The sequence below is a fragment of the Saimiri boliviensis genome, chromosome 15 (assembly GCF_048565385.1).
Source record: "Saimiri boliviensis isolate mSaiBol1 chromosome 15, mSaiBol1.pri, whole genome shotgun sequence".
NCBI lineage: Eukaryota > Metazoa > Chordata > Mammalia > Primates > Cebidae > Saimiri > Saimiri boliviensis.
This window is the reverse complement of record NC_133463.1, coordinates 25,061,289-25,205,467: the sequence shown is the minus strand read 5'-3', so window position 1 is coordinate 25,205,467 and position 144,179 is coordinate 25,061,289. Positions and strand designations below refer to the sequence as shown.

At 41.6% G+C, this 144,179-nt stretch overlaps 3 protein-coding genes, 1 non-coding gene and 1 pseudogene across 7 annotated transcripts; 3 read left to right on the top strand and 2 right to left on the bottom strand.

The window, feature by feature from the left end:
- The first annotated feature begins 31,891 nt into the window (after positions 1-31,891).
- SBSPON (somatomedin B and thrombospondin type 1 domain containing) lies at positions 31,892-62,632 on the top strand. Its single transcript, XM_003942625.4, has 5 exons — positions 31,892-32,234; positions 46,849-47,043; positions 56,219-56,309; positions 58,090-58,266; positions 61,224-62,632. Exons 1-5 carry the CDS (start codon positions 32,021-32,023, stop codon positions 61,339-61,341), a joined length of 795 nt encoding a protein of 264 aa, XP_003942674.1. The 5' UTR covers positions 31,892-32,020; the 3' UTR covers positions 61,342-62,632.
- A 6,478-nt stretch (positions 62,633-69,110) lies between these two features.
- Positions 69,111-110,494, bottom strand: TERF1 (telomeric repeat binding factor 1). Of its 4 annotated transcripts, XM_003942622.4 has the most exons (10): positions 110,140-110,494; positions 103,705-103,800; positions 98,827-98,948; positions 97,169-97,255; positions 93,893-94,042; positions 91,989-92,101; positions 88,915-88,974; positions 87,204-87,292; positions 79,425-79,528; positions 69,111-73,059 (listed from the first exon to the last, which is right to left on the bottom strand). In XM_003942622.4, the coding sequence occupies exons 1-10, from the start codon at positions 110,447-110,449 to the stop codon at positions 72,883-72,885; spliced, it is 1,308 nt and encodes a 435-aa protein (XP_003942671.1). In that variant the 5' UTR covers positions 110,450-110,494; the 3' UTR covers positions 69,111-72,882. The 4 variants fall into 4 exon arrangements, with proteins under 4 accessions (XP_003942671.1, XP_003942670.1, XP_074242883.1 ...); XM_003942621.4 differs by lacking the exon at positions 88,915-88,974; XM_074386782.1 differs by lacking the exon at positions 97,169-97,255.
- LOC120362403 (U6 spliceosomal RNA) lies at positions 100,884-100,987 on the top strand. Its single transcript, XR_005578316.1, has one exon. It is a non-coding gene; the product is annotated as a U6 spliceosomal RNA (small nuclear RNA).
- A 9,845-nt stretch (positions 110,495-120,339) lies between the features above and the next one.
- On the bottom strand, positions 120,340-120,711 carry LOC120362192 (cyclin-dependent kinases regulatory subunit 1 pseudogene; annotated as a pseudogene).
- A 4,000-nt stretch (positions 120,712-124,711) lies between these two features.
- Positions 124,712-126,039, top strand: LOC101036833 (ADP/ATP translocase 3). The gene has a single exon (XM_003942623.3). It carries the CDS (start codon positions 124,816-124,818, stop codon positions 125,710-125,712), a length of 897 nt encoding a protein of 298 aa, XP_003942672.1. The 5' UTR covers positions 124,712-124,815; the 3' UTR covers positions 125,713-126,039.
- Positions 126,040-144,179: the final 18,140 nt, after the last annotated feature.

Genomic DNA, 144,179 nt, shown 5'->3' with positions numbered 1-144,179 from the left:
TTAAACATAAAACCTAACACCATAAAAACCCTTGAAGAAAAACTAGGCAATACCATTCAGGACATAGGCATAGGCAAGGACTTCATGACTAAAACACCAAAACCAATGGCAACAAAAGCCAAAATAGACAAATGGAGATCCCATTTTTAAACTTAAGAGCTTCTTCACAGCAAAAGAAACTATCATTAGAGTGAACCAGCAACCAACACAAGGGGAAAAAAGTTTTGCAAGCTACCCATCTGACAAAGGACTAATATCCAGAATCTACAAAGAACTAAAACAAATTTACAAGAAAAAACAAACAACCCTGTCAAAAAGTGGGCAAAGGACATGAACAGACACTTTACAAAAGAAGACATTTATGCAGCTAACAAACGTGAAAAAATGCTCATTGTTACTGGTCATTAGAGAAATGCAAATCAAAACCACATTGAGATAGTACCTTAGAATGGTGATCATTAAAAAATCTGGAGACAACAGATGTTGGAGAGGATGTGAAGAAATAGGAACATTTTTACACTGTTGGTGGGAGTGTAAATTAGTTCAACCACTGTGGAAGATCCTCAAGGGTCTAGAAACAGAAATACCATTTGACCCAGCAATCTCATTACTGGGTATATACCCAAAGGATTATAAATCATTCTGTTATAAAGACACACACACACATATGTTCATTGTGGCACTGTTTACAATAGCAAAGACCTGGAACCAACCCAAATGGTCATCAATGATAGACTGGATAAAGAAAATGTGGCACATATACACCACGGAACACTATGCAGCCATAAAAGAGGATGAGTTCACATCCTTTGCAGGGACTTGGATTAATCTGGAAACCATCATTCTCATCAAACTGATACAAGAACAGAAAACCAAATACTGCATGTTCTCACTCATAGGCGGTTGTTAACAATGGGAACACATGGACCCAGAGAGGGGAGCATCACACACTGGGGTCTGTTGGGGGGCTAGGGGAGGGATAGAGGAAGGTAAGGAGATTGGGGAGGGATAACATTGGAAGAAATACCTAATTTAGGGGATGGGGGGATGGAGGCAGCAAACCACCACAGCAAGTGTATACCTGTGTAACAGTCCTGCAAGATCTGCACATGTATCCCAGAAATTAAAGTATAATTTTAAAAAAAGAACCCTTTCCCCTAGAGTTGCCTTAATCCTCCCCACACTGCTTAGAGTTGCCTGAGTAGATGCTTTAATTTTTTCCAGATTTTAAACGTCTCAAATGCTAATTCCTAGCTCTATGTCCCTCTACAGGTCTTTAGTTGGCTGCTCTCCTCATCACTCTGCCAAAAGGCAGCTCTGAAAACACACACTATGGGTCAACCAGTCTTCCACTAGGACAGACAAACTCCCTTCCACTCAAACTGGGTGAGGGACGGGGCACAGGGCACATTCTCAAGCTTCCGTCACCAAGTGCGGAGTTATTGCCCAGCTCAGCTCTACCAGGTTGGCAGCCTCCATTTGCACAATCCTTTTTGGCTTAGCTACTCGCCACACGATGCACTGTTTAAACAAATTCCAGAAAGCACATCAATTATTACTAATGAATTCCAAATCAAATCATCCAGAACTACAAAGGGCCTCCAGATGTTTTAGGCAAGGAGAAAAGACAGGGTGAGAGGTGTGGGGAGAAGGATTCTTTCCCACAGCTTTATTAAGTTGAATCTGAAAGCCATAATTTATCAGGCACCCACTATATAAAGAGGCATCACATACATTTGAAAACATTTCTTGGAAGATTGTTCTGATGTTAATTTCATTGTGGACTATTACTTTATATTGGTATCATACCTAACAAGAACTTTTCAGACCTCTTTTGCACAGACACATTTCACTTTATCCTTAACAGTGTGTGAGTGAGGATGCAAAGGCTGTGACTGTTTCTCACTGTTCCAGATGAGTAGGTTAAAGCACAGTGAGACACATAGGGTTTTTTGGTTTTGTTTTATTTTAATAGTAGGGAGGGCTATGTTTAGAAACCAGGTGCTCTGAAGTTCTTGTTGGATGGACACTGCCATTTCCAAACAACCAGTGAGCCACTAGGAAAAACAACTTTCCAGGGAGTAAGGTCACAAGGACCGATAGGAAAACCACACGATGTGTTTAGAGGCTGTGTGTTAATAAACTATAACCAGGGCCAGGAAACAAATCCGCAGCAGTAAGCCTAAGTGAGAAAGTGAGAAAGCAGCGATGGCCATGGCAGGTGACAGTCCCCTGTGACTGGGATCCTTGTAGCGAGTAAGGAGCAGAGGCTTTTTAGGAAGCAGGATACCACCTTTTGAAAAGGTATGCAAAAGTTTTCAGTGGTGGCCGGGCGCGGTGGCTCACACCTGTAATCCCAGCACTTTGGGAGGCCGAGGCGGGTGGATCACAAGGTCAAGAGATCGAGACCATCCTGGTCAACATGGTGAAACCCCGTCTCTACTAAAAATACAAAAAATTGGCTGGGCATGGTGGCACATGCCTGTAATCCCAGCTACTCAGGAGGCTGAGGCAGGAGAATTGCTTGAACCCAGGAGGTGGAGGTTGCGATGAGCCAAGATCGCGCCATTGCACTCCAGCCTGGGTAACAACAGTGAAACTCTATCTCAAAAAAAAAAAAAAAGTTTTTAGTGGTAAATCACAGCAGACTGGCCCTTCTCTGAGCTTCTGACTCCTCTTGGAAGTTTGTTCCATTACCAAGCAGAGTAACAGCTCTCCACAGGACTCATGCCTAAAACAAAAGCCCTTCAAATGGTTGGGGGTCAGCATTATCAAAATATAGATGACTTACAAAGTGATGATTGGACTTGGAAATGAGAAACAGGGAGTCGTGGCATAGGAGGCCAGGAGTGGACCTGAACACATGTGATCCAACCTGTTCATCTCTCACAGGCAAGGGACCTGGGGCCCAGGGAAAGCAAGCCATCTGCCAGGGGTACACCACTTCTCTTTAGAGATGGAGTGATCTTATGTTAATGAATCGCTTCCTTCTACTTTTTATCATCTTTACACTCCTTTTAAATATTGATGGATTTCCAGTAGGTTTAAGTATTTAAAACTTGTGCTGTGAAATGTTGGAATGAGTAAGAAGTAAGTACTTGGTTTTGTCTCTCTTACCATATATTTGTTCGAGTAGTCAAATTTTCTTTAAAGGTAGGTTTCTAATATTTTTCAATAAGAACACATGTTAAATATGTCAAAAAAAACAGCCTTCATGTAGCAATAAGTCTTTGTGGCTACACTTCTGTTTATGCTGTGTGAAGACTGCTGAAGAAGGCTGGATTTTTGTTTGTGAGTGCATTTCATGCTGCATTCCAGCACTACAATACATTTGATTTATAAACTCTAAAAATAAGACATACTTTAGAAAAAGATGTGGGCTTGGTCAGAGTAAAAGTAATGGAATAAACAATTTCTTGCAATCACTAACATTCCAAAACCATTTTCCAGAGTGTTTATCAAGCCAAGAACTACAAAAACACTTTAATTTACAAATCGATGCAAAAAAAAAAGGCTTTACTTACCAACTAAAGAATATGTTGTGGCCGGGCGCGGTGGCTCAAGCCTGTAATCTCAGCACTTTGGGAGGCCGAGGCGAGTGGATCACGAGGTCAAGAGATCGAGACCACCCCAGTCAACATGGTGAAACCCCGTCTCTACTAAAAATACAAAAAATCAGCTGGGCATGGTGGCACATGCCTGTAATCCCAGCTACTCAGGAGGCTGAGGCAGGAGAATTGCCTGAACCCAGGAGGCGGAGGTTGCGGTGAGCCGAGATCGCGCCATTGCACTCCAGCCTGGGTAACAAGAGCGAAACTCCATCTCAAAAAAAAAAAAAAAAAAGAATATGTTGTTTGTTTTTCAACTCTAAGATCAACTTCCTAACCATGCATTTTTTTAGAACAGTGAGGTGATAGTACGATTAGAACTACACCTTCTTTCTTTCTCCTCTCTTCTCCTGTCTTTTTTATTGGATTTTAAATTAATTTTCATTTACAAATCATAGTATATAAGCATGCATACTAAAAATTATTAAGTGTTTAACATTTAGGCTATTCTAAATTTTAAGAATGAAAGATTCAAAATATATAAATATTCTGGGGTGCTTCATGGGGTCTGTGAGCCTCTTGAAATTGCATGCCAAATGGAATTGCAGATGCTCGCACGCACACACACGTTCATGACCTCACACATTTGTGTGAGATTGTGTGAGAGAAAGTGTTTATCTCCAACAAATTCTCTTCTGACAAATCCCACAACTCTCCTCTTCTCTACTGAAGCCACTGGCCAAGTGCTATGCTTGAAGTAACCAAAACCCAAGGTTTCTTTAGAGTTGTGAGTTTGAAGGACTGCCTAACACCTTTGAGAAGCAGAGGTGCTGAGCAAAGGCACCAACCAGGCACTGTGAACCATCGCGACTTTGTGTTTGAAATCTACTTTCCAATGCAGCAGTCCTTCAACAGATATGTACTGTTAGCCGCCCACCAGGAGCTGGATTTCACTGATGAACAAGGTAACAGTCCCCATCTTACAGGAGGTTCCAGTTCTGGAGACAAGATGGATACACGGACTGTCCAGCCTTACATTGCAACATGCACCAGAACGAAGAGATAGCAGTAATAACGGCTAACATTTATGAAATGCTTGCTGAGGGTGTGGCGTTGGGCTGATAATGTACATGGTGATGAGAGAGTGTGGGGAAGGGATGGGAGTAGCCAGGAAGAGAGAACACTTTGTTACACATGAAAACAAAAGCAGGCTGCCCACACACACACACACACACCGCACACAGGATGACACCCTACAGAAGAAATGTGGCAGCGTGGCGCAGGAGAAAGGCCACAGGCACGCTGTTTGAACGTCGATTTATTTTCATTACCTCCTAAAACCCGAAGTGACAGATATCCGGAAACCTGCGTCCCTCAGCCCACCCCTGAGTCTCACTCAGTTTCATCTGCTCTCTGGCACTCAAGGAAGTCAGGAACAGACCAAAATGCCATCGGTTAAACAACAAAGCTAAGACTTTACTGAATGCCCTTTTTCTGCCTCAGCGAAATGTTCCTGGTTGTGTCATTACAATGGATGTTAAAACTGTCTCATGGCTTTAGAGTTTGCAGAGGTGGCTCTGAATCCTGTCTAAGCCCTCTGAGGGGCTGGGTGCGGGACCCTGGACACATACATCATCTAACTGAGCCTCAGTTTCTTCCTCTGGGAAATCAGACTGAGAGGCTTCACTTCCAGGGCTGCTGCAGGGATTAAATGAGCAATGAGAAAAACACAGAACCTGACACACAGTGGTTAACATCGGCAGCTCTTACTGCTGTTATTCAGTCACTCTAGCCTCTAGGTGACAGCCCAAAACCCTGGCACCTGGGACTCAGACCCAGATTCCTGCGTTTGCCTATGGGTGCACACGTGTGTGCATTCGTGTGTGTGTGTGTGTGTGTGTTTCTCCTGGGCAGGGAGTATAAGAAAAGGGAAATGATGACTCAGTCTGCACCAGGGTTTACCAACCTTGGCACTATTGGCATTTTGAACCAGATAATTCTTTGTTGTGGGGGACTGTCCTTTTTTTTTCTGAGATGGAGTTTTGCTCTTGTTGCCCAGGCTGGAGTGCAATTGCATGATCTTGGCTCACTGCAACCTCCGCCTCCCACGTTCAAGCAATTCTCCTGCCTCAGCCTCCCGAGTAACTGGAATTACAGGCACCCACCACCACACCTGGCTAATTTTGTATTTTTAGTAGAGACGGGGTTTCTCCATGTTGGCTAGGCTGGTCTCAAACTCCCAACTTCAGGTGATCCGCCTGCTTTGGCCTCCCAAAGTGCTGGGATTACAGGCGTAAGCCACCACGCCCAACCTGTCTTCTTTTTGTATTGGATTTCAAACTAATTTTTATTTAAAATTATAGTATATAAGCATACATAATGAAAATATTGAGTGTTTAACATTTAGGCTATTTTAAATTTTAAGAATAAAAAATACAAAACATAAATATTCAGAGAAGATCTGTGTCTCTATCAAGTTCTCTTCTGACAAATACCACAACTCTCCTCTTTACTGAAGCCACAGTACAAGGGCTATGCTTGAAGTAACTGGAGCCCAATTTTTCTTTAGAGTTATGAGTTTAAAGGGCTGCCCAGCACCCTTGAAAAGCAGAAGTGCTGATTATTGCAGGGTGTTTAGCAGCACCCCGTCCTCATCCTCTACCCATGAGATGCTAGTAGTGCCCACACTCCCCTAACCCCCCACCAAGCTGTGACAACCAAAAGTGTTTCCAGACATTGCCAAATGCCCCCAGGGCAAAATCGCCCCTAGTTGAGAAACTCTGCTCTACACATTAGCATTTTACACCTCTTGTTGGCAACTAAAGAAATCATGGAGTTGGGGATGGCAGAGCCCATGGGTTACGTGAAGGGTTTCCAACATTCTGTACAGACAGCACTGTGGTGTTTTTCCCCACCTGTTGAACCTAAGAGTCAAAAAAAAAAAAAAAAAAAACAAAAAAAAACACAACCCAGAAAAACAAACAAACAGAAAAACTGCTTCTAAGGACAGACTTTGCCAGCGTTACCTGCAGCCTTTCACTCATGCTTTTACCAGCACAGCCCGCTTGCTTTTTGAGGTCAAAATGCTGCTTTCTAAACAACCTCCCCCTCCAGATTTTCTGTCCCACCACAACTCCTTTCTGCCTCCCAAGTCGGCTCCCTCCTCTGCACTTGTGTGCCAGGACACTGGCCATCTCTCATCCTGTGCACCTTGCTGGGCTCCTCTTTCTCATGTTGTCCAACGGGACACCCTGTTGACCTCTTTTTTGTTCTTCTGGATGTCTGTGTTCCCTACCCCTCACCCCAGCAGAAGCAGCCTCCCGCCTCCTTCCTGCCCATCACCCCATCTATTCCTCACAGAACTTTTCCCAAACCCTATTCCACAGGGACATCTCTCCACACTCTGTCTGCTAATCTCTCTTCCCTCCAACGACTTTCCCATGAAGATATCTATCCACTCCTTGGTGGACAGATTCTGCGAAGAGCATCATTTGATAACATGCCCAGTGGATTTTATTAAATGCATGGAAACACTTCACTGCTCTCGGCTGCCATTCCTGAGCTGCTTTCACATAGCAGTTGTGGTGAATGCCAAAGCGGTCTCTCATATTTATCTTGATCAAACATCTGCATGTTCTGTATGAACTGACAGTTGAAAAATTAATGCCTATTATGTAGATGATTGGCTATTTACAAAGGCCCCTGAATATCAGTTGTGAACTGGACAATCTAACCTGTACCCTCAGACAGTTCATTACTGTCTCATTCTTGCCAATTTTGCTCTCTGATTCAAATCAATTTTGTTTTCCAAACTCCCCCCCAACCCTTTTTTTTTCCTGGCATTTAGCTCTCCAGTTGATAACACTTTCTCTGATCCTTCAGTTCTGGCTGTAAAGTTAGAAGTAATTTTTAGTGAGGGGAAAAGACTTCAAGTTAAGTAAATAAAGAGATGGCAGTGGGCAGGGAAATAAAGCCTTTGGGAAATGCACTGTATCTCATATTCAGGGCCCACTTATATTAAAACATATTAAGGTTTCTAGGTTTTTAATTGCATTTTATTGAGCCAATAGCATTATCAAAGGCCACTTAGCATACTTTCAGGAAGAAGCTTGGGCATATGTTGAGCTTAATGAATCCAATTACCAAAAATGTCTTCCTCAGTGTAATAAGAATGGATTTTTCTTCTGTGTCAAAATACAGAATAGACTACTGAGCTTTTATTTTTACAAAAATTCCCTGCTGTGCAGATTTTGGTGATGAAAAAACCAGATTCTGGTTTTCATTAAGTTTACATCCAGTGATGTATCCATAAGCTGTTCACCCATTTTCCTGATGAGAGACTAAACAGGGGCCGAGCATGGTGGCTCCTGCCAGTAATTCCAACACTTTGGCAGGCTGAGGCAGGAGGATTCTTTAAGTCCAGGGATTTGAAACCAGCCTGGGCAAAATAGCAAGACCCCGTCTCCATTAAAAAGATAGAGAGAGGGAGGGAGGGGGGAGAGAGAGAGAGAGAGAGAACAGTACAGTCTGTGGGTTCTCTTGATTGAGATATCTGTCTTAGCACTTATAAGACTAGCACTCCTATTCCTCACACCTCCTCCGTCACTGAGCCCATTCATTAGTAGAAACACATAGTTTTTCACTGAAGCTTGCCCATTTCACCCCACAGGTGCTTATTTTTGTCCAGTTCTTTTCTTTTTGCATAGGTAATTTGTTTTTGTTTGTTTGTTTGTTTGTTTTGGGAGATGGAATCTTGCCAGGTTGCCAGGCTGGAGTGCAGTGGTACAATCTTGGCTTACTGCAACCTTCCTCTCCTGGGTTCAAGTGATTCTCCTGCCTCAGCCTTCAGAATATCTGAGACTACAGGCATGCACCACCATGCCCAGCTAATTTTTGTATTTTTAGTAGAGATACAACATCCTGTTGATCAGGATGGTCTTGATCTCTTGACCTCGTGATCCACCCGCCTCAGCCTCCAAAAGTGCTGGGATTGCAGGCGTGAGCTGCTGTGCCTGGCCTGTATAGGTAATTTTCTAAGACTCTCAGTGTGCTTGTTGCTCTCCTGACTGAATTTCAGTTCTGGACATAGAAACTCATCTTCCTGTCCTAATAGCTTTATGGAACCTGGAGTATAAACTGATTTGAAAACTACCGTTTAGAATTTATTAACAGGGCAGAAATTTGAGCCAAGGGCTACCTCAATCCACTCTCATTTTACCTACACTGATGCCTATCGAAATTGGGTTTAAATCCCCACTTCACTATTTTCTAGCTGTGTCTTTGGCGTAAGATGTGTCTGTTTTTTTCTCTGTGAAATGTATTTCATAGGCTTGTCATGAGGATTAGATGAATTAATAACTGAAAACACTTCAAAGAGTGCATAGCACACAGTAAGAACTCAACAGATGTCAACCCTATTATTATGGGAAATGTGATCAGAGAAGTGTATCAAAAGAAAGTTCTTAACATTTCTTTTGGAATAGAATCAGAATGAGAGCTCTAACATGAAGGCAAGATACAGATCATTACTCTAAAAGTTAGAAAATGCCAACTATGAATGCTTTTGTGAGGCGATAAACATCAATTTGAAAATGAATTACCCAGCCAGGCATGGTGGCTCATGCCTGTAAATCCCAGCACTTTGCAAGGCCAAGGCAGGTGGATCACCTGAAGTCAGTCAGGAGTCTGAGATCAGCCTGGCCAATATGGTGAAACCCTGTCTCTACTAAAAATACAAAAATTATCCTGGCGTGCTGGTGGGCACCTGTAATCCCACCTGTTTAGCAGGCTGAGGCAGGAGAATTGCTTGAACCTGGGAGGTGGAGGTTGCAGTGAGCCGAGATCATGCCATTGCACTCCACCCTGGGCAACAGAATGAGACTCTGTCTCAAAAAAAAAAAAAAAAAAAAAAACCATACACATAAATAAAATAAAAAATAAACAGAAATGAGTTAGTCAATTAAAAAATGGGCAAAGGACTTGAATAGACATTTCTTTAAAGAAGATATACAAGTGGCCAATGAGTATATGAAAAGATGCTCAATCTCACTAGTCTTTAAGGAAATGCATATCAAGACAATGATAAGATACCACTTCAGGCCAGGCATGGTGGCTCATGCCTGTAATCCCAGCACTTTGGGAGGCTAAGGTGGGCGAATCATGAGGTCAGGAGTTTGAGACCAGCCTGGCCAATATGGTGAAACCCCGTCTCTATTAAAAATACAAAAATTAGCCAGGCATGGTGGTGCGTGCCTGTAATCCCAGCTACTCAGGAGGCTGAGGCAGGAGAATCACTTGAACCTGGGAGGCGGAGTTTGCAGTGAGCCGAGATCATGCCACTGCATTCCAGGCTGGGTGACAGAGTGAGACTCCATCTCAAAAAGAAAAGAAGAAAGAAAAGAAAAGAAAAGAAAAGAAAAGAAAAGAAAAGAAAAGAAAACAAAAGAAAAAAGATACCACTTTATACTCATTAGGACATATATACATATATATATATATATTTTTTTTCTTTTTCTTTTTCTTTTTCTTTTCTTTTGAGATGGAGTCCTGTTCTGTCACTCAGGCTGGAGTGCAATGGCAACATCTTGGCTCACTGCAACCTCCGCCTCCCAGGTTCAAGTGATTCTCCTGCCTCAGCCTCCTGAGTAGATGGGATTACAGGTGAGCGCCACCACGCCTGGCCAATTTTTGTATTTTTAGTAGAGACAGGGTTTCACCATGTTTCTCAAGCCTGGTCTCGAACTCCTGATCTCATGATCTGCTCACCTTGGCCTCCCAAAGTGCTGGGATTACAGGCGTGAGCCACTGTGCCCGGCCAGGATGGCTATAAGTTTTAAAAATGTGCATACTGACCACCTGGATGCTGGGGCCATTTCACCCCTCAGTGCCCACAGCCTGGGGTTAAAAAAATAAGTGCACATTGCCGGTGGGAACGTAAAATGGTGCAGCTGTTGTAGAAAAGTTTGGCAGTTCCTCAAAAATTTAAACACAGCTATGTGACTGTATAATTCCACACCTAGGTATATACGCCAGAGAATTGAAAGCAGGTATTCAAACACACACATGTGCACACATGTTGATGACAGCACTAGTCACAATAGCCAGAAGGTGGAAACAACCCAAATGTTCATCAATAGATGGATAGAAACAGAAAATTTGGTACACTCAGGCAATGGAGTATCAGCCGAAAAAGGGACGAACCAAAGATGTATACTACAGCATGGATGAACTCAAAGAAAGTGTGCTAAGTGAAAGAAGCTAGACACAAATCACATATCGTATGAACTTATTTATAGGAAATAACCAGGATGAGTTAATTCATAGGGACAGACACAGCCTGGTGTTCGCCAGGGCCTGGGGAAAGGGAAGAAGCAGGAAGACCTGCTTAATAGACGGGTTTCCTTTGGAGGTCGTGACAATGTTTTGGAACTAGATAAAGGTGATGATTGCACAACACTGCACATGTACTAAATACACTATTGTCCAGTTTTTATTATTCCGCTGCAGCCCCGAATACTCTGGGGGTGACTAAACATTGTTCATTTTCTTCATTATCTGTCCAGATCAATGAAGCCAAATTACATTGAGTTTGGCTTTGATGCCAGTTGGCTGAATCATTCATATTAAAATGATTAATTTTATGTTACATGAGTTTTACCTCAATTAAAAAAGCAGAAGTGAATCACCCACTTGCCAGGGAGCATTCAATACTTCATTGAAATAGAAAGCATGTTATTTAGGTATTCTCTTGGATATTTCAGTACACCTAAGAAAATTCTGAGGAAATGCTTTCTTTGAAAAGCAAAAAATGCCAGCTACAGTGGCTCACACCTATAATCCATTTGGGAGGCCGAGGCTGGTGAATCGCCTGCTCAAAAGTTTGAGACCAGCCTGAGCAACATGATGAAATCCCATCTCTACAAAAAAAATACAGAAATTAGTGGGGTTTGGTGGCATGTGCCCTGTAGTCCCAGCTACTCATGAGGCTGAACTGGGACAATCGCTTGAGCCCAGGAGGTGGATGTTGCAGTGAGCTAAGATGATTGCACCACTGTATTCCAGCCTGGGCAACAGAGTGAGACCCTGTGTCAAAAAACAAGAAGAAAGAAAAAAACAAGCAAGCAAGAAAGAAAGAAAGAAAGAGAAAGAGGGAAGGAGGGAGGGAGGGAGGGAGGAAAGAAGGAAAAGGAAGGGAAGGAAGGGAGAGAGAGAAATAGAAAGAGAGAAAGAAAGAGAGAGAAAGAAGATAGAAAAGGAAAGAAAGAAGAAAAGGAAAGAAAGACAGGAAGGAAGAAAGAAAGGGGGGGAGGAAGGAAGGGAAAGGAAGGAAGAGAGAGAGAAAGAAAAAAGAAAAGGAAAGGAAGAAAGAAAAAGGGAGAGAGAGAGGGAGGGGAGAGGAGGGAAGGAAGGAAGGGAAAGGAAAGAAAGGAAGGGAAGGAAGGAAGAGAGAGAAAGAGGAAGAAGAAAGAAAAGGAAAGAAAGAAGTAAAGGAAAGAAAAGAAGGAAGGAAGAGGAAGAGAGGGAGAGAGGGAGGGAGGGAGAAGGAAGGAAGGAAGGAAGGAAGGAAGGAAGGAAGGAAAGAAAAGCCAAAACCCCAAGAAAGCTGATGATAGTGAACTCTGGACTTAAATCGCTTTTGTGTGACGCGGCGTCCTCCACACTGTGGTGGGGCAGCAGAGCTTGTGTCCCTCTCGCTGTTTGAGTCTCACTGCATTGGTGGCCCCGGCTGCTGTGGCCCACTGGGCAGGTGGGCACGCCCTGCTCCCCAGCAATGCAGGCGCCAAGAAACAGCTTGGTTGGTGGAAGAGGGAAGCCTAATCAGAGGGGGAAATTGCTAACATCAGTTAAAAAAAATGAGCGTCTCTCTTGTCAAAATCTCCCAACATGCTCTCAAGGTACACATTATAGCAGACACCTCCAGTGCTTTAATTCAGAAGGGTGATGAGTGGGGGAAATTTGAAGCCCCATAACGAGGCAGTAGATACAGGGGGTAGTATTTATGAAGGTGGGGTTTTCTGTCCATTTCATACCAAATATGCCATTACTCCTCATGCCCCTGGTGACAGCCAGCCCGATTGCAATAGAACTGACTTCAGAACAATTGTTCAGCTAAACCAAGTGCCCTCTTTCACTGCCAGCATAGACCCAGGAGAGCTCAGTGAAATCTGTGGTTTTAGCCAGAAAGCCAGTCACCTATTTTCCAGGATGTCCCATCTCTAATTTGTGTGTCACCTCTGTTTAGCTGCCCCTGTCCACATGGCCACTCCATGCTGCTTCCAATTTCCTATGTCCTATCTTTGTTTGCTTGTTGTCCAGCTTTATTGTGCTGCTACAGCCCAAATACTCGAGTGGTGACTGCATGTTCTTTTCTTCATTATTGTCCAGCTCATGATACCAAATTACATGGAGTCTGGCTTTGATGCCAGTTGACTGGCTTCTTTCCAGGTGTTAATTATTGAAAAACTTGTCTTACTATTTGATATTAATTACTTTTGTGTGAGCTTCAGTGAAAAAAAAAAAAAAAGGTCCAGGAATGGAATGTGACCTTAGAAAACAGGTCCAAATACTGAATATTCTTCCCACAAGACAGGGTGCATAGAGCTTTTTAACCCCAAGAGGATTGATGCAGTACTCGTGGGCGCCTTCAGAGAAGTCTTAAGACATTGGCAGAGCTAAAGAAAAATGGGAAGAACAAAGAGGAGGGTCAAGGAGAGTGGATGGGTGTGATGAGTACAGAGGACACAGCAAGGCAGGAACACTGAAAGGACAGGGACACAGGGATCACCCAGCCAACCAACCTTGGGATTAAGATGGACTATCAATCGTCACTTTCCATGTAATTGCTCCTAGGAGACATAACAGTTAAGACTACAGACTTGGGAATCAGAATAGGGAGGGTTTTAGTCAAGCTTTTCTAGTTACGTAGGCGGTCTTCAGGCAGACTGTCTCTCCCTATGTTTCCAGTTTCCTCCTCTTTAAAATGGGGATAAAATTGACTGCAGAATATCTTTATTATTATGAGACCCTCATTTTCCACCTCTCCATTTATGATCATCCCGCTTCCATTTTACAAGAGGAAGAAAAAACCTATCTCTACTTTTACTGTACCTAATAAAGGGACAATTTGGCAGATAGGGTTTTTTTGTTTGTTTGTTTTGTTTGTTTTTGAGACGCAGTCTCACTCTGTTACCCAGGCTGGAGTGCAGTGGCACGATCTTGGCTCGCTGCAACCTCTGCCTCCCAGGCTCAAGTGATTCTCCTGCCTCAGCCCCCTGAGTAGCTGGGACTACAGGTGTGGACCACCACACCTGGCTAATTCTTTTTTTGTATTTTTAGTAGAGACAGGGTTTTGCCACGTTGGCCAGGCCGGTCTCAAACTCCTGATCTCAAGTGATCCACCCACCTTGGCCTGCCAAAGTGCTGGGGTTACAGATGTGAGCCATTGTACTCAGCCTAGCAGATGGTTTTGATGTTGGTCTTGAGAAAGTGAGGGATTCTAATGATCAGGTGACACATATTTTTGCAGTTTTGGTCATTGCCAAATATTTGCTCTCAATACAATTGAAGGAAGTCCTTTTGGAGTTGTAAGCTGATTATTAAAAATATTTTGTTTGTAGAATACCCAAATGATGTTCAAGGGGCTAAGGGACTTTGCTACGACAAAACACCTTCCATTTTTGTGTAATTATTTATGTGAATAAAATTTATACTAACTCTAGCTCATTGTAGCAATAAATACATATTTATCCATAGACACATGAACAAATTTTTAAAAAATTCCAGCTAACTCATTAAGAGACATATTTCAGGACATACCCCTCCAACACCTTAGGGCCTCTCACTACCGAGGTCCCTTCTTGACAGTTCTATGAACTTAGGAGAAGCCCTTAGTGCTGGTCCCTTTCCTGGACCCGCAGACTGACTGGTGGGCCACCTCAATTTTTAGACAATCTTCTACAGTCCTCCTTAGCACATTCACACTTCTCAGCTGAATTGATTAAAGGAAAAGTCTTGTTTTTAGTGAAAGAATGCTGCATAAATGGTTTATTGAACAGCTAGAGTTTAGTTGATCGCAAACACAAAATAGTCTAATTTTTTATTCAATTGTTGCTTTTAAAAGTACTCTGTCAAATCCCTCATTCCACAACTTTCTGATCACTTGTGGCTTTTAAAAAGTAAGATCCTGTTAAATTTAAAATGAAGTCACAGCCAATTTGGAAATTGACTTGTATTATTTCATTGAAATGTTGTCTCTCCCACTAAATAGTTTATTAAGAAAAGCACATTTCAAGGCTCCTCCCGTCCTCAGATGAAGCCACAAGTTCTCTAATGCAGTGGTCATCAAAACGTTTGTTTATACTCTGCACTAAAGGAATGTTGAAAAACTTCATGTCCCCATGCTTTAAAAAATGTGACATCTAAGTTTTTTTTTTTATGCAAAAGCTGAAATTCTTATTGTTTTGTAAATATGGGCACTTATAAATAACATTATAATTACTCTTAAATAAACCCACTATGCTACAAATATGATGGTCATTTTATAACCACAGTCATGCATTTGTAATACATGGAAAAGTTCTTCCCTAATGGTGGGAAAGTTTGCGGTGTTTCTTTGCCTCCTTGGACTTGTATTTCATTCCACTTCTCCCACAGAATTTTATCCTGTGATCTTGTTCACTTAAAAGTTTTTGCTAACCACCCTGTCATAATTTCCTACAATAAAATTACTCATGTAAATGTAAATGTTTTGATTTCCCATGTCTCTGAAACTGTATATATATATATATATATATATATATATATATATATATATATATTTATGTATTCTGGATTGAGTTATCAAGTGTTTTTAGGGCCAGGTATGGTGGCTCATGCCTGTAATCCCACCACTTTAGGAGGCTGAGGTGGGAAGATCACTTGAGGCCAGGAGTTCAAGACCAAACTGTGCAATATAGTGAGACCTGTCACTACAAGAACATTTTTAAACTAGCTGGTCATGGTGGTATGTGCCTGTAGTCCCAGCTACTTGGGAGGCTAATGTGGGAGAACTGCTTGAGCCCAGGACTTGAAGGCTGCTATGAACTATAATCATGCCACTGCACTCAGCCTGGGCAACACAGAGGACCCTGTTGCTAAAAAAAAAAAAAAAAAAAAAAAAAAAAAAAAGTTTTTAGGGCTGGGCATGGTGGCTCATGCCTGTAATCCCAGCACTTTGAGAGGCTGAGGCAGGCAGATCACTTGAGGTCAGGAGTTCGAGACCAGCCTGGACAACATGGTGAAACTCGGTCTCTACTAAAAATAAAACAAATTAGCTGGGCATGGTGGCAGGAGCCTGTAATGAATTGCTTGAACCCAGGAGGTAGAGGTGGCAGTAAGCTGAGATTGCACTACTGCCCTCCAACCTGGGTGACAGAGTGAGACTCTGCCTCAAAAACAAACAAACAAAAAGAAGCCAGGCACAGTGGCTCACACCTATAATCCTAGCATTTTGGGAGGCTGGGGCGGGTGGATCACGAGGTCAAGAGATCGAGACCATCCTGGTCAACATGGTGAAACCCCGTCTCTACTAAAAAAAAATACAAAAATTAGCTGGGCATGGTGGCGCGTAACTGTAGTCCCAGCTACTCAGGAGGCTGAGGCAGGAGAATTGCTTGAACCCAGGAGGCAAAGGTTGCGGTGAGCCGAGATCGCGCCATTGCACTCCAGCCTGGGTAACAAGAGCGAAACTCCATCTCAAAAAAAAAAAAAGAAAAAGAATATATATATATATATATATATATATATATATATATAAAATATATATATACACTTAAATTTTAAATAAATAATTATTAAACATGAAAAATAAAAATTTGTTGTAAGTTTATTTTAGGGAGCCTCCAACTTTTCCCTCCAGTCCTGTCCTGCCTGTGGTGCCAGCAGGGACAGAGCAGCAAGTGCCGGGAAAGGAGCTTCTCTTTGGGAATGGAAGTGAGTGGTGGCTGGTGTGGAGGCGCCCCAGCTGTGGGCCAAACAGCTGCACCTCAGTTCTTTCCCAGGTGGCAACCTTCTTCCACGGGACACTTCTTTTAGTCTATGTTTCCTATCTTTGTAAACTGGGGTTTCTGTTTCCCTCACAGAGTTGTAGAGAGCTTCACCCAATATAATGCAAAAGTGCTTTGTAAGCATTAAAAACAAAAATACGATTGTTCATTACTGTTTTGGGTAAGAGGGAAATGTCCCTTCTGAAATTTGGCATCGGAGGTCTGGAATTTACGCTGCAATTCAATCTGACTGTTTGGCATTGCTTTAGGCTTATCTGTATTCAAGACATTAAAATAGATTTATTTTTCTAAAGAAAAACATAAGGATCTTAACGATCCTTGAAGTAATCCTAAAAATAAAAGAATTCTCAAATTCTTTTAAGAATTTATAACCCTAAATAATTCAGTGATCGCTCCAGTGAGAAGTTAGCTCTGGGTCAGTCTCCAGCCAGGACCTGGACCCCTGGTGTATCACCAGCTAGTCAACTGGGAGCGAAACTGTGAATCACAGAATCACACAACCAGGCAGCTTTTGATCTTAGGAGCTTCTCATTCAAGGCCCTTACAGGGGAGGAAAAATGGGAATGGAGGGAGAGGAGAGAGGGAAAGAGAGAGAGGGAGAAATGAAGAGAGGGAAGGAAAAAGGATATCTTTCAAGCGTACACAGAAATAAGCAAGGAAATAAGCAAGGGAGAGAAGAGGGGAGGAGAAAAACAGAAAAATGCAGCAGCACGTGTGAAGTGCCCTCATCTTGATCCCATCAGTTAAATCCCTGGAGAGTAAACAAAGTGAGCCCTGCGCTTCTGTAGTCCCGGCCCTGGGTGGGTCCCAGTGTGGAGGTGGAGGTGTGGCAGGCTCTTCCCTGACAGATCCTACATCTCAGCTCCTCTTTGAAGTTGACCTGAACGATCCTTTCGTCGGGTTTTCAATATTGCTGTGGCTATAATTTAAACTTGAAACAGGAACAAAGTGTTTTTGCTGTTGAGTAAATCCTGTGTTAGAAGAGATTCTCCGAGTGCAGATGGCTTCCCTCTGTTCTTCTCTTCCTGGTAGTGCAGTTAGCCCCCACATTTCACACATCAAGTTTGGGAGCACATCACTCTGCAGATCAAGACAACAAAACACATACCAGGACCAACTGCGGGGTCTCAGCACTGACAGCACCTTTTCCCAAGCTTCTCCTTGACCCTTCCGACCTTACTCTCTCCATTCCTCTCTCCCTCCTTTTCTTTTTCTTCCCTTTTACTTTTGGCTTATTTTCTTTTCTTCCTTTCTTAAAAAAAATTCTTATAATACTAATGCAATAGTATTGCAAATATAATGTTTATTACAAAACATCAAGAAAATACAAATAAGCAAAACCCAAACAAATCAAAATAGAAACATGAATTGCTTTATCCAAAGTTACTCAGTTAACATTCTAGTAAAAATTACTCCAGAATTTCCATCTACCTCTCTCTCTCCTTTCTTTCTCTTTCACTTTGTGTGTATGTGTATTTGTATGTGTAGATAACTCTACTAGAAATAAAGTGTCTTGAGGGTCCCGGCTTTCCTTTTTCTCAATTTGACCCAATTCTAAATAGACTCTTCCTCTTGTCTTCCTCAGTAGAATCACTTCAGCTTCATCTCCAAGGAGCTAACTCTTAGACCATGTAATCCAATATGATGGTTAGGTCACAGTTATTTGAGAAGGTCAGTACTAAAGGTTTTGTTCTTGATGGTGACTTGGGTTTAAACTTTCAGGGATGTGAATAGAGGCTGAAATCAGAGCACTTTCTTGTGCAGGTTTTTCTGATCTTGACCAACAAGGTGTGATTGAAAAGTGTGAAGGAAAGCAGCCCCTCACCAGGTCCCTTATCAACTGCCCTCCTCCTCAGCTCACTCTGGCCCCTACACATTCCAAGAACCTATTGTTCTTTGTGCTACAGGAATTCTGGATTTGCAAATGGAAATGTGCCTGCTTGTAGATATCACACCAAAGCCTCCTCACCGGTGTGAGGGCATTGAAGGACACTCTGACTTGGATTAGATCATCAATTCCTGGGTAGAGAAAAAGACCTTGACAAAGGTGTGGGTTGGGTTGGAGGAGAATTAGGGAGAATAGAGAGTTAAGGGAAGGGAAAGATGAGGAAAGATTCTGATGTTATATACTTCCTCCAATTTGATGGGTGTTCTATAGCAAGGGCCAGAAACCCACTCGACTTAGTGCACACTTGTACACACACACACAGAGGGAGGGAGGAAGGATTCCTGTAAAGATCCAATATTATTAAGTCAGGGGGACATTAAATAAAGTAGAGCCGGTATTTGGCAGTTGGAAATTCAGAAGGAACTCCTTTCTTCCTTCTCTGCCTCTTTCTCTTCAGTTCCTTTATCCCACGTACTAATCACTCACTTGGCACTTAGCCTAAAATGGTCTCAAGCCCTGGTATTACAACAGCCCTCTTCCAGTGCCCACCGCTGCTGAGAATTGTTTATTAATTCAAATTTACTCTCTTAATTCAAATTTACTAGAGTAGTGGCTCCCAAGACTGGCTGTTATTTACATCAGTTAGGGCGTTTTTCAAAGATGTAGGTTTCTAGGGTTTCACCCTTGAGCACTCAACCAGAATCTCTGGGGAGAAAGCGTAGTAACCAGCACATCTCTATCTGGCCAGACTCTGTCATAGCCGCTGGTTGGTTGCCCTTAGGTCACTTGTTCATCCAAGGACATTGAGCTGTGGTCACAGAGGAGGGGCTTCCAGAGACACATGGGGCCATTTTAGGGCCGCGGCCAGGGCAGACCCTTCAGTGCTCCCTTCAAGTCACTCTCCACTTGTCACTAGGGAATTTAAAAAAAATAGGTAGAAATCACATCATGCGCAGCCAGCTTCAAATCCTTGGACTGATTAGCGATCATTTTAGATAAGGATCAAAATTCTTAACGTGGCTCACAGGGAGAGAAAGACAAGGGCAGAAACAGAGGAGAAAAAATATCTAGATAGAAAAAATAAGTTCTAGTGTTCTATAGCACTCTAGGATAACTACAGTTAACAATAATATGTTACATAGTTTCAAACAGCTGGGATATTGAATGTTCCCAACACAAAGAAATTATGTTTGAGGTAATGGATGTGCTAATTAGACGGGTCTGATCACTATCCGTTATATGTGTGAAAACATTACCATGTACCCCATGAATGTGTACAATTATTATTTGTCCATTTAAAAAATATGGCTGGGGAAGAGGGAATATGGCCAAGGCAGGAGGATTGCTTGAGGCCAGAAATTTGAGACCAGCCTGGGCAACATAGAGAGACTCTATCTCTTAAAAAAAAAAGGCGGGGGGGGGGGGGGAATAAAATAAATAAATAAAGAAATAAAATGTAAAAAATAGAATGGGAAACATAAAAAGCAAAACCGAGTCTGGAGATCTGAATTCTGGTTTGGATTCTGCATAGTCTTACAACTTCTCTGGCCTCAGTTTCATCAGTATAAAAGTATATAGGTGGGCCAAGCATGGTGGCTTAGGCTTGTAATTCCCGCACTTTAGGAGGCCAAGGCAGGAAGATCGCTTAAGCCCAGGGGTTCTAGGTTGGGCAATCTGTCTCTACAAAATATTTTTAAAAATTAGCTGGGCATGGTGGTGCATGCCTATAGTCTCAGCTACTTGGGAGGCTGAAGTGAGAGAATCACATGAGCCCAGGAGTTCAAGATTGCAATGAGCTATGATTGTGCCACTGCACTCCTGCCAGGGTAACAGAACAAGACCCTGTTTCAAAAAGAATATCTATATATATATAGATAGATAGATATAGATAGATATGATGATCTCTAGCTCTCTCAGCTTTAACATTCTGACATTTCTTGGTCTTGTACCACAATTTTGGGGAAAGATACCCATTTGGATTTCTTTGTGCTCCGGGTGTGGCTGTGCCCCAGGTGTGGGGCAAGGTAGGATTTGGTTGGTGCAACATGGATCATGAATACACCCACCTCTTATTATCTGGTGAGAGGTAAAACTGGAAAATCGGTGGTAATAGAGGACTTTGTGTACAAGGTCCTGACCGAATCTTGGCTTTATAGACAATAAACATGCAGACATTCTCTGGCTTTTGATGACACAATCAAATGATTTAAGTGAAAATCGTGATTCTGAGACTATTCTTTCAAAAAGAATCATTCTAAAGCTGACTTGCCAGTGCATCCAGGTTTTAGTTTGGTGAGTATGTGGCAAATGCTGAAATAATTCAGTCCTAAGCAAACTGCAAGAATTGGTGCAAAGGGCAATGATGTGAAACTAACTACCAAGAGAAAATGAGATGTTTCTATGGATGACTGGCCACATTGCAGCTCATAGTAGTCATCTGTAGGGTAGATGAAATAGTGTGTCAACAATTCATTGGTTGGATGATTCTAATGACACCTGTAAATTGATGAACAGGCTTGAATTGCAATTTTTAAAGTAAGTTCAGGAATACTTCATTTATTTCCACTGAGCAATGTGTATGTCCCTGAGGTCAAAAACGGCAGTCATCACTTTAGCGTACCCAAGTCCTTAACAAATACAAACCATTCCACAGCAGTAGACACAGGCCCGTGGTTCGATGATGAAAGACTGCTCAAAGACCCTTTCACCTGGCATCCCACTTGCACTTGCTAGCTGCCTCCCTGGCTTCCCACAGTCTGCTAAAATGCCTTTTTCTTCTGTAGGCTGGGCTTGCTTTCTTAGGCTCAACCTACTAAGAGATTTTATGTTCACCAAGAATGCTGTTCTTTACTGCATGGATGGGGCCAATGACTTCTGATACCTGATGCTTAATTCATCGCTCCATTTTGTGTGCTGCCATATCATCTTACAAATACCACGATTACGAGGCTTGGAGCATCAATTATGTGTGTCTGCCCCTCTCGTTATAGCATGAGTCACTTCTGTGTGTATCTACCACATATCCTGCAGTGCCCAGCACATAACTGGCATGCAATAAATACTTAGAGAAAAAATTGTAATAATGTCTTGGGGGGAGTGATGGGAATGGGAAGGGGAGAAGAGGTAGTTACCATCTCATAAGGACTTTCTTTTTCTTTTTCTTTTTTTTTGGGGGGTGGGGGGGAGGTAGATAGAGTCTTTCTCTGTTGCCATGCTGGAGTGCAGTGGCCTGATGACGGCTCACTGCAGCCTCAAACTCCTAGGCTCAGCCTCCTGAGTAGCTGGGACCACAGGTGCATGCCACCACACCCAGCTAATTTTTTTAAATTATTATTATTTTGTGTAAAGACAGGGTCTTGCTATGTTACCCAGGCTGGTCTTGAACTCCTGGACTCGAATGAACCTCCTGCCTCAGCCTCCCAAAGTGCTGGGATTATAGGCGTGAGCCACTGTGCTCAGCCAGGAATTTTATTCCAATTTATTTTGTGCCACCTAAAATATTATACAGTGACAATGAAAATATATCACACTGCAATAGAATTTGAATATTAGTGATTAAAACAGGAAAATGTTATGTGGGAAATATTTATCTTGAACAATGGTGCTTGAGGAAAAGAAAACAAACTGGTTTAAATAAAGGACAGTGAAGAAAGACCTTCTGAAGATAATCCATACCTCCTGAGTGATTTTAGGAGTTGCTCACACTCCGCCCAGATGTAGTTAAATTTCAAAGCACATGGCTTCTTTTTTTCAGACATGCCCATTCTTATGTGTTCCCATTCTGTATGGGATAATTTGTAGGCTGACCAGGTAGGTAGAGAGCATGTAAAAGAGATAGATTGAGAATAAAAGATTGCCTCGAGGGATCTGAGCAAATTGCAAAAGAAAAGAACAAGGGGAAGAGTTATGGGTTGGATTGTGTCTCCCCCCGGCCCCTGACCAAATTCATATGTTGCGATACTGGGTGTTATACCCAGTATTTCAGCATGTGACCTTATTTGGAAACAAGGTTGTGGCAGATATAATTAGTTAAGTTAAAATTTGAGAGAGCTCCAATCCAATATGACTGTTGTCTTCATAAAAAAGGAATATTTGTACACAGAGACAAGCACACAGGAAGACTGCCATGTGAACATGAAGACAACCTTCTATAAGCCAAGGAGAGAAGCATGGAACAAATTCTTCCCTCACAGCCCTCGGAAGGAACCAACCCACCAGCATCTTGATCTCAGATTCCCTGTGCTACTGTGAGGCAGTAAATCTCTGTTTAAGTCACCCTGTTTGTGGTACTTCACTATGGCAGCCCTACCTAACTAACGCAGGAATGACAGAGCATGTGTGTGTACATGTCAAAGAATGATTTCCTGAGATAGAATTAATTGAATCGTGGGCTGTGAAATAGCAGGTCTGAGGAGGACAGCTGGTGCTAGACAGTTCAGAGGAGGAAAAACAGTGAGAGGATATTGACTCTGTTCTGGCACTAGCCTGCAGATGCGCTGTTGATTGGACAGCTCTCTGTAGGAGGAGGAGAAATGTTTGTACTTGGTGGGTCTTTCCAATTTGTCAGCTATTTGAAAGCAGAGTGGCCACGTAGTCACGACATGGAAATTGCTGGACAGCCAGACGGCCGCTAATCCGTGGTCCGGCACCCTCTGTGATTCTTGGAAGGCTATAAAACAGGAACTTCTGGGAAATAATATTGGTGGCTATAATCTAGGTGGGTGGGTGCACATGTGTGCCGTGTGGTGTGTAGGCATGGAATTTAAACTTTTGCCACATCTGACATTGCATTTTCATGCAAACTCCTAGAGGGTTTGTAACTGGGCTGTTCCACTTGCTTTGCATAACATCTTATGCAAAGTTAGAAGATAGTTTTTCTTTATGATAATAATTTTATCATTCTAAGCTTGGTGAAAGGAGATACACTTTTGAAAGTTATCTTTTTAAGCCAATAGTATGTACAAACCTAGCATTTACATCTACTGAAATCTTTGAGACGTGCTTCTGTTTACTTCTTAGAATATAAACAACTTCAACATAAAATATGGAGTCCAACAATAACCAAGAAATAATAGTGAGTGTTTTCAAGGAACTTTCATATACACTATTTTACTTGATCCTTACAAGATCCCTGTGGCATTATCAAAGTAGATCTTGCTGTCCCTCCCTTACAGATGAAGAAAATGGACTTGTAGAGTTTAAGTAAATGCCCTCATCACATAGGTAGAGAATAGCAAAAACAAAACTAGAACCTGGCTAGTTTCAGTGGTTCATGCCTGTAATCCTAGTACTTTGGGAGGCTAACGCTGGAGGATCACTTGAGTCTAGGAGTTTGAAACCACCCTGGGCAACATGGCAAAACCCTGCCTCTACAAAAAAATGCAAAAATTAGCTGGATGTGATAGTGCACATCTGTAGTCCCAGCTACTTGGGAAGCTGAAGTGTGAGGATCCCTTGAGCCCAGGAGGTGGTGGTTGCTGTGAACTGGGATCCTGCCACTGTGCTACAGCCTGGGCCACTGCACATCGGCCTGGGGCTACAGAGCGAAACCCTGTCTCAAACAAAACAAACGAAACAAAACAAAACAAAAAAACACCTTTAGAACCTAGTGCTTTAAACCTCCAATTCAATATTCTTTATCATTAATTATTTTAAAATTTAAGAAACTTAACGGAAAATAATGCCACAAGATTTAATGTCTTAGGTTTTCTTTTAATGGTCTAATTATGCCCTATTTGTCATCAAGATATTTCTCATTTAAAAAGTCTATGAAATCTTAATAGAAATTCAATTGTTAACTATACAATTTGTTTTCCAAGTAGAAAAAAAATGTGGACTCTGGAAATTGCAGAACGGGTTTGAATATTTCTAACTTGGGCATGTTATTTTACATCATCAACCTCCAATTTTTTCAACTGTGAAAAATAAATGGTAACACCTACCTTGTTAGCTTCAACAAGATAAGATACATCAAATATGTTATATGTTTCTGGTACTAAATAGGCCTTAATAAATGTATTGTGAGTAAGAGAGTATTTGGAGGCTTAGTATGCAAAGAACATGTTTTCCCTCAAGCCAGTGTCTAGGATCAAGGTCAAAGCCATAATACACAGCAATGAGCTGCATTCACACCCACACAGAGCTGCTGCTGGCCAGTGAGTGCACTTATTTCCTACTCACTTGTTAGAACTAAATGGCGCAGGACATTCCTCTCCCTCAAAGGGGCACATTTCTCTCTAGTTTGTCGTGTGGCAGGCTTCGAAGGACTCTGCCCTTTGCTGACACAAGGAGGGTTTTTCATGTAGAAAGAAAGAACAATTTGCTGTAAAGATCTCTGCTGCGGATCACAGAAGGCTATTTACTGTAAAAGGAACAAAATTAGATGACTTCTTTAATGTCATCCAGATGATTTTCTTCTTTTCATTTTTGTAAGCTCTCTTATAATTCCACAGCATTTTCTAGTAGCACAGGAGTAAACTTGGCACTATCTGTAGCTTTACTGTCATAAACAATGTTTGCTGGGTGTGAAATGTTCTGGCCACACCTTTTTAATTTCAGCATTCCATTTTATCTGAACCCTGACATATGGATGAATGTTGTGTTTACAAAGTGTTTAATGTCATTTTGGCACATTGGCAGATGCCAATGCCTACTGAATGTGTCTAGCTCTAAGTTTTATTTATTTTTATTTATTTATTTTTGAGACAGTCTCACTCTGTTGCTCAGGCTGAAGTGCAGTGGCCTGGTCTCAATTCACTAAAATCTCTGCCTCCTGGGTTCAAGTGATTCTCCTGCCTAAGCCTCCAGAGTAGCTAGGATTACAGGTGTGCACCACCACACCCGGCTAATTTTTGTATTTTCAGTAGTGATGGGGTTTTACCATGTTGGCCAGGCTGGTCTCGAACTCCTGGCCTCAAGTGATCCAGCTACCTTGGCCTCCTGAAGTGCTGGGATTATAGGTGTGAGCCACCATGACTGGCCCAGCTCTATGTTTTAGTTCACAGAATTTTAGAGCTGGACACATACAGTAGGCATTGGCAGATATATTCTACAAAGGCCAAGTAGTAAATATTTTAGGCTTTGCAGGTCTCCCAGTGTCTGTCTGCTGCGACTACTGAGCTCTGCCCTTCCAGCATAAAAGGAGCCATATACGATATGGAAACAAATGGACATGGTTATGTTCCAATAAAACTTTACTTATGGATAATGAAATTTGAATTTCATTTAAGTTTCACATGACACACTTCTTTTGATTTTTGCCCATCGTTTTTAAAAAATGTAAAAGAACATTTCGCTTACAGGCCATACAAATAGGCATAATTTCCTACCCCTGAATTAGAAGGTTATATTCACAGAATCAGTGTTGGATTTGCAGGAGATCTCACAGAACTTCTCGAAGTCTCTCATTTTATAGCTGGGATCCTGAGCTCAGAGAAATTCAGTACTCAGTGCTTTCCCTAAGGTCATACAACTAGTGAGTTATGGACACACAACTACAACATTCTTAAGTCAAAAATATTTTTAGCATGTAATTGCTTCAATAATCACCATGACTTACGTACATTCAGAAAAGCATTTATAATGAACTTGTAATTAACCTGTGGATGTAAATGTCTGTCTCCAAACCAGCTCTACTTGGAGAGACTTTGCAAAGTCACTTCTTCAGCTGTGTTACTTGCAGCCTACTACTAAGGTCAAAGAGATCACATGAGACCGACCACTCTCTTGCGGCTTACACTGTTACTTAAATTGAGTATTACAATTTTTGAGCTAATAGGGTTCTTGGAGATTTTCTTGGCTCTCATTATCAAATTATATGGGGGAAATTGAGACCCAGAGAGTCAAAATGAATTGCCCAAGATCACTCATTGGCTGGATAGAAACCAGGGCTTTAGACCCCTCTACAGAGCTCTTCTAACTGCACCATGTAGTCTAACACACTAGTTAATGAAAAAAAAAAAAAACCCATGTTAGTCATCATTAAAGCATGTCTTTTGCGTTAAAGTTCAGGGCAAAAATACAATAATTATCCTTAATTACCAGCTCATTTTTATAAAGCAGGAACTACTAGACATGCGTAAATTATATGATTAAATGCTTTTCTTCTTTATCTCTATTTTTACGGATCAAAAAGCTGAGGTTTGAGTTTACAATAATTTATTTCATGTTGTATAAGTGATAGAACCACAGTTCAGATCTACTTTTCTCTTTAAAACTTGAGCTCTTTTCACTTTCCATATCCCCTCTGTTGAGTCCTTTTGTTTAAGGCCACGGAAACTGCAATTGAATATGGCATGAATTATAAAAAGGATTTAATAGGGCAGAGGATTGAGAAGGGGGAAGTTCGACATCTAATGTCAACCCCAAATGCCCTGTGATTTCCTGGCTCTGTCCTCCCTGGCTTTTTGCCTAAGATCTCAGACTGGCTTCACATAGCCAAATGCATCCCTATTCTCCCCTAGTATGCGAAGAGGTGAAACTAAGTCATCTATTGAACAAATGTCCCTGATCTCTGGGGCTCTGATTAGACCAGGCCCTGAGTGATGGGTTCATAGACTGAGGATAAGATTAATTCTCAAAGCTCATCCCTAGAACTAGGGGTGCTGTCTAATAATGGAGGGAAGAGGTGCTTCCTCTGGAAAGGAAAATCTAAAACATCTGTTAGAAAAAGAAGGAAAAAATTGATGTTCTATAGGCAACCAATGAATTTATTTTACCACTTCCATATCCAGTTTGCATTTTTTTCATTGATGGGGTCAAGGGCATAGAAATGGCAGCATAAACCTTAGTGGTGATATACTTGACTGCTTTCTATAAGGTGATAGGAGAAGAATTACTCAAAAGTGTTATGCATGCCACCTTGAACAGGCATCTTTTGATACTTGTCTAAACATTTTGGCATTATTAAATAAATGCGTACTAGCCTATACAGGCAGTACCTTTCCAAAAGTTATCGGAGTTTTCCTGGTGGTTGAATCTGCATTTTCCAGGGAGAGTGTAAAGAGACGAATAGTTACCCAATCCTGATCTTTATAACCCAAATTCAAAATCCTTCTCCACTGTGAAGCTCCAGTGTCAGTATCTCAGACATCCTTTCCTCTTCCCTTTGATAGTAACACTTATCACCACCTGCTGCAGTGACTATTGACATGTCTAGCTCCTCCACTGGATTTTGGTCTCCTTAGGGAAGAACCATTTTTACCCATCTTTGACCCTCAGTGTGGAGTGACATCACACCCTCAGGAAGAGAGGAAAGGCAACCAAATGAACAGTGCTAGCTCGCAGAGAGGGCCGGGCTTGAGCCTGTGGGACACTGTCCAGGTCATGTAGTTCCTTTTAACCTCCCCTTCAGCAAAACAGCCAAGTTAACATCAGCTCCCTAGGATTGCCCAAAGAGCATGTTATAAAATGCAAGATGGTGAAAATATTACTCTTTTCATTTTTCATTGGCTCAGGGATGCACATCCTTCCAATTTAAACATCTCTGAAGTTGAAATCCATCCTACAATTTACATATAAGGATACATCACAGTGTAATTGGCAGGCAGGATTGATTTTTTTTGTGTGTGTTAGTGTCAAATAAAATACTGGTGCATCTTATAAGCAAAAGTGGCTAATATCCAATGAAATATTCTCTCTTTCTCACTCTATCCATGCAGTATTCTGCCTCTGACAAATGTCCCCAAGCTGTGTAAGAATCAACTGCCTTGTTTGTCAACCTCAAAATATTCCCTCAACAGCCCTCATAGCATCCTGGTTGCCTTTTAGAACTTCTTATTCATCTAACACAGATAAAAATGTAAAATATAGGCTAGGCGTGGTGGCTCACGCCTGTACGTAATCCCAGCACATTGAGAGGCCAACACAGGTGGCTCACTTGAGGTCAGGAGTTAGAGGCCAGCCTGGCCAACATAGTGAAATCCCATCTCTACTAAAAGTACAAAAATTAGCTGAGTGTGGTGGTGGGCACCTGTAATCCCAGCTACTCAGAAGACTGAAGCACAAGAATTATTTGACCCCGAGGTGGTGGAAGATGCAGTGAGCTGAGGTCCTGCCACTGCACTCCAGCCTGGGTGACAGAGTGAGAGTGTCTCCAAAAAAAAAAAAAACAAAAAAAAAAAACAAAACAGAAAGAAAAGAAAGAAAAGTAAAACTTACATTTTAAATGTACTCAAACTTTCTGGAAAGTACTTGTATTTTGATTTCCACATACACCATTATAGTTATGGAATTTAGTACAGTACTTAATCTTATTTATCTTTAATTTCTATTACAATCTTTTACCACTCCTTATAAAAAGCTTTATATAAGGGGAAGAACATTGCAGTGTTTTGGAAAGAATAGTTTCAGTTCTAGTCCTGTTTTGTTGCTAATTAGTCACTTGTCTAATCTCTCTGTCATCTGCAAGATGAGGATGCTAATATTTTCCTCACAATTATGCAGCATCAAATTCGATCATGCATGTGCATGGTATTTAAAATCACTGTATTCTGGCCAGGGGTGATGGCTGACACCTGTAATTTCAGTGCTTTGGGAGGCCAAGGCAGGTGGATTGCTTAAGACGAAGAGTTTGAGACCAGTCTGGGCAACATAGCAAGACTCAATGTCTCCAAAAAATAATTAGATGGGTGCGGCAGCATGTGCCTATAGTTCTAGCTGCTTGGGTGGCTGAGGTGAGAGGATCGTTTGAGTCCAGGAGTTTGATGCTGCAGTGAGCTATGATTGTGCCAGTGCACTCCAGCCTGGGTGACAGAAAGACTCTGTCTCAAATAAACAAATAGACAAATAAATAAAGATTACTGTGTTCTAGAATGATGAATAGGTATGTCTCCCTTTCTCCCTGTAATTTTACCAATCCTGGACAGATTCCAAAGACAACACTTCAGAATAAAGAGTGTCTTTATTACTTTCTATAGTCATCCACCTGATTACTGGGATGATTTCTGCTCTCCCAACATCTCCAGGGCAAGGAAAACAAAGCCACTAATTGTTACAGTTGACTGCATTCAGTTTCCAGTAAGGATGTCAACTCCATTGCTTTAAATGTCAGGGTCCTCTGACTTTGCCCATTCCTGCAGGAACTGCTTCCTTTGCTAGTGCCTGTTATGGGAGGCTTATCTTGATATTTTCAAGACAGTGCAAGCTTTAACTTGAGGTTGTTTGTTTTAATGTTACGAGAGACAAGGTCCTTTTTATTTTTGCTGTTAAATTTTTGTTTTTCTTCCTCTTTTTTTTTTAAGCAATAAAACCAAAAAATAAAAATAAAAAAATAAAAAAAAAAAACAAAGCAATAAGACCTTTTTGCTTTCCCCTATTTTATACACAACAAAAACTGCGCTTGTCTTTACTTGGTTTAGGCTTAAATTATGGAGCGGGAGTAGGGTGAACATTAAGACATTAATAGATATTTAGTTCCTATTAACATTGCATCTCACAATAATCTGAGAGCACAATAATCTATGGGCATCTCACAATAATCTGAGAAGGTTTCATATTCTCTGTTTGAGATGGGAGGACTGAGATTTGTCAGAAATCATAGAATCAGAACTAGATCCAAATTGTGTAATTCTGGAAGCTAAATTGCATGAGCACAGATCCCCTAACTTTTTGTTTTTGATTTTCAATTTTTGTTTTGTCTGTAAGGAAAAGGGCTCGTAGGGGTCGGGAGGGAGCTGTAAAAAAGGGTATTTGAGCAGGCATTTGGTCTTATGCTTTTAATTCTCTTAAAAAAGAACTCATTTTCTTCTTTCTGTTATCACTTCATGTTTTATTCCTGAAAGTGATCTTGTCAGCGGATCATTTTCCTTTACATCTTTCTGGAATTGTTCCAGATTCTTATGGCATTACAAAATAAGTATCTGCCTAAAGGCATTCTACAAAGCAGACATCCGTAGAGAAGGAGTAGGTATAAATTACATCAATGAGTTAATACAAAACTGCTAATAAAACCTATAACATGGGAAAAGGCAGAGGTTATAATTTACTGGCTAAGTTATTTAGTTCCAGATACAAAAACGAAAGATACATACCCATACTCTCATATACATATATATATATATATATATATATATATACACAAAAAAACCATATATATATAGTATATATTATTTCTTTAGACTACAAAAGTAAGAGAGACTTACCTAAAAAGGAAAAAAAAAAATCCCAATGTTGAGAATGTATTTGTATAAGCTCACAAAGAAAAAAATTCTTTTTGACTTTAGAGTAGGTTTTCCTTGGAAGATGAAATATTATAAGTCTATATTGGTTAAAGTTTGTCTGTGGTTAGAGTTTATAAGATACAATTCTTATAATGTATTAAATCTTTTTCATTCCACAATGTGTTTTTTATGGTTGATTACTGTGTCTTTCACTACTTCTGCAGTCAAGACTTTTCGTTTCCACTTTTGTTAACTTTCCTCTCTAGTGAGTAAAGAAAATTCCTCTATAAGTCCTTATATGAGAAAGGAAGAAAGTCTATGAAATTAATTTGGTTTCTTAGGTTCACAGATGCAAAACGTTACATTTCTGGTTTCATACAAAAACCATATTAGATTAATGATTTAAGAACATAAAATGAACGTTCTAGAATAAATTTGGTGAACAAAAAGAGTTGCAAAAAACATTTGCAGTAACACATGTGCACATGTGCAGTAATACACTTGGAGAAATGTATTACTGCAAACATACATATGCATAACATATACATTCAAAGTTAGGCAAGCACTTTATTAAAGTGAAAGTTCTAAAATAACAGTACACAGAGTTTTTAGGGGTAGAAATTGGCTTTACCAGAAAACAGAGCACCATTATTTTATTTATTCTTCCCACCCTTCATGAACTGCCTCTTCGCTTCTCGAAGAGGCATTTTCCTAGGGCAGAGAAGTCCCATTATAAAATGCAGCAGCAAGAAAGGATGCTTCTTTGGACTTATCTCCTCTTCTCTGCGGCCCGCGGGGACCGAGAGGGTGGGCGAGCTGGTGTCCACTCCGTATTTGAATGGGTTTTCCTGGGCAAAGGCGGGGTGGCCCGCGCAGAGTGCTGTTGAGACCCGTTTGGTGGCCTTCGAGAGCTCTTGGTCTCATGGCTTTAGAGTGAAAATGCCCGCTCGCTAACGTGTCCCCAGGCGTTAGGAAGTACAGTTTAGAGTCAGGAAACGTGGCCTCCCAGGCCCCTGCTCCTGGCTGTGCCCCGGCACCGCCTCCCCCCGCCCCCCAGCCCCTGCTTTTCCGCTCCTCGCGCCCCGGAGGTCCCCGGGCTGGGGCTGGGGCGCGGGTGGCGCCGGGAGCCTCGATTTCGGGCGCGTCCCGGGAACTGCGGCGCCCTCCCCACCTGGGCAGGGGCAGCCCCGCCATCCGCCCGCGCTCCGTTGGGCGCGCTGCCAGGGCTGGGGAGGGGCAGCATGGAGGGCGGGGGCCGGGCGCAGAGCAGGGCTGGGCTGTGCCTCGCCGGCCGCTCACGCAGATCCCGGGCCGTGGCCAGCGGAGGAGCAGAGCGCTTGCCCCGGGTGACTGTCGCGTCGCGGCGCCGCCAGAGCCTTGGCCATGAGGACGCTGTGGATGGCGCTGTGCGCGCTGGCGCGGCTGTGGCCCGGGGCCCAGGCCGGCTGCGCTGAGGCCGGGCGCTGCTGCCCTGGCCGGGACCCCGCCTGCTTCGCCCGCGGCTGGAGGCTGGACAGGGTCTACGGGACGTGCTTCTGCGACCAAGCCTGTCGCCTCACCGGGGACTGCTGCTTCGACTACGACAGGGCGTGCCCAGGTGGGTGGTCAGGCCGAGGGTGGGGCACCGGCCGTTCGCCTGCATCCCGGGCACAGGGCAGCGCGCTGTGCCAAGAACCTGAGCCCCCTGAGCCGGGTGTCCTCCAGCCCCTTCCCTCCTGGCGTACCCGCCCCTCTATCCCCACCCATCCCCAACACCGCCATCCAGGTAGGCCGGCTCCATTCATCCTAGGATCTCCCAGTGCCCTCCACCTAGACAGACCAGAGCCTGGATGGAAAGGCTGGATCGCTCTGTTCTCCTGGAAGGGAGCAGGGCAAGAAAATCTCCGACTCAGGAAATCCAGCTGGGTAGGGCCACCTCTGGCCGGGAGAGATGTTACTGACAGATAATGGGCATGCCCCCTGGGACAGGTTCCACCACCTTTGGGACTGGTGATGGGTGGTGAGGGCAGGACTGCATAATCCTCCTACTTTGTGCCCAGGGCGTGCTCTGGGGAAGGTATTAACACTTTCTTCTGGAGAGCAAGGTCTTAAAAAGCTGAAGGTGCCTTCATCTCTGGACTCCAAATGTAGCACAGCCTCTTTCTCCTCGGAGGTGTACAATGTGTTCTTGGAATTCAATTTTCTCTATACAGCATGACAAGGATTTTATCTCGAGGTTCCTATTACGTTTTAATCTTGCTGGTTTTCCTTTAGAGTCATTCTTTTTCAACTTTAAATTTCCCACACTATCTCACAATTTCTTGTCCCTGTGAAGGGCTCAGTAAATGCTGTTTTAATTGAATTAAAAGGAACAAAAGGAACAAAGCTGAGTACAGGCCTGAGGAACAAGGTGTGCCTGAGAGAAACCAGCCCTGGAAATGAAAGTTGCCCTGCTTCCTTTAATCACCTCATCCTCAAAGCCACACAGGTGTTAGGGTTCCAATTGAAGGATCCCGATGTGGGGGATCCTCAGTGTTTTATGGAGCTATGCCATTTTCTGGGCAACTGGATACTCAGTGGCGGGGAGCACCCCTCCTGCTTCAGCCCATGGTCAGGCCTGAGGCTGAAGGAACACAGGTGAAAGCATTCGATTTTTTGACCCTGGTTGAAAGCTAATGATTTACCTGTGAATATTAATATTCTTTTGGATAAAGCTTTTTGATAAGCTTCTTTCCCTTTCTGGCTCCAAGGCCAGAGTATTTTACTACTAACCGGAAATGGAAGAGTCAGCTATTTAGGACATGCAGCACCCTTGAGCCAGGTGACTCCAGCCCCTCCTCACAGCATCCTAGGCTGTGGGCCTCATTTCCCTGCATAACTCCAGCAAAGCCTCTCTTTCATGAGGGGCTTGCCTACGTTGTAAAGGTAAATATGGAATTCCTGTGGTCCAGATCATGTGCCCTGTGCCCTGATCTGTGGTAGGCACAGGGTTAGAGAAGTGACAAAGAAGCAGTCTCTGCTCTCTAAGACTTTCTATTCTAGCTGGGCAATCTGTGCTACACACTTAGCACCAAAATAGGTGATCTGGGAGCTGACCTGGAAGGGAACACTTAAATAGACCCAAGGAATTCAAGGAAGACTTCCCAGAGGAAGTAATGGGGAGCCTGGGCCTGGAGAATGAGGAAGAGGCCTGCCGGAGGAGGGAGAGGCAGGCTCTAGGAGGGAAGCCCAACGTCACAGTCCAGTGGTTACTGTGGGTGTCACCTGCTTGTGCCAGACCCTGTGCTAGGCCCTGAGGCCAAAACGGTGAACAGGACAGATGGTGGAGGCAGCCAGATCTGGAGAGACTCAGGCACATAAGAGGGACAAGATAGACAAGGTGAATGTCTTGAGAAAAACTTGCTTTCTACTGAGACTTAACAGTGCTCCCAGGAGTTGCAAAACCCTCAGTCTTTATTTGTTCAGAAAGAAATTGCCTCATTTCAGTCTAGGAGGTAGAATAGTAAGACAAAGAGCCTAAGGACTTGGAGTGGGGATTAAGTGGGTAAGTATGGAGGTGGTGAGACAGCCTGCTGTGTTGTGAAGCTCACAGAAATCACTGCAAGTGTGTGCCCCCAAGAAGAGCTGAGAGTAGGGGAAAAGGAGATGGTGTCAGACTGAATTTTAAAAGGAGAATGTTCTGAAGCCCTCAGTACCCTCTGGCAGAGTCAATAGAGGACCGTGCAAACCTAGACAGAAGCAGGTCGGGACTGAAAGACTCGGTGTTGAGAAATTCTTGGTGCCTTAAGTGTCTTATGAAGGGAGGAGGAAAATAAAGACAACTGGAAGGTGACCACTCAGTGGGAATGAGCCTGCCCCTCTGAAGGTGAGAGCAGAGGGCCCAGCCTGCTCAGCCCTGGACCCGCGTCACAACCATGCCAACTGTGGCTCCTGGGCAGGGCGGCCACCAGCCTGACTTCCGGGCCCATAGCTGACCTGGCAGCTGGAAGCTGGTTCAGGGCAACTCCTAGAACACGGCCTTCCCTCTCACAGACTCTCAGCCTCAAATCTTTATTTTTTATCTATGAATTATTTTTTAATCCCAGAAGTAAACCAAATGCCTCAATTTTGCCTCTAAAGTCAGAATCCTGGGTTCAGCCTTTACCCTGGTGCCCACTGGCTTTTCGACTTTGGAGAAGTCACCCTCCTGGGGCCTAAAGTACTTCATTAAAGTTGGAATGATACTGGCAGGATCACTCACACCTGTGATCCCAGCACAGTGGGAGGCCAAGGCAGATGGATTGCCTGAGCTTGGGAGTTTGAGACTAGCCTGGCCAACATGGCGAAACCCTGTTTCTACTAAAAATACAAAAATTATCTGGGTGTGGTGGTGCACCTGTGGTCCCAGCTACACAGAAGGCTGAGGTGGGAGGATAACCTGAGCCCAGGAGGTAGAGATTGCAGTGAGTTGTGATCACACCACTACATTCCAGCCTGCACCACAGAGTAAGACCCTGTCTCAAAAAAAAGCGGCAGGCAGAGGAGATGAAACCACCGTGTAGTACTGTGGAATTGACAGAAGGAGACTATGCTTGGCAAGCCCAGAGCACTGCACCTGCAACGTGGTAGACATTTAGGTAGCCAATGTACTGTAGGTCAGCTCTTAGAACTGGTGGACACCAGCGAATATTTTATTTGATTAAATATTTACATCATGGTTTTCTTACAACATATTGCTATAATTTGTATTCATTAATATTAAATCATAAATATATTTTATTCAACTCACACCATGTGCCAGATACTTAATACTTTGTCTCATTTAATCCTCCCAACAATTCTTTTTTTTTTTTTTTAGATGGAGTCTCATTCACTCCATCACACAGGCTGGAATTCAATAGCACGATCTTGGCTCACTGCAACCTTTGCCTCCCAGCTTCAAGCAATTCTCCTGCCTCAACCTCCTGAGTAGCTGGAATTACAGGCACCTGCCACCAAGCTCCAGCCAATTTTTTGTAATTTTAGTAGAGACAAGATTTCACCTTTTGACCAGGCTGGTTTTGATCTCCTGATCTCAAGTGATTCACCTCCGTCAGCCTCCTAAGGTGCTAGCATTATAGGTGTGAGCCACCGTGCCCTGCCATCCCAACAATTCTTTTTTTTTGGGGGGGGGCGGAGTTTCGATCTTGTTACCCAGGCTGGAGTGCAATGGCACGATCTCGGCTCACCGCAACTTCCGCCTCCTGGGTTCAGGCAATTCTCCTGCCTCAGCCTCCTGAGTAGCTGGGATTACAGGCACGTGCCACCATGCCCAGCTAATTTTTTGTATTTTTAGTAGAGATGGGGTTTCACCATGTTGACCAGGATGGTCTTGATCTCTTGACCTCGTGATCCACCCACCTCGGCCTCCCAAAGTGCTGGGATTACAGGCTTGAGCCACCGCGCCCGGCCCCCAACAATTCTTAAGAAAGGCAGGTCAGGTCCACAAACCCATATGACAATCCCAATCTAAAAAGTGCTAACATTTTAAAGCTTTTTCATAACTCATTTGGTGGCAAAAATCTCACCTGACCTGCACTGATAGGAGGATATTGATCATCTTTGTTTATATTTTATGGCAAAAATATTAATATATTTTGCAATGAGCTGTTCCAGACCCTGCTAAGGAGGGGAGGGGCACCCCAAATAAGGCACATAGACTGTATTCCCTTTCTGCAAGCCGGGAAATCCTAAGTTCTGAGACTTACCTAATCTTAAACATTTGGGAAAAGAACCTGGTGACCTCTACTAGCGTTTTTACAGACAGAACAGCTAAAACTTTCCAAGGGTTTCCATTACTCAAGTTAACACCAATGAGCAGAGCTGAGATCTGAACTGTCTGATTCTAGATTGCCAATTGCCACATATATTTGTGCCAGTTTATGGCTATTATGTATTCCTAGACAAATCAGGTTTCAGCATCTCAGAACCCTCAGTTACTCTATACACATAGAACCATTCTGCCTCTTAGAATCTCTTCCCTTTTTTTTGTTTGTTTTTGAGATGGGATCTGATTCTGTTGCCTAGGCTGGAGTACAGTGGCGTGATCTCAGCTCATTGCAACCTCCACACCTCCGCTTCACAGGCTTAAGTCCATCTTCCCACCTAAGCTCCCCGAATAGCTGGGAATACAGACATGTGCTTCCAAGCCTGGCTGTTTTTTGTGGAGACAAAGTTTCGTCATGTTGCCCAAGCTGACCTCCAATTCCTAGGCTCAAGGATTCTGCCTGCCTTGGCCTCCAGAGGTGCTGGGATTACAGCTGTGAGCCATGGCACCTGGCCCTCTTTCCCTTCTTACCCATTATATTATCTGTTGTTGCTGCTTAAAGCCTATTTTGACTGATATTACATTCAATGTGAATGGAAAATGTAACTAAGTCAGTGTAACTAAGCATGCTTCCATTCCTTCTGATTTTTTTCATCTTGATAAATGCAGTATTTTTTTTTTATTATGTAGCTAAAAGATGAAATACTGGCATCCCTTTTTCTAAGTAAAAAGACTCTTTTTATCATTTAAAACTAAAATATTATTGGATCTGTACAATTTCTAAACTGTCAAAGATATCTGTTCTGAAATGATCTCAGGAAATCTCATTATGATGATGGCATGAGTTTCAACACCAAAGGGGCATCACAGCTCACTTTCCATTTCCACTAAAAAAGGGATGGAAAATTCTCCACTGGCTGTGCCTTACCAGGGATGGAGAAAAGTAGAGTAGGGGAACAGATCCAAGTTACCCTGCCCTGGAAGAACTTCTTGGAAGACTTCCTTATGAGGTGGATAACACCCCAATTTCAATTTCTAATTAACCAACTTGGTTCCTAGAGTTTGTATTTTCTAAGATCATAGAACAGTAGTTGCATTAGATCATTGATTGGCAGCTTAAGGAGAGGGCAATTAACCCAAATGAAGCAGGACATTGAATAGCCTATATGGGCCTGGTGTCTTCTCCTAGATTTACGGAGAGTCTAAGAAATAAAATAGCTGAAGTCTGATGACATCATCTCTGGAGAGAAAGAGACACCATGCTTGAAAATATGGGCTCCAAAACTCACCCAAAGGAAAGATGCCAGAGTGTAAGATAATTTAGAGAGTTGAGCTTTACAGGAGCCAAAACACTCTTGAGACAGGCCTGCCTGGAGCCAGTATTCAAATGCACTTGACTTAGCAGAATTTGGCTGCGGCCCTGGGTGAGCAGCAAAGGAGGGTCAAGTTGTTAACACTTAACGTTTACTCCATGCCAGCACTCTCCCAAGGACTTCACAGTTATTAACTTACTTGGATGTCACAACCCACTGAAATTATTCCTCATTTTGGTCTCATTTTACATACAAGGTAAGCAAGGCACAGACAGGTTAGGTAACATGCCAAAGTCACAGCACTAATAAATGGTACAGTGAGATTCGAACCCAGGTCATGCAGATCCAGAGCCCACACGCCAAAACATGATGTTTTTCTGCCTCAGAGAAATGAAGTCTTAAGAGAAGCAGTGTGCTTTGCATAGTAGGGCCCACATAAACACCAGCAGAGTGAGCAAGCCTTTTCCCTCCATCTATTCTGGGCTCCTAGAGGGCAGAGTGTGTCTTGCCTGTCTTTGTAACCTCCAATGACTATCATGATGCCACTTAATAGTGTTTGTCAAAAGAATGTGAGCAGTCATCTCACCCATACCCAGCAGGATGTCATCCATGGCTTCAGACGACATTGCCACCTAGGGTGTAGCCACATTTCCTTTAAGAAGATTTTCCTTCCTTGACTACAAAATGTATGCTTGTTGCAGAAAATTTGAAAAATACAGAAATGCATAGAACAAGAAAACAACTGACCTGGAAACTTGTTACCCAGGGAAAAAAAAAAAGTACTATTATCTTTTTTATTCATATCTTTGTTTTTTTCCTAAGTTACATAGTGTATAAAATTCTTTTTATCAAACAAGGCAGCCCATATCATCTTGCTAGTACTTTGGGAACTAGTCCAGTAAATGTCTCAAAAGGAAAAAAAAAAAAAAAAAAAAACCTGTTGGGGGCCAGATAACATGGCTTCTGCAAGAGGGGAAAAAAGTCTTGAACATTTTATTTTGGCTTTTTGAGGGACTAGTAGGCACTTGGGCAATGTGGTCTCATTCGATTTTCAGAGAAGCTTTGACAAGGTTCTACAGAAAGAGGAATACACATGGAGAGAGAAAAAGGAAAATGATGGCTGGGTGTGGTGGTTCTTGCCTGTAATCCTAGCACTTTGGGAAGCTGAGGTGGGTGGATCACCTGAGGTCAGGAGTTCGAGGCCAGCCTGGCCAACATGGCGAAACACCATCTCTACCAAAAATACAAAAATTAGCCAGGCATGGTGGTGCACTCCTGTAATCCCTGCTACTCAGGAGGCTGAAGCATGAGAATCACTTGAACTCAGGAGGCAAAGGTTACAGTGAGTCAAGATGTCACCACCACACTCTAGCCTGGGCAAAAGAGCAAGATGCCATCTCAAAAAAAAAAAAATGCGGGGGAAGATGACATATATTTGCTTCACTATGAGGTGCGCATGTGTGGGTGCTGGGGGATAATAGGGCTGTTTTATTTTTCTTCCATAGAATATGAAGAAACAATAGCTATGCATAAATGGGTACTGCTGTGGGTAAAGTGTAAGAACATTTCCTTAGGAATGATTAGGACTATTTGAACTTAACAATGTGGGGAGAAAGCACTTGTTTGTGGGTGGCCTTAAACTTTTAGGTGGCAGGAGAGAGCGATCCAAGATGGCTGATCACTAGCAGCTTGGGATTGTAGCTCCCAGTGAAAACGCAAAGAACGAGAGGACGTCACACCTTCACATGAATTCTTGTTGCTCACGCACCAGGAGATTCCCAGCGGAGGAGCCCCACAGGTCGCCAGCGCGACTCTTGTGACCGGTTTTGCCGGCGCCTCGGAGCGTCAGTTCTTGGTGCAGAGACAGAAAAGCACCATCAATCTTAACGCAGCTGATTTAGTCGGCGCAGTGAGTTGCTCAGATTTCGGCGCTGAGAATCAATAAGTTGGACGTCCACTCAGAAACCCAATTACAAAGACGGTAATTATAAAGGCCACAGATGGATAAATCTACAACGAAGGGAAGAAAACAGACAAAAAAGGCTGAGAATACCCAAGATCAGAACGCCTCTCCCTCAGCAGGGGATCACAGTTCCTCATCAGCAACGGAACAAGGCCTGATGGAGAACGAGTGTGTTCCAATTACAGAAGCAGGCTTCAAAATGTGGATAATGAGAAACTTCTGTGAATTAAAAGAACTTGTTCTAACCCAATCCAAAGAAACTAAGAACTTTGAAAAAAGGTTTGATGAAATGTCAACAAGAATACAAAATTTAGAGAGGAAAATAAGTGAATTGATGGAGCTGAAAAACACAATACGAGAACTACGTGAAGTATGCACAAGTTTTAACAGACAAATTGATCAAGCAGAAGAAAGGATATCAGAGGTCCAAGACCAACTCAATGAAATAAAACTAGAAGACAAGATTAGAGAAAAAAGGATAAAAAGGAATTAGCAAAGTCTCCAAGAAATATGGGACTATGTGAAAAGACCTAATCTATGCTTGATAGGTGTACCTGAATGTGACGAAGAGAATGAATCCAAGCTGGAAAATACGCTTCAGGATATTATTCAGGAAAATTTTCCCAACTTAGTAAGGCAGGATAATATTCAACTCCAGGTAATACAGAGAACACCACAAAGATATTCCTCAAGAAGAGCAACTCCAAGGCACATAATCGTCAGATTCACCAGGGTTGAAATGAAGGAGAAAATACTAAGGGCAGCCAGAGAGAAAGGTCAGGTTACCCACAAAGGGAAGCCTATCAGACTTAGCAGATCTCTCAGCAGAAACCCTACAAGCCAGAAGAGAGTGGGGACCAATATTCAACATCCTTAAAGAAAAGAACTTTCAACCAAGAATTTCACATCCAGCCAAACTAAGCTTCATAAGTGAAGGAAAAATAAAGTTTTTTGTGAACAAGCAAGCACTCAGAGATTTCATCACCACCAGGCCTGCTTTACAAGAGCTTCTGAAAGAACCACTACACATAGAAAGGAACAAACAGTATCAGCCTTTCTAAAAAATACCAAAAAGTAAAGAGCATCAATATAATGAAGAATTTACATCAACTAATGGGCAAAATAGCCAGCTAATATTAAATGGCAGTATTAAACTCACATATATCATTATTAATTCTAAATTTAAATTGACTTAATTCCCCAATTCAAAGACAGGCAATTTGGACAAAAAATTAAAACCCATTGGTATGCTGCATCCAGACCCATCTCACATTCAAGGATACACAAAGACTCAAAACAAGGGATGGAGAAAGATTTACCAACCAAACAGAGAGGAAAAATAAATAAATAAAAAGCAGAAGTTACAATTTTTGCCCCTGATAAAATAGTCTTTAAAGCAACAAAGATCAAAAGAAGCAAAGAAGGACATTATATAATGATAAAAGGATCAACGCAACAACAAGAAGAGCTGAAGATCCTAAATATATACGCACCCAATACAGGAATACCCAGACATACAAGACCTATAAAGAGACTTAGACTCCCACACAATAATAGTGTGAGACTTCAACATTAATATTAGACAGATCAATGAGACAGAAAATTAACAATGATATCCAGGACTTGAACTCAGATCGTAATTACGTAAACGTAATTAACATTTATAGAACTCTCCACTTTACACAAAATGTACACTCTTATCAGTACCACATCATATCAACTTAGAAGTTTAAACGAAATGTTGGTTGGCTCCTTGTTTGTTATTCTCTTCCCTCATTTTCTTTCATGTCTCCATTATTAAGGACAATTATAGGCATACCCATATTTAGACTGCATTCTAGCCTGGGCAACAAAGCAATACCCCCATTCTGTCTCCCTCTTCCTCTTTCTCTTTCTTCCTCTTCTTTATTCTTTTTCTTCTTATTATTTTTTTCTTTCTAAAAATAAATTAAAAAAAAAAAAACACATCTATACTGTGCTGTGTTGTAAGTGTGTCTTCAATGGGAGTTGCTTTCCATCCGTGGCGGGAGCCCCCAAGCTCTGAGAGACATGACTGTGAGGCTCTCCCGGTTTCCCCCTGGCTTTCAGGACCCACCCCAGGCCTGGTGCCAATGCAGGGTGGATCCTGCCAGACTGTTTCCCTGCCTGGCCTAGGATGGTCAGCTGCTTCCGTGCCAGGTCCCAGGGTGCAGCTCTCTGGTCCCCATTCCGTGGCGCTCTCAGGCTTCCATTCCATCTCCCTCACCTCCACCATGACGCAACCCCAGCTGACAGGGCCCTGGCCCTAGGGTGGGCCTGGTTCCAGGCCTCCCAGGAGGTGGGTAGGGACGCTGGCCTGGCTCTCCTTTCTGACTTTGACATCACTCTCGGTTTCTTATAACTGAGGATTTATTTCTCTTTCTAGGTCTAAGCCTAATAATCATGTTCTGATTTGCATTATTTCATTTAAAAACAGATTCTGTCCGGGTGCGGTGGCTCACGCCTGTAATCCCAGCACTCTGGGAGGCCAAGGCAGGTGGATCACAAGGTCAGGAGTTCAAGAACAGCTTGGCCAAAATGGTGAAACTCCATCTCTACAAAAAAAAAAAAAAAAAAAAAAAAAAACTTTTAGGTGGCAAAAAGCCAAGCAGGCAGGGCTGGATTACATAGCAGAGTGCATGAGTCTCTGTGATTAACCAAGGAGACACTGCTACATTAAAACAAGAACAAGGCCTCACAGTGAAGAAGAAATAGTCCAAACTGTCTTCATAAAATGAGTGACTCTGGCTGTCAGCTCATCTTGTAGCTCTCTGTTTGCACGTATTTGAAATCACCTAGAAAAGCATTTGAAAAAAAAAATTTTTTTAATGATCCTTTTGTACCTAAAGGCTGAGAATATAGAGTGGTTTGCTCTGGTTGGCACAACTCCCAGAGCTGCAAATAGACCTGGAGAATGTCCAGTGGTAACTCCGAGATGAGAAGTAGCTAGAAAGATGGGTCCAAAAGTGAAGGACGTAATCTTGAAGGGTCTGGCTGGGAGAAAAGGAGGCCTCGCCAAACAGTCAGACCATGAGTGGCACAGATCATAAGCATGGATTTTTTTTTCTTCACCATATTCTGAAATTCTTAAGCGAGGGAAGTTTGGATCAAATGAAAGGAAATGCCATTTCATGCCACAGATAATAAAAGTAAAGAAACTTGTTACTTTCAACGTGTGGTTCTGGCAGAAGATATAAATAGATCAGAAAGGATCTAAAGGACTTACAGCTGCCAGGAGAAGCTTGGACCTACCTGATCTTAAGGCACAGAAAACAATGCTCCTTCCAATGGACGCCTTTGGGGCCATTGCTGCCAGGAGAGCCCAAATTCAGGGCCAGGCTAAGAATTGCCATGGATTTGGCTGTGGGGACTTCTGATTTGCTCCTGTCCTTCCACCCCGCTTCCTTCCTTTGCTGGAGACTCCATCAGTGCTTTGGCTTCTAACTAGTGATGTGAGATCAGAGTCTGTTTAAATGTAGAATGTTATCTAGGGAGGAGGGGAAACATGCCTAATACCACTTCATTCATTCATTCATTCATTCATTCATTCAATGACTATTACTAAGCACCTACCATGTGCCAAGTGATTGGAATGAAATAAAAAGCTGTCGTGATCCTCAGGGGCATGAACAATAAACACAACAGATGAATACGTGATTATGAACTATGGCAATGCTACAAGGCAAGGAACACCAAGCTCTGAGAAGAAATAAATATGTGTGTGTGTGTGTGTGTGTGTGTGTGCAGCAGGACTGGGAGGAGACTTGAAAAAGCTGGCCGGAAAAAGACTCCCTGAAAAGTAAGTAGTTAGTCTGGGAATTAAAGGGTGAGTGGGACCCAGCCATGCCCAGTGTGGTGAGAATATTCCCAGCAGAGTAAAAATGCGTACGAGGGTCCCAGGGTGGGAAAGAGCTTGGTGTGTTCAAGAGGCAAAGAGGCCTATGTGGCTGAACTTGGAGCAGAGGTGGGTGGGGAAGTGCAGGTGGGAGTGGAGAGTCAGGCAGAGGCCAGGTCACACAGGAATAGGACCTTGTAGGTCACAGCAGGGAATTCAGATGTCAGATGAAATCCAAATGAAACGAGAGAGTTTAAGTCATTTATTCTTTTAAAAAATCAAGTGATACATCTTTTAAAGTAATTGGATGTGATTGGCTGTCTCCATTAGGACTGTGAAAATGTGTTGCACTCTTGTGTGCTATTCATTACTCAAATATATAACGTATTTTCCTCTGGCTGTGGTAGGGATCTCCGATAACTGGAAAAGTCTTGAGGATGGGGGACCAATTGGTAAATGGGCAGGGACTTGATAATTACTTGCACTCCGAATCTACATCCATCATCTCACTGTCCAATGAGCTGAGAGCTGGGGATGCCCATTAGGCCTTCAGCAGAGCTTTTAGGTGTCTATTTTCTCTCTGTGCTGTCTTCCCTCTGCTTCTCTGACTCTGTTCTCCACTCTTGTATGGTGCTTGAGATCCCCTCACAAATAAATTACTTTCATTGAAATCCATGTCTCATGGGCTGCTTCTGGGGAGACCCAACCTGATTATTAGCTTGAGTTTAAACAAAGAAGAAAAGAGCCAGCTTGCTGAGCTTTCTGGCATCCATTAAACCTAGGCTTTCTTCTCCTAAAAGGGGGGGGGTGATATTATCAAATCCTAACTCTGAAGCAGCTGGGAAGCTGTGACAAACTTGGAGTCAAAGGCGACCATATCGTTTCTAGGTACCACATTCTATTGGCTCCATTAACAGCTGGTGAAATGCAAGTGAAGATTGAGAAGGTCAGGCTGTAAAAAGAATATTTAGATATGCTGTTGAATAGATGTGAATTAGATAAACTGGTGGGAAAGAGGAAAAGAATACTAATGGAATCGTTCAAAAGGAAATCTGAGTCAGGCAGCCGTAATAAATGACTTGTAATAAATTTGTCAGAAGTTTTCATATTTCTCCTAACCTCCTTGACCAAAGATCTCTTTTGATTTATGACAGCTTGCAATCCAAATAATCAAACGTTCACAAGCTAACCAAGAACAGAATCTTTGGTGCAGAATAGGAATAAATACTTCTTAATTTAATAAATCTTCTGACAACACCTTTTTATTCACATAATTGTAGGTGTTTTTTATTTTGTCTCATAATTAAGCTATCAAGATGTCGTTCTAGACCCAAAACTTTCTGATTCTCTTTATGGAGCTTTTAAAATCATGCAACAGAAAAACAGGATATAGTGTTTTGCTAGGGACAACCTTAACCAGGAGAAACAATTCGATGCAATGATTGGTTCTATAATTTTGAGGACTTCAACTGTGGGACCAAACCAAATACAAGAAACAAATATTAGACAAGAGACACATATGATGATGGAATCCTGGGAGGCTAAATTCAGCCAGAAAACTCTCTCCAGTGTCATCACTGAGTCTAACTCAAGGCCATATTACTAAGTTATGACAATGCTTATATGCTATGGCAAAATTTTATAGTGATGTCCATATGTTAATCTTTGAAACAAGTACATTCTTTTGTATGCATTATTAAGTGTTGTTCAAGCCCAACACATCACAGCAGGACTAGCTAGACTCAGGGCTGAAGGTGGAAGAAAAGAGGTACTGAAATAACGAAGGATAGAAGGAGTCCTTCTCAAATCAGCTCGAAGCCTAGGGGATCTCTTTAAATGCCTTTTGCTTCCATGGGCCAATGAAATTATGAAATCATAAAAAGAAAAAGGGAAGGGCTAACAAGGGCCAACAAAAGCAGGAAGTGACCTGCTAGTGATTTTCCAAAAGATGTACGCATGGCAGATAGCGAATGAACTCTAACATGGCTCATTCTTGCTTCTTTAGGTAGTTGACATATGATACCCATGGGAATTTAAATGATGAATGAAAGCATGTTTTAAATCAGTATGGGAATTTTTAAATTACTGGCATGTTTATGTTGTGTGAGACCCTTTTTACGTTGGGAGTAGCTGTGTTCTGCCAAATCACATGTCCTCCAAAAACCATGAACCCAGAATTTCAAATCAAGCTTTCAGAGAAGTCAGAATGCTTTCTTGTGAGAAACTGTGAATTCGAAAGTATGAGGGCGATTTTTTTTCCATACTTAGTGGAAAAAAAATTTGGCACCTAGGTCATGGGCACATCTGTCTTCTGGTTCTTTCCTTTTCTTAGTTTCAAGTCCTGAAGTAATTCAATTTAAAAACTTATTATAGTCCGAGACACATTAGAACTTTCAATGAGAAGTTAAATGTGACGCCATATTGATTTTATGGTCATGGTGAGGAAATTGGAGTTTTAAATTATATCTTCAGATTTGGTAAGTCGACTTCAGTATCAAGGAAGGAGAATGGCTTTACTTGTCCATTGTCGGAATCCTAGGATGGATTGCTGGACTCCAGGGAGCAGCAGCCCAGTGCATGGCTGGCTGCTGAGAAACCAGCTGAACCCCATGCTGACCAAATCATGCGGAGGAGCATAGACCAGGACAAACAAGACTCTAGGGCCAGATTCTTGGCCTGACTCTGCCTCTTCATGTGTGACCGCAAATACTCTTTATCTCTCTGGGCCTTGGTTGCTCATCTCAAAACTCCAGCCCTCATAGTTTATGAGTCTAGAAGCCATGGAGAAAGAAAATAAACAGGAGAAGCTTAAAGTATTAGGGGTCCCTATGAATGACCCTAAGCCTTGTTTCTTATAGAAACATATTTGCTGAGAAGAATTGACCTGAGTTGGTGGGTGAAGTACATTTTCCTTTTTATACGTTTTTGTTTGCTTATGTTGTCTACAATGAGAATGTCTTGTTATGACAAAAATGTATGGGTAGGGGCAGATAAAGTCAATACCAAGGAAAGACAAAAGCAAAGATCTGATCTCAGTCCAGGAGTATGAGATATTCCCTGGAAAGCATCTGTCTCATCTGCTTGGGTGTGTTTCCCTGGGTCAGACCCATATTTAGGATCCCGGGGTATCCAGCTTCTTCTAAGGGGTACCAGGTTATCAGTTCACCATCAGCGTGGGTGGGTGGACTCAGTGTCAGCTGGGACCTGTTGAGACTTTGTGTGCTTCTCTTGTCCCTGGGGCCAGATGAAACTTACATGGCGGGAAGAGCCTGGCAGTCTGGCGGGATTTACTCAGGAGAGCGTTGTGCTGTTTTTCAGCTCGCCCGTGCTTCGTGGGGGAATGGAGCCCCTGGAGTGGTTGTGCAGGCCAGTGCAAGCCTACAACCCGTGTGCGGCGGCGCTCGGTGCAGCAGGAGCCTCAGAACGGCGGGGCGCCCTGTCCACCCCTGGAAGAAAGAGCCGGCTGCCTGGAGTACTCCACCCCGCAGGGCCAGGACTGCGGGAACTCCTATGGTACTGACGTTTTCATGATTGCTGCCTCTGTTATCTGTGATGACTTTTTGACTACTTCATGCCATAAAAGGCCATCTGCTGTGCAGGGAAAGTTCCATGCACCACAGGGAGTGGGATGGGCCAGGGTGCCCAAAGTAGACAGGAAGCTCAGGAAATGCTTAATAAAGGAATTATGGCCAGCTGTGCAAACGCCTCCGTTTCCCTCACTTCCCTCGGTGTATTTTACAATCCGATGGCCCATTCTCACTGTGCATAGACTCAGCAATGAAATAAATCCCATGCTTGTGGTTTTGAGTGAACTCAAGCTGGTGATAAAGGACTTTAGATAGGATGGTGACATTTCACACAGTACAGTAAGTATCCAGGAAGGATAACACTATTTCACCTTCCACTGCAATTCCTGTTTATGCACATTCACATGTGTGAAAATCATGGAAAAATCACAAAATTCTAAACAATGATAAAATGATTCTGTTTTATTATTTTATTATTTTTATTATATTTTTTCCATGATTCCTTTTACCTGCCTCTCTCTCAAGACTGGATCGGAGCTAATGTGATTTGAAAAGATCACTCTGGTTTTGGAGTGGCCAATGGAGAGGACAGGAATCGGCTCATTAATGAGCTGAGGATCATACAAGGCTCACAGAGAAATAATGAAAAAGCTCATGTGTTGATCTGCACTGACTCCGATAGGGCAAAACACTGACTTCTCAGGACAGCAAAAACCATATGTTTTTCATAGGAACATGGAAATCTAATGTCAACACGATCCTTGTCAAGCCATTTTGTTCCTTCTTTTCTTCCACACACGAATATTTATTGAGCATCTACTTGATGCCAGGCACTGGGCTGGGTGCTGGGGTCACAATGGTGAGAAAAGTTGATGTGGAGCCAGTTGTCAGGTAGATCATAGTCTAGTGAGAGGGGTGCAGTGATCAGATAATCTCAGGGAATTAATGGATTACAGCTGCAGCAATTGGTGCACCTGGTAGCAAACAAGTGAGGCACATGGAGCTATCAGCAGTGTAATCAGGTGATTCCCCTTGGTCTTGAGGGAGGAGGAGGAGGAGGGGCTTCCCCAGAGTTGGAGGTGAGATATGTATAGCTGCCTAGGCAGACTGGTGTGGTTAAACTGATGGCCAGGTGTAGAGGGTTTGAGGGATTTGAAAGCTGATCAAGGGAAAAGCTATAGCCACAAGAGGCAGTAGTACGGCAAGCTTTACTGGGCAATGCTTGGACAGGGCTGCACGAGAGGGGACATCCTCACAGCATGAGACTGCCCAGAGGCTTATGGTGGCTGGGGAAGGGGACCCATCTAGAAGGGGAGGAGGACACAGCAACTCCTGAGGGAGAGGGAGAGTGGAAAGGGGCTTTAAATGTCAAGGTGAGGTCATCTTAAATGTCAAGGTGAGGTCATCCAGTGGCTCATTTGGGAGTCTCTGGGTCAGAGACCTCAGAAGGGCAGCAGCATCTTGGGGGCTGATAACACAAAGCCTATCGGTGGCCAACAGATGCTGGGCATAGTTTCACAGGTGTGCAGGCAGGCAGGCCCTAAGTGGCTGAACACCTGCCTGTTTGGCTATTTAAAAACAGTTCCATGTGTCAGAAAATTGAGTTTGGTGCCAGCATGTTTTTTAACTGAAGGGTCTTCACCTAGGGTGAGGAATAAGCATCATTGGCTCGTTTATGTAACATAGGGAAGCACAAGGCCCGCTTGAGAGGGCAAAGGAAGGTGGGCGTGTGGGGTGCACAGAGAACACCCTATTTGGGATTCTGGCCTTTATCTTAAGGGTCATTAGGGTGATCTTTTCTGCACAGGAAAAGATCGCTCTGGTAGTGGAGTGGCGAATGGAGGGGTCAGAGTGTTGTTACCCCATTGATACGGTGGTCATATTAAGGTCACAGGGAGATCAGTGCTTCAGACGTGGTTGCTCACAGACACAGTCATAGAACAAAACTACACACAGTCATGCTCTCTGTAGAGATACCACACAAACAGCTCCAGGAGGAAGACGTTGTAGGACGTTACAGATGTTTCTGGTGGTTCTTAAAAGCTAGCACCAACCTATCAGGAAAAGCAGCTGTCTACTCCTGTGCCAGCCTGGCTGCTAGGTTTCTTCAGCACATCAAACTCTTCAATGGGGATCCAGGCTGTCCCACTCCCCTTCCCAGCCCTAATCTCTACACCGGGACAATGCAGGAAGTTGTTAGTGACTGTGTCTTAACACCAGCAAGACATATCTGCACCCAACAGCCTCCTTCCCTATTATCATAAAATAAAAGTTGTCAGCTTGGGAAGAGAGGAGAACTCTCTACTTGGGGTAGAGCTGCTGGCATTTGCAGTCCTGACTTTGGTCCCCAGCATCCCCTCCTGTTGGAGATGTCTTGGTGATGTTTACTCCTGTTACAAGCTAGTCGGGGAAGACAGAACCCTCCAACAACCCTGTGTGGTGATTCCTAACCAGTGGTCCTGGACCAGCAGCCTCAGGATCTGGTTCCTCAGCCCTGCCCGGAACCATGGGATCATAATCCCTGTGTGCAGGCCCAGCACTCTGCATCGCAGCAAGGCCTGTAGGGGCTGTGATGATCACTGGAGTTTGAGAGCTGTTGCTGTGGCCCAAGTGTGACCAACACCCTGTCATAGCTGAGTCACCTTAGCAGCACTTTCCGGAAGGCAGAAGTTCCCAAAACACATCCTCTTTTGTTAGAATAGTTGTGCAAAGAAGGGGATTATTAAGAAAATATGGGGTATATCAGACAGTTTTCTCTACCAAAGAAACTTCCAGAGCCTTTCTTATGCGGATCTGCATTTTCATTCTGTAAGAGAGAAAGAGGATTTCCAGTGTTTTCCCACTTAATTTGATTATATGACCCCTTTTTCCACAGAGCGTCCCCCTACAATCATTCATGTGCTGTGGAATGCTCTTTGGAAAATCATGGCTTACTAGAGGAAAACAAGAGGGACATGAGAGGCAACCATGTGAACATTCAATTTGGTGGATTCTCCAGGGGTCCCAGGCCCTGTTTCACTCCAGCCACTGTGCATTCACTTATGTCTCTCCTCTCCTCCCCTCCCCTCCCCTCCACTCCCCTCCCCTCTCTTTTCCTCTCACCTATCTCCTCTCTCCTCTTCTCTTTTCCGGTGGAGTTTTGCTCTTGCTGCCCAGTGTGGAGTGCAATGGCACGATCTTGGTTAACCGCAACCTCTGCCTCCCGGGTTCAAGCAATTCTCCTGCCTCAGCCTCCTGAATAGCTGGGATTACAGGTATGCACCACCACACCTGCCTGATTTTGTATTTTTAGTAGAGACGGGGTTTCTCCACGTTGGTCAGGCCGGTCTCAAACTCCTGACCTCAGGTGATCCACCTGCCTTGGTATCTCAAAGTGCTAGGATTATAGGTATGAGCCACTGCTCCTGGACTTCTGTGTTTCATTAATTTAACACTCACTGAGCACCTCCTGTGTGTGCCAACACTGTGCTAGGTTTTAGAGATCTAAACTTGATTAACAAACATGTCACAGCTAAACAGAACTCACAGTGGTGAGCTCTGGGATGAAAGGAAATGCAGGTTGGTGTGGGAGCATGGAGAAGAAGCCCCCACTCAACCTGGAGGTTCTTATCCTGCTGCATGGTCACCTGTGTCCCTGTTACTGCCTCCCACCCCCACCAGACTTCCTGTTCGGAGAGCAGGCACCTTTGTGGGTGGCACACGAATCCCTCACTTTTGTACAGCAAAGAGATTTTATAGATACGATTGGTTCAGCCTTCATAGCAACCCTGTGAAGGAGTGTATTCATTTTCTATGGTGGCTGCCACGAATTAGTCCAAACTTAGTGGCTCAAAACAACACAGATTTATTATCCTACAGTTCTGAAGGTCAGAATCCGACATGGGTTTCCCCGGGTAAAAACGAAGGCGTCAGCTGAGCTGCAGGCCTTTCTGGAGGCTCTAGGGGAGACTCCTCCTCCTTGCCTTTTCCACCTTCCAGGGGCCGCCCACATCCTTTCCCCATTTCCACTGCCTCCATCCTCAGAGCCAGCAACACTGCATTATTTATCTGTGTCTTATTTTCATTGCCACATCTTTTTTTTTTTTTTTTTTTTTTTTTTTTTGAGACAGAGTCTCGCTCTGTCGCCCAGGCTGGAGTGCAGTGGCGCCATCTCGGCTTACTGTAACCTCTGCCTCCCGGGTTCAAGTGATTCTCCTGCCTCAGCCTCCAGAGTAGCTGGGATTATAGGCATGCACCACCACACCCAGCTAATTTTTGTATTTTTAGTAGAGACTGGGTTTCACCATGTTAGCCAGGCTGGTCTTGAACTCCTAACCTCAGGTGATTCTCCCACCTCAGCCTCCCAAAGTGCTGGGATTATAGGCGTGAGCCACCACGTCCGGCCTAATTTTTGTATTTTTAGTAGAGACAGGCCACCATGTTGGTCAGGCTCTGACCAACTCTTTCTAAGGATCCTGTGATTACATTGGGTTCACCTGAATAACCCAGGCTACTCTCATTATTTTAAGGTCAGCTGAGCAGCAACCTTAATTCCACCCGTAACCTTGATTCCTTGTTCCCACATAATACAACATATTCACAGGTTCTGGGGATCAGGACACGGACATCTTTGGGGAACCACAGTTCTGCCTCCACAGAGAGGTAGGACAGTCATTCTCCTTGGTTTATACCTGAGGACATTGGAGTTCCAAAAAGTGACAGCTTGTGTGAAGGACTACGGATCTTAAACCTGGATCTTCTGGCTCTAAGTCCTATGGGATTTTCCCACCTCAATATTGTTTTGCGATTAACTGTTATCATTACAGCTAAAATTATAACTACAGATTCTTGTAACTAAGTAGAAATGTACAGGCTCGTCAAGCCAGTGAAGGAAGCATGATCCCTGAAGCTCTCTCATTAATGATCGAGTAGCTATTTCCTTTTCCTGTTTCAATTAATGCACAGCATGATATTTTTGTCATAAAAACAAATCTACAAAGCTGCATTACTGAATATGTTACACATAATTGACAATTGTTTATATATGTGTGTTTTGCTCCTAAAGGGAGATCGATATGCATTATTATAAACCATATGCTTCTAGGTAAATATTATTTGTCAGTTTTTCATTTTGCTCTCTTCTGCGCTGTATCTACAGACCAGTGATCCCATGCCTGCTTTGGTGACACACCATTGTGTCAGAGGGCGTTACAAAATTCTCAAAGCAAATTTAATTTACTTTCATGTTCAAAGTGAGTATATGCAGTGCCCAGCTTTTAGAAGTGGAAGTTGTTGCAAAACCAAACAATGGTAGGCCAATAGAATGCCAGAAACGTTGGCAGATTGCCTGTGAACAAATAATATATTGCATTTGAATACTGTTGCCAGGAAGGAGAACTTAGATTTATTGGGGGCCTTTGTCCCAGGGATGCTGGGTCACATGCCTCCGCACATTAGCAGAAGTGGGGCGGGAGGCACAAACAATTTCTAAGCTATTTCATTACTTAAGTGATGAAAATTGAATTTGGGGGGGTGTATTAAAAAGTGGTGCTGGTTCAGGGACCTCCAGGCAGTCTGGCTCCTGTGAGGAGAGGGATCTTGGCAGTAGAATGTGCCACCAAACAAGCCCAAGGCCTGGGTACCTGGCTTGCTCTTAGGATGCGCCCTAATCCCAAGAGCATGAAACTGAGCTTGATAGAAAGTCTTAAAAAACAAAACAAAACAAAACAAAACCAATGGGCCAAGCTCAGTGGCACATGCCTGTAATCCTAGCACTTTGGAAGGCTAAGGCAGAAGGATTGCTTGGGTCCCAGAAGACCAGCCTGGTGGCAGATGGAGACCCCATCTCTATCACAAACAGAAACAAAAAAGGAAAAAAATGAAAACCCCGAAGTACCCCGAAGAAAATAGCTTCTGTGCAGGGTCCTTGCTTAGTCACCTACTATTTCTTTTCCTTGCATTTAACCTCAGTGAGCCTTAGATTTCTGATGAATAAAATTGGTATAACACCATTTTTATTAAAGTTGGTAATGTATGATGTGAAATTACTTTGTAAGTGAGCAGGCTAAACACATACCAGGGGCTATGGTACCAAGAGGGTGACCCTGCACCCACTGTGTGCCCTTCCTGGTCCCCCATCTCTCTCATGGCCTGAGGGCACTCCAGGTACAAGGGGCTAAAAGTGTCTCTTTTGCTTTCTTTAATCTGACTTCACATACAGCATAGTGATTAGTGACAGAAAGGGAAAATAAAGCCGAATTGAAATAATTCATGGGAAAGATGCATACAGTACTGGAACTTTGTCATCTGTGTTATTATAGAGGCGGTGGAGTGCCGCCCTGGGAGCTGGATTTCGGGACATTGCCTGGCTGTGCTATATTTAGATGTGAGCCTTAAACACATTTCTTAATCTCTCTGTGCCACCATTTTCTCATCTGTGAAATGAAGATATAATAGGATCTATCTCAAGAGGCTTGTGAGAATTAAATGAATTAATACATGAAAAGTGACTTGGAGTTGTCCCTGGAAACTCTAACCGCTGTACTAACGAGGATGGCTTTTGTTATTATTATAGAACCTTTTCCAAGAATTTTGTATCAGAAACTAGAGTCATATATTTATGTTTTTCCTCTACTTCATAACCTCTTTTTCTGAGCTATAAATTAAATACCTTGCTTTTAAACTTTTGTAATAAAGTTTAAAAGATAAATGCAGTACAACTTAGAATACATACATATTTGAGCTAAAGAATCTCGAAAAAATTACAGACTGACTTGTGTAGTGCTGCATGGATTTAGCAGTAAGTTTATTCTTCACTTAGTGAAGAAATACATACATGTGTCTGAAGAACAGAAATGAAAATGTATGGGAGAACTAAAATCCTTCAGATGTTTGTGTTTCTGATAATTAGGTCTGAGAGAAACTGAGAGGGATCCTGATATACACGAACTCACATGTTCTTTCTAATTCTGTCTGGAGATCTTAGAAATGCAAACGTGTTGGTCACATTTAGAAAACAATTAAACACGTCAGTGCAGCAAAAAAGAGCCACACAAGCTAGGACTCTAGAGTTCAGTCTAGATGTAGATAATTTTCAAACTGGAGAGATTAGGCACCAAACCACATGAGACAAGAACTCTTACAGCTCCTGGGAGCAAGTGACAACCTGGTATTAGGTAGCTGCTCTTGTCTTTTTTTTTTTTTTTTTTTTTTTTTTTTTTTTTTTTTTGAGGCAGTCTTGCTCTGTCACCCAGGCTGGAGTGCAGTGGTGCAATCTTGGCTCACTGCAGCCCCTGCCTCCTGGGTTCAAGTGATTCTCCCAGCTTCCTGAGTAGAGGGTTTATGGCTGAATGCCATCATGTCTGGCTAATTTTTGTATAATTTTTAGTAGAGACAGTGTTTCACCATGTTGGCCAGGCTGGTCTTGATCTCCTGGCCTCAAGTGATCTGCCCGCCTCAGCCTCCCAAAGTGCTGGGATTACAGGCACGAGCCTCTTATCTTAAACTGCCTAGTAATATAAAAATAACTCCTCATCAAAAAAAAAAAAATCTCCTCATTAAGAAAATCTTAAAAAGAATTAAGGCTTGTCATCTTGATACAGAAAAGAGTCACGTAAAATCAACACGTAGGCTTGAAGCATCTGCTTTGCAACCGGTACCCTCACATTGTTGAGCTCATGTTGATGATGATGTTGGTATCTCACAAGTTGATGTCAGCTTATATCTACCCTTCCTGGAATTGCCCAGTTTCTGAAACAAAGGTAGGAAGGACTGTCGAGCCATCTTGGCTGCTAGGCTCAGTATAGGAACAGAAGACTACAGGGAAGTAGGGGCTGTGTGTCTTGGCTGCAAGCCCATGACTTCTTTCATTCACTCACTGGCCCATTCATTCCTTGCACAAGTATTTATTGAGCGTGTAAATGTATGAAGCTATAGTGATAGCAAAACCCTGCCTTCCTCAAGATGACAGCAGAATTGATCCAGGAGACTGGAACCTGTAGGTGTTATTATAGCAACAAATGCCTCCCTAGACTTGGTGATGAGGTAGGGAGGAGACACACAAACACAGTAGAGTTAAAGTGAGCAGAGGCAGGAGGAAGGAGTCCCGGTACCCTTTTTTTTTTCTCTGACCCAGAGCATCAGAGTTGGAGTAGGGTTGTGGGGAGGAAGAGGGAAAAGAAGGGGACCACTAAAGACTTCCTTTCCCTGAGCTGGTGTGGGGATGATGCTGTGCAGGCTGGTACTGGGCAGCTACATTGGTACTATGTGGTGGGCAGAGCTTCCATGAACTTTTCCTGCTGTGGTTACCTGGGTTTGGGAAAGACTCACCTTCTTTCCTACTCTTCTTTTTCTGCCTTTTTTCTTTTTTTGAGACAGTGTTTCACTCTTTTGCCTAGGCTGGAGTGCAAGGGTGCCATCTCAGCTCATTGCAATCTCTGCCTCCCTGGTTCAAGCAATTCTCCTGCCTCAGACTCTCAAGTAGCTGGTATTACAGGTGCTTGCCACCATGCCCAGCTAATTTTTGTATTTTTAGTAGAGATGGGGTTTCACCATGTTGGCCAGGCTGGTCTTAAACTCATGACCTCAGGTGATCCACCCGCCACGGCCTCCCAAAGTGCTGGGATTACAAGCATGAGCCACTGCGCCTGGCTTTATTCCTTTCTCATTTTTCCTCCCCCTTGGTTGTCTGTTTTCTCTCCTTCTATCCCCTTTTACTCTCTTTTATCTTTTCTCTCTCTTTTCTTCTTTCTTTGTTTCCTTTCTATTATTTTACTATCTTCTTTTCTTTCCCTTTCTTTCTCCATTTCTCTTCCTTTCATTTTTAAAGACCTCCTCTTCTCCTCATAATATCTTTTATCTCACTTTTCCCCTAATTCCCCTTCTCACCCCCAACTCTTTTATTTCTTTCTGGTTTTTCCTCCAGGCCCTTCTCTTTCTTCTCACAGTTTTATTACTGCAGACAAATGTGCTTGTCGAAGGTCTGCCTGTCCCCTCCCTACCCATCTGTGTGCACACATATCTTTATCAAATTTGTAACTTAGCCTCATTTCACACCTTGATGGTGGACCCCAGCCCTGTGAATTTAGAAATGGGGACCTTTAGACAGGTACAAAACCAAGGTTGGGAAACAATGCTCTGAGTACTTTGGCTCCCTGTCTTCAACAGAATTCTCCCTTTTCCAGTTCCTGCTTTTATAACTACCTCTGCATTCAACAAGGAGAGAACACGACAAGCTGTGTCTCCACGCTGGTCTACACACACAGAGGATGCTGGGTAAATTCATGTTTTTATTTTTTTATCATGTTTTTCCAGTTATACAGTCAAGTCCGTGCAAGAGAGTCAACTTGGTTTATATCTTCTTCTGTTACTTGCTCTTTGACTTCGGCTAAAATATGACTTTTCATCAGAGTTGGGAAAATACTTGCCCCCTCCTGATTTTTGTGGGGCTATATAGATGTATATCTACCTCTCAGGTCCAATCTCCAACAAGAAACAAACTATATACAGATGAGATTATGTTATGATCTTATTTTACCAATCATGCGAAGGGTGCTTCTCTTACAGTCTTTATGGACCTTAGACTTCAGCACCACCTCTCTTTGGTAAATTTGAAAGTGACACACACTTCAACTCAGAGATTTCTTATGGAAACCTATTGGCACAGGCTGGAAGTACCTTCATGCTCAGCTGAAGTCCATTCTTTTGCCGTCAGATAAGTGCTACCAGACAGCTGCACACTCAGGTCCTCACACTGCCCTCATTAGAATAACACCTTGGACAACTTGTTCCACCTCAGTTTTTTCTTCCTAAAAAATGAGACTGGTAATAACCTACCACATGAGGTTGGTCTGTGCATTTAATGAGAACATAGCATTGAAGAGATGCCTGAGGCTGGGCCTGGTGACTCACACCTGTAATCCCAGTGCTTTGGGAGGCTGAGGCAGGAGGATTGCTTGAGCCCAGGAGTTTGAGATCAGCCAGGGCAACATAGTGAGAAACCCATCTCTATGAAAAATAAATAATAATAATAAAAAGAGCTGTCTGGGCTTAGCTGTCTGAAATTGATTGAAGCCACATTGTAGAATTTCTTACCTCAATAACTAAAGGTACCTTTAGTGACTAATTAGCTGTACCTATCATTGTTAAAGATCTTTAAAGCAGATTCTCTAAACACTTCCCATTTAACCCATTGCAACTGATAATTTTGTGAGTAAGAAATCAGACCATGGAACTGACAATGCAACAAGTTTCTGCTACAATACTCAGAGTTTTTACTATGTCCTGTTTCCTTAAATAATTGGAAAACTGCATTGAAGTACAAATTTCTAAAATATTCCTCACGTCTGGATGCTCCCCTGTGGCTTTCAGTGTCTAGTCACATGTAATGTTAGAGTTTTTCACAGCTCAATTTAAGGTGACACTAACTTCTGTCAGAAAAGTATGTCTCAACCTCCCACTTCTGCTTTCACCTGTGATGCCCAATGTAACTGTGATGATTGACTTCAAGTCAAAGCGCATCATCATTACTTCAGACCATGCAAGTGAGGTGGGTGGAGAGGGTGGGGAAGATCCTGGGTACTTTGGTGGGGCAGAACAGCAGTGGTGCTTGCCTACGTGTCAAGGGCTAGCCCTCCTGGGCTCGTTTTAGGGTTCTTGGGCTCAAGCAATTGCTTGTTTAATTTATAGAATTCCTTAAGGTCAGCAAAATTACCAAGGGATGGGTTTCTACAAAAACCTGGACTTTGGGGCACAATTTAGTAATCTGATTAGACAGGATACAGGAGATCCAAGCTTCTGCACATTTATATTGCCCAGAGAGCTCAATGAAAAATGGCACAAAGGTTCTCTGTGTTTGTCAGTAGTATTTCACCACAGTTCAGGGAATGACAAACTCCAAAGGTATTCTGTAATTGACACATAACTTGTGAAGATGCTCTCACTACCTGCTCCAGTTGGCCAAATGCCCTTAGAGGTGACAGGCTTCCCAAGGCTTTCTACAGTGTTAGGCCACTGCTCATTATAGCAAGTGTCATTGTTACTTCTTTTGCTCTAGATACTGTATGGAGTTTAAGACAGAGTCCTTGACCCCTCATTGTGCTCTGGAAAACCGGCCCCTGACTAGATGGATGCAGTATCTCCGAGAGGGATACACGGTGTGTGTGGACTGTCAGCCTCCAGCTATGAACTCTGTGAGCCTCCGTTGTTCTGGAGATGGCCTCGACTCTGATGGGTAAGGAGGAAAATTAACTGAAGTACTTTTCTTGTCACTCATTCTGAGAGATCTGTCCTCTCCATGTCTGGAACAGCGGACCAATATGCAACATATCAAGGCATGATTTAGGAAGTCAAAACAGTAGGTGGGGAGGACCATCCTTCTGGCACCCCCACTATGGAACCCAAAGGCCCTATACACTGGCAGTGAACATGGGTTCATTTGGATACTGGGGGCCGGGAGTGGCGGTAATCCCAGCACTTTGGGAGGCTGAGGCAGGTGGACTGCTTGAGCTCAGGAGTTCAAAACCAGCCTGAGCAACATGGTGAAACTCCATCTCTACAAAAAATACAAAAATTAGCTAGGCATGGTGGCACATGCCTGTAGTTTCAGGTACTGGGGAGGCTGAGGCAGGAGGCAGAGGTTACAGTGATCTGAGATCCCACCACGGCACTCTGGCATGGGTGAAAGAGCCAGACCCTCTCCCCAGAAAAAAAGAAAAAGGGATATTGGAGTTCAGAACCGGTCCCAAATGATCACCAAAAACCTGATCACCCAAAGTGGTGTTCTGAAGATCACTAGAATCAGAATCTCATGATTCTGAACCTCATTTCCAACTAACTTAATCAGACTCTGGGGATTTTTTTTTTTTTTTTTTTTGAGACGGAGTTTCACTCTTGTTACCCAGGCTGGAGTGCAATGGCATGATCTCGGCTCACTGCAACTTTCGCCTCCTGGGTTCAGGCAATTCTCCTGCCTCAGCCTCCTGAGTAGCTGGGATTACAGGCATGCGCCACCATGCCCAGCTAATTTTTTGCATTTTTAGTAGAGACGGGGTTTCACCGTGTTGACCAGGATGGTCTCAATCTCTTGACCTCGTGATCCACCCGCCTCGGCCTCCCAAAGTGCTGGGATTACAGGCGTGAGCCACCGCGCCCGGCCTTTTTTTTTTTTTTTTTTTTTTTTTGAGATGGAGTCTCGCTCTGTCGCTGAGTGGCGGTAGGTTTTTAATAATGTCTTAGGTCAGGAGCCAGAAAACTTTTTCTGTAAAGGGCCAGAGCATAGATATTTTTGGCTTTTCAGGCTGTGCGGTCTCTGTGACAACTCCTCAACTCTAATTTTGTAGCAGGAAAATAGCCACACACATGCAAACATTGGCTTTGTTCTAACAAAACTATCTATGGACTCTAAAATTGGAATTTCATGTAATTTTCCTGTGTCATAAAATACCACCATTGTTTTGATTTTAACACTTTAAAACATAGAAATTAGTCTTAACTCACAATCCAGATGCAAAGAAAGGGAAGGCTGGCTTTGGCCTCTACGGGGTCCTAGTTTGGGGACTCCTGCCCAGGTAATTCATCCCCACAGTGAAGTTTCAGAACTGTTGCTGAATGGGGCTTCTTCATAAAACCCTGGCTGAGACAGTGGTGGGCTCATCTCTACAGTGTAATAATCTTATATACATCTATAGATTTCTCTGAAAGAACTGACTCCAAAAATATTTTACCACCACGCACATGTATCCCAGTTCTGCATTTATTTAGTGTTTAAATTTGATGACACTCTTCAAAACTAAGAGAAGAGTCAACTTTGTGATGAGCAACTATTGGGCAAAGACTCTTTTAGGTCACACACAGATTCTGGTTTTCAGTATGTCAGGTGGAACTGGTAGAAATACAGATTAAAAAGTTAAATATGGGCCTTTCCAGTCAATTATTATTACTGTAGAATGTTTTCATATTTAATAACTTGAATTTATGTTTATTAGTCACTAGTGCCTTGTGGCCTCCATTGAGCATACCATGTGAACAATAAAGTGAGTAAGGAATTTATATCAAATAGAAAATATTTACGTAATATTTTCCAGAATATCTCATCCATGTTTTGATTTTAAATGATTTATAATTTAATTTGTATCCATAAAGTATTTAAACCCTGGCTGAGGTAGCAGTGACCTTAAAAATAATAATTTTAATAATCTGGCTTTGCTCTTTTCGGTTCCCTTGTTGTTGTTGTTTTTTTTTTTTTAATTATAAAATCAGAGTTGGAAAGCATTAAAAGAGATCATTTGGTTCAGACCCCCAATTAAAATATACATGGAACAGTCAGTCATTTTCCTTTATGCAGCACTTGTACTCAGAGAGAGGGGGAAAAGCAAATACAGTAACCACAAGCTACTCTCTTAACATGAAGGTGTTCTAAAGTAGCGATTAATTAAAACTTGCTTTGACAGAAACTAAAGAAGGGAAACTCTGTTTGTGATCATTAAAAAAAAAAAAAAAAAAAAAAATTGAGGAACTGGGTGTGCTGGGTCATGACTCTAATCCCAGCATAAGCCAGGAGGCCCAGGCAGGAGGATAACCTTGCACCCAGGAGTTTGAGACCAGCTGGGCAATGTAGTGAAACTCCATCTCTACAAATAATTTTTCTTTATAAAAGTTAGCCAGACGTGGTGGCATGCACCTGTGGACCCAGCCATCTGGGAGGCTGGGTTGGAAAGATCACTTGAGGCCAAAAGTTCGAGGCTGCAGTGAGCCACGATCGTGCCACTGCACTACAGCCTAAATGGCAGAGGGAAAAAAAGAAAAGAGAAGAAAAAAAGAAGGAAGGAAGGAAGGAGGGAAAGAAATGTGACAACACAGAGTTTTCAAGTGCATTACAATTTTTTTTTGAGACAGGATTTCACTCTGTCACCCAGGCTGAAGTGCAGAGGTGAGATCATGACTCACTGTAGCCTCCAACTCCTGGCAATCCCCCTACCCCAGCCTCCCAAGACCGTAGGCGGGTGCCACCATGTCTGGCTAATTAAAAATAATTTTTCGTTTTGTGTAGATGGGATCTATTTTTGTTTTGTATAAATGGGGTTAAATTTTTAAAAATGAATTTTTTTAACTTCAAGTTTTAATTCTGTAAATTAGACTTTTCTTTGGTATGCTTTTAGTGTAGCTAACATTTTCAAAATATCGTTTCAGAAATCAGACTCTCCATTGGCAAGCAATTGGTAATCCTCGATGTCAAGGAACTTGGAAAAAAGTTCGGCGAGTAGACCAGTGTTCTTGTCCAGCTGTTCACAGTTTTATTTTTATATAGATGGTGATGTAAATATTTCCAAATGCATTTGTAAACGTGCTAAATAATCTCAAGTCATGTTCAATGCTTCCTAAACCTTCAATTTTGGCCAAAGTCCCTGAACACATCATTGCCACACTCCTAAGCAGAGAAAGAAAATTTAGGGGCCAGTTCTCAGGGAACACAGGTCCTTTATTTTTATTTTAACTAAGTTGGAAGACTCATTCAAAAAGCTCCTGTGGTTTTATGTTCTTGACCTTTCATCTGGAGTCCTCTGATTCAGCATGTGGCCGATGAGACAAAGAATACATGTCTGTTTGCTAAAGTAAAATTACTGCAACTCAGTCCAATTATTAGTGATGGAAGTGTCATCTAAGGGGAGCTATGTTTTGAATCTTGCAGTCTTTCTTTTTATTTTATAATCTTTTAAAAGCTTCTCACTTAAAAAAAGTATACAGATATGAACACTCTGACACATATTTCCATACATTTACTATTCCATAAATTCTGCAATAATTTCAAGTAAATTATCACAAATGATTTTTCCACAGGACAAATTATTTAAAATTTTAGTAAGCATCCTGTAATGAAAAACCAACTATACTAAAAACATTTTTTGAAGAAGAATTTTTTTTTTCAGTTAAGCGAAAGGATCAAATGCTTATTCTAGGTCAAGGAGTTCTTTTAAATGTTATAATTTTCATGAAGAGAAATGTTGGCACCAATGAATGAAACAATTGCTTTCATTTCAAAAATTCGACGACCATTTGCATCTAAGATTATTTCCAAGGCTTAAAACCTTAAGCTGAATAACATAATCTTTCAGAGTCTAACTCCAAGTTTAGTTGACTTAAGCTCACTATTTGTTTCCTATCACATTCATTTTCTAATGTTTGGGGTGGATGGAATGTGGATTATGGAAGGCATAGACTTCATTACAGATGCTATGATCTCACACACACAAGTAAATATTAGTCTCCCTATTTTATGACTGGAAAATCAATGAACTAGAGGCAAAATGGCATGTTTAGGACCTGAGGTGACAAGCCATTCTGTAGTCAGCCACAGAGCCAAATTTGGACTTCTCATCCAGGACTCCATGAAAAGCCTGATTTTGCCAAACACTGTGTTGGAAAAGCTAAGCCCCTTTCATTTTTGAAGTAAATTTTAAATTCAGGATATTTAGAGAATTCAGTCTTGAGATGCAAACTATATGAAATGCCTTTGGTTTCAATTAAATAATATTTACTAACAAAATGATTTACTAAAATACGTATTTCTTGGTCCTTATCATGTAATGACAGATTGACAACAGCAATAGGGATGGGAATTTCCCCAATAATTAATAACACCAAGAGTAGCAATATTTCTGACTATATTTTCATTTAATTGTCAAAGTTATTTTTGTGGAAAGTTAAATTATTCAGAAATTAATAATAAAATATGTGAGTCTCATCAAGGTTGGCAACTTCAAGTCAGTATTAACCTTTTCATACTATTTCTAACATTTATAAAGCTAGATTTTTGAAGCTACGTCTGGGTAATTTCCAATGTTACTTAAAATTTTTATACCAGTAAATAAATGTTTTGTTCACATTTATAAAAGCTCTAGACTTATTTTACTAGAAAATAACCCAAATTTTCTGGATTAGTCAGAGAACGATAAAATTTCACCAAAAACAAAACAAAAAATCCTTCAGAATGATTAGGTATAGGTACAATAACCACTAACAGCAATAAAGCTATGATGCATTTATGGTTCCAATGTGTTGTAATATTGAACATAATTGAATTGTATAAAATAAATTTTTCACCTTTTGCATTTAATTTTTGGTGGATGACCAGTAATTGCTTTCTTACTGAGGTTAAATTTTTGTTATTTCTATTCTTGAGAAAATTTTATGGGCTAGAGGAGTTAACTGTTAACTAACAGTTTTGAAAAGTTTGTTATTAATTTCAGCAAAGCTCAAGGGAAAGACCTCAGAATTGAAACATGTAGTCCAAGTGATGAACAAAAACCCAAAAGTTTTTATTTTCAAAGTTAAAATCAAAGCATATAAGACTTCTTGGCATTCTTTTTTAATGAGTGCCTTAGTCTTAGGGCTCTATCCCCAGGCATTCTACAAAGATTTACGAACTCTAGAATCCCTTAATAGACTGATTTTCAAAAGTGCATGTGGAAAAGAATTTCAACAAAAATAAATACAGCCACCAAGAAAGAAGGGGAAAGAAGCTAGGGATAATGGCCATTTTTGAAAAGAAAAGTGAAAAATAAGCGAAGGGAAAAAAAGTAGAAAAAGGACTAAGGTGAACTATAATCACAGTACTCTTTTTAGAGTCTTGCTTTGGTTTTTATTCGAGAATGTTACAATTAAGCATAAACCGCAACAGCAATAAAGTGTTTGGTTCTCATCTGGCATAAAAATTTCAGTTAACTATCTTTTCTAGATATGCAAAAAAAAATGATGTTAATAAAACTGGTTCCTGCCCTCTAAGAATATTCTAGTGAAGTTTCATATAAACAACCACAGATTGGCTTAGAAAGCAAAGACCTGGGCCTTCTGAGGTCCAAGCAATCAGACGAAGAGCACCGTGAGGGATGAGGTCACTCTAGGTCAGGGTGACAGACACACGTTTACCCTCTCTCCTTCCTCAAATCCCACTCAAGTGACAGGATTCACAGAGGAGAATAAGTCCATAGCAAATGAGAAGTGGGGTGGGCAGAATGAGCCCACAGATTTTGAATTATTTTTTTGAAGATTGAAAGCAAATGAGAATATACTGATAGATGAACCAGAATAAAGAGGCCATACCCTTTAACACAGTTACAGAAGCTAGAATCAGAGGTGAGAGCCATTCTTGGTGGGGCGCGGCGGGGGGTGGGGGGAGCAAGCACCAAATGATGAATAAAAAGACTCTCAACCCTAGAGACAGATTTGTGAAACTGAAAATGAAGGATAAGGAAAAGACCATAAAACCTTCCAGAAAGAGAACAACATATTACCAGTAAAGGAATAGGAGGCCACATGAAGACAGCACTCTTCTCATCAGTATCAGTGCATGCTTAAACTCTAACAGAAGAAAGCCTCTAAGCTCTGAGGGAAAATGAATGTGAAACTAACATTCGATAGCAGCCATCACTAATAAAGTGTGAACGGAACATACATACTTTTAGAGGCACAAGGATCGGAAGCTTTATTAAAAGGTCCAAAGCAGGACATTCTGTTTTCCAGTTAAACATGGCAGGTTGGACACATATTTACATCTCAATTTCCAATAAAATTACAGTTAAGAGATTTTAAAAGCCACCCCCCCGCCCCACCAAAACAACAACAAAGTCCACATGAAATGAGAAGGAGGTCAGGAGAAAAAACACAGAAGAGATGGCCACAACATTTCAGGACCAGAAAAGAAGATGGCTATTAAAATCAGAAGAGAAAGCCAAGCACCTAGATCTACGGGTGAATTTGAGTAAGTGAGGTCATTTCTAGCACCCTGGAAAGGCTCTGGAATGGGAGGTTCCAGGTATTTCCTTCAATAGAATGAATGGCTGATGGTTGGTCTAAGAAGTTAGAGCCTTAGATTCCCTGACCCATGCTGCAGGCTGTTGACCTGCAGCATGGGTCAGGGAATGGAGGAGTTTCCAGATTGGAAACACCAGTAATAAGGACTGGGAATGAAGCCTGAGTGAGTCTCTTTACTGACTGCAGACTCCTGGTTCCCTTTTCCATGTGCTCTGAGAATATTGCAGGCAGGGATAGATATGCCCCTCCTTCACTCCCTCACTGCTACTCTCATCCCCACACACAAGTTTGTTAGATTCCTCTCTGAGGAAGTGGATTATTCAAGAGAAATGACTATAGTTGTTGACAGTTGAGGATCCCCTAATGAAAGAGGCAAGTCCCTGTCTGATCAACATACGGGCATATCTCTACCTGGATGTCTTTGTTCAGGCTGCTATTTAAAAAAACACCATAGATGGGTGGTTTAAACAACTAACATTTATTTCTCACAGCTCTGGAGGCTGGAAAATAAAGATGAAGGTACCGTTAGATCTGATGTCTGGTGAGAGCCCTCTCCTTGGTTTGGAGATGGATGCCTTCTTGCTGTCTTCACATAGCAGGGAGAGAGACAGAGGGAGAGAAAGAGAGAGAGAAGAAGAAGAAGAAGAGAGAGAAGAGAGATGGGGCAGGAGGAGAGAGAAAGAGGAAAGCAGGCAGGGAAAGATTTTCATGTCCCTTCTAACAAGGGCACTAATTTTATCATAAGGGCTCTATCCTCATGACTTAATTACCTCCAAAAGGCTCATCTTCAACTCCAACTTCCATCATATTTGGGATAAAGGTTTGAACATATGAATTCTGGGAGGACACAACCACGCAGTCCAAAACATTTGACATGCCCCATCAGTGCTCACAGACCTTGAATCAGCTTTTTTATTTGAATAAACTGCCTGAATAATGAAAAGTTTTCATTGCAGAGTATTGGTAAATGAAGTTCTGTCACTTACCAAATCAATTTTGGGCAAGTCAAAATAACTGAAGCATGCAATTAATAATACCACTCTGCCTGTTAATACTACCATTCTAATTAATAATACCATTCATCAAGGTTCTGCAAGAATTAAATGAGATAACCCACGCAAAGCAAAACATTACACAAATTTGGGGTAAAACAGATGTCAGTTCCTTGAGAACTTATGCAGAAAGGGAAAAATTAATATATATTTAAATTATGACTTGTAAATACCATAAAAACATTGGAAAATTATTACTCTTTTCCTTCGAGAGTTGTAGGTCATATAAATCACTGCATTTCCTGAGTCAAATTGTCTTCATTTTTTTGCTCTTTCAATATAGATTTAAATGAAAACTTACTTTAATGTTATTTTGACATATGAAAGTGTGTGTGTGTGTGTGTGTGTGTGTGTGTGTGTGTGTATGTTGGGTGGATTAAGTTGAAAAAAATAAAAAGCACTTTATGTGTCAATTATCAATATAATGGCTCTCAGCTCCAAATTCACCCTTCTTTGCCCTGCTTTGTGATAGATGGACTTGGGCTAGACTCTGTAAACATCTGTTGACAAAATGACTATTAAGCTTTACCAACAGAGGGCTTTGGAAAGTCTCTGGAGTGAGTGACAGGAAGACCATTCCCTTCCAGTTCTTGTCCTGTCATTATTATTCAGGGGAGAGCTATGTGGATGAGTTCCAGTTGCACCCTCAGGCTACCTCCCCTCCAGGCCACACCCTCCAGTCATAATGGGCTGTAGTTCCACCTGTGGCCTCTGGCCAGTTTCTTCCCCATCTGCAGGCTGTGGTCCAGGGGTAGGAAGGTCCTCTTTGAAGAGGTCCCTTAGCCGTGCAGGAATGGGGGTCCTTTTACACTTCTTACTTCCATTATCGTCTTCTCTTCCTCAGCAAGGGGGCCAGAGGCCAAAGCCCACACATTGAGGTGGGAATAACTAAATGAGGTCACCGAAAGACTATATTCTTAGGGGGAGATTGAACCAGAAGTCACTTCAAACCCTCCCTTCTCAAGGAACAGTGCAAGCACTGAATGGGACTAAGAGGTCATTGGCAGTCAGCTATCCTATGGATTTGTAGCCCAAATTCTCATCACGAGGCTGAGCTTGGAAAACCAACCTGTTAATTTAATTTAAAAGTGGTTCCAAACTTGGAAACTTCCCAAACTGGAAAGAAATCAAGGGAACTAAAAGAAGTTCCCAGATTCAGAAGTAATTTAACTGCCTGCCAGAACAAGGTCCAGCGAATTTTAAAGAAAGGAAACACACTCTAGAACTCCACAGCAAAGGTCAGGAAACTATCACCTGTGCTAAATCCAGTTTGTTGTTGTAAATATAGTTTTATTGGAACATAGCCATACCCGCTCATTTATATACTGCCTCTGGCTAATTTGAGGCAGAGTACAGAGACTGTACGGCCCGCGAAGCCTAAAATATGTACTATTTGGCTCTTTACAGAAAAAGTTTGCCATGTCCCTTCTGGCTTAGACCGTTAACATTTAATGTAATTATCGATGTGGTTGGATTTAGGTGTACCATTTTATTTCTTCTGTTTGTCCCTGTGGTTTTGTTTGTTTCACTACTTTTTGTTTCCAGTTTGTGTGAATAATCTTTATTATTCCAAATAGAGTAATCTAGTATTCTATTGGCTATCTGTATTTTTGAAAAAAATGCTTGCTTTAGGAATTACAATATTCATACCTAACTTTTCATGGTTGACCCTTGCTGTGGAGTTCTAGATTGTGTTTCCTTCCTTTAAAATTCATTGGACCTTCTTCTGGCAGGCTATTCTTTCTAAAATCACACTTCATGTGAAATGCAAAAGCCTAGTAGCCAAAAACTGGAAACAAATCTGAGACTGAGCATATATATGGACGATGGACAGAGCTTCTGTGACAACAGAACTCTCACCCACACCCTCTGCAGCAACCAGTCCTGGAAGCCAAACCACAATCTCCACAGCAATCCATTCAGAATGATCAAGACGTACTCAATTACTGCTATTATCCCAACATTTTGCTCCCTCTTCCAACTTGGGACCAATCAGAGAAACCCAAGCAGGTTCCACAAAACAATCCTGTAAGATGCCTGCGGCTAGCTGGTCAGCTTCCAGCTTCCTCATGCCAACACCCTCCGAGCAGAGCATTCCTGAACCTTCCCCTTTTTCCCCCACTATAACCCTGTCTGCCTTTGAGTATGCTAAACACAAGAAATTGTGGCTGATTCCTTTGCTACAGCAAGCTCTGAATGAATAGTGTTTTTCTCACGTTTGGTCTTCATTTATTTTCACCCTTCAAATGCTCATCAACAGCATAAATTATTGATAGAATCAATAGATAGGCTGTAGTGGATCAATAGAATCAATAGATAGGCTGTAGATATCAATAGATAGGCAATAGAATCAATAGATAGGCTGTAGATAGGCTGTAGTGGATTAGTGCAGAAATAAAAACTAACAAGCTATAGCTACAATTTGAATTGTACAAACATGCCGAGTGAAAGATGGCAAAGAATATGTACAGCATTTCGCCTAATTTCCTTAATGGTCATGAGTCCAAAAGAACAAAATATACTCTTTCATTTGGGAGGTTGAGGCAGGAGGATTTCTTGAGAACAGGAGTTAAAGACAACCCTGGGCAACAAAGCGAGACCACATCTCTATTTAAAAAAATAAAATAAATTAAAAATGATAATTCTCCCAGGCTTTGCAGATTGGTTCTGATTGGGCATTCCTTCAGTGCTTAGCCAAGCCATCTACAATTCTGCTTTAGCTTCCACCTCCTGCTTCTGTGGAGCCTAAAGATCAGTCAGAGGTGCAGGCCTAGAGTCCTCTCAGGTCTTTTCTGAAAATGTGTCTGGTGCTAGGCAAGTGTGTGGCCTTCCGGATTACCTATTACAGACAAGAGCCCTTCTGAGCCTTATCTCTCTCGTATCTTCCTCCCAGTATTTCCTTCCCAAGCTTTTTGGTCTGTTTGCTGCTTGCCCCATTTGTTGTCCCCAGCCCCAGGTGGCTGCAGGTAATGCTTTTGATAAGCACTGTGAGGCTGTTCCAGCATGGAGAGGGGGCGAAACAAAGGCAAACTTGAGCTGAACTTTCAGGAGCTGCCAGGCAGGTCAAAGCACATCCACATTTCTGAGAGCAAGATCTGTATTGCCTGCTCTGGCACCATCAAAATGCACCAGGAACAGAAGCCACTGTCCTTTCAGCTGTTGCCTGGCTGGGAGATGAGGCATGGTAGGTATGTAAGCAAAAACACCAAAACCCTTTTATTAAATAGCCTCTTTATTAAGCATTCCTCTGGTGGTTGTTTTTATTAGATAGCAGAGACCTAAAAAGTTGATCTTAAGTTTTTGCTAGCAATGGTCACTTCAGTAGAAGGACAGATCTTTGGAGCTCCCTCTTTTGCTATTTTTGATGATGTTACTATATAACATTTTAGCATAATTAACTTTTATAAATAGAGGATAGGATAGTGGGTGTCAGAATTTGGGGGAAGGATACAGGAGAGAGGTGCGTGTGCTTACAAAAGAGCAATGTGAGGGATTCTCATGGTGGTGGATATATGAACACAAGTGATAATACTGTTTAGATCTAAATACACAGAATACAAAACTGGGGAAATAAGAGGAATGAATTGTATCAATATAAATATCCTGGTGGTGATACACAATAGTTTTACAAAATATTAATATTTGGGGGAAAAGGGCCAAGTGTACAAGAGATCTCTGTATTGTCTTACAATTGCATGTGAATTTACATTATCTCAACAAAAATTCCCACTAAAAAGAATTCAGTGGCCAGGCGCAGTGGCTCATGCCTGTGATCCCAGCACCTTGGGAGGTTGAGGCGGGTGGATCTCTTGGGACCAGCAGTTTGTGACCAAACTGGGCAACATGAAGAAGTCCCGTTTCTACAAAGAAATACAAGATTTAGCTGGGCGTGGTGGCACATGCCTGCAGTCCAAGCTACTCGGGAGGCTGAGGTAGGAGAATCCCCTGAGCCCAGGAAGTAGAGGCTGCAGTGAGCCGTGATTGTGCCACTGCACTCCAGGATGGGCAATGAAGTGAGATCCTGTCTCAAAACAAAACAAAACAAAACAAAACAAAACAAAACAAAACAAAACAAAACAGGATTCAGAATACTCAGACTGGAGAAGATGAGGTTTTAGGACTGTATTACCCAACTTGTTTTGCTTATAATTTCTCTTTTTTTGTATCCACAAGTTATGTGATTAAAAATCTTATGTTTAAATAAATCTAAAATAGCTCTTCTAAGAAGTATAATTCAAAATAAGAAAGGACCATACTATAATTGATACCAATTTTTCTTTTCTAGTTGTACGTGAAATAACAGGGCATCTTACAATTAATGGCAACTTAGATTTTACGATTTATGATACGTGTTTGGAATGAAGTTGACTTAACAAGTCTATTTTGACTCATGATGCCAGCCTTCGAACTAATCATCAAAATGTCTCCAATAAACAATGACAGTATCTCACGGTGTAACAAGATAAAGGAGCCAGGAAACATATGGTAATCATCCATGTTTCTGTTTATATATAGTATATAGAACAACAAATTCAGGAACTATGGGAAAGTAACATATAAAACCTTAATAGGAAATAGAGATTATAAAACACTACCATATGATTTTTTTATATTGAAGCAAATACTTCAATATTCCAATATTTTTACTCACTTGCTAAATAAAGCATACAACTCAAAATGCTAAATAATTGTCTAAATCTGTTAAAGAATAAAACGTTAGTGAAAAACCAAAATTGCTTAGTAAGGTATGTATAACTTTATTACCTATCATAGACATCAAGATTATCATAGTTAATACCAACTTAAGCTTTATAGAATACTGTTTTAGGTCAAATATTGATATATTAAATGAAGGTATCAGAGAATCTTGTATTTATGGCATCAAGTTATAAAGATCTATTCAAAACTATTTTTTGTCAAAGTTTAAACACTGGAACAAAAGTCAAGTTGTTTCTAAATGAGACACAAAGGATTCTTGCTAATAGTACAAATTTTGTCCCCTGGGTAATGCTTTTTCTTTTTGTTTTTTTTGAGACAAAGTCTCTCTCTGTCACCAGGCTGGAGTGCAGTGGCTCGATCTCCGCTCATTGGAACTTCTGCCTCCTGGGTTCAAGTGATTCTCCTGCTTCAGCCTCCCAAGTAACTGGGACTACAGGTGCATGCCACCATGCCCAGTATTTTTTTTTTAAAGTATAGATGGGGTTTCACCATGTTGGCCAGTATGGACCACCCGCATCGGTCTCCCAAAGTGCTGGGACTACAGGCATGAGTCACCATACCTGGCTGTCTTTTGCTTTTTTAAAAAAAATTATTTCAATTTTTATTTTAGAGTCAGGGAACACATGGGAAGGTTTGTTGGCTGGGTATACTAGGTTTGTGATGCTGAGGTTTGGGGTACGGATGATCCCTTCACTCAGGTAGTGAGCAGAGTACCCAGTAGGTATTTTTCAGTTCCTGCTCCCCACCCTACCTCCCCAGTGTCTACTGTTCCCATGTGTCCTTGGGTATTACTGTTTTCAAGTTTTTTTTCTTTTTTTTCTTTTTTTTTTTGAGACGGAGTTTCGCTCTTGTTACCCAGGCTGGAGTGCAATGGCACGATCTCGGCTCACCGCAACCTCCGCCTCCTGGGTTCAGGCAATTCTCTTGCCTCAGCCTCCTGAGTAGCTGGGATTACAGGCACGTGCCACCATGCCCAGCTAATTTTTTGTATTTTTAGTAGAGACAGGGTTTCACCATGTTGACCAGGATGGTCTCGATCTCTCGACCTCGTAATCCACCCGCCTCGGCCTCCCAAAGTGCTGGGATTACAGGCTTGAGCCACCGCGCCCGGCCTCAAGTTTTTTTCTTTACATGAAGCCACTGAAAGCAAACGTATGTCATACTTATAGGTTACTTTGTACATTTATCATTCTATTAATGAATGTCTTAAGTAATTAAGCAGTATATTAAGGCCACAAACCAAGTCATTATCTCATATCAAAGGACTATTGTTTTTTTTTTTTTTTTTTTTTTTTTTGAGACGGAGTTTCGCTCTTGTTACCCAGGCTGGAGTGCAATGGCACGATCTCGGCTCACCGCAACCTCCGCCTCCTGGGTTCAGGCAATTCTCCTGCCTCAACCTCCTGAGTAGCTGAGATTACAGGCACGCGCCACCATGCCCAGCTAATTTTTTGTATTTTAAGTAGAGACGGGGTTTCACCGTGTTGACAAGGATGGTCTCGATCTCCTGACCTCGTGATCCACCCGCCTCAGCCTCCCAAAGTGCTGGGATTACAGGCTTGAGCCACCGCGCCCGGCCAAAGGACTATTGTTATTCAATTATCTAAAAAGTTCATTTTAATGGGTTACGTTACAGGGTTGAGGTCAGCCTACAGACACAAAATAGGTTAATTAAAATATTTTTTTCAGATCAGCTTTTAATTTTTTCACTGGAATAGGATTTGGGGGTGGGGATAGTAAATGTGGCAGGGTTCAACAAATTTACAGTTTATCAAAAGGTTCTTTTTTTTTGAGACGAAGTTTTGCTCTTGTTACCCAGGCTGGAGTGCAATGGCGCGATCTCGGCTCACCGCAACCTCCGCCTCCTGGGTTCAAGCAATTCTCCTGCCTCAGCCTCCTGAGTAGCTAGGATTACAGGCACGTGCCACCATGCTCAGCTAATTTTTTGTATTTTTAGTAGAGACGGGGTTTCACCACGTTGACCAGGATGGTCTCAATCTGTCGACCTCGTGATCCACCCGCCTCGGCCTCCCAAAGTGCTGGGATTACAGGCTTGAGCCACCGTGCCCGGCAAAAGGTTCTTAAAGAATACAGTGATAGCATATACTTTAATTCTTATAGCACAAACCCTTATATTGATGGTCACAGAAAAATACTGTAATGCTTTAAATAAAAGTTTTAAAATACATCAATGATGCAAGTTTCAAACAAAATGTAGTGATCTACATGTACTTAACTGTCCTTTCGTCAAGCTTTTACAAACACAATCAGTCTTCACTGTCTGAGCAAATGAGTTTTAGTTTCTTCATGGTCCTCCATCTGTCTTTTAACATGACACTTGTCCGGTTGTTGAATTTATAATGCAACAGTATTTTAGACCAGTTTCCCTCTCCAAATTTCCTCACGCCAGATCTCAAATTCTTGTCTTCTTCCCAAAGCCATGCCTTTTGATAAAAAGTAAAACAGCTATTAACAGAAACAATTATTTAAAAAGAAAATACCTACTACAAAAGTCAGTTAAAAAAAATCAAAATAATGCTTAGTTTCTTAAAGACAGAAGATTTTTCTAAACATTTCCTAGATTTTTATGAGATTTTACATTTATCATAACATTTTTAGAGACCATTATTATTACTGTTCATTTGATGTAACCTCACCTGGCCAAGATCAGATAGATTTTACATTTATCATAACATTTTTAGAGACCATTATTATTACTGTTCATTTGATGTAACCTCACCTGGCCAAGACATCAGACAGTGCTACATGTCGAGTCAATTTGTCTGACTTTAAGGCTACACTGTCTCTTAAAATGCCAACAACTGTTAACAGTTGTATTTATTAATCCTCCAAATCTCCAAATAGAATTTACGAACGTTTAGTAGTTCACTAATGAACTCAGTGAAAACCCTGTTCTGCCTATGTTAGGGGAAGCGTTACACACACATACACAACTCAAATCTTGTCTAAAATAGACTTTGAAAAACACAACTAACGTAAACTAATTAAAAACATCTAATTTGCCAGGTGCAGTGGCTCAAGCCTGTAATCCCAGCACTTTGGGAGGCCGAGGCGGGTGGATCACGAGGTCAAGTGATCGAGACCATCTTGGTCAACACGGTGAAACCCCGTCTCTACTAAAAATACAAAAAATTAGCTGGGCATGGTGGCGCGTGCCTGTAATCCCAGCTACTCAGGAGACTGAGGCAGGAGAATCGCCTGAACCCGGGAGGCGGAGGTTGTGGTGAGCCGAGATCGTGCCATTGCACTCCAGCCTGGGCAACAAGAGCGAAACTGTCTCAAAAAAAAAAAAAAAAAAAAAAAAAATCATCTAATTTTAGGCTGAGAGAAAATGCTTGAAATAAAAAATTTAAAAAGCAAATTTAATACTATACACAGAAAAATTACTGATACTTGGCATTTGCTACAGGTGACCAACTAATTACTCCTTCTGTTGGCATGCCAAAAAAGCAATCTGACCATCTGTGTGATTATTTACTGCGACTAGACTAAAAGACATTCTCCAGCACTTCACATTTTCTTTAAAAACCCAGTTCATCAACCCGCATTCATTCAGATGGCTACTATCAAAAAAACATAAAATAAGTGTTGGTGAGGATATGGATGAATTGGAACCTGTGGACACTGTTGGTGGAAATGTAAAATTATAGCGCCACTATGGAAAACAGTATGCAGTTAACCAAAAAATTTAAAAAAGGACTACCATATGATCCAGCAATTCTACTTCTGGGTATATATCCGAAAGAGTTGAGAGCTGGGGCCTGAAGAGAGATTTGTGCAACCATGTTCATAGCAGCATTATTCACAACAGTTAAAAGGTGGAAGCAACCCAACTGTCCAGCAATTGATAAATGGATAAACCAAATGTTTATATTGTAATTCAGCCTTAAAAAGAAAGTTCCAATGCATTCTAGAACATGGATGAACCTTGAGGACACTACGTCAGACAGAAAAAGACAAATATTCTACTACTTTAGTGATATGAGGTACCTAGATTAGTTCAATTCATAAACAGAAAGTAGAATGATGGTTGCAAGGGGGTTGGGCGGATGGAAATGGAGTTACTGTTAAATGGGTACGGTTTCAGTTTTGTAAGAGGAAGCATGCTATTCATAGATGGTAGTGATGGTAGCACAATAAGAATGTATTTAATGCTACCAAACTGTACATTTAAAAATAGTTAAAATGGTAAATGATAAACTTTATATTATGTATACTTTACTATAATTAAAGGAAAAAAAACCTCTTGTGTGATGCCATTAATTAGGAAGAATTCAAGGTGGCCTGAAGAAGACAAACATGACGTGAGAACCATCGTGCATATTGACTCGATACCAGAGTTGGCAGTGACCACAACCAAACCCCAGGTATAAGTTTGATTGAGCTACCTTAAACCTGATCATCTGTTCTTGCCGTCCCTCTGCTTTGTGACTTAATCCAAGATACCAACCTGGTCTCTTCTGTACCTGCTTTTGCTTGTTTGTCTGCAGCACACCTACTGGCAACTATACTGCTTACAAGTACATGGCTATTCAATCTCTAGACAAAGACTGACAGCCTCCTATGCCCATGTATTACTGCCTGACTCAGCCTTCATTCCTACAAAACCTCACGACACTGCTTGTCATTAACTGATAAAAAACAAGAGATGTATTATTTTTTCATGTGTGGGGTGACTAATTAAAATGACTTCAACAGTGGGTTATTAATCTTTGGGGTCACAGAAATCTTATAGATACACTCCACAGAAAAGTGTAAGTATCTAAAATTTTATATACAAATTTGGGGGCCACATAGACTCCCTTTAAAGAGCCTATCAACTCCATGGTCTCCAAGTTAAGAATTTCTGTTCTTTCAAGAAATTGTCATATATCATTCAGCTTTAAAAAATTGTGGTTTAGGAAAATTTCATGCACATATACAGCATTGTTTTCTTGTTTTTATCTGAGCTATAGTATTTTTAATAAGGAGCATAGATGATGTCTTATACAATACAAAAGCCCCTTTCTTTCAAGAAGTGGCCAATATTCTCTGTTTGAATCCTATTTGGGGTGCTTGGTGCAGTAAGTTTAAGCAGTATTTTCCAGTGGATCTTCTATAGCAGGGGTCAGCAAGTTACTGCCAAAACCCAGCCCAAGGTTGGTTTTCTACAGCCCTGAAGCTAAGAATCATTTTTACATTTAAAAAAGTCATTTAAAAAATTAAAATACTTAAAACATGTAACAGAAACTACGCATATTTCACATACATAGTTTCTATAAATCTTACTCTTTATGGAAAAATTTTGCTCACTCCGAACCTAGAGGAAAGTAGTAATGTTGTCAGTAAAGATTAACTGAACAGTGTTTAGCATTAAGTATTTTTTTCTTCTATTGAAAAAGAGCAACTAGCTTGATATAATGATTATGCCTTATTTTGCTTGATCTAAATGTTTTCAGGCTTTGCTTAATTTTACCTGTGACTGAAAGAGTCTTGAAAAACATCATATAGAATAAGCCATCAGTCTGGAAAGTAAGGAAAGCTTTTATTTTTAAGTTTTGAGGTTAAGTGGCCTAGTAATCACTGGTACCAACTCCTACTACTTTCTTTTTTTTTTTAATTTTTATTGCATTTTAGGTTTTGGGGTACATGTGATGAACATGCAAGATTGTTGCATAGGTACACACATGGCAGTGTGGTTTGCTGCCTTCCGTCCCCTCACCTGTATCTGTCATTTCTCCCCATGCTATCTCTTCCCACCTCCCCACCCCCCCGCCCCTCCCCTCTTTCCCCCCAACGGACCCCAGTGTGTAGTGCTCCCCTCCCTGTGTCCATGTGTTCTCATTGTTCAACACCCGCCTATGAGTGAGAATATATGGTGTTTGATTTTCTGCTCTTGTGTCAGTTTGCTGAGAATGATGGTTTCCAGGTTCATCCATGTCCCTACAAAGGATGTGTACTCATCGTTTTTGATGGCTGTGTAATATTCCATGGTCCTACTACTTTCTTTTTTTTTTTTTTTTTAAGATGGAGTTTCGCTCTTGTTACCCAGGCTGGAGTGCAATGGCACGATCTCGGCTCACCACAATCTCCGCCTCCTGGGTTCAGGCAATTCTCCTGCCTCAGCCTCCTGAGTAGCTGGGATTACAGGCATGCACCACCATGCCCAGCTAATTTTTTGTATTTTTAGTAGAGACGGGGTTTCACCATGTTGACCAGGATGGTCTCGATCTCTCGACCTCGTGATCCACCCGCCTCAGCCTCCCAAAGTGCTGGGATTACAGGCTTGAGCCACCGCGCCCGGCTGTCCTACTACTTTCTATAGCTAGAGCTGAATGAGTGACACAACTGACCTATCAGTGTCAGATCAGAAAGAAAACGTAAGGGCAGTGCAATTTCATAAAGTCTACTATTGTGCTTAAAACTTTCCATTTCCTCATTTTATACATTAAACTGATTGTACCAGATTCACAGTAATAGTTTAAGGGAAGAGTTTAAGATGATCTATTTCTGGACATTAAACCTATAAAACCCATTTCTTTTGTTCTATTGTTGTTTGTCTTTTATTTTCTCAAAAAATCAAAAATAAAATCAATACAAAATCATAACAACTTCAGCCATGCCAACATCCTGAAAAGATACAAAGAGCATATAACAAATTAAAACACACCAATCTTTTTCTTTCCCAAGGCTAGAAATTATATAACTTAAGATCTGAAAACTGTATGTCCATTCTAAAGAACAAATAATGCTTTTTAATGCCTTAAAATGATACTACTAACAGTAAAAGACAATACTGTTACAGTATTTCTCATTACATACTGTTTATGGAAAAAAGTTTGAAAGGCATTTACTTTTCTTCTTTAATGGAATACATTTGTAAAAGAAGGGCTCTTTAGTTCTGATAAGGAAGAAATATCTGTCTAACAGACCAATGCATCAAAAAGAAAACTGTCCAAGTAGACATAGGCTATTGCCATAAATTTTTTAAAAACCTCAATACAAAATAAAATTAAGTCTGTCACTTATTTTCTAAAACAAGTATTTTAACAAAAAGCCAACAATGGAAAGCTAAAAAATAAAACCAGGCACTTGTGATAGCCACAGAATTCTTTTTTGGCATAGGAAATGGTGACAGATATTATCACTGATTATGTGGTTGATATCCTATATTTTGGTTTGAACAGAAGAGAAAAAACTGCTTTCTTTATATATATCTGTAAATAACACCTACAATCTCACTTGGAATGATTGTGGAAAAACTACAGGGAAAGATCAGTTGTTGTATAAGGCAGAAACTTGTGGTTTCCAGTCCTATATGTGAAGAGCTTGGAAATCATCACGCCAGTCCCCAGAAGAAAAAAAGCTGTTGATCAAACTGAAAATCAGTAACTCTTCTTAGATACAACAAAGAATTAATGTCACATGGCAAACTGCTGCCCTAAAAACTAGAGAAGCTCAGAGGCAGATGAGCAGAAGCTCACAGGTGGAGCCAATACTGGTAGAAGCAATTAACTGAGACTGAGGAACTGATGGAGGCTCAGTGGGGATAAGCTTGAGAGTTAAAAACTCCATGGGCCCAGTTTCAGAGGGACTCATAAACTTGTATGAGTTTTATCTCCAGGAGCCCTACCAGGTCTCAGGGTGAAGATCAGACAAAAATTCCTTCCTGCTTCCGACAGGGGGAGGGGAAAAAGAGCCATTTTGAAATACTCCATTTCAAAATAAATAAGGAGAGTGTTCTGGTCTCCTTAATAAAATCCTGCCCTCAAGAGAAACAATTTTGCCAGAACCTAACTGACTGAGGCTTTAAAAGAGCCTAACTTAGCCGTGGAAATACTCAACCCCAACCCTCTCTAGCCTTCAAGTCTCACCCAAGGGGTGGTGGACTGAGAAGCATTTATGAAGGTCACAGACCAGGACACAGGCTTACTAAAAGAAAGAGATCTATGTACAGGACTCGAGAATGTATCACCTCCTCTTATCTTACCGCCACAACAGTCAGGATCCTGGGCATTACAGCTAAAAGAGCTCCCTCAGACTCTTACTAAAGCAGTCTCTAGGGAAACCCATAGACAACAAGAGACAAAAACAAGACACTGGAGGAAATTTTATTTATTTATTTATTTATTTATTTATTTATTTATTTATTTATTTATTTTTAAGATGGGGTTTCACCGTGATGGCCAGGCTGGTCTTGAACTCCTGACCTCAGGTGATCCACCCACCTCGGCCTCCCAAAGTGTTAGGATTACAGGCGTTAGCCACTGCGCTGGGCCAGAAATTTTAACCTTTGTCACCTACAGCTACAAAAAACGATAACTCCTAGCCAGATAAACATAAAACCTCACATTAAAGGATCATTTATCTCAATTCCTTTTACCTGATATATCATGTCTAGCTATCAGCAAAATATTATAATAAGCATGCTAAAAAGCAAAAAGCACAGTCTGCAGAGACAAAGTAAGCATCAGGACCACACTCAGATATGGCAGAGATTTTGGAATTGGATCCCTATTAGGAAAATTTAAATATCAAAGCTTATAATGTGGAGTTAAGTCCCAGCTTACCTCTGATAAACAGATTTTATGATAGTATCAAAATAATTCCAAATAGATGTCAGTATCAACACTCAACTTAAAACTTTTAAAATGTGGGTGAAGTATTCCATTTTGAATAGGAAAAGATGGTAAAGGGTCAATATTTTATATTCAAGATTTTTGGAGGATTGAACAGAAATAAGCACAATTATTCAAGTTATAACTTTAATGTCTGTAAGTGTTATCCAAGTATAATAAAAAACAAATACCTGTCTTTTTCTAGCTCGATGTTTTTCAGGAGTCACCGGTTGACTTTCTGAAACAGGTATTCTACTTTCAGTGGCTCTTCTGCTTTCTTTTTTCTTTTTTGCACCTAAAAGTAGAAAAGTAATGTGATAAATAGTTTCATATTAAAAAAAAAAAGAGCAGTTATATTTTTAAAGGTTATCATGAAATTCCTTTTTTAAGCTAGTCTAAAATAAATAGTATATATATTTAATTTTTTCCTTCAAATCTGGAAGCAGCATGGTATAGTGCAAAGATCAGTCTTTGAAATCAGGAGAGTGTTTTGAGTCTTGATTCTTTTATATGTCTTTATTTTTTTTTTTTTTATTTTTGAGACGGAGTTTCGCTCTTGTTACCCAGGCTGGAGTGCAATGGCGTGATCTCGGCTCACCGCAACCTCCGCCTCCTGGGTTCAGGCAATTCTCCTGCCTCAGCCTCCTGAGTAGCTGGGATTATAGGCCCGTGCCACCGTGCCCGGCTAATTTTTTGTATTTTTAGTAGAGACGGGGTTTCACCATGTTGACCAGGTTGGTCTCGATCTCTCGACCTTGTGATCCACCCGCCTCGGCCTCCCAAAGTGCTGGGATTACAGGCTTGAGCCACCGCACCCGGCCTTATATGTCTTTAAACAAGTCATTTCATATCCCTGAGCCTGTCTTTTCATCATCCGTTTAAAAAAAGGGAAAAATATTTATTGTATAGGATCATTGAAATTTTCTTATGATAATGTTTTAGGAATACTAAGAAGCATAATCCTTTCCTCACTCTTTTCTTATTTATAGTTGGATAAGACAAGAAATATATTTAACTGAAAAGAAACAGAACTGTAATTATTGAAAAATGATAATCGTTTAAGCAGAAAACCTAAGAGAATCTACAAATAGAATAAAAAGATCAGTAAGATCAATACACAAAAAAGCAATAGGATTTCTATTCATTAGCAGCAAACAGTTAAAATATTTAATTACAATAGAAAGATACTATTTACAATAGCCACAAAAATCTAACATTCTTAGAGATAACTTTTTTTTTTAAAAAGAGACAGTCTCTCTCTTTTGCCTAGGCTGACGTGTAGTGGTATGATCATAGCTCAAACTCCTGGGCTCAAGTGATTCTTCTGCTTTATCCTCCCTCACCTCAGCCTCCTGAGTAGCTGGGACTGGGACTAGAGGCACATGCCACCATGTCTGGCTAATTAAAAAAAATTTTTTTGTAAAGACATGGTTTCACTATATTGCCCAGGCTGGTCTCTTAATTACTGGGCTCAAGTGATCCTCCAGCCTTGGCTTCCCAAAGTGCTGGAATTACAGGTGTGAACCATCATGTCATGGTCTTTTTGATAACTTCAGCAAAAGTGGTGCAACATCTATATGTAGTAATTATAAAGCTGTACTATGTATATGAAACAGGTTGTGAGAAGGTTTACTCTCTCTTTCTCTCTCTCTACCTACCTACCATTGGCCTTCTATATTTGGAGGTTCCATACTGGATTCAACCAACCTTGGAATAAAATATTCAGAGGGGAAAATATAAAACAATAAAAATGATACAAATAAAAATATAGTCTAACATCTATTTACTAGTTATTTATCATTTACATTGTTTTAGTTACTCTAAGTAACTTGGGGATGAGTTAAAGCATGTGGTAGGCAGGTGCATAGGTCTATATGCAAAGACTATGCCATTTTATGTAAGAGATTTGAGAATTTTGGTATTCCTCTTGGGGTGGGGGAGGATGCGGGTCCTGGAACCAACCCCCTGTGAAAACCAAGGGATGACTATATATATATATATATATATATATATATATATATATATATAAACATGTTAGAGAAGTATATTTTGTTCATGCATAGGAAAACTTAATGTAATGGTGTCAGTTCTCTGCAAAATCATCTGTTGTTAACAATGCAATTTCACATAAAATTTCAACAGGGTTCTTTGTATAGTTTAACAAGATTATTCTAAAATTATGTGTTAAGGGAGGTAGTCCATCATTGGCTCTGAGCACCCCTGCAATTCTTGTTGAATGTACAAAAGCCTTAATCATCTCCTGATACTGTGCATTTTCTATAGCCAGTCAGATAGGCAATTAAGCAGGTCAAGGAAGCCACAGCATGACCACTAGGCAACTGCTCTCTCTGGGAGAGGGTACTGGCTTGTTTGCTATTTGTTACAATGTTTTGTTGCTTACTCAAAAGCGCTGAACCCTTGGCTCTAAGTTTTCCTCAGCTGAAATAAAACTTACTGCCTTCACAGCACACATTTAGGCCTGCTGCATAGTCCATGGGACTCAGGGTAGAGAAATCTGAACAACTACATCAATGCCATGTTGTTTGCTATGCCATAATAATCTGTCTTACTCTAGCTCATTAAGTCATTAAGTCTTGTTGTCTACCTTTTGTACCTATAAAGTAGTAGCAGGTTTACTGCTTATAAAGCCCTATGGCTAAGTTTCTTCCCTGATAATAGGGAAGATCAAAATACCAGAATAGTCAAGCTACTCTTGAAGAACAGTAAGATTACCCTACTACAAAATGAATTACTACAAAACTGCAGTAACTGAAACAATATGGTACTGCTGCAGGAGTAGACCAAGAGACCTAAACATACATGGGAATTTGATATATATACTGGGTAGGTTCCAGTCAGGAAAATGGAAACCATACTAACTCTGATGGAGAGATTTTAGTATTAGGAATGTTTAAACAGGTGCTAGAGGACTAAAAAAGCAAAGAGGAAATAAATTAACATAAAGACAAATTCATAATTATAGTTAGAGATTTTATCACTTCTCTAATTGATAGAACAAGTAGGCAGGAAATCAGTATGTCTATAGAATGCCTGAACAGCACTATTAAAAATTTGCCCTAATTGACATTTTAAACACTTCATTCAACAATACCAGAATTCACATTCTTCTCTGTGCACATTCAAATGGACCAAGATAAACTATACTATTGGCCATAAAACAAATCTTAAAAAAAAAACAAAAACAAAAAAAACAAAAAACAACTATGAAGCATATGCACAGACTGAAATAGAATTAAACTGTAAGTCAGTAACAGAAAGGTATTTGGAAATTAAACAACTTCCCTCATAGGTCAGTAAAAAAGTCTCTAAGGAAATGAAAAAATGTTTTGAACTGAAAATCTAACATGGAAAACAATGTTACAAATCTTGATTATATAAAATATAACCAAGAAAAATTGGTGATTGGTGGAAGAAATTTTTGCTAAGGTCAATCAACAGGCTAATGTTGATTGACTAAAGTTGACTGACTTAAAGCATTTCATATTCTTTTTTTTTTTTTTTTTTGAGACGGAGTTTCGCTCTTGTTACCCAGGCTGGAGTGCAATGGCGCGATCTCGGCTCACCGCAACCTCCGCCTCCTGGGTTCAGGCAATTCTCCTGCCTCAGCCTCCTGAGTAGCTGGGATTACAGGCACGTGCCACCATGCCCAGCTAATTTTTTGTATTTTTAGTAGAGACGGGGTTTCACCATGTTGACCAGGATGGTCTCGATCTCTTGACCTCGTGATCCACCCGCCTCGGCCTCCCAAAGTGCTGGGATTACAGGCTTGAGCCACCGCGCCCGGCCGCATTTCATATTCTTTATTTTACACAGATCATAAAGGTTACTGACAGATTTCTTGTGAAACCACCTTTATCTGAAGTACTGAATCCTTGTTTTACATTTTAAAAATTAAATGTAAATATATTTTAAAGTAACATATGTAACTTGATCGTATTTTTCTAAAATTTTATTTGCTTTGAATCTACCCACTCTTTTATTGAAGCAGTCCATCTAAGCAATTAAAAGCCTGGGCTATGCAGTGAGACTATCTGATTTCAAATTTTGGCTCCTGTTCTGTTCATATATTGTGTAACCAAAGACATTTTATTTACTTTTTTGAGACGGAGTTTCGCTCGTTACCCAAACTGTAGTGCAATGGCACGATCTCGGCTCACCACCTCTCTCTCCTGGGTTCAGGCAATTCTCCTGCCTCAGCCTCCTGAGCAGCTAGGATTACAGGCACGCGCCACCATGCCCAGCCAATTTTTTTTATTTTTAGTAGAGACGGGGTTTCACCATGTTGACCAGGATGGTCTCGATCTCTTGACCTTGTGATTCACCCGCCTCGGCCTCCCAAAGTGCTGGAATTACAGGCTTGAGCCACCGTGCCCGGCCTTTATTTACCTTTTTAAATCTCAGCTTCCTCATCTATATAATGGAGATGATTTAAGAAAAAAAAAAAGCACTGATCTCATAAGGTTGTTTTGAGGATTGAATGAGTTTACATATAAAAAGCTTTCAACTCAAATATTAATAATTTCACTCAATGATGGTGAGTTTTTCTGCACAGATGAAATCTGGATAATTTGGCTTTTTCTTTCAACTTTTCTGGATTACTTGATTTTTTTTCCCTAAGGACATGTCAATTTTGCAACACAAAAATTAATTTTTGAAAACAAGGTAAGGGCTGGGAGCAGTGGCTCATGCCTGTAATCTCAGCACAATTACAGCAAGCAGATCGCTTGAGTTCGGGAGTTAGAGACCAGCTAGGACAACATGGCAAAATCCCATCTCTACAAAAAACTACAAAAAGGCCAGGCGTGGTGGCTCATGCCTGTAATGCCAGCAATTTGGGAGGCTGAGGCAGGCGGATTGCCTGAGGTCAGGAGTTCCAGAGCAGCTTGGCCAACATGGTGAAACCACATCTCCACTAAAAATCTGCCGGGTGTGGTGGCACACTCCTGTAATCTCAGCTACTCAGGAGGCTGAGGCAAGAGAATCACTTGAATCCTGGAGATGGAGGTTGCAGTGAGCCAAGACTGAGCCACTGCACTTCAGCTGGGGTGATAGAGACTTGTCTCAAAAAAAAAAAAAAAAAAAAAGAAAACACACACACACACACAAACACAAACTAGCAAGGTGTGGTGGCATGTGCCTGTGGTCCCAGCAACTTGGGAGGCTGAGGTGGGAGGATCACCCAAGCCTGGAGATATAGATACTGCAGTGAGCCAAGATATCACCACTGCACTGCATTCCAGCCTGGGCGACAAAGTAAGGCTCTGTCTCCAAAAACAGAAAAGGAAAAGAAAAAAAAGGTTTAGTGCAAACAAACTTATTACTTATTATCTGCGAACTATAAAGAGGGGGTACTTGGTACTTGGGTACCACTGAAGTACACTGGATTTTTTAAAGAAAACATATTTATTACTGATACCTAATAAAATGTGCTAAAACTCAAGCCTTACAGGCTCAATAGCCACAGTCACTGTCAAGCCAGTCTACAATGAGTTTACAGTCTTCAAGTTTGCTGATAAACCATGTTTTCTCTTTTTCTGAGATAGTCTTGCTCTGTCACCCAGGCTGGAGTGCAACCTCCACCTCCTGGGTTCAAGATGGACTCTCATGTGCCTCAGCCTCCTGGGTAGCTGGAATTACCAGCAGGCACCACCATACCTGGTTAATTTTTTCTATTTTTAGTAGAAATGGGGTTTCGTCATGTTGTCTAGGCTGTTCTCAAACTCCTGAGCTCTTCAGGCAATCCACCCGACTCAGCCTTCCAAAGTGCTAGGATTATAGGTATGAGCCACTGCGCCTGACCTGTGTTTTCTTTTCTTTGAATTTCGTACTATTAAATTAAAAGTCTACAGGCCGGGCGCGGTGGCTCACGCCTGTAATCCTAGCACTTCGGGAGGCCGAGGTGGGTGGATCACCTGAGGTCAGGAGTTCAAGACCAGCCTGGCCATCATGGTGAAACCCCATCTTAAAAAAAAAAAAAAAAGGACAAAAATGCTCACATTATTCTCATTTAAAATGATTCTCAGCCATCTTGCCGCAATAGGTGTAGAAAACCAATCTTGGAACTCCACCAATATTAGGCAAATAACTTTACTGAGTTTCCATTTTCTCATCTTTAAAATGAGAATGATGTCTATGAATCTAAATATTTTAGAGCTGTATTTACAAATATTTGCTAATGGTTGCCCTGTCATCGGTCATCAGGTATGAACAAATTTATTTTATCTAACTGGAGATGGATTAAATAAAAAGAAAAAAAAATTATTCTATGATATTTACTGCAGGCCTATCATTTGCCTGGCATCAAGATAGTACCTTTTGAGCATTGAGAAATAAACCTTATTTCATTATGTCTGTTACTTTTATCAATAAGTATTTAGGCTTAGATATATATCAAAATCTGTTATCAGTTCAGTACCTAAAATATTAATGTGGGGTCGATAAACATTTGTTAAATGAATATATAGCCCCCCAAAAAAACTTAAAATCAAAATTGAAAACAAATATGGACTGCTTTTAAAAAACTTTTTATTTTCTTTTTTGGGTATTGTTATTTTTTGTTTTGGGAGGGTTTTTTTTCTTTTAGTCCTTCTACGACATCCAGAGGTTTTGTATTTTTTTTTTTAATCTAGGAATGCCTTTTATAAAAAAAATAAATTTTAAATGCCATAAGGAGTATACAGATCGTGTGTGTGTGTGTGTGTATAAAATCAATCTTCATTATTCATGAATTCTACTTGTTGTCTACCCAGTAAAATTTGCCTAACTCTAAAATCAATACTGTGGCACTTTTTTAGAGTCACTGGTAGATATGTGCAAAGCAGCAAAAAATTTTGAGTTGTCAGGTACACACATCCACAGCGAGGTCACACAAGGTAACACTCTGCCTTCTTTCAGCTCTCATACTATCAACAAGTGTCTTTCTCACAGTTTATCTAGTGACACATTTTTGCTTTCTGTTGGTGGTTTTGCTGTTTAAAATGGACCCCAAATATAGCGATGAAGTGCTATATAGTGTTCCTAAATTTAAGAGGCTGTGATGTGATTTACAGAGAAAACAAATGTGTTATATAAGCTTCACTCAGGCCTGAGTAATATAGTGTTGTTGGTAGTGACTCATTGTTAATGAGTTAACAATAATTAAGAGTCTTTAAACAGAAACACACATAAAACAAGGTTATGTACTGATTAGTTCACAAAAATGCTGCGACCACAGGCTTGCAGAAACATAACCCTTTAATTCCCCTAGGAGTAATGATTCAATATTTGCTAATTCAACACTCTCAGACTTTATAAAACGTAACTACTGTGAATAACAAGAATCAACTGTAGTTAGTGTTTCAGAAAAGTAACTACAGTCAAGCATTGCTTTACAAGGGGGATACATTGAGAAATAGGTCATTGAGTGATTTTGTCCTTATGTGAACATTGTAAGAGTGCACTTACAGAAACTTAAATATGTATTTTTTTATATAGAAATGAAAATATTACTTGCATTTTCATACAGAAAACTCACAGTTCCCAGTTCCATTGCTAATTATCAATCATTTCCCCTACTTGATATGCAATGACAATATCAAGTGCCACATTATCAAGTTTCTATATATGTTCCATTACATTATTACAGGACCACCATCCTACATGCAATGTAGTCTCTCTTTGACTGAAATGTCATGATGTGCCATATGACAATATTTGAAGTTACTGAATACAGTCAAGGTAGAAAAGCAGTGTACTTCTATAGTAAAATAACTCTAAGCTAGACAATAAAAATAGCTAACTTTCTAAATTAAGCACTTACGCCACCTCAATTAACTCTGTGAAGTCAAAACTTTGTGCTTCAGTTTTCTGAAGTGTGTGTTTTTTTGTGTTATAGTAGTAAGGTCAATAGAGGGGACTGTTTGAGGACACATCAATTCTCCCCTTCTAAAACTGTCAGTAACAGTACTCACTTTGAAGAGTTCCTACTCTTCTTTCTTTATTAAGGTCTTGTTGCTGGGTTCCATGTTTCAACTTAGATAAGAAAAGATTCTTGTGGGACCTAAAATAAAATAGGAAAGCTTGTGATTGGTTCTAGAAAGATTAGTAAAGCAACGGAAAAAAGGTAAATGATTTGCCTTAATCTGTTCTAGGATCTTCTATTAATACTTTGGCCCACTTCCTTTGGTGCTCTTCCTGCTTAGTGCCCCATCTTAACCTGTGGTCTCTTAAGGTTTCTGTTGCCTCTCTCATCTTTCTACATTTCATCTACTCAGCAGAAATCAAGACGTTTTTTGATGCCTCAGAAGGAGGCAAAAACCAAAAAAATCAAAAACAAAAAACTCTTTTGGCCTTCCTATTAAATACATCAAGGAAACAAAATCCTTAAACTACAAAGCATTAACTTTCATTTCCCCAAAGACAAATTCCAAAATGCCTTTACATAATGGCAGATATCACTTGATTATCTTTACAACTTCCAAAAAGAGTTTTAAAAGGTGAGGCTGTTTGGAAACACAGGAAGTGGCATCATTTTTCTAGAAAACCCTGCCAAGTTGGTAGTATATTAATCCAGTTTTATGAAGGAGCAAACTAAGATTCAAAAAGCAGTTCACCTAAGCTTAGGCAGCTATTAACTCCACTTAAAATGTAGGTTCTTTTAGCTATACTTTTATCCCTATGAATACTCTGTCACCAGATATCCTTTCTTTCTTCCCCTCTCTCCCTCCTTCACAAGACTTTCTATTGTCCTTTCTGGAATGTCATTCTCAGCCTCATTCCTCGCCTCTCTTTGCCTTGTCAAAAATCTAGCTCTCCCCTGGGGATGACATTTCTCTCCTTGGTAGCCTTCTCTAGTAGAGATTGGCTTAATCGTCCACCCTCCATAAACTACAGGACTCCAGAGACAGCAGTTTTCATTTCCTAATGAATGCCACTTCCAAGGTCCTGTTTCCATAGAAACTTCAGCCTTGAGGCTTCATGCCACTGAGATGTATCACCTTCGATCGTTCTTCACAGCCATTCACCATCCTTCCAAGCACTTCTTCATCATTCACAGATCATTCTCTACACCTAAGTGCTGCTATTATGACTTATTTCCGTGTTCTCATGGACAATTCATATACCACTCTGACCTCTCAATTCCTCATGTCCAATCACCTCCACCACACCAAGTCAGCCACCCCCTCCCATGGTTCCACTTGTGATTCCAACTGCTTTATCTTCGAAATCATTCATGCAGACTTTCTGCTCTCTGGACATGTTACATTGTCTGTCACAGCAATTCTAGTAGATTGAATAGTTTTTCAAGTAAATTTCATAAAATTGGCATTTGGGACATTCATTAGAAATGTAATCCCCATCTCTTTCCTGCCCCAGTACTGTATCTTTGTTTCTATGACAGATAAGAGTTTACTAAACTTCTTTTTTAAGCTCAAGAACTCCCTATATGTGTATTTCAATAGTGGCTTTGTAGAAGCAATGTGAAACAACCCATTCTCTGAAGCAGGTTTCTATAGTTTGGAATTTCAAGATCTCTCAGAGTCGTGAATATCTATTGGGCTAAGCAGGACACTGAGACATTCTTTTAATTGTACCATTTATGTGGTAGTTATATTAGGTCTGCATGAATTGCTTCAATCAAAGATTTGAAAGACAAAGAAGAAAAACGTCAATTTACTTCACCTCAATAAGGATACTGTACCCTCTGAGGATTCAGTTACCGCAGACTGTTTGTCACTAACACTTTAAAAGAAGAAAAAATTTTTAAGAATGTAAACAAAAGAAACTTCATAAGGATAGTATTTTCCACATAGTCAAACCATATTTCAATTAAAAAAAAAATAACTGGAAAGAAACCTTGATAACATTGGGACATACACGGTCCATTACAACATGGCTAATTTTTGTTCAAACGTGCTTATAAGAGGTATTAGATCAAGCTCCTCCAAACATAAGCATAATTAATGCTGTAGTCAAGCATTTGTAATAACACTCTTTCAATCTTCTACAGTACTTTATTTCCATGAATTCAAGTTTTTAAAACTGCTTTATTAAGGTATAACTGATACCTAAAAAGCACATGTTCAAAGTTTATAATTTGATGGGTTCAATTTTAATTTATTGTTCTCCCCACCAGTGTCCAAATGAACTTTGGGGAATTGATTAATTTCCCCTTTGTTATAGTTAAAATAGTTTCCACAAATACGGCATGATTATTTGCACCTCCATGCTTTCACTGGTATTATTCCTCACTCCTAAAATGGTATTTCCTCTTCTATCCATCAGTAAAAATCTTAACTATCCTACAAAAGCCCCTGCTCAAGACTAGTTCCTCCATGAAGCTGTCTATCTCAATTATTAAACATTGTGCTAGATATTTTAAGTAACCTAGAGATGATTTAAAGTATATGGGAGGATGTATGTAGGTTACATGCAAATATTACACCTTTTATTTTATTTTATTTTATTTTGAGACAGGGTCTCACCAAGGGTTAGACAGGCTGGAGCACAGCTTACTGCAGACCTCCTGGGCTCAAGTGATCTTCTCACCTAAACCTCTCAAGTAGTTAGTACTACAGGCATGTACTGCCATGCTTGGTTAATTTTTGTTAAGACAAGTTTCTGCATGTTGCCTAGGCTGATGACCAGTGATCCTCCTGCCTCAAGCCTTTCAAAGTGCTGGGATTACAGGTATGAGCTACTGTTCCTGGCTATTACACAATTTTTGTAAGACACCAGGGCATCTGTGGATTTTGGTATTCATGGGGGATAGATGTCCTAGGACTAATCCCCTTCAAACACCAAGGGACAACTGCATACATTTTATCAGAGCAAAATATTTATTTTATCTAGTTTTCATAACATGGGGGTTTCAATTTTTCTAGCATTTGACCCGCAGTCACACTTCTGATTCTATACTTGCTTCACGTGAATCCTACTGGTAACCATCCTGATACTGGTGATTTGATGCTTTATTTGCCCTGGTTCTGCTTCCAGGATAGTTTTGGTATTTGCTTGATTCTTGATCTTTAACCTGTTTCTAGTTTTAGTTTTGTTCCCTGTAACCAGTGTACAGTAAGTTCTAATACATGCCTGGTAATGAATTAGGCAACAAGGATACCATGCTAATTAAGATGCTTCAAAGCCAATTAAGAAACTTCAAATAATTCTCAATCTAGTAAAAGCATCAGATAGGTAAACAGATAAGTTACTAATGAAGATGAGTCCTTTTATAGAGATATATGCTATGAAAGCACAGAAGTAACAACTCTGATGAGAGAGCTGGGCAAGACTTCATACAGGTGATCTCTGAGATACATTAAATGTCAAGTAAAAGCCTGCCATGGAGAGAATAAAAAGGAATTCAAATAGAAGGAACAAAGCAAGGGTAGAGGTATGAAAACTTCTAACATTTTCAGATCAGGGAGAAGTTCTGTGCTGCTAGAAAGTACCATGAATGTGGGCAGAGGGGTTCATGCTTAGGGATAAGATTGTATACGAAAAAAATAGAAACGGTCTATGTAAGGCTTTATAAGCCATGCCAATAAATTCTGACTCACCTAGTAGGAAGTAGGAGGCAAAAGGTTTTTAAGCTGAGAAGTGATCTAAAGAGATTTATTTTTGTGGAAGTTAACTCTGGAGGTTATGTCAAGGATGGATTTGAATGCTCCAAAGCTATATAAATGATAATAGATTGGAGAAGCATTTCTGAGGTGGGGTTCTTAATACCTGGAGAGACAACCGGATGTGTGAAGTAATTGGGCCAATAAAAATGGAATCTCTACTTAAACTGGATTTTAGAAATAAACAGTACATCAGTGGGAAAGAAGACTTTAGTACAGCCTTTGGAGAGACAAACCAGTGAGGAACAGGTCATGCTTTGAAAGGCAGGAACAATAGGAAGGACCACTATAAGATGACAGAGCCTCAGTCCTGAGATGTGACAAATGCAGTGTTGATCCAACTTGAACCCCAATCTCCACCTCTAAATAAGTAGTTAAGATGGGGTCCCTGCAGCACTTAAGTCATGGTCCCAAGAAGAAAGAGTAATATTACATCCATTTCCTACCACAGGGATTTGATTATCTGGCCTTGGTTTAAGGGTAGAAGAAAAGAGAAAATAGACCATGAGTTCAATAGAAAGGAAGATCTTTACAGTGTTAGAGCTGTATCTTCAATAGGGGAAGATACTTAAGCTTCTAAAGCAAAAGACAAAAATCACCCCTGAAAATCTCTAAAGAAAAAATAAGTTTGGAGACTTAACAACTGTCTCTCAATATATAGGACTGACACAACCTGTTTTCCCCCAGTTATTAAAGCAAATCACTATTTCTTCAGTTGAGCACTGGATGCAGCAGTGAGCTTACCCTTAGAGAAGATATGTGAATAATATATTAAAATACTAGACTCGTAGTACAGTGAAACATGAATCACATAAGGAGAACATGTAAAACCTAAAAACAACTAAGGGGCACAGGATTCACACCTCACCCTTGTTCCTGAGCATACCCTTAGTAAGAAATGTTAAATTATCCACATTATTGAAACTGTACTATTTTCTTATTCTCTACTTTTGCTTAGTATATATAATTTGTACAGGTCATGAAATAACTCTACAGTATTCCATATACCTAAATGTTAATCATCAGCAAGATAACATACTCAATAATTATTTTTAATAAAAAGATTTGCATCAATTTTACAGAAAGACAGACATTCATAAGACAAAGAATATACCAATTGATTAAATTACAAACCTTTTTCTTGTATCCAAATTAGCTTCAGTTTCCATTTCAACATCATTACCATTAGGTTTATCTTGAGAAGTTATTGTTCGTGCTCTTTTACTTTCTACTACTTTTGCTGCTGCCTTAAAAAACAGTGTGTGTGGAGGTAGGGGGATAGGAAGAAATGCATTAAGCCATTTTAAACAAATAGCATTAAAGTAAGCCTCGTAATTCTTTGATAGTCATTGCCAATGTATTTGTTCACAGGCCAATAAAGGGCACTGTGTTGTTATTTTCACCAATAATTATGACACTGCCAGCAGCTACATTAGCTATCTGCTTGGCTTATCAGCATTATGAAGGTGGTTTTTCCTTGTAAATATATTTGACAGACGCAACACTCTCTAGGCAATTTTAAGAGAAAAGGCTGCATGGAAAAAAAAAACGAATAAAAATTCTAGATATTTTGAAATAAAAATGATCTGCAATCAAGATGCTTCACTTTAATAACACCGTCAACTTAAAATTTCTGAGGCCATGACAGAGAAAAATATGTTATTAGAAAACTTTTATTGTTGTTTGTTCTGAGACAGGGTCTCACTCTGTTGCCCAGGCTAGAGTGCTCACTGCAGCCGCAACCTCCTGGGCTCAGGTGATCTCCCACCCCAGTCTTCCGGTGTGCTGAGACTATAGGCGTCCACCACTACGCCTGGCTAAATTTTTGTATTTTTTTGCAAAGATGGGGTTTTGCCATGTTGCCAAGGTTGGTCTCAAACTTCTGGGCTCAAGTAATCCACCCATTTCCGCCTCCTGAAGTTCGGGGATTACAGGTGTGAGCCACTGCGCCTGACCAGCAATGTCTTTTTTTTGAGACAGGGTCTCATTTTGTCACCCAGGCTGGAGCGTGGTGGCTCAATCTCAGCTTAATACATCCTCAACCTCCCGGGTTCAAGTGATCCTCCTACCTCAGCCCCACCAAGCAGCTGGGACTACAGGCATATACCACCATGCCCCGCTAATTTTTTTGTAGATAAGGGGTTTCACCATGTCACCCAGGCTGGTCTGGAACTCCTGAAGCTTGGCCTCTCAAAGTGCTAGGATTATGGGTGTGAGCCACCACGAATGGCCTAGAAACTTTTAAAAGCCCCATCTTTAATGCAATTCTACTTTTCTCCCAAAATGTTTTTAAAAACATATTTAAAATTTACTTAAATTAAAATGAATATTTGCTTTTGCTTATTTCTTATTTTCAATTCATTCTAAGTTTTTCCCTCAACTTTTTCTTTTAATAAGTTTCCTGGCCAGGCGCGGTGGCTCACGCCTGTAATCCGAGCACTTTGGAGACCAAGGCGGGTGGATCACCTGAGGTCGGGAGTTCAAGACCAGACTGACCAACACGATGAAACCCTGTCTTAAAAAAAAAAAGTTTCCTGAACTAATTTTGAAATATTACAAAAATACTACAAAGATCACCCACAGATCTTTTAATTAGGTCCACAAAATGTAACATTTTATCACATTCTTCTACAAAACCACAATGAAAAATTCTTTTTTTTTTTTTGAGAATCTCACTGTCACCAGGCTGGAGTGCAGTGGCATGATCCTGGCTCACTGCAACCTCTGCCTCCTAGGTTCAAGAGATTCTACTGCCTCAGCCTCTGGAGTAGCTGGGACTATAGGCACGCACCACCATGCCCAGTTAGTTTTTGTATTTTTAGTAGAGACAGGGTTTTACCATGTTGGTCAGGATGGTCTCAATCTCTTGACCCTGTGATCCACCTGCCTCGGCCTCCCAAAGTGCTGGGATTATAGGAGGGTGCCACTGCGCCCAGTAGATTCTTTTTAGTTTTAAGGACTACTATTTCAAGTATCTCCCCTACTAAAACATTTCCTTTAAGTCTATTATTACAGTCGCTCTTGAATAATACGTATACCTTCATTAGAAAGGTTGATGATTTTTCACTTAGTACATTATTCACATAACTTTTAATTTTCTCCATCATGTGGTTGTAACTGAAGTGTTGAAAAACAGAATGGTATGTATCTTTCTGAGAGATTATCATAAGCAATTTCCTTTTTAAAGGCTAAAGAAAACAGAAGAAATTTATTAACATAAATCACATAAAGTTACAGACACAAGAATTTTTGTCATATATTATTTAATTGAAAAAATCACTTTATAAACTCAGAGACACAAGAGATTTTTAAAATTAAGTTTTAAATGACATGCCAATTTACTTTTTTCTGACTTCTTCTGGCCTCTACTTCATTTAAAAAAATATTTTATATTTCAGACAGACGCAAAAAGTTAAGTATTATAAACCAGAGTATCTATCACCCAGTTTAAGAAATAAAACATTATCAACATGGTTAAATCCCTGTTTACTACCATAATCTGACTGTATCCCCTTTTGTCTCCTCACTGTAACCATTACCCTGAATTTAAAATTTACCATTCCCATGAATTCCTTTGCTTGCACTACATATGAATATATCCACAAATAATACGTAACATTGCATAGCATGGTTTTAACTTTAAACAAATGGTGCCTTACTATGTGCATTCTTCTGAAACTTGCTATTATTTTACTCACCTTTATGTTTACATTTATTGATACTGATCTGATATCCCTAGAAATAGTTATTTTTACCTCTGTAAAGTACTACACTGATCAAAAACATCACTTATTCATCCATTCTTCAAGCCTATTGAGGGATTTAGGCTATTTGCAATTACTGCACTGTTCTTAGGCATTTTTTAAACATTATCTTCTGTGCATTGTATGTGTTTTTCTTAGTAACTCAATGCTGGCTGCATAATAAAAGCTGTAGAACTTTAAACAAATTCTTAGGCTTGATCCCAGACCAATTGTTTAAGGAAGGCCTGGGTGTTTTTTTTTTTTTTTTCAGATACGGAATCTTGCTCTGTCGCCCAGTTGGAGTGCAATGTCACAATCTCGGCTCACTGCAACCTCCGCTGCCCGGGTTCAAGTGATTCTCCTGCCTCAGCCTCCTGAGTAGCTGGGACTACAGGTGTGCGCTACCACGCCTGGCTAATTTTTTTTTTTTATTCCATAGAGACAGGGTTTCACCATATTGGCCAGGATTATCTCAATTTCCTGACCTCATGATCCTACCGTCTTGGCCTCCCAAAGTGTTGGGATTACAGGCGTGAGCCACCGCGCCCGGACTGTTTTTGTCTTTAAAGCTTCACAGTTTTAAAAATGTGCAGTTAAAAGTGAAGCCAGCTATTCTAGGGTATTATCTAGAAGTAGAATTGCTGGAATACGTGCTTAGAAGATTTTGCACCAGGGGTGGGCTTCACACCTGTAATCCCAGCACTCTGGGATGCTGAGGTGCATGGATCACAAGGTCAGGAGTTCAAGATCACACTGGCCAATATGGTGAAATCCTGTCTCTACTAAAAATTCAAAAATTAGCCAGGCATGGTGGCATGCGCCTGTAGTCACAGCTACCCAGGAGGCTAAGGCAAGAGAATTGCTTGAACCTGGGAGGCAGAGGTTGCATGAGCTGAGATAGTGCCACTGGACTCTAATCTGGGTGACAAAGTGAGACTCTGTCTCAAAAAAAAAAAAAAAAAAAAAAAAAAGATGTTGCTAAAATGCTCTCCCACAGAAGTACCAATTTACAGTCTTGAAAGAAAGTCACGGCATGGAGTACAATCATTTCTCAAATTTTTGAGACAACTGTTGGTATTCTAAGACATTTTAACTGATGCCAATCTGCGAGATGGAAAGTGGTGTTTCAATACATATCTTAATATTGCCCTAATAAGGCAACACTAATACTAGTGAGGTTAAGCACTTAGCTTAACCTCTTAATGTTTCCTGGCCATAAATTTTCCTTTTTTGGGAGGTATAAGCAGAGTAGAATTTTCAGTAGTCTCATCGTGCTATGGAGAAAATATAAGGGCAGGAAACCGAACAGACATATCAGACTACTGGCCGAAATTTCTGGAGGGTTATAACCCAGTGACAGGGTCAAATTAGAGACAGACAAAGCCCACCCAACCTACTGTAAACTAGGCCCAGATTCCTTATTGGATTAAGGTAGTCACTCTCCAACTCTACCTACTAGTGTATCAAAAGGTGCACAATCTGATTATTCATCAGGGAAACAAATTAAAATCCAAGTGATAGCATTACTTATTTGCCTGAATGGCTAAAATGAAAACCCAGATGTAAGGTCTGTGGAGCAACTAGAATTCTTTCATACTACTGGAGGAATTCATATAACTACTTTGGAAAACAGTTTGGCAAAACTAAAGGTATGTACATACTCTACTAAAACTGAGTATGTACATATCATATGACTCGTCAATTTGACTCCTCATATAAACCCAAATGAAATGCATACGTTTTGTTCCATGAAATGCATGAGGGAAAAAAAAATGCACTTCTACTGAACACATACAGACTTTTTTTGTCTGGATTTGTTTCTAAATAGTACAACTATTTATATTGTATAAGTTATTATACATAATCTAGAGATGCTTTAAAGTATATAGAAGGATGTACATGTTATATGCAAATACTACACTATTTTATTACTTATTTTTAGAGACAGGGTCTTTCTCTGTTGCTTAGGTTGGAGTGCAGCGGCAGCATCATAGCTCACTGCAGCATTGACTTCCTGGGCTCAAGAAATCCTCCCACTTCAGGACTACAGCAGTATGCCATCATACCTGGCTAACTTTTAATCTTTTTGTTGAGAACAGGGTCTTGCTGTGTCAACCAGGCTGCTCTTGAACTACTAGCCTCAAATGATCCTTCAGCCTTAGCCTCCTAAAGTACTGGTATTATAGGCATAAGCCATTGCACCTGGCCTCTTTTTACTTATTTAATGTGACTACTGGAAAATTTTATTTATCTTTCATCATTTACTTATTACTTATTATTTATTTATTGAGAGATGAGGATCTCCCCACGTTGACCACACTAGTCTTGAATGCCTGAACTCAAAGGATTCTCCCACCTCAGTCTCCCAAAGTGCCAGAATTATAGGTGTAATCCACCGCATCCAGCTTATGAGAAAATTTTAAATCACATGTGACTGGCATAGTCTTTCTATTGCACAGTATTATTCTATACTGTTTAAAAGATAAAGCAATTCTTTTCCAATTTTCTTTCAGTTTTCCTCATTCTATATAAACAGTTCTAAAATTCTATGGCTGTAATTTAAACAATTACCGCGTAAGAATTTGGATCACCAAATATTCTTTCAAAGACTTCTTCTGCTTCCTTAAAGTTGCCGTTTTCCATACAAACAGCTATAGCCTAAAAGATGAAAAATAGCAACCTCAGACTACATTTAAAAATATCTAATAGTTATTTAATTATTAAAATAACTCAGAGAAGTCTGAAATCCTTTACTGAAAACATTTTTATGTACTTTAATAATTTTAATTTGATAAATGATACAAACGCTTTTTAAAGACAAAGTAAGTGTGGCTTGAAATGACATGAAAATATTGCATTGGTCCCATGTACCTTTACTCATAAATGCCCAGAATTCTATCTCTGATTTAGACCAAATTAAAAGTATGTGTTAATAAATAAATTAGAAGGACCATGTACATTTAGGACCAACCTAAATACTAATTTTGAGTAAAAGGAAAATGAGGAGGTAAATGATGTTTGTAATAATTAGGATACATAAAATTTGCTAGTCAGAATTTCTGGAAAATTTCTAATACAAACGTAAGAAGCTAGATGTTTTCGAATGACCATTTTTTTCCTGCATTTTTGGTAACATGGTAAGACAGGACCACCATTACCATCTGAGTCGCTATGTAAATTTGGTAAGCCACTTAACTTCTTGGTGCCCCAATCTTACATGTAAAATGGTGGAAACAACAGTACCTATTTCATAGGATTGTTATGAGGATGTAAGAGTTCTATGTGAAAGAGTTTAGAACAGTGCCTGGCAAACAGTAGGCAATATATTAAACGTTTGTTATAAACTTTGTTGCCCATTCAACTTTATAGTAGTGTATTAACAAAGACTTGCTTCCTCTAGCGGCCCAAAAGACTGTAATAATGTGACAAAACTCTTTGCGCTGGGTTGAACTCATAAAGCAAGCAGTCGTTTTTCTACCCATTTTCTTCTCTTCAGGCCCTAATACTACTTGACAATCACCACCCTAATTCTTGGGAAGGTGGGGAACGCCCTGGATTTTCTTTTCTATCCCGTAAAGAAATTTTTTAAATTCTCAAAAGAGAAAAAGTTTATTTAACTAAGAAAGTACCTACTATTTGCTTTGACTGCTAGCTATTATATCTTTGACTGACTTTTTTGGGCTACTCACTGTCTACTAAAATTCTCCCTATATGGTTAAAATTTTATACACTCTTCATCATAAAAATCTAAAATTTACCATTAATGAAAAATATTATCTACTTTTTTCATAATCTTTAAATATCAACTGGGAGAGCACAAACCCCTGCTTTTAAAATTTTCCACAACATGGAAGCAACATATACTTAAGTATGGAACATTAAGTTCCAAACCCCAGTGCTCATGTTAAGACTATAAACCAAAGGTCAAATTTCTGAAGAGAAAGAATATATTAGCCGGGTGCTGTGGCACACACCTGTAGTCCCAGCTCTTAGGGAGGAAGGGGTGGGGGGATACCTTGAGCCCAGGAGTTCGAGACCTTGCCTGGCAATATAGTGAGACCCTGCTCTCCACAAAAAGGAAAAACAAAAACCAAAAAGATAAGAAAGAATACCTTAAATTTTACTATTGCTCAACTTCCACTAGGTTCCTCTTAATTTCTTTCAGGTGTTACATGTTCTTATTTTCTAGCAATATAATAATTATAAGCATAAAAGTAATTTATTCATACCTGAACTTCAATTAAATTCTGTATATCTTCGTGAAGTTTGTCATGCTCCTTTTCAATTGAACCCCAAATCAACAGGGCTGATTCCAAGGGTGTAATTCGTTCATCATTTTCAAACTGTGCATCTTTTAAAAACAAAACAAAAATAAGTAGCTCAGAAAGCTAAGTAGAACTTTGTCAGTTTTTAATAGTGCATTTCTTTAAATATTTACAGAGCGTATACTATGTACTAGGTATTCTTATTGTTTATACTAGTTTAGAGAAGTGATTTTATTTTCTACGTTAATTTGCTCATTAAGATCAATTTCAAATGGAAAAAGGTTGATGAAATTAAAAACATTTGAAGATTTGCTTTAGAAAAATATGAACTTTAAGAACTAAAGTAAACTATTTTACGTAACATGTCACAGCAACAGAATTCTTAAGTGGTTCCTAAGTCCAATACATAACAAACCTCAAGATAGGCCAGTTTTTTTCACCTACATAATAGTGACAAGAAATACTATCTCATAGAATTTATGTGAATATATAACGAGTTAATAGTTTACTCTTATTAAGCTTTCCTAAAACAATTGTGATCAAGTTATTTGTAACAAAGACTCACAACAGCTGATAACTAATTAGCAAATTACACATCAACAACCCATTCAGACATTCAAGAACCTTCACTATGATGTCTTACATGGCTAGCACCTACAGTCTACAATTAATTCAATAAATATTTATTGACCACTCACTATATATACATAGGCAGAAACATGGAAGTGGAAGACACTCCCAGAAATGTGGGAGTGTCTTGGCCAGGTGCGGTGGCTCACGCCTGTAATCCCAGCACTTTGGGAGGCCGAAGCAGGTAGATCACAAGGTCAGGAGTTCAAGACCAGCCTGGCCAACACAGTGAAACCCCATCTCTACCAAAAATACAAAAATTAGCTGGGCATAGTGGTGCATGCCTGTAGTTCCTGCTACTTGGGAGTTGGAGGTAGAAGAATCGCTTGAACCCAGGAGGTGGAGGTTGCAGTGAGCAGAGATCCCACTGCTGTACTCCAGTTTGGGCAACAGAGATTCATCTCAAAAAAACAAAACAAAACAAAACAAATACTTAGAGTGTCTCAGTAAATAAGACAAAATCCCTCCTGATGCTTAATGCTAATGGGAAAGACAATAAATTAGTAAGTAATACAATTTCAGAGTAGCAGGGGCTAGAAAAAATAAAAAAGGTACCGGAAATGAAGAATGGTAGGGGAGGGGAAAGCTCTTTCAGACAGGTTAAAGGCAAGGAAGTTACAGTGGAGCTGAGACAAGCATAATGTGAAGCAGAAGGAATAGTCACACAAAGATCTGGAGGAAAAACATTCCAGAGGGAATGGCAAGTGCAAAGATTCCAAGGAGGAGTTTGATGTTCAAAGGGCAGAAAAAGCTAGATGGGGGCGTGCGTCTGTAGTCTCAGCTGCTCGGGAGGCTGAGGTGGGAGGACTGCTTGAGCTAGGAGTTTGAGGTCTCAGTGAGCTATGATGGTGCCACAGGACTCCAGCCTAAGTGAGAGCAAGACCCTACCTTGAAAAAACAAAGGGCAGGAAGAAGGTAAGTGGGCAAGTTGGATGCATTCTATTAGAGAGATGATGGAAGAGGTAAGCAGTTATCTGTTTTGGAACTTATTTTGTATGTAGAACAGAACTTGCTAATGGATTGCATGTGGAGCATGAGGAAAAGAGGACTTGGGTTTTAACAACTGGATAAATCGTGCTGATGTTTACTATCATAGGAAGCCTGGGTGAGGACCAAGTTTATGAAGTTGTATATGGAAATCAAGAGTTCTATCTAGGTAAACCATGGTTTATTTTCAAAATAATGTTAATGATTTCATTTTGCCTCGACTACCTTTCCTCCCAATGTCCCCCTCCCCATATCTGAGGATGTCGCCAGAACTGTTTTTATACTTTCTGACAAAACCCAGCAATTCTTACAGTAATAGCACAAAATTCACCTCTTTCTTGAATGCTGCCCTTACCCCAACAGCTAAGAGACTAGGAAATGTCCTTTCTCTACATCTCCTGTATGTGCTTGCTTTGGCAGCACATATATAAAGATTAGAAGAATGCAGAGATTAGCATGGCCCCTCCACAAGGATGACACACAAATTCCTGAAGTGTTCCATTAATTAAAAAGAAACTCAGTCAGGCATGGTGGCTTATGTCTGTAATCCTAGCACTTTGGGAGGCCAGGCGGGAGGATCACCTGAGGTCTGGAGTTTGAGACTAGCCTGACCAACAGGGAAAAACCCAGTTTCTACTAAAAATACAAAATTAGCCAGGTATGGTGGCACATGCTTGTAATCCCAGCTACTCGGGAGGTTGAAGCAGGAGAATTGCTTGAACCCGGGAGGTGGAGGTTGTGGTCAGCTGAGATCATGCCACTGCACTCCAGCCTGGGCAACAGAGCGAAACTTTGTCTCAAAAAACAAAAACCAAACCAAACCAAACCAAACCAAACCAAACCAAAAGGCCAGGCACACTGGCTCACGCCTATAATCCCAGCACTTTGGGAGGCCAAGGTGGGTGGATCATGAGGTCAGGAGTTCAAGAATTAGCCTGACCAAGATGGTGAAACCCTGTACCTACTAAAAATGCAGAAATTAGCTGGGTGTAATGGCGGGCGCCTGTAATCCCAGCTACTTGGGAGACTGAGGCAGAGAACTGCTTGAACCTAGGAGGTTCAGTGAGCTGAGATTGAGCTGCTGCACTCCAGCTTGGGTGACAGAGCGCGACTCTGCCTCAAAAACAAAACAAAACCAACTCATATCATTATACCTTTTTTAATGCCTTGCAGTACTTTATATTTACCTCGACAACACTATTCGCTTTCTATAATGCGTAATATGTCAAATTTTAGGGGGCTGGAGCCACTTACTATTTTTCTAAACCCCTATAGTTCCTAACAGAGTTGTAGTTCCATAGCAAGTACACATCAAGTAAGAACTATAAAGAGAATTTTAGCCGGGTGCGGTGGCTCAAGCCTGTAATCCCAGAACTTTGGGAGGCCGAGGCGGGTGGATCACGAGGTCGAGAGATCGAGACCATCCTGGTCAACATGGTGAAACCCCGTCTCTACTAAAAATACAAAAAACTAGCTGGGCGCAGTGGCGCGTGCCTGTAATCCCAGCTACTTAGGAGAATTGCCTGAACCCAGGAGGCGGAGGTTGCGGTGAGCCGAGATCACGTCATTGCACTCCAGCCTGGTTAACAAGAGCGAAACTCCGTCTTAAAAAAAAAAAAAAAAAAAGAGAATTTTAAATACCACATTCTTTTTTTCTTGAAAAACTAGAGTGAGCATGCAGTTTAAATATTAGTTTAAAATATTTTTACTTTAGGAACAATAGCTTTTCCGAGTTGATGAAAAAAATATTTTTACTTTATTTCCTGTTGTCCTCTCCTAATTGTTTTCCCAACATTTTAGATATAAAAATATGCCGGGCGCGGTGGCTCAAGCCTGTAATCCCAGCACTTTGGGAGGCCGAGGCGGGTGGATCACGAGGTCGAGAGATCGACACCATCCTGGTCAACATGGTGAAACCCCGTCTCTACTAAAAGTGCAAAAAATTAGCTGGGCATGGTGGCACGTGCCTGTAATCCCAGCTACTCAGGAGGCTGAGGCAGGAGAACTGCCTGAGCCCAGGAGGAGGAGGTTGCGGTGAGCCGAGATCGCGCCATTGCACTCCAGCCTGGGTAACAAGAGCGAAACTCCGTCTCAAAAAAAAAAAAAAAAAAAAAAATTTAAAAAAAGAAAAGAAAAGGTTATCCAGGAAACAACTAAGATGTACTGAACAACTGCTACGTGTAAAGCACTGCCAGGCACTTTAGAATATTTTTCTACCTTTAATTTAGAAAACAATCCTGTTAACAACAGTGTCAACTTACGGTGTACATGGTCTGCAATTTTGCTCCAGCCTGCTTCTTCTCCAGCAACTGGCCCAGGCCTACTTACAGCTCTGTCTCTTTCACAACTACTCTGCGTCTATCTAGGCACCAACTCCAGACCTACCCTCACCCCCAAACAAAGCAGACTATATCAGCCAGAGCTACTTGAGTGAGGGCCTTGACAGTGGTGCTAATACACTGGGATTTTATGTAAGACAACACTTTGATAAGCAAGTGGTTTTATGTAAGTATTGCCCACTACTCAGGATTGTTGGAAAAGCATTTTGTAAATTATAAAAACCAATATAAATATAAAATTATTTGCATCAAATAGCCTTTTAAAATGACCATGTTGTAAATATCAGCCATTACTGATAAACTGAATCAGCCTTGCCCATTACAATTTAAAATGAACTACGGAGACAAGGGAGAGAGATTACAGCTATAAACTGTACTTCTTTACATAAATAAGTGCTGGCATCAAGTTCAAGTAAGAGATTTCAAATATAATAGTTGCCCGTAAAAAACAGTGTGTATGACTGGAGTCACCACAAAGTTACCAAATAGTCAATCAAACACATTGCCCCAACAGTAGCATCAAAATCACCTGGGAATTTATTAGAAATGTATATTTCAGAGCCTCATACCCATCCTACTGAATCTGAAACTCATGGGAAGTAGTGAGACTCAGCACTATGTATTTTTTAAATAAGTCCTTTAAGTAATTCTGGTGCAGGCTAAAGTTTGAGAAACAATGTTCTAAGAAGACAGGGACTACATTTCTTTTACTTGTTTTAGATATGACTGTATGTGTATACACGTGTACACATACACACACACACAACCCCCTATGCACCAGACACTTGTAGGCAAACTCCCCCCAAAAACATCTGTTTCTTCTCATTGTCTTACATTTAGACGCAGATTGAAGTATTTCCAACATAAAATAAAAACACATATTTACCAAGGTTTTTTCCTGCTGCAATTCTTGTCAAAAACTGACATATGTATACAGTTCTCAACTGATAAGCTGTTAGACTGGATAGTCCATGAATAATAGCTAAAAAAGAAAAAAAGTGAATTTTATTAAAATCAAATTTGATCCAGTAGTGCCTCTGTGTGGTTTGTTCAGCAATAGGTTACAAACATGTAAAAATTATCATAAATTTAGTGGTACATTTACAATCTGATTAAAAATCAGAACAAAACAAGAATAAGAATGAACACATTTCTTAGAAAATACAACTTTTACATGCAGAATAAAAATTGTTAAAAATTCTTTCACCAGTAGTAGTCTACATTAACAAAAAAGATTTACATACGAATTGTAAAATGTGTAAAATCATTGGTTGGAAATTTACACCTAGAAACTCTCCATACAATAGAATCTATTTTATATTATTTCTATCAAGGTTTCAGTTAAGTGAGTCTGTTTAGCTTACAAAGCTGTATTTTAAAACATATTAATATTAACCTTCCCAGAACTTGAATGCCCACCCAGATGTTGAGTCAAGCAGTGAATACATACAATATGGAGTAAGCCATACTCTCGGACCACAGTGAGCTTTTTATCATGCAGCAATGAGAGATAAACAATTGAGCTACGGTAAAAACGTGGTGAAAACTTTAAAAATTAAGACAAGTGCAGAATGCTACGGAAGCACATAACAAAAAAATCTGTGTGTTTAAGTATCTTTTGCACAGATGAGGTGTCAGGGAAGGCTTCTCTGGAGAAATCATGTCTAACCTAAGACCTGAAGGTGCTACTACTAGCATTACACCTAACCCAGGGCTTGGCTGGTGTATATAAAAAGCTTAAATAACAAATTGAAAAGCAGTTCTGTAGCAATTAGGCATATAAGGCAAATGTATTTTTACCCAATTTCCTCCAATTTTAACATAATCTTATGCTATACCAGAGATTAGAATTAACAGGATTTTGGCCGGGCACGGTGGCTCAAACCTGTAATCTCAGCACTTTGGGAGGCCAAGGTGGGTGGATCACAAGGTCGAGAGATCAAGACCATCCTGGTCAACATGGTGAAACCCCATCTCTACTAAAAAAACACAAAAAATTAGCTGGGCATGGTGGCACATGCCTGTAATCCCAGCTACTCAGGAGGCTGAGGCAGGAGAATTGCTTGAACCCAGGAGGCGGAGGTTGCGGTGAGCCGAGATCGCGCCATTGCACTCCAGCCTGGGTAACAAGAGTGAAACTCCGTCTCAAAAAAAAAAAAGAATTAACAGGATTTTAAGAGAGCACAAAATTTACATAGAGTTTAAGCACAAGCCATTCAATATTTACTAAACATCTACTGCCAGCTTGTATTAGGAGCTGGTGACTCAAGATAGCCATTCCCTGCCCTCATGAAAGTTTTAATCTGAGAAGACATAAATTAAACCAAAAGTTATATAAGTACCTAATTAAAATTTTAATGAGTACCACAAACAGTTGCAGGTATACTTCATTTTATTGCACTTTGCATACAGCAAGTTTTTTATAAATTGTAAGTTTATGGCAGCCCTGCTTGAGCCAAGACTGTTGGCACCATTTTTCTTTTTTTTTTTTGGAGATGGAGTTTTGCTCTTGTTACCCAGGCTGGAGTGCAATGGCGCAATCTCGGCTCACCGCAACCTCCACCTCCTGGGTTCAGGCAATTCTTCTGCCTCAGCCTCCTGAGTAGCTGGAATTACAGGCACGCACCACCATGCCCAGCTAATTTTTGTATTTTTAGTAGAGACGGGGTTTCACCATGTTGACCAGGATGGTCTCTATCTCTTGACCTTGTGATCCACCCGCCTCGGCCTCCCAAAGTGCTGGGATTACAGGCTTGAGCCACCGCACCCGGCAATTTTTTAATTTTTAGTAGAGACAGCGTTTCTCCATGTTGGTCAGGCTGATCTTGAACTCCTGACCTCAGGTGATCCGCAATTCTCGTGCCTCAGCCTCCCGAGTGGCGGGGATTACAGATGTGTGCCACGACGCTCGGCTAATTTTTGTATTTTTAGTAGAGATGGGGTTTCACCATGTTGGCCAGGCTGGTGTCAAACTCATGACCTCAAATGATCCAACCGCCTTGGCCTCCCAAAGTGCTGGGATTACAGGCGTGAGCCATTGCATCCAGTCAACAACAGATTTTCATTGTAGATGAAACAGCCGCATATTGGAAGATGTCATATAGAATTTGCATAGCCAGAGAGAAGTCAATGCCTAACTTCAAAATTTCAAAGGACTGGCTGACTCTGCTGTTAGGGACTAATGCTGCCAGTGACTTTAAGTTGAAGCCATTGCTCATTTCCCATTCTAAAAATCTTAAGGCCCTTAAAAATGATGCTATTATCTACTCTGTGCTCTAGAAATGGAATAAAATTAGGTGACGGTGCCTCTGTTTACACCATGGTTTACTAAATATTTTAAGCCCATTATTGAGATTTACTGCTCAGAAAAAAAGAGTCCTTTCAAAATATCGTTGCTAACTGATAGTGCATCCAACCAGCCAAGAGCTCTGATGAAGATGTATGTACAAGGAAATTACTGTTGCTTTCATGCCTGCTAACATAACATCCATTCTGCATCCCATGGATCTGTTTTCCCTCCGTCCCAGCCCTACAAATAACTTAGAAATAACCAATCTGCTTTTGGTTCTGTTTTAGCTTCCTTAAACCTTTACTGTCTATAAAGCCAACCCCCAACTGCTCAATTCGTTGAGCAGTTATTTTATGGAATAAAGTATTACCTGAATCTAGAATCATAATAAAGCCAAGTGAGATCTTTAAACTAAATCAGTTGTAACTTTGTCTTTTGACAGGGTTAAGGCTTAAAAGTAGCAGAGCCGCCCCAGCACTCTGGGAGGCCGAGGTGGGCAGATCACCTGAGGTCAGGAGTTCAAGAGCAGCCTGACCAACGTGGTGAAACCCCATCTTTAAAAAAAAAAGAGGACCAGGCGCAGTGGCTCACGCCTGTAATCCCAGCACTTTGGGAGGCCGAGGCGGGTGGATCATGAGGTCAAGAGATCGAGACCATCCTGGTCAACCTGGTGAAACCCCGTCTCTACTAAAAAAAAAGAAAAGAAAAAACAAAGTAGCAGAGCCAGGAATCAAACCGGGACAATTTATTCCAGAGCCCATGTTCTTAATTGTTATGCTATACTGCCTTCCACGGCATGATTAACAGTCTATGAAAGGTATAATCTGGCTGGCACTGTGGCTCATGCCCGTAATCCCAGCTCTTAGGCAGGCAGAGATGGGAGGACAGCTTGAGCCCAGGAGTTAGAGACCTGCCTGGGCGATATAGCAAGAACCTATTCTCCACAAAAAGGAAAAAAACAAAAAGACAAAAAAGAAAGGTATTACCCGAGATCTGTGAGATATGAGAATAATTCTGAGTTGGAATAAAACAATTAAGAATTTTCTAGAAAGCATGAAGAGTTGTATATTTTTACATTTTTGAAAACTGTAACACTGCAGTCCCAGGTACTTAGGGGGTTGAGGTGGGAGGACCCCTTGAGTCCAGGAGTTCAAAGCCAACTTGGGTACCGAATCACTCAAGATAGGTAACATAGTAAGAACCTGTCTCTTGAAAAGAAAAACAAAAAAACAAAAAAAAAAAGGAAGGAAGGAAAATGTAGTAAATGCAATTCAACAAAGAAATTAAAAAGGGTCCTTAAAAATTAAAAATGGGAACCCCAAAATAACACTATGTTCACAATTTGCATTTTGGCCACTGATTAGCACTATACCCTTAACTTTAAAATAATGACAGTGGCCTAGATTATACCTCCAGTCTTTAGCTACAACTCTGAACATGGGTTTTTTAAAAAAATTTTTTTAAATCTTGGATCTGGGTGTTTTTATGAACAGAGTTTTTTGTTTTTTTTTTTTCTTTAAAACAATCAGCTATTTTCTAGAACAGTTTTAAATTGATGTAATTAACATAAAAATGGTAGATAGGTTCCATATACCCTGAAGCAATTTATCTTACTTTTTTAAAATATTTTACATTAGTATGTTGCATTACATTAATGAATCGGTGTTGATAAATTATTATTAACTCAACCCATGCTATACTCAGATTTCCTTCGTTTTTACTTAATGTCCTTTTTGTGTGGCAGGATCCCATTCAGGACATCACATTACTTTTAGTCCTATCTCTTTAGGAGCCTGTCGGCTATTAGAGTTTTTCAGACTTTCCTTGGTTCTGATGATGACATTTTGAGTAATGGTCAGGTATTCTGTAGAATGTCCTTCTGGGATCTGTCTGATGCTTTTCTCATAATTAGATTGAAGTGATGGGATTTTGGGAATAAGACCACAATGATAAAGTTCTATTTTCACTGCAACAAGTGAACATATCATCAACTATTACTGTGGATGCTGACCCTGTTTACCTAGGTGAGGTAGTGTCTGACAAGTTTCTCCACTGTGGAACTTTCTCTCCCTTGCCCCCTTTCTATACCGTACTCTTTGGAAGAAAGTCACTGTGTGCAACCCACACTCAAGGAGTTACGTTCCACTCCTTGAGGAGAGAGTAGCCACATCAAATTATTAATACTTGGAATGTTGCATGCAAGATTTCCCATTTATTCAATTACTCATTCACATCAGTATGGACTCACGTAAAATTATTTTATACTTTAACTTTATAAACTAATACCACTTTATCTTCTTGTATTAGTGGTTCAGCTGTAGCCACTGGGAAGTCTTGCAGATGGTTTCTGTGTCCCTTTCTAACCCGGTCACTGAGGTGTTTCTGTTTCTTTCTTAGCATTTCCTTACTTCCTGACATTAGAAGATGCTCCAGGTTTACCTTGTACATTTCCTGTCCTAGTTCCAGAATCAGTCATTTCTCCAAAGAGCCCTGGTTCCTTTTATTGCAGAATGGTATTAGAAAACAAGATCTGGGTGCAAGATGTACTCATTGTTGCTAGAGTTAGGTTGCTTCTGTGTCCTTTTATCTGACAGAGCAAGGAAATACATGTCTGTATAGTAACCTGTGTCTACACAAGCATATGTAAATAGTTCCAGAGTCATCTATACCTACATGAGCTAAACAGTTCATACTGATATCTCCAACTCTAAGAGAACTTTTTAATAATTCTGAGGAACTAGCTTCATTCCAGGACTTAATTTTCCACTGAATGTTAATTATCCATGACTCCAGTGTTATCTGCAATAGAGGAAAGATCCTTGAACTGGAAGATTAAAGCATGGAGTTGAAACACCCCCTTTTAACCTATCAGTACTTTAAAACTAAGATTATTTGCCTAACTCAGGATTATGGTGAAATGAAACGTGTCAATACGTCTTTCTGAGAATTCTGTTAAATAGCATATAGTATTATAAACATATACTTGCGCAGTAATTTTAGTGTCAACTCTCAGTGAAGTACTAGAACATCTTTCTGTTATTTTTCAAAAAGCTACGCCAGGCCAGGCGCAGCGACTCACGTCTGTAATCTTACAGCTGCTCGTGGTGGTGCGCGCCTGCAGTCTGAGCTACTCCGGAAGCTGAAGCGGGAGGATCACTTGAGTCTGAGGAAGGTCAAAGCTGCAAAGAGCTGTGATGGCGCCACTGCACTGCAGCCTGGGTGACAGAGTGAGACCTCAACTTGGGGCAAGGGGCGGAAATGTACCTCTAATCAAACATCTGAGCTGGGAGATGTTACACTGAAAAAACTATGCTGGTTCTCTACGGATCTATGTCTTTGTCCATCACTTACAGGCTGTCTAGGCAGATTTCACGAACAGTTTCATTCATTCATTTATTTATTGAGGCTGGGTCTCACTGTGTGACCCAGGCAGGACTGTAGTGGCACGATCTCGACTCACTGCGGCCTCCACCTCCTGGGTTCAAGTGATTCTCCCATCTCAGCTTCCTAAGTAGCTGGGATATACAGGCATGTGCCCAACATTTACTTTTATTCTGAGCCTATACAGAATAAAATTGCTGTAGCAAGCAGCCCAAATGAGGTTTAATATATCACCAATTAACACAAAAACACTGATGGCGGGGGCTGGGGGGGTGTCACTGGAGACCATAATGACTGCTGAATATCACCACCGAATACCTGAGGAGAAGGCACCAAAAAGACAAAGGTACTGGGTTGACTGCAACTGCATACATTTTAAATCATTTAATGCTTGCATCAACCTAAACAGGGTCTTATTTTCATTTTATAGAAGAGAAAAACTATTTGAGAAAAACTCAGGTGCTGACAACGGGCGGAACAGGGATTCGCACAAAGTTCAGCCCAGAGCCTCGGAGCCCCGGCTAATCGGCCGCAGCTTCCCCTCTCTCCCGACCTCCCTCGGCGACTATGGGAACCAGGCCTCTGCCGCGCGCCACTGGGCCCGCCTCCGCCCCACCCGTAGTCCCCAGCCCGGACGCGGTCCGCCCTCACCCTCGGCGCTGTCGCGGGTCTGGCGAAAGTCCTCGGAGCGGCCATCCCGGAAAGCTCGGCAAAGAGAGAGGCAGAGGAAATCGAGCATCCAGCCGGCAGCCACAGCCTCGGCCTCGGCCACAAGGCCCGCATCCTCCTCCTCCTCTGGAGCCCCCAGCTGCACCTGGCACTCGAGCAGTTCCTGGCACTCGAACTGCTCCTCGTCGTCGTTTCTCTCCGTTTCTGCTATCCGCTCCTCGGCAGCGTCGGCATCCCTACCATCCGCACAGCCCCGTGGGCTCGGAGCCGCTGAGGAACCGTCCTCCGCCATGTCAAACGGCTCACGCGGGTACTGCCCCTTTAGGCGCCGAGCAACGATTAGCTAGCACTCCCGGGCGCGGGGCGTGGCTGCGGAGGGTCGCTTCCGCCGGCGGAAACCACCAATCACACCGCCAGGACGGGCGAGCGACTCAAGCCTGGCTTCTGATTGGCCGAGACCTGTTCCTGCCTCTGGGCGTTGAATTTCCCGCCAGTCTGAAGCCAGGACTTTGCACGTAACTGGAGGACTCCGCAGTGAGTGAAGAGTGAGGTTATGCTAGGAGGCAGCTGTATCTTCCTTATTCCTTGTAAAATGCAACCTTGACTGGAACAACAACACAGTTAGTTAAAATGAAAACGCATTTGCCTGCCGCCTATTTCAGAAAGAGGTGGGTAATGAGAACTTGTCGCTACTAGTCAAGTACAACACTTTTAAACCCTAGTATTCGTCTAACGGTTACTACATGATCACGAACCAGAACTATTCCAACTGACTAACATCCGTGCTTCTCCAACCTCAGGATGCCTCAGAATCCGCCTGAGGGCTTGCTAAAACACAAATTGCCGGGCTCCAAGCCCGGAATTCCTGTTCTGTTAGTCTAGCTTGGGGGTCCTTGAACTTGAAAATCTAACGCTACTTGGCAGGACACCACATTTTGAGATCACTGCTCTAGAAAGAGTATACTGCTGTGAAAATGTATCTCAGTCAAGGTTTGAGATCGACTATAGAATGCAGTTTACAGAAAATAATAAGTGAATGTTTATTTTGAATTTTGAAACTTAGCACAAAAGGAGAGTCTAAGTAGGGATGAGTGGTCTGGTTAGTTTTTTGTTTTTTCCTTTGAGCCAGATTTCCCTTTGTTGATCAGGCTGCTCTCCAACTCCTGGCCTCCAGTGATCCTACTGCCAAAGTGCTGGGTTTCCAGGCCTGAGCCACCAGGCCCGGCTCCGCTTTTTTTTTTTTTTTTTTTTTTTTTTTGAGGTGGAGTCTCGCTCTGTCGCCTAGGCTGGAGTGCAGTGGCATGCTCTTGGCTCACTGCAACCTCCACCTCCTGGGTTCAAGTGATTCACCTGCCTCAGCCTCCTGAGTAGCTGGGATTGCAGGTGTGTGCCACCACACCCGTGGTTTATAATTTAGCTTTAAAACAAAGAATATAACAGTCCTTTCCCCAAACAAACCCCCTTCCTGCCTGGGGACTAAACTGCCTTTGCAGGACTAACAAATTAGCTACAAGAAGTTATGGTTTATAAACCCATTATAATTTTTGTATTTTTAATAGAGACAGGGTTTCACGTGTTGGTCAGGCTGGTCTCAAACTCCTGACCTTGTGATCTGCCCACCTCGGCCTCCCAAAGTGCTGGGATTACAAGCCTGAGCCACTGCGCCCGACCTGGCTCCGTTTTCTGTTCCTTGATGCGGGCAATGGTTACATCAGTGTGTTGGCTTTATGAAAATTCACTGAACATCGTTGATGCACTTTTCAGTATGTGTGTCATAATTGAATAACGAGTTTACTTTAAAAGCCCTTGTATGGCCGGGCGCGATGGCTCATGCCTATAATCCTAGTACTTTGGGAGGCTGAGGTGGGTGGATCATCTGAGGTCAGGAGTTCAAGACCAGCCTGGCCATCACGGTGAAACCCCATCTTTAAAAAAAAAAAAAAAGAAAAGAAAAAAAAGGCCTTTTGTTTATAATGCATCCAACTCCATCAAATCCTTTCTACCTTTTCACACACTTATTGTTATTGTCTTTAAGGTAGTACAGTTTAAATGTTGAGTAACTAAGGCACTGTATTCTAGTATTAAAAATGCTTACATTGGAATGTTTCCTACCAGTTACTCGCTAGCAGTGTGACCTTGGGTAAATTATGTCTCAGTTTTCTGGTCTGTATATTGTGAATAATAATGATAATACCTGCACGATAAGCTTTTTTGGGAAGATTAAAGGGCCTGATAAATGTAAAGAGTTTAAAACAAAGCCTCAGCCAGGCACAGTGGCTCACTTTGTAATTCCAGCACTTTGGGAGGCCAAGGTGGGAGGATCCTTGGAGCCCAGGAGTTTGAGACCAGCCTGGGCAACATAGTGATATGTTATCTCAAAAAAAAAAAAAAAAAAGAAAAGAAAGAAAGAGAAAAAAAGAAAGCCAAGTAAATAGTAAGTGCTCAATTAGTATTAGCAGGAAGAGTATTTGTGCTGCCAGGAAAAAGGATGATGCATCAGAAGAGATCTCTGCTTCAGGCTCTGATGATTCCATGGGAAGTAAGTTCTGTTTTAAAATAATGCAGTGAGGCCGGGTGCGGTGGCTCATGCCTATAATCCCAGCACTTTGGGAGGCCGAGGCGGGTGGATCACGAGGTCAAGAGATCAAGACCATCCTGGTCAACAAGGTGAAACCCCGTCTCTACTAATAATACAAAAATTAGCTGGGCATTGTGTCGCGTGCCTGTAGTCCCAGCTACTCAGGAGGCTGAGGCAGGAGAATTGCTTGAACCCAGGAGGCGGAGGTTGCGGTGAGCCGAGATCATGCCATTGCACTCCAGCCTGGGTAACAAGAGTGAAACTCCGTCTCAAAAATAAAATAAAATAAAATAAAATAATATAATATAGTGAAATGGGGATACTGGCTAAGGGAATAAGGGTTAAGGCACATCATGAACCTAGTATTATAGACTGCATATTTATTTTATCCCTAAATTTACATGCTAACCCTAACCCCCAATGGGATGGTATTGGAAGGTGGTGCTTTTGGGCTGGAGTGGGTTAGGAGAGAGAATCCTGTGTGATTTAAAAATCATCCCTTGAGTAAAATTATATTTCTTGTTCATGGAGTTCATGGAGTAAGACTCACAAGTATAGTTGACTTTATAGTCATTTAATGGGATTGCTCTGAGGGGAGAGATTCAATCTGTTTTGTGATGATTCTAAAATCATAACCTGAAACCAAAGATTGAAGGTTTGGGGTGGCAGATTTGACTTCATATCCCACATGGTTCTTAACCATTCAGGCTTTCCCACAATAAAGTGCTGATTTCTATTGCCAGGTACTGATTTCTCACCCCTAGAATCATTGACGATCCTGTGATCATGATATCTCCCCTGCCAGGTAAGTATACATTTATGATTCTGGATGCCAATAGGCAGAGATACTGTGGAAAGATTCCCATAAAGCCTAGATGACATTCCCCATGCTGTTGCATTTCCCAAGACTGTTTTTGATTTGGACAATTTCCTTTTTCTTTTTTTTTTTTTTTTTAAAGACAGGGTTTCACCATGTTGGTCAGGCTGGTCTTGAACTCCTGACCTCAGGTGATCCATCCACCTTGGCCTCCAAAGTGCTTGGATTACAGGCATGAGCCACTGTGCCCAGCCTCGATTTGGACAATTTCTTGTTTTTTTTTTTTTTTTTTTTTTTTGAGATGGAGTTTCGCTCTTGTTACCCAGGCTGGAGTGCAATGGCGCGATCTCGGCTCACTGCAACCTCCGCCTCCTGGGTTCAGGCAATTCCCCTGCCTCAGCCTCCTAAGTAGCTGGGATTACAGGCATGTGCCACCATGCCCAGCTAATTTTTTGTATTTTTAGTAGAGACGGGGTTTCACCATGTTGACCAGGATGGTCTCAATCTCTCGACCTCGTGATCCACCCGCCTCGGCCTCCCAAAGTGCTGGGATTACAGGCTTGAGCCACCGCGCCTGACCTCGATTTGGACAATTTCTTAAACAATACTTTGAAATCTGTAAATTTCCTAAATTCTTTTTTTTTTTTTTTTTTTTTTTTTTGAGACGGAGTTTCGCTCTTGTTACCCAGGCTGGAGTGCAATGGCACGATCTCGGCTCACCGCAACCTCTGCCTCCTGGGTTCAGGCAATTCTCCTGCCTCAGCCTCCTGAGTAGCTGGGATTACAGGCACGCACCACCATGCCCAGCTATTTTTTTTGTATTTTTAGTAGAGACGGGGTTTCACCATGTTGACCAAGATGGTCTTGATCTCTTGACCTTGTGATCCACCCGCCTCGGCCTCCCAAAGTGCTGGGATTACAGGCTTGAGCCACCGCGCCCGGCCAAATTTCCTAAATTCTTAGGTCTACCATATTAAATTATTGTGTTTTAACCTGTATTTTAGTCTATACCATTGCTAATATAAACTAATGGTCTCATTATGAATTATATATATTGCTTTATTTTTGCATTTATAAATGTCTCATCAATATCAAAACTATATATGTACTTTTGAAACATCCTTTATTGAGTACCTATTATGTGAAATGTACCGTGCTAGAATGATGCATGGTCAACATAGAGATACTACTCCTCTCTATAAAGAATTATAGACTGGTTGGGAAGATAAGCAACACACACACACATTGTACATAAACATCAGACTAATGAGTAATGCTAACAGTATACCTAACAGGAGTTTGGTGGAGGTGCAATCACCCAATGGGTTCACCTTGCCTGCTGCCTAGACAGGCTGATTTATCAAGACATGGGAATTGCAATTGAGAAAGAGTAATTCATGCAGAGCTGGCTGTTTGGGAGACCAGAGTTTTATTATTACTCAAACCCATCTCCTTGAAAACTTGGGGACTGGTGTTTTGTAAGGATAATTTGGTGGGTTGGGGACTAGCTGCCTTCTTGCACTGAGTCACTTCCTGGGTGAGGGTCACAAGATTAGATGAGCCTGATTATTGATCTGGGTGGTGCCAGCTGATCCATCGAGTGCAGGGTCTGCAAAATATCTTAAACACTGATCTTAGGTTTTACAATAGCGATTTTATTCCCAGAAGCCATTGGGGGAGGTTTAGAATCTTTCAGCCTCCAGTTGCGTGATGGCTAAACCATAACTTCTTGTAGCTAATTTGTTAGTCCTGCAAAGGCAGTTTAGTCCCCAGGCAGGAAGGGGGTTTGTTTGGGGAAAGGACTGTTATATTCTTTGTTTTAAAGCTAAACTATAAACTAAGTTCCTCCCAAAGTTAGTTTGGCCTACACCTAGGAATGGACAAGGACAGCTTGGATGTTAGAAATAAGGTGGTATCGGTTAGGTCAGACTTCTTTCACTGTAGTTAGTTATGAATTTTGCAAAGGCAGTTTTACAGGGAGAGTTTAATGAAGCCAGGGAGATTTCATTAAAAAGGTCTGAACAGAGATGCATAGGGGAGAGATGTGGGTATGAACTGATTTTTTTTTTTTTTCTCTGTCACCCAGCCTGGAGTACAGTGGCATGATCTTGGCTCACTGCAACCACTTCCTGAGTTCAAGCAATTCTCCTGCCTCAGCTTCCTGAGTAGCTGGGATTACAGGTGCATGCCACCGTGCCTGGCTAATTTTTTTGTAGTTTTTAGTAGAGACGGGGTTTCACCATCTTGGCCAGGCTGGTCTTGAACTCCTGACCTCATGATCCACCTGCCTTAGCCTCCCAACATGCTGGGATTACAGGCATGAACCACCGCATCCAGCATGAACTGATTTTTAAAAGTAAATTTTACAGGGTCTAAAACACTAGTTTTGTTATCCTCACAAATAGTTCTCAACCTCTGTCACATGTCACATATTTTCAGTTGGCTGAGTTAGATTTTGTATTATTAAATCAGAATTTCTAAGGGGAAGGCTCAAGCACATGGGTTACTCAGAGTATCTCTAGGTGATTCCAATATAGAACCAGTGTCGCTAGCTACCAAACAATACAAATAAAATGAACCACTCCATTTTGAGGTAATAAACATAATTCATAATAATGATGAAGAAGCACACTCCTCCTTATGAGGACTTTCTCCCTTTTCAGAATCAATAAAGTTATGCCCAAGGACTGAAGGAATGTTTTGAGTTTAAAACAAAGTGGGTTTTGGGAAGGGAAACATTATTTTAGGCAGTTCTTATCATTTAGAGCTTTTAACATATTTAAATAATCTTTGTAACCCCTTGAGATTTTTAAAAAGTTATTTCATGCATTACAGGATCCGTGTGTAGCCTGCCTCTGACAGAATACAGGCACTGCGGTGGTGCAGGCTCACTCTGTAAGGTTATCCTCAATTTGATTTTTAGGAAAAAAAAAATTTGGGAAATTCTGGTTTTTAAAAGGTAGAAGTTTTCTTTTCTGTGGACTGCTCAGAGCTTTAAATATACTAATGTGGATCATGAATTTCTGAAACATATCTCATAATTGATCATTGCACTCGTTTTTTGCAGAACATCCTTTATAATTATAGTACTCTGGGAACCATAGGTTCTTGACTACCTAGAACTTCACTGAAAAATCACTGACATAAGGCAAATGGATTAACAGAAGAAAAGGCATGCAAATTTATTTAACGTGTGTACACAGGAGCCTTAAGAGTGAACTCCCAACATCCTGAGCCACAGTCAATAATACAGACTCAGAGGGTGGCCAGAAACAGGTTATGTTTATAAATCAACAGATGATGAGAGAAAAAGTAAGAAGTTTGGCTAGCAAAGGTGGCCTTGTAATGTAGATGAAGCCTCCGTTGGAGAGAATAGACGGTAAATGTTTCTTTTCAGACTTTTAAAGTGGTCAGACTCTCAACCTTTCATGGATTCAAGAAAGACATAGAAAGGGGAGGGGATATAGATGCATTAATGGAAATTCTCTACAAATGCATATTTTCCACACAAAAGACAGCTTTGCAAGACTGCTTCTATTTGCTGGCCAGGTGGCCACCATTTCAAAATATGTCAAAGAAATATATTTTGCAGTAAAATATTTAAATTTCCTTCAGTATCAACAAACACACTTTGAGAAATGCTACTATAAACTACTAGGTAGGCTGGGTGCAGTGGCTCGAACCTGTAATCCCAGCACTTTGGGAGGCCGAGGCGGGCGGATCACAAGGTAAAGAGATCGAGACCATCCTAGTCAACATGGTGAAACCCCATTTCTACTAAAAATACAAAAAAAAAAAAAAAAAAAAAAAAAAAAACTACTACGTAAATATATGCAGATGACACCTATTAAGTTTATTCTGTGATAGCTAAAGATTATAGAAGACTCAGATCACTTGACTCATTTGATCATGCCTTCCTCCTGGATGCATTTTCTTTATTTGACTTACAGCATACCGTCCACTGCTGGTATTCTTCACACCTCACTAGACACTTCTTAGTATTCCTTGCTGGTTATTCTTCTTGCTAAACTCTAAATGTTGTAGTGTCCTTGACGTCAGCCTTTGAACTTCATTCCCTAGCTGATATTACATATCTACTCTGTTTAATATCATCTAGATCCTGTTGAGACCCAAAGATAAATCTTCCTCTCGCCGGGCACGGTGGCTCAAGCCTGTAATCCCAGCACTTTGGGAGGCCGAGGCGGGTGGATCACAAGGTCGAGAGATCGAGACCATCCTGGTCAACATGGTGAAACCCCGTCTCTACTAAAAATACAAAAAACTAGCTGGGCATGGTGGCGCGTGCCCGTAATCCCAGCTACTTAGGAAGCTGAGGCAGGAGAATTGCCTGAGCCCAGGAGGCGGAGGTTGCGGTGAGCCGAGATCGCGCCATTGCACTCCAGCCTGGGTAACAAGAGCGAAACTCCGTCTCAAAAAAAAAAAAAAAAAAAAATCTTCCTCTCTAAAATTTCTGCTGAGCACCCCATCACTGCTTGGATTATTGTTTATCTAAATTTGAAAAGTCCAAATATAACCCATACCCCATCAAACTAGACCACACTTATTCAACCTGCGGCCCGTGGGTGGCACACAGCCCAGGACTGCTTTGAGTGGGGCCCAATACAAATTCATAAACTTTGTTAAAACTTAACGAGATTATTTTGTGATTTCTTTTTAAGGCTCATCAGCTATTGTTACTGTTAGTGTATTTTATGTGTGACCCAAGACAATTCTTCGAGTGTAGCCCAGGGAAGCAAAATGATTGGACACCCCTAAACTAGACCTTGTCTCATCTTTGCTATCTCAGTCAATGACATCTCCATTCACTTAGCCAATTAATTGGCCAACGACACAAGTTTCATCCTTGATTCCTTTTTTTTTTTTTTTTTTTTTTGAGACGGAGTTTCACTCTTGTTACCCAGGCTGGAGTGCAATGGCGGCGCCATCTCGGCTCACCGCAACCTCCGCCTCCTGGGTTCAGGCAATTCTCCTGCCTCAGCCTCCTGAGTAGCTGGGATTACAGGCACACGCCACCATGCCCAGCTCATTTTTTTGTATTTTTAGTAGAGACGGGGTTTCACCATGTTGACCAGGATGGTCTCGATCTCTTGACCTCGTGATCCACCCACCTCGGCCTCCCAAAGTGCTGGGATTACAGGCTTGAGCCACCGCGCCCGGCAATTCCTTTCTTTATCTTACACATCATTTCTAGTCCTTCAATAGCTTTGGTCAGCTTTACCTTCAAAAAAGATCCATAATCTGACTATTTCCCATGATCTTCATCTTCACCCTCAGCCAAGTGACCCTCATGTCTCATGTGGCCCAAACAGTAGCCTCAGGATGGCTCTTCTTGCTTCCACTCTTGGCTTGCCATGGTCTACTTTTTTTTTTCTTTTTGAGCCAGAGTCTCGCTCTGTCACCCAGGCTGGAGTGCAGTGATATGATCTTGACTCACTGCAACCTCCACCTCCTGGGTTCAAGCAATTCTCCTGCTTCAGCCCTCTGAGTAGCTGGGATTACAGGCGCCTGCCACCATGCCTAGCTAATTTTTGTATTTTTAGTAGAGATGGAGGTGTCACCATGTTGGCCAGGCTGGTCTCAAATTCCTGACCTCAGGTGATCCATTCACCTCAGCCTCCCAAAGTGCTAGGATTACAGCTGTGAGCCACTGCACCCCACTGTTTTTTACACAGTAATCTGAATGGCCTTTCTAAAATGTAAATCACAACTTGTCATTTGTCTCCTCAAAACCTATCATGATTTGTGATCATTTTTAGACTAAAACTCAAACTCTTTATTAAAGACTACAACGCCTTACATGATTTTTCCCCTACCTAGTTTCTAACCATATTCCTTAAAAATTCTGCCTGTTGCCACCACTGCTACAGCCATTCTGGTCTTCTTGCTATTCCTCAAATAGGTTAAGCTTGTTCCTGTTCCAGAGTCATTGGACTTGCTTTGACTTGATTGTTCTTTCAAATATTTGTGTTGCTCCCTGCCAACCCATTTCATTCAAATGTCACCTTTCTTCAGAGATACTTTCTTTGACTACTCTATTTAAATATTTTCTTTCCTTTTCTTTTTTTTTTTTAGATTAAAAAACTTCCTCTTTAATCAAGGTTTATAACATGAACAGATTTCTTGAATAAAATGGAAAGTTTCCAGTACACTGAAACATAAATCCACAGTCACCATACATACAACACCCGACAGAAAAAAAACAAAAACAAGTTTACACAATCCCTGTAACAGCCATGGTCTTAATCTCAGATGCTTCCTCCATCTGCCAAGTGTGTTCTGGATACACAGCACACCTTGGCTTTTGGGGTCACACTCAGTTGAGGCTGTGGGTCCACAGAGCACTCATCAGGCTGGGCTATGGTGGTGGTGGCTCTACTTAAGAAGCAAAGCAGTAGCCGGGCGCGGTGGTTCACGCCTGTAATCCCAGCACTTTGGGAGGCCGAGACGGGTGGATCACGAGTCAAGAGATCGAGACCATCCTGGTCAACATGGTGAAACCCCATCTCTACTAAAAATACAAAAATTAGCTGGGCATGGTGGTGCACACCTGTAGTCCCAGCTACTTGGGAGGCTCAGGCAGGAGAATTGCTTCAACTCAGGAGGCGGAGGTTGTGGTGAGCCAAGATCGCGCCATTGCACTCCAGCCTGGGTAACAGGAGCGAAACTCCCTCTAAAACAAAACAAAACAAAACAAAACAAAACAAAACAAAACAAAACAAAACAAAACGAAACGAAACGAAACAAAACAAAGCAGTTACCAGCACATTCAAACAGTGTATTGAACATCTTTTAAATATCAAAGTGAGAAACAAGAAGGCAACACAATAATGTCATCAGAAAGATGTTAGGAAGTAAGGACAGCTGTGTAAAGCTTGAGGCTGAAAAGTGACTTGCCAGCTTCATTTCTTCGGCTTCTTGGGTAGTGGCGCTGGAAAAATAAGTTGTGAGGTTCTGGTTCATGGATCATATAATGGACCCAACCCTGACTCTGCTGAACGCCAAGATTCCTCCATTCAGATTCAGACATCAAATGGGTTTTAGGGACCAGCCTGGCTATGTCCTTGGGCAGCATGACATGCGGATACTCAAACTCCTCTTTGTCCTATTTGTCAGAATAGTAAATTTGTTTGTGCGACATGATCGCTCCCTCTGCTAGCCTTCAGCCCGGTGCCGCCAACCTGCAAGCAACTCCTATTTAAATATTTTCTATCTGCAGTACTCTACATAGCATGTTTCACTAACTGATGGTATTTTAGTTTTCTCCTTGTCAGTCTCATTAAAAAACAAGGTATGCTAAGGAAGGCATTTTGTTTGTGTTGTCCACTACTGTATCCCCATGGCTAGAAAACTGCTTGTCATGTGGTGGACATTCAGTTGATATTGAATGAATATATGTTACATTTTTCTTAGACATGGCTAGAAGAAAATTGATACTCAAAGGGTATAAAACATTCTTTTTTTTTTTTTTTTTTTTTTTTTTTTGAGACAGAGTTTCGCTCTTGTTACCCAGGCTGGAGTGCAATGGTGCGATCTCGGCTCACCGCAGCCTCCACCTCCTGGGTTCAGGCAATTCTCCTGCCTCAGCCTCCTGAGTAGCTGGGGATTACAGGCACACGCCACTATGCCCAGCTAATTTTTTGTATTTTTAGTAGAGACGGGGTTTCACCATGTTGACCGGGATGGTCTTGATCTCTTGAGCTTGTGATCCACCTGCCTCAGCCTCCCAAAGTGCTGGGATTACAGGCTCGAGCCACCGCGCCCGGCTTTTTTTTTTTTTTTTTTTTTTTAAGACAGAGTCTCACTCTGTTGCCTAGACTGGAGTGCAGTGGTGTGATCTTGGCTCACTACAATCTCCACCTCCTGGGTTCAAGTAATTCTCTGCCTCAGTCTCCCGAGTAGCTGGGATTATAGGCACCTGCCACCGCGCCTGACTAATTTTTTTTTGTATTTTTAGTAGAGATGGAGTTTCACCATCTTGGCCAGGCTGGTCTTGAACTCCTGACCTTGTGATCCACCTCCCTCAGCCTCCCAAAATGCTGGGATTACAGGTGTGAGCCACCGTGCCCAAATTTTTTTTTTTTTTTTTTTTTTTTTTTTTTTTTTTTTTTTTAATAAAACAGTGTCTGCTATGTTGCCCAGGCTGGTCACAAACTCCTAGGCTCAAGTGATCCTCCTCCCTCAGCCTCCCCAAGTGCTGGGATTATAGGCATGAACCACTGTACCCAGCCCAACCTCTTTATAAGAATACTAATTCCATACACAAGGTGATGCTCTTATGACTTAATTAGTTCCCAAAAGGCCCTTACTCTTAATAGTATCCCAGTGGATATTCTGTTCCAACATATGAATTTGAGGGGGATGCCACAATTCAGACCATACCAGGTGGCATATAACAAGTGCCAGCAACTTTCTAATTGCAGCATAGGTATTAACTCATTTACTTTTCATAGCAAGTTTATTAGGTAGATACTATTTTATTTTATAAGTTTATTAACTATAATTTTGTAGAGGATGGACTTGTAGCACAGAGAGGGTTATTAAGTCACCTGAGGTTGGAAAGTGAGAAAGCTAGGTAGTAAGTTAGGGATCCACAACTTGAAATCAGACATTCAGATCCCACGTTATTCTCTTTTTTCCCAATAAGGCCTTCCCAAGGGGAGGAGACATCAGCTAGAGTTCATGTTCCTTGTCTGTGTTCCTTAGGCCTGGAGATCGACCTCCTCTTTCTGCTAAAGACTTAAAGCCACAAGCTCTCATACATACCAACTTTTCCAGATAAATGCGTGAGTGTATGAAGCAGGGCTGCCAGATCCTCCCATTTAATGACTTAGGATGTCACAGCATGATAAATTATTCTTCATCACAGTGAGATTGTTTCAGAAGGAAAAGAATAATATTTTATCTTATTTTAGAGAAGGTTAACAATCCAGAAAAAATATTTTTAACTTGTCTCAGGTCACAGTTGTTGGAATCAGGAACAAATCTTATCAATAGTTTCTCATGCCAAGGGACAATGAAGTTTTACATTTAGGAGGATGCTTAAGTTCTGGCCAGTTAAATCTCTGAAAAGAGGCAACAGGACCACTCTCAGCCCTCTCTTGAGCTGGCTGGGGTTCTTAGAAAGCCACAAGGAAGGGGCATGGTATAGGTCAAGTGCATTATCAGCAGCAAGTGATTGGTTTATAAGGGTACTTCTTGTGGTGCTTAGAATTCTTGACAGGGCTCCACCTATGTATCACATTGCATTTAGAGCAGGAAGTCAGACTGCAAGCCCCACGACTCAGATATGTGAGCTTAGACAAGCTAGCAACCTTTTTGCCTTGGCTTCCTTCTTTGTAAAATGGAGGTCGATAGAAGATATTGCATAGAGTTGCTGTGAGGATTCAATGATTTAAAGAAAGCACTTAGAAAAGTATCTGGCATATTATAAGTGCCCAATAATATCAGCTACCGCTAGTTTTCTCCATTGTCCTGGTTTTGAAACATTTTTATACCGAATCTCTTTTGGCAACTTTATCTTACCTACCTCTATTATTTGTTTGTTTGTTAGTTTGTTTTTGAGATGGAATCACTCTGTCACGTAGGCTCGAGTGCAGTGGCACTATTTTAGCGATCTCAGCTCACTGCAACCTCCACCTCTAGGGTTCAAGCAATTCTCTTGCCTCAGCCTCCCAAGTAAATGGGATTACAGGTACCTGCCATCATGCCTGGCTTATTTTTGTATTTTTTTAAGTACAGACAGTATTTCACCATGTTGACCAGACTGGTCTTGAACTCCTGAACTCAAGTGGTCCGCCCGCTGTGGCCTCCCAAAGTGTTGGGATTATAGGCATAAGCCACTGCACCCAGCCCCTACCTCTATTATGAAGGGACATTTCTTTTTCCCTATCAGTTTATTATTTATTTATTTTAAGAGACAGGGTCTTGTCATGTTGCCTAGGCTGGTCTTGAACTCCTAGGCTCAAGCAATTCTCCCCGCTCTGACTCCCAAAAGACTGGGATTATAGGTGTGAGTCAACAGGTCCAGCCCTCCCCATCAGTTTAAATCTCAGGGTTTTGTGTTTTGCCCTGGGGAAGGGGAACATGATTTCAATAATGGGCCAATTCAACCAGCAAAAAATTGTGAAATTTGTAACTATATATAGGTTATTCCATTTGTATAAAAACATAAAGCTTGCAACACAATATCCTATATTCTGTATGAATACATATGTGTGAATACATATGAAGAAATATTCATGGGAAAGATGAACACCAAGCAGTGCTGCCTGTTTTGTTTTGTTTTGTTTGAGATAGGGTCTTGCTCTGTTGCCCAGGCCGGAGTGCAGTGGCATGATCATAGCTCATTGTAGCCTCCACCTCCTGGGCTCAAGCAATAATCCTCCTGTCTCAGCCTCCTAAGTAACTGGAACTATAGATGCACACCACTATGCCTAGGTAATTATTTATTTGTTTTCTTGTAGAGACGATTTCTCACTATGTTTCCCAGGTTGGTCTTGAACTCCTGGGCTCAAGTGATCTTCCTATCTCAGTCTCCCAAAGTGCTGAGACTACAGGTGTGAGCCACCCCACCCAGCTAAGCTAAGCAATGCCCTCTTTTTTTTTTTTTGGCAGAGTCTCCCTCTTGTTGCCCAGGCTGGAGTGCAATAGTGCAATCTCGGCTCACCGCAGCCTCTGCCTCGCAGGTTCAAGTGATTCTCCTGCCTCAGCCTCCTGAGTAGCTGGGATTACAAGCATGCACCACCACGTCTGGCCAATTGTATTTTTAGTAGAGATGAGCTTTCTCCATGTTTGTCAGGTTGGTCTCCAACTCTCAACCTCAGGTGATCCTCTTGCCTTGGCCTCCCAAAGTGCTGAGATTACAGGTGTGAGCCACTGTGCCTGGCCACAATGACCTCTTGAGAGGGATAAAGGGTCTGTTTACAGGAAGTCAGGATATAAGGGCTTCACATGTATGTAACTGTCTTATTTTTTTAAAAAAATGTTGGTCCTACCGACTTGGGAGGCTGAGGCAGGACATTGCTTAAGCTCAGTAGTTCTGCGTTACAGTGGGTGACAGTTCTGCAGTCCAGCCTGGGTGACAGAATGAGACCCTCTCTCTAAAATAAATAAATAAATAATTAAATTTAAAACTCTGGCCTTTCGGTCCCGGCGGCGGCAGGGCTGATCCAGCGGCACCCTCCCTTCACTCTCCGCGCCCGCTCTCCGGCTGTCCGACCGCTCCGCTGCCCGCCCCGCCACCATGACGGAACAGGCCATCTCCTTCGCCAAGGACTTCCTGGCCAGAGGCATCGCCGCCGCCATCTCCAAGACGGCCGTGGCCCCGATCGAGCGGGTCAAGCTTCTGCTGCAGGTCCAGCACGCCAGCAAGCAGATCGCGGCCGACAAGCAGTACAAGGGCATCGTGGACTGCATCGTCCGCATCCCCAAGGAGCAGGGCGTTCTGTCCTTCTGGAGGGGCAACCTGGCCAACATCATCCGCTACTTCCCCATGCAAGCGCTCAACTTCGTCTTCAAGGATAAGTACAAGCAGATCTTCCTGGGGGGCGTGGACAAGCACACGCAGTTCTGGAGGTACTTTGCTGGCAACCTGGCTTCCGGCGGGGCGGCCGGCGCCACCTCCCTCTGCTTCGTGTACCCCCTGGATTTCGCCAGAACCCGCCTGGCCGCCGACGTGGGCAAGTCGGGCACGGAGCGCGAGTTCCGCGGCCTGGGAGACTGCCTGGTGAAGATCACCAAGTCCGACGGCATGTGCGGCCTGTACCAGGGCTTCAGCGTCTCCGTGCAGGGCATCATCATCTACCGCGCCGCCTACTTCGGCGTCTACGACGCAGCCAAGGGCATGCTGCCCGACCCGAAGAACACGCACATCGTGGTGAGCTGGATGATCGCGCAGACGGTGACGGCGGTGGCCGGCGTGGTGTCCTACCCCTTCGACACGGTGCGCCGGCGCATGATGATGCAGTCGGGCCGCAAAGGAGCTGACATCATGTACACGGGCACTGTCGACTGCTGGCGGAAGATCTTCAGAGACGAGGGGGGCAAGGCCTTCTTCAAGGGCGCGTGGTCCAACGTCCTCCGCGGCATGGGCGGCGCCTTCGTGCTGGTCCTGTACGACGAGCTCAAGAAGGTCATCTAAGGGCACGGGCGGCACGCGCACACACACACGCACACACGCACCAACACAACCACGTAGAATCCTCAACCGAGCGGACCACTGACCTTCCAGAAACGCCAGTCTCTTTCCCAGCTGGATCCTGCCTGTAGACAGCCAGGGAAGGTTCTAGAAAAGGGGCGCCCTGGGATCCAGCCTTCGGCACCCGATTCCATGTCTCCATCCCCGGGGGAGGGGAGGGAATCATGGCGTCCTCTCGGGCCCCGGGTGAGACACTCCAGTGCTGAGACCTGCAGTCCAGATGCTTGTAGGACCCAAATCGTGTTTAACTATTTATTTAAAACAAGAGAACCCTGTCTTCTGTTAAAAAAAAAAAAACAAACAAAAAAACAAAACAAAAAAAAACGGCCGGGCGTGGTGGCTCACGCCTGTAATCCAAGCACTTTGGAGGCCAAGGCGGGCGGATCACCTGAGGTCGGGAGTTCATGACCAGCCTGACCAACATGGCGAAACCCTGTCTTTCAAAATAAATAAATAAATAAAAATAAATAAATAAATAAATAAAACTCTTGATAAATTTAAGTGGCAGATATGTGTTTATTATGTTATCCTCTATACCTCGTATGTTTGAAATATTTTACAAAATCTTTTAAAAAATAAACATATTGAGAGTACAACTGGGCCTTAACAATTCTAAATAACATATTTGGCTAGCATTGTCTTTCCCTATTAGCCAATTCCTTGGCTAAACAGACTAAATTGGCTTATTTCGTCAGCCTGGTAATGCATTTATTTGGCCAATAGAGGTCACCATGCAATGAAATATTTCATTAAACAATAGACTACATGGTATAATGCAAAGATTTTTTAATCTTTCTTTTTCTTTAATCTATAAAATTCTGTCTTACAAGTTCACTTGTAACCCCTATGTGTCAAAGGGCTAAACACAAAATTGGGTGGAGGCTTGAGATCCTTGAAGCTGGTTTGAAAGCTACTGTGCAAATACAAGTAACATTTGTGAATGTGGCATATTACGTTTGCTTTCCTGGTTTTAAAATGTCTTCTGATTTCAAAATCTAAGTTTTCTCTATTTGCTCTTCACAGAGCACCAACATGGTACCTGTTGGAACTAAGTCTATCGGAGGGAGCTAAGGAGCATGGAGCTATCCTTTCAGAGGTTGCCTTGGTGGAAAAGGCCAAGGTGGTACCCACTGGCCCCCACATCCCCACTAGTATTCTCCTTCGTCTCCCAGAAGGAGCCTTTCATTGCTCACTCTGCATCAGGACTGCTTTAATTTTTGCTTACAACTATTTTCTGTTCTATCATAGATAATTTACCTTTCTCCTTGGATCATTCAGCATATTTTTGGTCGAAAAGAGTGGAAAACCTCATTTGCAATAATAGCTCAGATCACAAGGAGAATGTATTATATCACATAACAAGAAGGCTGGGTGTGGGTCACTGCCAATGTAGGTCAATCACTAGCTCAGCAACATCATCAAAGACCCAGTTTCTTGTCATCTCTCCACTCTACCCTGTTCCGTACATCCCCACCTTCTTTTTGAATGCCTTACTTCATGGTACAAGAAGGTTGGTCAGAGAGAATTCCTCTTGCATCCTGCAGAACAGGGATCCCAACTCCTGGGCCTTGGACTAGTACTGGTCTGTGGCCTATTAGCAATGGGGCCTTACAGCAGGAGGTGAGCGGCAGGCGAGTGAGCAAAGCTTCATCTGTATTCACAGCCACTCCCCATCACTCGCATTACCGCCTGAGCTCCACCTCCTGTCAGATCAGTGTGGCATTAGATTCTCATAGGAGTGCTATGTTATTCAGGGTTCTCTGGAGGGACAGAACTAATAGGATACATGTATATATGAAGGGGAGTTTACTAAGGGGTATTGGCTCACATGATCACAAGATGAAGTCCCACAATAGGCCATCTGCAAGCTGAGAAGCAAGGAAGCCTGTCTGAGTCCCAAACCTCAAAAGTAGGAAGCCAACAATGCAGCCTTCAGTCTGCAGCCAAAGGCGTGAGAGACCCTGGCAAATCACTGGTGTAAGTCCAAGAGTCCAAAAGCTAAAGAACTTGGAGTCCAACATTTGAGGGCAGGAAGCATCCAGCATGGGAGAAAAATGAAGGCCAGAAGACTCAGCAAGTCTGCTTTATTCTAGCTGAGCTGGCAGTTGATTAGATGGTGCCCACCCACATTGAGGGTGAGTCTGCCTCTCCCAGTCCACTGACTCAAATGTTAATCTCCTTTGGCAACACCCTCATACACATACCCAGGAGCAATACTTTGCATCCTTCAATCCAATCAAGTTGACGCTCAATATTAACCATCACAAGTGTGAACCCTATTGTGAACTTCACATGCAGAGGATCTAGTTTTTGTGCTCCTCATGAGAATCTAATGCCTGAATGCTTGTCACTGTCTCCTGTCACTCCCAGAAGGGACCATCCAGTTGCAGGAAAATGAGTTCAGGGATTCCACTGATTTTACATTATGCTGAGTTTTATAATTATTTCATTATATATTACAATTTAAGAATAATAGAAATAAAGTACACAATAAATGTAATGTGCTTGAATCATCCCCAAACCATCCCACACCACCCCAGTCTATAGAAAAGTTGTCTGCCACAAAACCAGTCTCTGGTGCCAAAAGGTTGGGGACCACTGCTATAGAAGACAATATTGGCATTCTACCCAGAACCCCTTGAATCTTTTTCTTTCTTTTATTCTTTTCAACTATTTGTGTAGCCGTTCCTCCCTTTTACTTCTGATAATCAGCTCCTGTCGCTTTTTTTAATTTTAATTTTAATTTTTTTGAGACAGAGTTTCGCTCTTGTTACCCAGGCTGGAGTGCAATGGCGCGATCTCGGCTCACCACAACCTCTGCCTCCTGGGTTCAAGCAATTCTCCTGCCTCAGCCTCCTGAGTAGCTGGGATTACAGGCATGTGCCACCATGCCCAGCTAATTTTTTGTATTTTTAGTAGAGACGGAGTTTCACCATGTTGACCAGGATGGTCTCGATCTCTCGACCTTGTGATCCACCCCCTCGGCCTCCCAAAGTGCTGGGATTACAGGCTTGAGCCACCACGCCTGGCTCCTGTCACTTTTAGAACTGCCCTTGGCTACTGGAGCTCCTTAGCCAGCAAGAGCTGAGAAGTTGAGCTTGGGCATTATTTTCCCCCTGTGAACCCCTGGCCAATGGCTGGTAAGGCAGGAGCGTGAAATCCAGCTCCTTTGCCTTCATGGGACAGCTCTGTGGTGAAATGTACACTTCCAGAGTTCTTTGGAATCAGGGAGAGTCACCTTTGCTTGATCTCCTCCCCTTCCCTGTCCTGCTTCCTCCCAGGTGTTCTCTCTTGACACACTTGGGATCACTTTTTTTTTTTTTTTTTTTGAGATGGAGTTTCGCTCTTGTTACCCAGGCTGGAGTGCAATGGCGCGATCTCGGCTCACCGCAACCTCCGCCTCCTGGGTTCAGGCAATTCTCCTGCCTCAGCCTCCTGAGTAGCTGGGATTATAGGCACACGCCACCATGCCCAGCTAATTCTTTGTATTTTTAGTAGAGACGGGGTTTCACCATGTTGACCAGGTTGGTCTCGATCTCTCGACCTTGTGATCCACCCACCTCGGCCTCCCAAAGTGCTGGGATTACAGGCTTGAGCCACCGCGCCCGGCCAACTGGGATCACTTTTATAATAAATTATTTGCACGCAAATTCCCATCTCGGTGTTAAACCTGACCTAAGACACATACCTTTAATTTACAAAGAAATTCTCATAGGATACCCTCAGCCAACTTCTCCTACCTCTCACTGAGCAGAAGAGAGTCACATGCTTATGCCTTAGCCAACTGTACCTCAAGGGGAATTGGATCACTAAGGCTGATTTAGAGACTAATCATGGGCCGGGTGTGGTGGCTCACACCTGTAGTCCTAGCACTTTGGGAGGCTGAGGTGGAAGGATTGCTTGAGGCCAGGAGTTCCATACTGGCTTGGTCAAGTGAGCCCTGTCTTTAGAAAAAAAAAAAAAAAAAAAAAAGAAGATCGAGGCTGGGCGTGGTGGCTCACACCTGTAATCCCAGCACTTTGGAAGGCCGAGGTGGGTGGATCACGAGGTCAAGAGATCGAGACCATCCTGGCCAACATGGTGAAACCCCATCTCTACTAAAGAAAAAAAATACAAAAATTAGCTGGGCGTGGTGGCGCGCATCTGTAGTCCCAGTTAGTCAGGAGGCTAAAGCAGGATAATTGCTTGAACCCGGGAGGCGGAGGTTGCAGTGAGCCGAAATCGTGCCACCGCACTCCAGCCTGGCGCCTGGCGCCAGAGCAAGACTCTGTCTCAAAAAAAAAAAAAAAAAAAAAAAAGAAAGAAAGAAAAGAGGCCAGGCATAAGGTGGCTCACGCCTGTAACTCCAGCATTTTGGGAGGCCAAGGTGACGGATCACCTGAGGTCGGAGTTTGAGACCAGCCTGACCAACATGGAGAAACCTCATCTCTACTAAAAATACAAAATCATCTGGGCGTGATGGTTCATGCCTGTAATCCCAGCTTTACTTATGAGGCTGAGGCAGGAGACTCGCTTGAACCTGGGAGACAGAGTTTGCAGTGAGCCAAGATCACGCCATTGCACTCCAGCCTGGGCAACAAGAGTGAGACTCCATCTCAAAAAAAAAAAAAAAAAGAAAGAAAGAAAGAAAAGAAAGAGACCAGTCATGATTTACCTCTGGAGCTGGAGAGCTGGGGAGGAGTTCAGAGTCTCCTGAAGCATATGGCTGTGGATACTGGGGGGTGAGAGATATGGGGGTGGATATCAAGCTTTGGCCTGCAGGAGAATTGAAGCAGAAATAGACAATCAACTGTGCCTTTTTCTTCAGGGTCTGACTCTCCATATGGAAGGTAACTATTCTTGTCTAAAAATACAATAATTCTCCCTTCCCATTGAAATGATAGTTTGAGTACAGGATGAACAATTAGAAATTGCCAGAAGATATTGCTCATTGTCTTTTAGCTACCAGGAATATTGTAGAGAGATCTGACGCATTTATAGTTTTTAATCCTTTGTTTGGAAGCTATTTTTTTTTCCTATCTGGGAGCTTTTACAGTTTTCTCTTTATCGCTAGTCATCTGAAATGTCATGATACTGTTCTCTCATGTAGTTTTATTTTTATTTATTATAGTGGACCCTTGGTGGTTATTTTTAATCTGAAAAACAATATTCTTTATTCTATCTCATATGTCGATAAATTGTGTTATTTTTGATAACTTCTTTCTCTCCATTTTTTTTCTGTTCTCTCTTTCTGGAACTCCTAATAGTCATAAAATGGCTCTCTGACTAATTATTTCAGTTTTTAAAATCCTTTCTTTCCATAAGAATTGTCTCTTGACTGAGCACAGTGGCTCATACCTATAATCCCAGTGCTTTGGGAGGCCAAGGCAGGAGGATCTGTTGAGGACAGGAGCTCAGGACCAGCCTAGGCAACACAGCAAGACCCCATTTCTTAAAAAAAATAATAATAATAATTAGCTGGGTGTGGTGGTGCATGCCAGTAATCCTAGCTACTTGGGAGAATGAGGTGGGAGGATAACCTGAGCCCAGGAGTTTGAGGCTACAGTGAACACACCACTGCATTCCAGCCTGGATGATAGAGTAAGACCCTGTGTATTAGTCTGTTCTCACACTGCTATAAAGAAATAAAGGATACCGGCCAGGCGCGGTGGCTCAAGCCTGTAATCCCAGCACTTTGGGAGGCCGAGGCGGGTGGATCACGAGGTCAAGAGATCGAGATCATCCTGGTCAACATGGTGAAACCCCGTCTCTACTAAAAATACAAAAAATTAGCTGGGCATGGTGGCGCGTGCCTGTAATCCCAGCTACTCAGGAGGCTGAGGCAGGAGAATTGCCTGAACCCAGGAGGCGGAGGTTGCGGTGAGGCGAGATCACACCATTGCACTCCAGCCTGGGTAACAAGAGCGAAACTCCATCTCAAAGAAAAAAAAAAAAGAATTAAAAAAAAAGAAAGGAAAGAGGTTTAATTGACTCACAGTTCTACATGGCTGGGGAGGCCTCAGGGAACTTACAATCATGGTGGAAGGGGAAGCAAACACTTCCTTCTTAATATGGCAGCAGGAGAGAGAAGAATGAGAGGCAAGCAAATGGGGAACCCCTTATAAAAACCATAAGATCTCATGAGATCACAAGATTAGTGTTGGGGAAACTGCCCCCATGATTCAGTTACCTCACACTGGTAATTGAAGGGTCCACCACACATGGAGATTATGGGAGCCACAATTCAAGATGAGATTTGGTTGGCAACACAGTCAAACCATATCATTCCACCCCAGCCCTTCCCAAATCTCATGACCTTACATTTTAAAACCCAATCATGCCTTTGCAATAGTCCCCCAAAGTCCTAGTTCATTCTAGGATTAATCCATGTCCAGAGTCTTATCTGAGACAAGGCAAGTCCCTTCTGCCTAGGAACCTGTAAAATCAAAAGCAAGTTAGTTACTTCCTAGATACAATGGGGGTATGGGCATTGGATAATACACCCATTCTAAATGGGAGAAATTGGCCAAAGCAAAGGGGTTATAGGCCCCATGCAAGTGCACAATCCAATAGGGCAGTCATCAAATCTTAATGCTCCAAAATGATCTCCTTTGACTCCATGTCTTACATCCAAGTCATGCTGATGCAAGAGGTGGGCTCCCAAGGCCTTGGGCAGCTCCACCCCTGTTGCTTTGCAGGTTATAGCTCCCCTCCTGGCTGCTTTCATGGGTTGGTATTGAGTGTCTGCAGATTTTCCAGGTGCACAGTGCAAGCCATTCTGGGATCTGGAGGATGGTGACCCTCTTCTCACAGCTCCACTAGGCAGTGACCCATTGGGGACTCTGGGAACTCCAACCACTATTTCCCTTCTGCACTTTCCTAGTTGAGGGCTCTGTCTCTGACATTTTCCTGGACATACAGACATTTCCATACGTCCTCTGAAATCTAGGCAAAGATTCCCAGACTCAATTCTTGCCTTCTGCCCACAAGTAGAACCAGCCACGTGGAAGCTGGCAAAGCTTGGGGCTTGCACCCTCTGAAGCAATGGCCTGAGCTGTACTTTGGCCTCTTTTAGCCAGAGCTGGAGCAGGAGCGACTGGGATGCAGGGCACCAAGTTTGCGGGCTGCACAGAGCAGGGAGCCCTGGACCTGGCCTAGGAAACCATTTTTCCCTCACAGGCCTCTGGGCCTCTGGGCCTGTGATGGGAGGGGCTGCAGTGAAGGTCTCTGACATGTCCTGGAGACATTTTCCCCACTGTCACATCAGCATTTGACTCCTTGTTACTTATGCCAATTTCTGCAGCTGGCTTGAATCTCTCCCCAGAAAATGGGTTTTTCTTTTCTGTGACATTGTCAGGCTGCAAATTTTCTAAACTTTTATGTTCTGCTCCCTCTTGAATGGTTTGTTGCTTAGAAATTTCTTCTATCAGCTACCTTAAATTATCTCTCTCAAGTTCAAAGTTCCACAGGTCTCTAGTGCAGGGGCAAAATGCTGCTAGTCCGTTTGCATAGCAAGAGTCACATTTACTTGAGTTCCCAAAAAGTCTCTCATCTCCATCTGAGACTACCTCAGCCTGGACTTCATTGTCCATATCAACTGTCAGCACTTTGGTGAAAGCCATCAAAGAAATCTCTAAGAATTTCCAGTTTTCCACATTTTTCTGTCTTATGAGCCCTCCAAGTATCTAGGAAGTTTTAAACTTTCCCACATTTTCCTGGCTTCTGCTGGGCCCTGTAAACAGTTCCAACCTCTGCCTGTTACGCAGTTCCAAAGTCACTTCTACATTTTCAGGTATCTTTACAGCAATACCACACTACTCCCAGTACCAATTTACAATTTTAGTTTTTTCTCATACTGCTAATAAAGACATACCCAAGACTGGATAATTTATAAAGGAAACAAGTTTAATTGACTCACAGTTCAGCATGACTGTGGAGGCCTCAGGGAACTTATAATCATGGCAGAAGGAGAAGTAAACATGTCCTTCTTAACATGGTCACAGAAGAGAGAACAATGAGAGCCAAGCAAAGAGGGAAGCCCCTTATAAAACCAGCACATCTTTTAAGAACTGACTGACTATCACGAGAATTGCATGGGAGAAACTGCCCCCATGATTCAATTACTTCCCACCAGGTTCCTCCCACGACACATGGGGATTATGGGAACTACAATTCAAGATGAAATTTGGATGGGGACACAGCCAAATCATATCACCCTCCCTCCTAAAAAAAAAAAAAAGAAAAAGAAAAGGAAAGAAAAATTTTATCTTTTTATTTTGTGTGAAATAGTCTCAATTTAAACATTTCTTTTGAAATCCTCATAGCTATTTTTTTAAAAATATCCAAGAGCTTTTCCTTTTCTTCTGAATATTCCTTTTGAAAAGTTGCTTAATGTTCTTGTTTCACAGATGTCAGATCTTTTTTTATCTTTCTCAAAGTATGTGTTATATAGTTTGTCTCTAGCCTGACTACTTCAGTATTCCCCTTTGACTTCTTTGGTTATTTGCTCGTTTGTCTTGGTTTCTTCTTTAATATTAAATGTTTTCCTCAAATATCTCACAACCCTTGTCCATATTTGAGAATGAAACACTAAGAAGTGAGTTGGAAGCTGTATATGTTGTATATGTTATTGGTGTGGCTGGTCTATTGTGGGCCATGGTGTAGAGTGATTGAGAGAACCTAGATATTTCTTTTCTTTTCATTTTTGAGATGGAGTTTCGCTCATTACCCAGGCTGGAGTGCAATGGCGCGATCTCGGCTCACTGCAACATCCGCCTCCTGGGTTCAGGCAATTCTCCTGCCTCAGCCTCCTGAGTAGCTGGGATTACAGGCACGTGCCACCATGCCCAGCTATTTTTTTTTTTTTTTTGTATTTTTAGTAGAGACGGGGTTTCACCATGTTGACCAGGATGGTCTCGATCTCTTGACCTCGTGATCCACCTGCCTCGGCCTCCCAAAGTGCTGGGATTACAGGCGTGAGCCACCGCTCCCGGCCAGGACCTAGATATTTCACTAGAACCCTAACCTCTACAATTTTTAGTATCTAGAGGTCTTTTTTTTCCTTTGACTTGGATGGTTCCTGTGGAGAGGAACCCTCCCTATAATTTCAGCCAGAATGTCCATGGTCTAGGAGCCAAACTGGGGGAAAGAGCTGGGGTTTAATATTCAGAATATTGACTTTCACACAAAAGCTCTGTTTTTAGCACAGTGCCCTACCCTACTTCAGCCGGGCCTGTGTACTTGAGGGTGTAGTGGTGAATCTAGTTGTTTACTTGGGTGGGCAAGGCATCTGAAATTTATCTGCACCCCCCCTTTTTTTTGAGATGGGGTTTTGTTCTATCACCCAGGCTGCAATGTAGTGGTATGATCACAGCTCATCACAGCTTTGACCTCCCAGGCTCAAGCAATCCTCCCACCTCAGCCTTCCAAGTACTTGTGACTACAGGTGTATGTCACCACACCTGGCTAATTTTTAATTTTGTTGTAGAGATGGGTGTCTTGCTATGTTGCCCAGGCTGATCTTGAATTCCCAGGCTTGAGCTAGCCTCCCAAAGTGCTGGGATTATAGGCATGAGCCACCTGGCCTAGCCTATCTGTATATTTCTGAACCTCACACTGCTTTTCTGCTTTCAGAGGTACCTGGTTTGTCTAATTTCTTAGGTTTTCTAGCATTCTGAAGAAAAATCCCCTGACTTCAGTTTCATGCTTCTGTGATGTGCTAAGTTAATGACCCCTGATTCATCTACACTCCATAATTCTGTAGACATCTGTTGTCTACTTCCATCCCCCATCTATTCTCTATTTTAGCAAGGGCTCTGTCTTTTTATTTAATCACTTATTTACTTTCATTTTAGTGACATTACAGAGGGGGATAAAAATGTGTTCACCCACCATTTTAAACCTGAATTGTTTCATTGAGTAGGATTTTTGTTTTTACCATATTACACATGAGAATATTAAAGCTCAGAGAGAGTAAATATCTTGACTAAGCTAGTAAGTGACAGAGAAACAACATTTACTCTTATAAACCTCCCTAATAGGGGATAGAAGACAATGTTATGAATATTCATGGAACAGTACAATATTTGTGATGTGACTTACATGTTAACTACAGTTGTGAGCTGTGTAGCTTTTGGGAAGACTTTCAATCTTGCTGTGAACTTCAAGATCCATTTTTCTACTTTGGCTTCCCTAACCTTAATGAGAAATTGTCAAAGCAGGGATCACTTTGAAATGACAAACTAGAAAGTCCATTGTTAAATGTTTTAAACAGATCTAACAACATACTGGTTCCCAGAAAAAGTTACTTATAAACCACTTTTAGTTTAATGTTTTTACTTCTGATTAATTAACTCAGGGTTGTTTTGTCTTAATTGACAGTTGGCTGTCAATTATCAAGACATTTTATAATTTTTTATTTAAATTCCTATTTTCTTCTAGTTTTTCAGCTTTGTTTGTGACCTTCAATTAAATATATAACATATGCTAAAATTCCAAGTAAGGTGCTGCCAAAAAATAAATATGAAATTTTTAAGTGAGGGACCAAATCACCAATAGGTCTTCAGGTTTTCAAAGGAAATAGCTAAGAACCTATTCTAATTTCCCTCACCTACTTTAAGATTACACAAGCGTCCCGAGAATGGAAAAGGGGAGATTTTGTGAAAAAAGTTTCTTTATACAGAGCTGTTACATTGTGAGCCTGTACCTCTTTCTTGGGAAAGGTCTGGGAGGTAGTCTCTATTTCCTTCACATCAGGTCTAATGAAGCTTCTTCAGAGACCTGCTGAAGTTTCTCATACAGGAATCTTAACTTGTGACCAAATAGTTGGAGGAGTAGTAGACTGAAGTTTACTCCTGTTCGTGAACTATGGAGGGCAAGAAAAGAGTTCTTGCTTTGGTAAAAGAGTTCTTGCTTTGGTGGGGGTGGCTAAAAGGCACTGCTTTGTTGAGTTTGTTGTGCAAAGGAGGTGTGAGTGCTCCCTATGGACCAGATACAGGCAGCAATCAACTGAATCAGTATGGAGTGGTCTTGAGTCCTGATCACTAGGGCTGCCTTGAATAATGAAGGCACTTCAGCAGCAAGAGGCTGAAGGTGAATTCTTAGAAGCTGAGGAAGCTGTGGTTAGGAACAAGCGTTGGTAGAAAAATACCTGCAATTTATTAAGAGAGCACAGAAGTATTGTTGGAGGATATTTTGGTAAAAACTCAACTGGTGTGTATTATAATACAAGTCTGATACTAACCACCTGGAGTTAGTGGCAGAGATGCTATAGATTTAAGAGTTGCTCTCCAACAAGATTGGCCCCAGGCTACCTGTACTTTCTACCCAATGGGCTATGTATTTGAAGGTTCTCATGACCCCCTCAGCTGACAATTTTCTGTAATGACTCACAGAACTCAGGAAAGTGCTATACTCATGGTTATAGTTTTATCATAAAGGAAATGCATAAAGCGAGGTCTAGGGGACAATGCAGAGCTTCTATGCCCTGTCCACATTGAATCAAGGCAGGTTAACCTCCTAGCACATCAATGTGTTCGACGGGCAGGAAGCTCCACAGCACTTGTCTGTCTAGTTTTCATTGGTGTTGTATCCCCTAGGCATGAATAATTAAATCAATGGCCACATCTTTGAACTCAGTCTCCAGCCCCTTTCCTCTCCCTGGAGGTCCCGCTGGCCCAAAATCCCAACACTCTATTTGCATGGTTGGTCTTTCTGGTGACCAGCCCCATCTTTTTTTTTTTTTTTTTTTTGAGACGGAGTTTCGCTCTTGTTACCCAGACTGGAGTGCAATGGCGCGATCTCGGCTCACTGCAACCTCCGCCTCCTGGGTTCAAGCAATTCTCCTGCCTCAGCCTTCTGAGTAGCTGGGACTACAGGTGCGCACCACCATGCCCAGCTAATTTTTGTATTTTTAGTAGAGACGGGGTTTCATCTTGTTGACCAGGATGGTCTCGATCTCTTGATCTCGTGATCCACCCGCCTTGGCCTCCCAAAGTGCTGGGATTATAGGCGGGAGCCACCGCGCCTGGCCATGACCAGCCCCCATCTTAAAGCTGCCTAGGGATTACCACAGGTCACCTCATTATGATAACAAAGGCATCTCTATCACTCAGAATATTCCAGGGTTTTTAGAAGCACTGTGCCAGGACCCGAGGTCAAAGACCATACAAATAATTAATTATTATACAATAAAGTGTTCCGTAAAAACCTCTGAAGAGCCAAAGAAAGCAACAGGAGACAGAGAACCATTTTGTAAATTTCTGCCAGTCCCAAAATGTGAGAAAGCAGCTGATAATGGCAGGAGTTCAAGCAAGAACTTTGTTACTTTTTCCTTCTTTTCTTCCAGTAGCCAGTCCTTTGGGGTAAAACTTAGGACCTAAGAGAAGACAGAACAGAGAAACAGAGAACCAAGAGACAATGATGACAACTAACAGCCCCCCACCCTTACCCCACAACCCCACCCCCACCACCGCACCAGGCTTCCATTCTGAACTAGGATCCAGCTAGGGCAAGAGATATTTGGAATTAAATCAAATTCAGAGTTTTGATTAAACTTTTGGGCTGAATATGCTAATTTGGCCTATGTTTGTCCATTAAAGTGGGCACAGGACCTAAGAGTAAAGATTAGAAAAGTCAGGGACCTGTCAATAATTTTCATCAAGAGTTGGAGTAAAATTATCCACAGTAAGTAACATTTAAAAAAAATGAAATTTTAAAAGCAGGTGGTTTTTGATTACGTCATAAGTGCTTATTCAACATATCAATTTCTTTTTCTTTTCTTTTTTTTTTTTTTTGAGACGGAGTTTCGCTCTTGTTACCCAGGCTGGAGTGCAATGGCGCGATCTCGGCTCACCGCAATCTCCGCCTCCTGGGTTCAGGCAATTCTCCTGCCTCAGCCTCCTGAGTAGCTGGGATTACAGGCACGCGCCACCACGCCCAGCTAGTTTTTTGTATTTTTAGTAGAGACGGGGTTTCACCATGTTGACCAGGATGGTCTCGATCTATCGACCTCGTGATCCACCCACCTTGGCCTCCCAAAGTGCTGGGATTACAGGCTTGAGCCACCGCGCCTGGCTTTTTTTTTTTTTTTTTTTGTGATGGAGTCTCGCTCTGTCACCCAGGCTGGAGTGCAGTAGCACAATCTCAGCTCACTGCATCCTCTGCCTCCCAGGTTTAAATGATTCTCCCGCCTCAGCCTCCCAGGTAGCTGGGATTACAAGCACACACCACCACACAGGGCTAATTTTTGTATTTTTAGTAGAGATGGGGTTTCTCCATGTTGGGCAGGCTGATCTCAAACTCCTGATCTCAGGTGATCTGCCTGCTGCAGCCTCCCAAAGTGCTAAGATTACAGGTGTGAGCCACCATGCCCGGCCTCAACATATTAATTTCAAATGTACTTAAACACATTTTTTTGAAAGTTGCTATATAAACTAGGATTTCTCAACCTTAGAACTCTTGACATTTTAGGCTAGATAATTCTTTGTTATGGGGGCTGCCCTGTGCATTTCAGGGTGTTTAACAGCATCCCTGGCCTCTGTCCCCTAGATGCCAGTGTCACATCCCCTTGGCTGTGACAACCATAAATATCTCCAGATATTGCCAAATGTCTCCTGGGGGAGAAATTGTCTCAAGTTGAGAACCACTGACTTAAAGTAATGATGTTTTAAATCAAAGAGTTTTTATGATTCCAATAATCATTCTCTGTTTTTTTTTGGTTTTTTTTTTTTTTGTTTTTTGTTTTTTTTTGTAAATCTAGATGGTTGTATGCTTGTTTGTTTGTTTATTTATTGAGACAGAGTTTTGTTCTTGTTGCCCAGGCTGGAGTGCAATGGTGTGATCTCTGCCTCTGGGGTTCAAGTGATTCTCCTGCCTCAGCCTCCCAAGTAGCTGGGACTACAGGCGTGCGCCACCATGCCCAGCTAATTTTTTATTTTTGGTAGAGACGGGGTTTCTCCAGGTTGCTTAGGCTGGTCTCTGACCTCAGGTGATCCACCTGTCTTGGCCTCTCAAAGTGCTAGGATTACAAGTGTGAGCCACTGTGCCTGGCCTATTTATTTATTTATTTAGTGACGGATTTTCACTCTTCTCGACCAGGCTGGAGTGCAATGGCGAGATCTTGGCTCACTGCAACCTCCACCTCCCAGTTTCAAGTGATTCTCCTGCCTCAGCCTCCCAAGTAGCTGGGACTACAGGCGTGCGCCACCATGCCCAGCTAATTTTTTATTTTTGGTAGAGACGGGGTTTCTCCAGGTTGCTTAGGCTGGTCTCTGACCTCAGGTGATCCACCTGTCTTGGCCTCTCAAAGTGCTAGGATTACAAGTGTGAGCCACTGTGCCTGGCCTATTTATTTATTTATTTAGTGACGGATTTTCACTCTTCTCGCCCAGGCTGTAGTGCAATGGCGAGATCTTGGCTCACTGCAACCTCCACCTCCCAGTTTCAAGTGATTCTCCTGCCTCAGCCTCCCAAGTAGCTGGGATTACAGGCATGCGCCACCACGCCTGGCTAATTTTCTATTTTTAGTAGAGACGATGTTTCACCATGTTGGTCAGCATGCTGGTCTCGAACTCCTGACCTTGGGTGATCCACTTGCCTTGGCCTCCCAAAGTGCTGAGATTACAGACATAAGCCACCGCGCCTGGCCTGTATATCTGCTTTTTAAAAGTAGGACATAGCTGCAATCCCACTTTTGTAGCTGCTCTTACTTTGAAACAAGTTCATAAGCCTCTTGTGGAAAATTTGTCTGACATTGGTCAAAGACACTGATGGAATTTTGAATAGTCTTTGTTGCTTAGAAGTTATATTATTTTTACAATTTTTTAATCTTAATAATTGAAAACCTAAATAGACAATGCTGGCTTTTATTTTGTGAAATATCAAATTATGATTACATTATACCAATTTGTTACTGTTATTGGGACTCTTATGTCAAAAGCTTACCCAAGCAAAACCTCTTGTGGTGTCTCATGCAAGGAAGAAAACTTAGGTGGGGCCTGTATATGTGTGTGTGTGTGTGTGTGTATGTGTGTGTGTGTGTGTGTGTGTGTGTGTGTATGAAACTGCTTTTTAAAGAAATTTTCTGTGCCTTGAAAGCTTTGACACAACAGTATTGACAGACTATTTTGGTCACACAGATCCTTCTTTTCACATGTCTTGACAATAGCAGGAAATTAGAGAAGCTAATGTAGTTGGAGTGAGCCCTGCTACCACTTGGCTAATCCAGAGGCTTGAATCCAGAAAATTCCCTTTAACTTATCAAAGCACATTTATTTTTAGAGAGTTAAGTGATAGGTGGAACTAGTTTTCATGTTTCAACATACTCTACCTCCTCTATCCTGTTCATTGCTTTTTTGGGGCAATATTTTAACTTACTACTGTATTAGAAAAAAAACTGTGGAAGGTCTGAGATTTTATACTTCTTACAAGTTAGCCTGTTACTGTTTCATAGATGCTAGCAGAAGGCATGATTCGGGATCAGAAACAAAAGACTTTATTCCTCACAGCAAGAATGAACATAGTATTACATTGCTCCTCCCTCCCCTCTACCTCCACTGGGGTGATATAGGTGGGTCCAGGTGGATGCTCTGCACACAGTGGGTTGTTACATGGAGGGACACTGAGCTTGTGGAAGCCACTGCTTTTGTGTTGTTGTTGTTGCCCAGGCTGGAGTGCAATGGCACAATCTCAGCTCACTGCAACCTCTGCCTCCCAGGTTCACGTGATTCTCCTGCCTCAGCCTCCCAAGTAGCTTGGATTATACCTGCATATCACCACACCTGGCTAATTTTCTTGTATTTTCAGTAGTGACAGGGTTTCACTATGTTGGCCACACTGGTCTTGAACTCCTGACCTTGTGATCTGCCTGCCTCAGCCTCCTAAAGTGCTGGGACCACAGGCATAAGCCCCTGTACTTGGACACCACTGCTTTTATAGTGGGTGATGAGCAAGGTTTCTCTTTGCCTTCAGGGGAGACACTGCTTCAAGATTGTTACAAACATGACCCTGAGAAATGGTCCAGCTAAAGAGCCATCAGGACCTTGCATTTTTGGCATAACCAGCAAGTGCATGCAAGATACTTAGAACCTTTGTCTTTAAGAGGAAGTTACCTCTCCCAACAACTACATGTGTATACAGGCCTTTTCAATGTATTTTTGGCAAGTCGAACAAGTCAGTTAAGGCAAACAGATGATCTAATTTGGAGCACTTTGATTTAAAGCATGTGATTTCAGTTTTCAGTGACTTGGCTTAACCATCCATATTAACCTGGACTATCAATATTTTTCAGCCTACTTGATTTTTTACAGCCAAATAAAAGGATACAAATCCAGAAAGAATTTGAGACAAAGCCTCTTTGTCCCAAAGCAAAAAGAGACTTAGCAGCAAAATGTGCATTTGATCATTAGGGCCATGTATTAGTCCATTTTCATAGGGCTGTGAATAATACCTAAGACTGGGTAATTTATAAAGAAAAAGAGTTTAATTTTAACATGGCTGAGGAGGCCTCACAATCATGGCAGAAGGCAAAGGAGGAACAAAGTCACATCTTACATGGTGGCAGGCAAGAGAGCATATATAGGGGAACTGCCCTTTATTAAACCATCAGATCTTGTGAGAATTATTCACTATCATGAGAATAGCATGGGAAAACAGCCCTCATGATTCCATTACCTCCCACTGGGTCCCTCCCATGACATGTGGGGATTACGGGAGCTATAATTCAAGATGACATTTGGGTAGCGACACAGCCAAACTCTATCAGGCCAATTCTAGCTGTACCTCCAGGTCTTTGCAAGAGACTTAGAATGAGGAGTGTGGGCCTCTGATGCTTCCCACTAATTTTCATTTCAGCCCTGATAGTCTCAATATAAAAATTTGTTCTAGATTTAAATCAGATATATTTGGATTTCATAGATGCTTTCAGGCCATTTAATAATGGAAAGACATTCCAGTATATGTTGAAAGAAATTCCAATGTAGAGTTGCTGGGTTGATATCTATTACTAAGATAACCACTTTGTTGCAGTTTAAAGACATTGGTTAGAGTTGTTAAATAACTCTTTTTTTTAACCAGAGAGAAAAAGACAGTTTTAAGAAAGTCTTACTTGAAGAAAATGATATGATATGAATTGGAAGACAATTTTAATAGCAAGGTAGATTTAACAATTTAAAAATCATGGGAATCACAATTTATTGTACATTGCAGGCACTGTGCTAAATGCTTTATAACATAATCAGGTGAGTTCTTACACATTCTCTATAATATGTCATCCACGGTCGGGCGCGGTGGCTCAAGCCTGTAATCCCAGCACTTTGGGAGGCCGAGGCGGGTGGATCACGAGGTCGAGAGATCGAGACCATCCTGGTCAACATGGTGAAACCCCGTCTCTACTAAAAATACAAAAACTAGCTGGGCGTGGTGGCACATGTCTGTAATCCCAGCTACTTAGGAGGCTGAGGCAGGAGAATTGCCTGAGCCCAGGAGGCGGAGGTTGCGGTGAGCCGAGACTGTGCCATTGCACTCCAGCCTGGGTAACAAGAGCGAAACTCCGTCTCAAAAAAAAAAATATGTCATCCACATATTCTAAATGAGGGAAACTGAGGCTCAGAAAGTTAAATAACTCATCCAAAAACAGGTATCCAGTAAATGATAGAGCTAGGATTGGAGTCTATGTGACTGATGTCAAACTCTTGTTCTTTTCACTCTTAGAATGACTCGTTGGAACACAAAACATATACAAATAAGATGTTCTGAGAAAGAGACTCTAAATTTTCTATACTTAATATTTTCATTAAGTGATACTCTCAGGAAGCAGGTATTTAGGCTAAGTGAATTTTCCTTCCTTCCTTCTTTCCTTCTTCCTTCTTCCTTCCTTCCTTCCTTTCTTTCTTTTTTCTTTTTTTTTTTTTCTTTTTTTTTGAGACGGGGTTTCACTCTTGTTACCCAGGCTGGAGTGCAATGGCACGATCTCGGCTCACCGCAACCTCCGCCTCCTGGGTTCAAGCAATTCTCCTGCCTCAGCCTCCCTAGTAGCTGGGACTACAGGCACGCGCCACCATGCCCAGCTAATTTTTGTATTTTTAGTAGAGACGGGGTTTCACCATGTTGACCAGGATGGTCTCGATCTCTTGACTTTGTGATCCACCCGCCTCGGCCTCCCGAAGTGCTGGGATTACAGGCTTGAGCCACCGCGCCCGGCCTCTTCTTTCTTTTCTTTCTTTCTTTTCTTTCTTTCTTTCTTTCTTCTTTCTTTCTTTCTTTCTTTCTTTCTTTCTTTCTTTCTTTCTTTCCTTTCTTCCTTTCTTCCTTTCTTCCTTTCTTCCTTTCTTTCTTTCTTTCTTTCTTTCTTTCTTTTTCTTTCTTTCTTCTCTCTCTCTCTCTCTCTCTCTCTCTCTTTCTTGTTTTGAGACAGAGTCTTGCTCTGTCACTTA

Coding starts and splice junctions, on each gene's coding strand:
- SBSPON (XM_003942625.4), top strand. CDS start 32,021: ATGAGGACGCTGTGGATGGCGCTGTGCGCGCTGGCGCGGCTGTGGCCC. Junction 56,310..58,089: donor ACACACACAGAGGATGCTGG/GTAAATTCATGT, acceptor CTTTTGCTCTAG/ATACTGTATGGAGTTTAAGA. Junction 58,267..61,223: donor GATGGCCTCGACTCTGATGG/GTAAGGAGGAAA, acceptor ATATCGTTTCAG/AAATCAGACTCTCCATTGGC.
- TERF1 (XM_003942622.4), bottom strand. CDS start 110,449: ATGGCGGAGGACGGTTCCTCAGCGGCTCCGAGCCCACGGGGCTGTGCG. Junction 98,949..103,704: donor TGCAGCAGGAAAAAACCTTG/GTAAATATGTGT, acceptor TGTTTTTAAAAG/ATGCACAGTTTGAAAATGAT. Junction 94,043..97,168: donor GTGATCCAAATTCTTACGCG/GTAATTGTTTAA, acceptor TGTTTTCTTTAG/CCTTTAAAAAGGAAATTGCT.
- LOC101036833 (XM_003942623.3), top strand. CDS start 124,816: ATGACGGAACAGGCCATCTCCTTCGCCAAGGACTTCCTGGCCAGAGGC.